This window comes from Rissa tridactyla, chromosome 7 (assembly GCF_028500815.1).
Source record: "Rissa tridactyla isolate bRisTri1 chromosome 7, bRisTri1.patW.cur.20221130, whole genome shotgun sequence".
Classification (NCBI taxonomy): domain Eukaryota; kingdom Metazoa; phylum Chordata; class Aves; order Charadriiformes; family Laridae; genus Rissa; species Rissa tridactyla.
In genome coordinates this window covers 21788954-21933132 of record NC_071472.1, presented here as the reverse complement: position 1 = coordinate 21933132, position 144179 = coordinate 21788954, and the positions used below count along the sequence as shown (strand labels likewise).

Below are 144179 nucleotides of genomic sequence, written 5' to 3'. Positions count from 1 at the left end.
TTAAAGGTTCCCTTCCAACCCAACGCATTCTATCATTCTATGATTATTTGTATGAAAGACTATTTTCTGAAGCAATACTTAGTCTTGAAAAGGTTGAATTGGCTCCATTGCTTGGTGATTATTTTGTGGGTTTTCCCCCATTCTTTTCACACCAAGAGAAAGAAAGAGATGCTGGCAATTTTGCCTTGAGTGCTTACTTCTGTCTCGTGTAGGGCAGAACCCAGGTGTGATCAATGCTCCTCCTGCTCTGTAAAGTGAGGCCGATTCTAAAGCGGGTGCATCACAGACAGACAGACATCCTCATGGAATGGCACGGAAGACTGAAAAATTTGTAAGTCAGCTTAGTAAACCCCACAAGAAGTACTTGCAAAGACATACTGCTCTAAGCTTATAATCTGCATACCATGATCTAACTATATAAGCATGCTACCGAACAGGATTAAAAGTGGTTATTAGAAAAATATTTTTAGCATAACTAATTGTATTCTACATATACATGTAAAGTTGAGATTTTTTTTTTTTTTTTTAGGAAAGATCCCAAACCTGTAAGACCTTTGTCTCTTTTGACCTAGAAGCCAGAGTTCCTAAAAGCATATAAGAAAAAAAACCACCAGGTATTAGTGGTTTTATATCATTTGTGTACAGTCCATCTCTGAAATCAGTCAGTTTTGCCTCTGACTTCAAAGGAATACTGGCAGACCAACAGAAGAGGCCGGTAGCCGAGCTTATTATTTTCTGACAGTCATCAGGTTGTTGCTATTTGCTTTAACCAGTGTACATTTGAACTTCATACAAATCAGAAACAAAACAAAGGAGAAGGCTATTGTAACTTATTAGAGGTACCATCAAAAAAAATGCTATAAAATAAATCAAGTAAGTCAATGAATAACTCCGGAAACAGAATTTTGGTGGGGGGCCAGAGCAGGGCAGTTGTACTATTTCATGCATTTCCCAGTTAACAGTAGATACTGTTGAGGTTAGTGGCCATCATCGTTTCAGAGTAACCAAATTCAGGTATCAAACTACCTGCTGATCAGCACTGCTGCAAAACACTTTTTGTGCTAGCGCTGCCTCCTTACGCTCTGTTGTTACAGTGCTGAGGAAGCCTTTCCTTCTGCACAACGAAGCAGGCCAGTCTGTAATTTGGGAATTTTACAAACATAAATTATATGTTGGAAACCACTTTTTGTTAGCTAACCCGCTTCATAAAAGACCAGAATAAATACAGCTGCAAAAGCTCAGGAGCTTCCCTGGTGGGTGAGGTCCCTATCGAGACAGCTAAATTAAATAGGAGAACTCTGAACCAAGCAGATGAGGGTAGCTGAATAATAGCAATTAACATTGGCAGGCTTTAAAAAAAAAAATATTTTTTTTCCAAAGTTTCAGTCAAAACAATGGCTTTTTCTTGGAAGGGATACTCCATGAGAAAAAAAAATTGGTATCACAATGTTAAATGTAATCTTTTAACCAACATGCTTATCACTGCCATTATTTGCTATTGTTTATCAATAAAAGACGTTTTCATTTACTAAAACCCCATGTAATTAAACCTCAGGAAGAAAATGCTGCTTTCAGAAATAAGAACTCATCACAGAAACAAACAAATGAAATAATGCAAACCACAATGCACTCATTTCTAACTATGCATTTTAAGATATCAACAGAGGATGAAGATCCAGCTGGCTGGGGCCCAAAGTGTTGGCAGGGGGAGTAGGAAAAAGAGTTAAAGGGACACAGTTTAAAGCAAGGAAAATATTATCTTTCTTTATCCTGTTGCACCTTCCAGTGGATTTGATCACCAAGTACAACATATTTTTGCTTTGCCCTCAGGAGCAGACAGGGGATGGAGAGAAACAGTCTGACATGATTCCAGCCGAACCCGAATCGGCTGGATGAGGCCAGTGCTCTCCCGTCTCACCACAACAAGTTCAGGTTCTTCAGTCTTTTTCTTTGGAGCTCAGTTTCTGCTGCTCGTGAAATTTCATGGCCGTGGTTTGGAGCAGAAGAAAAGCTGCAGCCCTTAGGAATGGGGAACGGAGCTGGGATGGGTTATACCCCACTGCCTCAATTACGGAGCAAAATTTTCCCGCACCAAAGTGGCACCTTAACAAGCTTTTTCAGGAAATTATAGGGGAAGGCAGGCACTGTGCCAGAACTGCAGAATTTCAAACACACAAAAACTCTTCACACGAGCTGTGGTTAAGCAGAGCCAGACACACACAGCTGCATGGCATTCCAAAATATACCCCCACCACCCAATTTTCCTGTCTTTAAAGAAATGCCACTTCTTTAAAGCACATTAATTCCCCTGTGTTATATTTTTCAAATCCTCTAGAGCACAGCTTTGGGAGAAGGACAGGGAGGTGATGGTTCTACCATTTTTATGAAAACATTGAGTAGTTTCGAGCTTGAATTTCCACTGTAAGGCAAAATAAACACTCCCTGTCATGTTATTTTGGGCCATATGTTGTGCCTTCTGCTACATGGGTGTTTAGATTCAGTTTGAAGTCAGTCAGCAGGTAAAGTCACAATATCATGGCTATAATCTTTTGCTTGTTGCAGTATCACAGAATGGTTTGGGTTGAAAGGGACCTTAAAGATCATCTGCTTCCAACCCCCCAGAAATAAATTAAAAGGGATCATCGCATGCAATTCCTACAGTCGAGAAATGCCTTTTCTACCAAATAAGTGGTACAAACCAGGGCCAGTGCAACCTTCCTCCGTACAAAGGCAAAGGTTTCTGGGCTCAGCTTAAGATACCTGAAACAGAGCCACAAGGTAGCTCCTCCTGCTGATACTCACTCGGATTTATTTCCATTGCTTGCTACCTATGAGAGATGATGTTTGAAAGCAAGTTGTAAATATGTATGTAAGATTTTCCTGGTGCCATAATAGCATGTTTGATGTATTTAGTTCACTACAATAATATTTCATAAGTCAGTCTGAAAGCAGAGAGTCCAAACAAAGTCTTAGGATTAAATCTTCAACACACAGGCTTTGTAATATTATAAAAAGTAGAAAAACCCCACTTGATAAATACTAGCATTTTGTCAGCATTGGAAGTGGTCAGCATCTATACACTAAAGTTTTAATCACTTTTAAAATTAAAGTTAGGGTAATACTTTACTGCTTTCCCTTTGGTAAATTTAGTCTATTGGGGTTTACTGAACCTATTACTCGATATGGAACAAACCAAGGAGGAATTAAGAATCATAACACTGAGCACTAAACAAAGCACAGGCATCTGCAAGGATGGGCTGAGTTAATAACAGTGTGTACAGTCACCATGGAAGGGAGCACTTAGTGTCAATTTGTCAACTCCTTTTAACTGCAGTTGGCAGTAGCAATTTCCCCCCCTCCTTTTTTTTTTTTCCCCTTTCTTCTACCAATGCATAACTGTAAAAAGACTCAGTAGTCAATGCTTTGCAGGTGTTCTTTTGTAACAAGATAATATTAATTAAGTATTTAAATTCCTAATGGCTGTTTATTTCTTTTGACTTTCTGCATCAACAGTTTTTAATACCTTCCTTTTTCAGACTTTTTGCTGCTTTCTAAGCCATTTTTCTTTCTCGCTTGACTGCCTCTTCTGTCCTTTCCTACGTATGGCGTCATTTTTCCACTCACTTATTATTCAGACTCAATGTTCACTAAATTTAAGCTGTGAAAATATGTATATTTTTACAACGGTATTATTTTAGATGGTCAACGTGTTTGTTTATTAGCACACTTACAGAATTATGACGTTCTGTTTGATTTCATCCCAATTTGATTGCAAAATTGGCCTAAAAACCGAGCGAAGCCAGCAAAGAGTATATAGGCAGAGGCTGTTTCAAATAGGAATTCGGAGGGTACTAAAATATGCTTTAAAAATCACTCACCCACAAATACTGAAGATAGTCAGCATGTTTACCACAACATTCTCGGCATGTTGTCATCTAGTAAAACACAGCATGGAGCGAGGCAAAGACAAGCACAAGGAAGGATTTCACCAATACCAACTGGATTTGGAACAACACTGCCAAATTTTCAACTTTAGGATGGAAAAAGGTACCAGCCATAAGGAGCACATATTGCCAAGGAGATAAATGGATTTGTGTTTCAAAAAAAACCAAACAACCTCATCTTTCATTCTTCATCTACCTCAGCACTTGCTGTTTATTCTGTAAAAGGCTCAGATAACAGAGAAAAAGAGTGACTGAAAACACCACCAGAAAGGCTACCAGCAGCAGAACTCTGTTGCCACTGGCTTCAGAGGAGCAGGAAGCAACACTAGCAGAAGCCTGAGCGCCGATGGCACCTCTGACTGACTCAGGGATTAGATGAGCAGCTATGAAGGGAACTGCACCCGGCAATGGATGATTTAAGGATGGTTTATGGTCTGCCTGGCAGGACTAGAGATCAGTGTCTTGTCCACATCACTTGCCTTAAGGACTACTTCGTGTGCTATTTCCCAATCTACTAGCTCAAAACAATAGAAAAATATCCCACTTAACTATCACTCGAAAGTGACATTTGCTAATAGAGGGACTGCCAGTTGCCCCTTCTTGGGCTGGCCATGCCATAACGTTGGGTTAGAGACACAACATCGTTAACATGGGAACTCTTATGTTAATAGAAACAGAGACCTAAAGGTTGCTGGAGAGACCAAAAATAATCTCCTCCCACCTCCACCTCTCTCTACACCAAGACTACATAGACCCAGCTGACAGCATGTCTATGTTAGCTGTGTGGAATTACCATAATCAGAAACAAGATCCACCTTAGATTAGCAGTTAGTTGTTCCCCTGTCATTGCATAAATGATAACATATTTAAGATGAGTACCATGGCATTTTCCAGCCATCTTTAATAGCAAATTCTGGTTTTGTCTCATCTTGCCTGTTTCTGATGACACATATCAGCATGGATGTTAAGAAAAAGATTATTTAACAACCTTGGCCTTCCCAGTCTAGCTACTAAAGGCCTTTAAAAAAAAAAAAAGTATGTATAGTTTGAAGATACATTGGTGTTTTTACAATTAGAACAAACACATCTCTGTACATGGCTCCAACTACACACCTATGCCAGTCACGTGCCACTATTCTTCCCCCGCTGCAGTAACTGATAACGTGCCAAAGACGACTGTCTAGGAGCTTTGACTTTTGAGTTTGCTATTTTTCTGATTAATGTTACTAGTCCTTAAATCCTATGACCTTCTACTTTTAACATAATTTTATCTTAAACAGATGACTCCAATCAACTGCTCCTTAGCACCCCTCTAATCCTATCAATTTTGCCCACTAAGTCACTAGATGCATCTCCTTCCATAGCCCTGCTGTAGCATTGTCAGCGGGTGACTCCTAGGGATCCTTTTGTCACCGTGACTCGTGGCCTTATTTCCCAGCACACTGATTCTTGCTTTCTCCATCATTTCATTTAGCTGTAAGTTTCTGGCTCTCCTTGATGTCAGAGCTTGTTAAGGGAATGCTTTACCAATTTTAAGACCCCTCCCGCTTAACAACTGAGCTACATTCAGAGGTGCACAAAGGAGCATAACATTATAAAGGTCTCAGCTGGTGGGACAAGATTTCCAAGCAAAAACATAGCGTAGTCTTCCTGCAACTCTGAGCAGCAGCATTAGCATCCTAGTGCTTTTAAAGTTTTCCTGTCGCCTCAGTGAAGCCTGCTGCCTCCCTTAACCTTAATTTTTACCCTTTCAAAGTCTCAGAAATAGCATACTGCATTTTTTAAGGGCACACAAAGACCTGCACTCCTCTTTATTTTGAGACTAAACCTTAAGTAATTTCACAGAGAAAAAAGAATATTGTAATGAACTTCTTTACCAACCTGAATCCTGCATGACTCACAGTATTCTCCACAGCCATCTAACACTGGCTGTGAAGTCTCTCAAAGCTTCTGGTAGACATCCCTTTCTCTCTGATAGTCTTGAGTTGTGTGGCGATGCTGGTTGGTAGCATTAGTGACTTCAGGCCTTGAGCAGTTTCAAATACCCTCCTAGTCAGCCAACCACATGCATCTGCAGCTCTGCTCATTTGCCTGGCTCCAGTGACAGCTGCGTAGCTCCAAAACGCAAGCCAGAAGCAAAAGATGCGTGAAAATTTATGCCAATTAACAGTAGACTTTACTTTCACTATTTGCTTCTGGAAAGAAGGGGGACAGCATTGAAGCAATCGCTTCTGTTCCCTATTAAAATATTTTGGTCATCCTATCCTGAACCATGCCTCTGTTCCTGCAGACAAGGCCGCGAGTCCTTCCTTCTCAGCTTCTGTTCCACGCACAAAAGGCGTCCTCCACAGTCCTATACTGCATCTTGTACTTGTGGGACAGCAGGCAGCAAAGAACAAAAAAAAAGTGTGGAAGGGGTGACACTGAAGAGGAGACATAATGCATATTCAGAAATGGGCAATGAAAACAAATGCACAAGAAATATGAGCTGGAAAGCTGGTTGGTTACATGCCTTGGCATTTTCTGCATAACTGGAAATCTATTGCACATATGCAGGATGGTGGTATGCCGTCCCCCATGCCCCCCAGCTTAACAAGCCTGGTCAGGCAGCCCTTGCAAGCCTGAAGTCACATCTGAAAGAATCAAGAAAGCATAAGCTATCTGTCCTAATTGCTTGAGCAACAGAGATCCAGGACTAGAGATAAGGGATTAATAAAAACAGGAAAGGCGTTTTTACTGGTGAATTTATGTTAATTACAGGCAAAGGAGCTAAGGATACAATTTTCAGGTCATTGCATCTCTGCTATTCCCATGGCTGTAGGGACTTAATCCTCATCTATCTTGACTGCACATTGTGTGGGTTAATTGGCATTTCTGCATAAACTATAAGATATGAAGTGTGCTAATAAATTATAAGAGTCCTTAAAAAGTATTAACTGTTTAGAAAATTAGTAATGTATGAATAACTTAGTCCTGAAAGTCATACTACATTTAAGCCTTCATTTTAAATCACTTCAAATTTCAGCAATAAACACCTACAAATCACCCTTTCTGAGAATCAGCAAAAAGACAGGCCACAAGCTAAGGAAGATTAGCAGTTGGAGGAAAAAATAATTGCCTTGCCGGTCCATTATGCTTCAGGCTCCTAAGACTGGGATTTACTCAGAGAAAAATCTGTTTAAGGCTGTTTTTTAATTCTTTGTCTTCTGGTGCCATAACCTGGGGGAGAGCAGGCCGCAGCTCACCGGGCGGCCGTGATGGACAGAAACGGTCTCCTGATCGACTTCCACCTGGCACTGCTGCGAGGGTGCCCGGTGCCCCACAGCGGGGGTGGCCCTGGTAGAGCACATGGTAAGATGGCTTCGGTGTGGGGCTGCCCACTCTACCATGTCCCCCCTGCTACCCCTGGGCTGCTGCGGGGGCTGCCTTCTTGCCTCCCGCCCTAATGGCAGATACGCCAGCAGGGGCGAGGTGCGAGGTGCAGAGGGTCCGCTCGCTTTTGCAACTGATGACAAAAGAGGAATACAGCAATTAGACAGAAACAATTAGAGTCACACCCTTCCAAAGAAAACTGCAGACTGCAATGCCACCTGTGCGAACAAGCCAGGAGGGAAACGTGCCACAGGCATGAGTAACAGCCGCAGCCCACGTGCTGCCGCCCTGCCCCCTGGTTCTGGAAGGCACAGTGCGAGCGTCCCATGGACATTCGCTTGAGTGGACTCTTGGAGGTGTCGTTACACGTGCAAGTTCTTTTCTGAGACAGATTTCCCAGGGGAGAAGCTGTTTTACTCCAATACCTTTACATACATTCATGTGGCAGAGACACAGTCTTCTCCTGGGGCATTCCTCCTGGCTTCACACTAGCAGACAATTTACTAAGGAATGTGCAACATGTACCATATGTTAAAGCTAACCCAAAGGCCAGCTGTCTACAAGTGCATTATACAAAATCGAGGCCACAATTAAAAAAAAGCCAAACCCTCATCCCTAGGGAGTGTGGTGACCAGGTTCTGGCAGGAAGGTAGCAGGCTGGAAATGAATCCTTGATATTGCTTAACTGCCTGAAAGTCTGAGTGATATGGCCCCACCTGTGAGACAAACTTTGCTCTTTGGAAATCTGGCCTCCTTGTGCACATGCTGTGTGGAAACCGGGTGCTGGAAATAGTCAGCTTTCTGGCATGCAGGAGTTTCAGGCAGTGGCACATGCTGGCAGCCGGATCATATCCATCTTGCCAGGCTGAGAACTGGGAGAAAGGGATACCCCACCGTGAAAAATCTTTCAGCTCACTTGGCAGCTGTTATCCTTATGTATCTTGTGGCTGTGCTTACTCCACTGAGACTCTGCTAGAGAAAGCTTGAATTTAACATGCACTGTTTACTAACACCTTTTCAAATCCTAGTGTAAACCAAGCTGTTAAAAGTTTGCAGTCATGAGCTGGCTAAAATTAACCCTAGCATAAAGCCCAGCGTCTAGCTTGAGAAGCTAACACATGATAAAGCACAGGCTGTCATTGCACCAGAACAAGAGCAATTACTGGGTGATTGTTCACCATTTAAATGCCACATTAGGAATAATTATATCTGGATAAAGTGTATTTGTTTTTAGATAACTGCTTTGTTTTGAAATACTATTGTAAGCAGAGCAATTTGTATTCTGATGTGTTTTAATCCACGACATCCGAAACAAAAATGTTTTCAAACTACTTCCTTCTACTCTCAGCTAGCCTGCTCCTCACTAGAATGGACTGTCCCAGCATCCTGCCCTTGTCCCACATCCCACAAGCAATCTCTCTGTGGAAAAAGAGCAAAGATACCTCAAAAATACAAGCACCAAGAGCCAGAGGACACCTCCATTTGACAAGGTTTTACATAGGCCTCTCCTGACAGTTTGAGGCTTCAAGACATTTACTGCAGAGCAAATCCTTCTTTGCTATGAGAACCTCCTGTAATCCTTATGCCCACTGTACTACAGGGCCTGTGGGAGGACAGAGCAGAGGCTCTGGGTCGAAGCTGATGATGGCAGGAGGCTGAAGGAACATAGGTTGAGTCAGACTTGCTAAGAATCCAGCCCAGAGGTTTCAGGGCAGGTACAGCCTTCGCGGGTGGCCTGGGAGGAGGCTCTGCAGCTCTTCCTCTTCTCCTGACACACAGTGCAGGTCACAGCAAGCAGGACTTGAAGGAGAGCTCCAGCCTTGTAAATCGTATCTGAAATTCATCAGTGGGCACATGCTGCGTTAGTGTTCTGCGTCACTGCAATTGACTGATTGCCAATGCATTTGAGGGAATTAATACATTTGCAAAAGGTAAGGTGAAGAACTTAATATTTTGATGTGCCCCATAGCAAACCAGGAACTTGGCAGCTGAATCAGACCCGGGATTCCATTTATCTGTCAGCAGCCAGTACAAGGTATTTCAGAAGAATACACAAGACCTCTGCAGCCAGCAGATGTGGGAAACATTGTGTCTTCCGCTCTGCCCCTACACATGCTTTAGATTTCTTCCTGATCTAATGGAGATCTTGTGAATCCCCAAAAAGTGTTTTTCAGAGAGCTTTGTCCATAGTTACAGCTCTCGATGTCTGTCATCCAGTGACACTCTATCATTTGTCAGCCTCCATCCTTTTCCCTATGCTGGTGAACACAAAGGCCGTATTAGGTGAACACAAAGGTTGTATTAGGTGAACACAAAGGTTGTATTAGGTGTCCAGTGTAGACAGTCATTACTTTTGTATGCCCATCCTTTAATTTAATTGAATGTTGCCTTGTTCTTGCCTATAAAAGTAGTGCAGACAGAAACTTTCAAGCTAGTTCATAATATTATTTTTATCTACCATGCTCTTATTTATCTCCTCACTAAAGCAGACAATTCCTGCCGTTTCAATTTGCCTCCATGGGAGAGTTTTTTCCATTCCCTTGATTGATCATCTATTTCTGATTCCCCCCTTCCCTGAAACCATTAGCTCTGTGGTATCCTTTTTGACATGGAGTTACCAAGACCCCGCAGGTGATGCTGCAGCGTCAATACAAACAATGACAGATTTTTTTTCCATTACACTGTATCTGCTATTCTTTTCTTTCCCTTTAATGACTTGTTTGCTCTTTTGGCAACAGATGCACATTGAGAAACCTGCAGTGATGCTTCATTTTAAGTTTTAAATAAGTTTGGACTCCTATGAGATACATGATTAGTTTAATTTTCCCCCTCCAATCTACAGTAGATTGCATATCTCAGCACTGAAAAATATGTTCCATCTAATCTGTGGAACTTCAAAGAGACCATTTTTAAAAATTCCCCTCTCTTTTCATAAACTGTACTTTATTCTTCTGGCTAATTTCCTAAATGACAACCTCCTAGATAACGTCAGCTTTGTTACTATTACGGAAGTAAACTGGGATGATAAAAAGCAAACATCAGTTTCTTTAATACTTCTCTATTCATCTTTATGCTACAGTTTCACAATCTAAAAAGTGCAAGAAAATTATGACTTTGGGGGGATTTTTGGATAAGTTTTTAAAGCTATTTTAGTATAGTCTTTTCTGGCAACTATGGAACAACCCTGTTTGCTGTAGGCTTTTTAAAACCTTATTTAAAAATGTATTTAGGGACCCCAGCAAATCAAGTATATTCAATTAAGTGAAGGTACTTCAACCTTTCTTCCAAAGCGTATGGCAAATAACTCTTTTATTAGTTACCGAAATGAAACATAATGATGTCGCTTTATTCATGGAAAGATTCTAATGATTTCACTACCACTAGATCACCTATGCATACCCTCCTTTGATACTTTCTGGACACATCAGCCATGACAAGTCTTCAGTAACGCTTGTGTGAACAATCTGATCAAAGATTTCTTTGGAATTGAGAATTAAGTGCTTTGCTCCATACAAAATGAACTATATAGCAGCACTTCATCTGAATACACTATGAAATATTTCTGTGAAACATGGTTAGCAGGGCGGCCTAACAACTGGACACATATGTATGTGTATCAGAAGAGTGAGTTCCTTCTTCTTGTTAATTTTGGTTTTCAAATAATGACTTTGGCTTTTATTTCAAATACGTTCCACTGGCATCTCAAACCCAAAGATTAGTGAGCTACTTAAATGCTTGCACCAATTTATTGCTTTGTTTGTCAGGAGGAAAATCTGTAAAAACATAGAAAAATCATCACTTGATTAAGGTGTGAGAATAAGAATGGGGAGCAGAACTAACTTGAGAGCCAAGAAATAAGAATTCATGTTCTTATGTCTGCAAAAGAAACACGACGTGGCCTTAAGCAAATCATTTCACGTTGCTGTAGTTCTGCCTCCTCTACAGCTATTAAACAGGGATAATTTTAGTCTGCAGGACAGGAAAAAATCATGCAAATACATTCATTTCCACAGTAAATAGATAGTATGGTAGTGTACAGTATTACAAAACTGGCAGAGTCCTCCAATTAATTGTCACCAGGATTCTTGGTAATTAGGCCTGAACTGTGGATCCCACATGCATCCAAACTCTCTTGGTCTGGGCAGAGTTCAGGCACCATTTCTAGCTCAGTCTCCGGCATTTTCAGAGGAGACAGGACGTGGCAGCTCAGCTCTTCTGTGTTCTTAAACCACTCCTGGCACCTGCCAGGACGGCCCTTAGACTGATTAGCAAGCAGCTTGATAAGTCTGACCTCCTGCAATGTTAGCCCCACGTAGTACCTTGTAACCCTCAGCCAGACCAGATTCATGGATCACGGAGAATAGCAGCCCCCCAGGACACTTGTTAGAAGCACCATTACACCAAGTGACATTGATTCAACCAAAGCCCCCACGGTCCTCCAGAAGCACATACTCTGGTCAGTGTGTGCTTACCTTTCTTGTGAGCTGGATCTACTGATAGTCTTAGATGATTAACTCCTGATACTGCCCAGTTAGCAATCAGCTACTGAGAAGAAATGTACTTCTGACAACATATCCTCTGACAACGTATCCTTATGCAAGCCAGTTATCGCCTGCTCTACACCAGCTAAAAAAGGGAGTTTTAGCTTCCTACAGCCTAATTTAGTACGTTTGTACATGTCTAAGTGCTCAGACCAAGGGTGAAATAAAAGCAGCTGTGATTATGAGTACCTCAGTGAACTTAGTCAGCAGTAGAAATGGGGACCATGAAAGTGCTACGGGGGAGGTCTCACTTTCCTGTTTCTCTTGCATGGTTTTAGGGGAGAAGAGGGGAGCTCTACAGAGATCACTAGAAAGGTGGCATTGGTCCTGCTGCCACTGCTGAGCCCTCCAGGTGTGCAGCACGTTCCTCTCCACCAGTAGATGCTTGTTAGAACTGACACCAAAAAAAGTGAGTTTGAATCAAAAATAATTCCTTCAGAAGGAGCTGTTTCACGGTCTTGCTAGAGCAGCTGCAGGCAACGTAGTTGTTGATGTTGCTGCCAAAAGCCACTCAGGTGCCTAATCATTAGTTTGCAAAACTGATGTTGTTCGACTGTAAGATGTCAAATATTCATCAACAAGCTGCAGCTTGTCTGCAGTGATTGGCACCGTGACTTGGAGCACCATTCATGCTGGCCGTGATATTTAAATGGTATCATTGAATTAAAATGAAGGGTAATGGGATGGCAATGAGGGAGTTGCTCTTTGTAAGTTTGACCACTCATTCTAGGTTTTTGGAATATGGAAAAGCTGTCTACGGTATTGACTTAACTAATAGGAAGACAATTCCTCCTATGAGGAAGCAAATACAGGTTGGGAGGAGAATGGATTGAGAGCAGCCCTGCCAAGAAGGACTTGGGGGTGCTGGTGGACAAGAAGCTCAACATGAGCCAGCAGTGTGCACTTGCAGCCCAGAAAGCCAATTGCATCCTGGGCTGCATCAAAAGAACTGTGGCCAGCAGGTCAAGGGAGGTGATCCTGCCCCTCTGCTTTGCTCTCATGAGACCCCACCTGGAGTGGTGTCCAGCTTTGGAGCCCTCAGCACAAGAAGGACATGGATCTGTTGGAACAGGTCCAGAGGAGGGCCATGAAGATGGTCAGAGGGCTGGAGCACCTCTGCTATGAGGACAGGCTGAGAGTGTTGGGCTTGTTCAGCCTGGAGAAGAGAAGGCTCTGGGGAGACCTTATAGCAGCCTTCCAGTACCTAAAGGGGGCCTACAGGAAAGCTGGTGAGGGACTCTTTATCAGGGAGTGTAATGATAGGACACAGGGTAATGGCCTCAAATTGAAAGAGGGTAGATTTAGATTGGATATCAGGAAGAAATTCTTTACAGTAAGGGTGGTGAGGCACTGGAACAGGTTGCCCAGGGAAGCTGTGGATGCCCCATCCCTGGAAGTGTTCAAGGCCAGGCTGGATGGGGCTTTGAGCAGCCTGGTCTAGTAGGAGGTGTCCCTGCACATGGCAGGGGGTTGGAACTAGATGATCTTTAAGGTCCCTTCCAACCCAAACCATTCTGTGATTCTATGGAGGGGTGGGATGTATGGAATCAACTGCAAGATAACTACAGCTTATTGCAAACAATAGTCTTTCAAAACAGGCAGCCTGCCAGAACCAGCTTCTTTCTGGACACTGATGAGAGCAAGGAGGACTGCCCTTCAATGTGCAGAATGTATCTCTGAAAACTGGACTGCCAAAAAAAAAAAAAAAACCCACATGAAACTTCCATCTGACTGATGATACTTACTTTCTTTGAAGCCTTCTTGCTTATCTTGTTTCAGTCTGCTTTTTAAAATGCATTAAAACAGGGAAATCTGAAGTTTTACTTTGAATTCCAGTTGCCACACTGTCTTCGGGTCCTGCACCAGTGGTATACCTCATGCAGATGAAAGTGACTTCAGTGATGATTCTTTATCAGTGATGTGTTGATATCAACTCTATAGCTATATATACTATTTTCTAAGTATTCCAGCAGGAAGCAACACTGACCTTTTGCAACCTTTTTAACATGGGAAACCAATTATAGTTGGTTTTTCTTTCCTTCATATGCTGCAGAACAAATACACTTCAGGTGGTGACTTTTAACATCCCTCCAACTTCTTGTTTGTTCATTTGGTTTGTTTATTTCTATGAAGAGTGCTTGCTTTTCATGTGTAATAAAACTGTCTCACGTTTGATCATCATGTCGAAAAGTCAAGAACTCCAGAGACACAATACTGGTCCCAGGTGCACTTTTTGATTGTCAGTAATTTGAAAGAAAACTATTATTAAAAATAAGATTTGGGTACAAATTGATGAGATGGTATTTCAGCCCATGTCCCTGTGTTTCCATGTAATGCTTCATGGCAACCTGGACACTGCCTCATAAGTCACAGTACAAAAGACATGTGGGCACTAATAATTTAGGATTCTACTAGCGTTTTTCACCCAGGCAAAATGTGCTGCAAATATTAATTAGGTCTCGCTCTGCCCCTTTAGGATAGTTCAGTACTATGAAATCAGTTCCAATGTACCATAAAAGATGTTTATAAAGAAGTATCTTCAGCTATTATTGTTTTAATATTTTGTTGTAACCATCAGTTAGCATTTCCTCTCTGAAGTATTCATGCACTGACATGCATCCCCTTATACAAGTGCTCGTACATCAAGATGAAAATAGACTTTGAAATTAAAACTGAACCGTTAACCCTGAATACTTGAGGCAGACACCTCCATATTTTCTGATGTGTGAATTTCTCCTACTTAGTGACAGGTTCTCACAAATATATTTTATTGACCATGATATGATGCATATTCAGGGTCCTTCTAAAATGCACATTACTGACAAGATAATTCAGTATCTCACGTGCTTTATTACATATATCCATCTTTTTCAAGAGCTAGGGAGGATGTCTATGCTCTCATGGACAAATATAAACATCCTTTTGGAGTTGACACAGGTTCTTTCATTTGCAACCAATTAGAGATGCTCGACTGCCATATTGGTCGTACAGTTCATGTATAAATATGTACCATGGACACCTATGTTAATTCGTGTGTGCACTAAAAGCTCTATTTTCCTGATGACAGAATCATCTTGTCATCTTCAGTAGAGGCAAAATGGAGCTTTATTATCTATGTGTTAAAAACCTAATGGTTTTTGCTGAATATGTATCTGAGTAAGAGCTTGAACTTAATGATGTTTGGGTCAAATGAAAAAAATCTCCCACTAACTTGAATGTTCAAGGTGGTTATGTCCTACAATGGCAAACTGCTATTTAAGGGAAATGACTCTTTTTTCCACAATATAAAAGAAGCTTATTCATCTCAATATAGATATATAGCCTGAAAACACAGTTGATTTGAAAATCACTTAACATAATGCTGGGAAATTCTCCATAATCTTTTTTCTGTGGCATTGCAATATTTGATCTATATTCAATGTTTAGTACTTTTAATTAGGATTTAATTTCACCAGGATAGATCCTAATCCAGATACTAAATGTTTTTATTGCTGGGAAGAGCTAGTAAAAACACAGAAATGTTAATGGTGCTGCCTCATAGCTTTGTGTGAATTCCTCTTGTATCTATCCTGTTGAATAAGCTTTCACAAGGAGTGCCTTCTGCATGGTGCCGAGAAGCCCACATGCACATGGAAGGGGGACATACACCTTGTTATGAGCAGATTGTTATCCTGAAGAAACAGCGTCTTCCAGAATATTTGAGATGGAACTTTCAACGTGACCTGTTTGCCTTCACCCATTTATAAAAAGTTGTGGGGAAGAGATTTCCTATTCTTTTCACATCCAAACCTTTGAAATTACTGCTTGCCCGGTCTGACCTACAGTCAGCAGCACTACTTGCGTTTGGCCATCCAACTAGAATGTCTGTGTTTATCTCAGCCTCTTTCTAGCAAATAACTTTTGAACACAGGAGATACCAAAACTCACTCTCCCTCCCACCAAGTATTGTCTTCATATAGGAGGACTTGATGACTGACTTACATCTAGAATACTGAAGTACGCAGGAAGTTACAGCTACCTTTGCACAGACTTTTCGTGGGAGGTGGCATTTTCTGGACACCTTAGGAACAGAGGGTGAGGTATCAGCTAGTGTCCTTCCATTTTGTAGTGTAAGAGAACTGTGTAAGGGACTAAGACGTCTTGCATCCCTCTGTTGCCTTTCATGGAAATCAAGACACAATAAACCATCGATTACTTTCTGTAATAGATGCATTTTCTAATAGAGAAATATTTTCTTGCCAAGACACAGAATTTGACTTTTTCACAAATATTGTTCTAATGTTATTGACACAAACTGCTACGTAACATCAACTTTACACAACAGAATCAACAGGACAGGGGCAGAGAGGAGGGTAATTTTATTTCTTTAGCTGCTGATGTGCTGCTGTTACCACTTACCAAAAATTAGTTGTCTTTTAATTTCTTGGTGCCGCTGTACAATTTGGAAAGTCACCACAGATGCTTATATACCAAGACATACGGAATGCCTGACAAATGTAGGGCAAGAAATCAGCAGATTTAACTTCTCTTGCTTGCAGCAGACTTTTGAAAACAAGGTGGGAAAGAGATGAGAGAGCAGATGATCACAGGCTGGGCTGCTAAGAACAACTAGCGACAGAAGTGGCTAAATCATCTTTAGTGAACTGTTCTTTTACATCTCACTGGAAAGTTTCATGGAGAACTGTACTTCAATAATAAAAACTACACAACAAGTAAATAACAGTCCTACACCTTATGTGCTGTGTCAGATAGAGTTTTACCTCACATGGTCTAAAGAATGAGTTCTTGCAAATAATTCTTTACATTATAATTTAGTAAAATTTTGAAACTTTTCGCAAAACACCAAATGCTGCTTTTACCTGGATTTACTTACTGTGAACTTTGTTTTCAGCTATAGTTTGGGTACAAGATGGAGCCTCCAATTCCTTCAAAACCAAGTTAAAAATCCTCAAGAAATCTGCATTCAGATATACACGCTTTTGGTTTTTGGGTTCTTTCAGACAAATCTGTTCCTCTATGCAGACCAGGCATTGGTTCAAGTTGTTGTCTCAGACCTGGAGGACAGCATTTTCTGCAGTCTCTCTGTCTTTACGTGGTTGTTATCCAACATTTTCTGAGCTAGGATGACCTTTTCTCTTGGTATTGAGACATATAAAGTGGATAATCATAGCAGAGGGAGACAGAAAAAATCTATTTGGTGAGCAAGTCCATTCTTCTTTAAGGACAGACTGCAGTCCCAGTGATGGATGTATCAGATTAAATTGTCACTACAATTTGATTTTGCCAGGCCTCTGCAAAAATTACTTATTTAGGTAAGGGAGAACTTCAAGTGTAGAAAGGGGAGTAACAGCTTGCTCTCAAAAAAAAAAATCAGCTTTCTTAAAATTGTGTTTTTCTTGCGGATGTTTTCATTTTTCCCTGAAAGAGTTAAAATATTTTAATTATTAGTGGAACTGCAAAGGTTCAGTGTCTCTGGATAGCCACTACAATAAGTATCCAATCGAGAGCAGGAAGACAAAATAAGAGATAGAAATGACAGTTAATCAGGGCATAGACAATTAAGAATCCAGTAGCAGCAGTTAATTTTTCTAGGCTGGTTGATCACATTTCACTATGAGGGAAGAGAAAAATTTCTGCCTTTTAAGTTTGATTAATGTTTTTTAGGAAAAGCAAAAGCTCTCTTAATCTGTGCGTTCATTACCAGAGACATAAAGGTTCATCAAAGCATAGAAAAGGAGGACATTTGAAACAAAGTGCAAAAGCATGCCACCGTCTCCTTTGCATGTTACCATGGATCAAATAGGACCAAATTGGTTAAAACAATAAGAGTATACAGCCAAAAGGTTGCCCGAGCAATCACACAGATCATGATATTAACCACCAGGAAATAAGTGAATTGCAGTATGTGATGGCTGCATCAGCTGGCGAACTACCTGCTATTCTGTAATGCAAGAAAAATATTTCCTGAATTTTCCCTCTGTGATTTCAAAGATCATGCATTAAAGAAAAGTCTATGTTTTGCATGTAGGAACTCTTGTGATAAAGTATCCTATCCACTGCACTGTAAGAACTGATATTTGGCCAGCATCCAAATAACAGGTCTTATTGATTGTGGATTTGTCTCAGTTTTGCGCTGCTATTCCTTTGAAATCACTGCTCTTAACTGCATAGAGCCATCATTTGAACATAGAGCTGGGAATCACTCTTCAGCTCCAGTCTCAGCATTAACTCTGTAAATTTTAGCACTTCATTTTTCGTCAAAGTCTGAAGAACTCACTGAAGAAAACATGTATTCCACAAAGGTTGTGATACAAGCATGATGAGACTTTTGAACTGCTGGAATAGGGTTAGTAGAATACAAGAAGGAGTGTTAGTGGGTTTTGCAGAAAAAGACCAATTAAAAAAAGTTGATTCAATAAGGGATTCTGAAATTCAATCTGAAAGTACTTCAAAAGTCAAGAGATTGGGTAGATTCTTCTCCCCTTCCTTACACGCAGCTATAGAGGTTCGTTAAAATTGCAGTGCTTATGAAAAGTACTATGGTATAACCGATCACCAAAGAGACTGCAGCGTCCTTTTTTCCATCCAATTTTATGGAAAAGTCGGGAGGTGACTGCCCTACTGCCTGTTTCTTTGTGTGCTTTAGCCACTGTGTCATTGTGCCTCCCTAAATTACCTCTGCAATGTCAACACCAAAATGTGAACTTCACATGTAAAATTGCTGTACTGGATACTTTTATCCACAAAATACAAATATTACATACTTAGAAATTTAATTTAATACGTCAGGTTCATACAAGCAATTATCTCTCCAGTACCATAGGAAAAAGGTCAGGAAAAATGACAGAGATCAACAGTTACACATCTTGATTGCCCAGAGGAGTGGAGAAGGAGGGAGGGAACCACTTGCTTGAGTTCCCAGGGTGTCCCTCTCTATTGCTGTGGAGGTCAGGCAGGTGACAGCCGTCTGACTGCCACCTTCAGCCTTCCTCTAAGGAATCAGTTGATTGGTTCCCAATAGTTTGATTTTCATTGCAGAGGTAAAATGACTATTGGTCTTAAAAGTAATCCGCGGCCTTGGATTAGTCTTGGAGAAGAATAGCTGAAAAAGACTGTTGTAGATTTCAGGTGATCTAATCTATATAATGATAGATTTCAGGTGAGAAGAGCATCTGAAGGCATTTGGCATCTGAACTGAAGATGACTAGAATGAGGTTTGGAAGGGGTAACAGGCTGGGGAGATACAAATACCTAAGCGGCAATGCGGGGGAAGGGGTATTTAGGCAGCAGGAATCTGGTCTCATGATTTTAATAGGAAATTCAATAGCTGAAAGCTTAACTGTCACTGTACAGGACATAGAGAGGTTAGAAAAGCGCAACTAGAACTATTAATTCAGTTAGAGAGCATTATTCTGTTACCTGGGTGTTGAGAAGGGGAATTGCATTACTGCTGAAGAAGGTACATGTGCGTCTTGTATAAGAACCTCACTCTGTATCACATTTTGGTCTGGTGGGGTGCTATCTGCCTCTTTAAAATAACTATGTTACGCAGCACAGTGTTCATGCCCAGGGTTACTTTCCATTTGCCTTCCCAAATGAGGCCAGTGCTGGTCAGGAACAAAAGGATTGGTTCAGGACATGAGCTCCAACCTGGGATTCCCTAAACAAAGGGACATCCCACCACAAAAAATTGTATTCCAAGACCAAAATGCAGACAAATGGCAAGAGACAAGTTTTAGATAACCTTGGTAGAAGCTACCTAATGCTGATTAAAATAAATACATGCCTTCAACTCCACAGTTCTGGAAAATGAAGTGATTTCCATTTTCTCTTCTTTCCCTCACTCTCTCCAAGACTTGAATCATAATAATGATGATCAGAACAGAAAAGGAAGTCTTTTTTCTTTTTAAATTTTACAGCATTCACTTAAGTTGCCATAATGACACTGCAGAGAGATGAGCTGGTTGATTCTAAGATTTGTGGCATACGATAACTATGTCAAGGCATTTCTTACAGTAAAAGCCATAAACAGTCTTAAAACATAGACTGCAAAGGAAAACTGGGGGCATAATTTTCAGAGTTGGTATTTCATTAAAAGTTGCTACCTCATTCTCAGCTCCTGTGTTTGTCACTTCAAGTGTTATGTGGTCCACAATTTCTGCTTTCTGATAGAGGATTTTATTAAGTCACTTCATAATGAAATAGATATAAATTTCAGCTCCATCATCCTAATTTAATTAGTTGCTTTGCCGAGGGACTATTGGTACAATCAGAGAAAATCACAGCCCTGCTCTGTTGGATAGTGCCAGGCTGGGAGACTTTTCTGCTGGTGGCAGGACCTGGTGCAGTGCTGACGCCCCTGCCTCCAAGAGACTGAACAAGCTGCCTCTAGGCGAGGGCATTCAGTGGGAGCAAAATCCAGCCTCCCCATGCCCCGAGCAGTAGCTCCCACGACGACTGGCATATCTCCACAAGCATACCATAGGACAGTGGTAATGGAAGGGCATTCGTTTTTGTGGATCTGTTTTATATTTGTCTCAATTGCCTGTGCCTCAGCTGGCTCCCTCCCCACAAAGGCAGGAGGAGTGGGCTCTTCTGGGAAGACACGGCTCTCTGTTCTCCAGCCCTCTGGGCTCTGGGGAGTGTTTGAATTGTGTAGGTTCTAGACTGGGGTATCTTTTTGAAGGGAAAATCAAAGCATTAGAAATAGTTTAAACAAATCACTCTTCATGCCAAATACTGTATTTGAAGAAAGATAAACTGTGGAAGGATTTCTCTTTTTGGTATGCCAGCATGATAGTGGGGTGGCTTTTTTTACACTTCCAAAGAGCTGTGCAAAACAACAATGTAACCCTCCAAAGTGAATGTTAGGAACAGAAGGTGATAAGGTAATTCCAGGAACTTGCAACTTCTCTGAGTGCCTTCACATTAGCAATCCATCTGGTTTTGCAGTTCTCTTACAAGGAGTTTTGTTCACTGCACTGTATACCAACCAAATTATTTTGCATGTTCATTATGCATGCACATATACACCAGGGAATAAAGCTGGTGTGAATGAAGAGACCCAAAAAACCTTCTAGAACAAGTAAATCTTCAGCGATTCTTTCTCTCTCTGTTGTCTCTTCCTGTCCATTTGAACACAGACTTTTATAAGACTTGTTTAAAAGACATGTAAAATTTAGACATCCTGTGTTTTAGGTGGTAGTTCTCAGCACTCAGATTCTGCTGTTAATCTCTAACTTTTTTTAAAGACAAGGAAAGATAGCTTAAAAAACAGGTAATATGATGAGAATAGGATAGAAAGTATAAGTAAATAAAACAGCAGTGGAGAGAATACACATTGGGAGAAACATTATGTCGACACAGAATTTTTGGCCACCCTTCCCATCTCACCTGGTCATGTTCCAGACCTAGGAAGAGCCAGATACATCTGTGAGCTGTCTGGATCCCCATGCGCGATGAAAATTTTTAAAAACTTCACTCTAATAATACAAATGACCACTGAATTTTTCAGTTTGATCACCATTAAGCACAACAACACAACTAGAACAAAATGTTAACCTGGATCAGCTTCTCTTCAAATATTACAGCACCTGAGAAGTCCTGGTCCTACACTTCAGAGCTCTGTTACATGTGACAGACCCATGTCAAGGAGCACCGCCCCTCCTTTGACTACAGGTCCCACCAGCAGCCCCTATCCTCTGCTCCTGGCTCACCTGCCCTCACAGGGCAGCCCAGCCCTCGCTGCTCCCTGACAGACACCGCTTGTAGACAGTCACCTTCCAGAAAGCTCCAAGTCTGGGAATCTGCTAAAACCAAACACAAGATGTATTATCCCTCGCACACACCTAGCTGCCTGTGCGCTCATCCCCCCAGTCTGTGATAAATCCCAGAAACAGCCCATGGGGAAAAGTAATCAAGGTATACAGAAGAGTAAGGAGTAGTATCATAAAGCTCTGGTGGGATAAAGGTGAGAGATCACATCTACTGTAGAGCACCGATACTGCTGGAGAGAATAAATGAGTGCTTGAACACATGGACGTTCTTCAGTCCTGGAACAGAGTCACTAAACCCCAGGCAAAATACAGGTAGGTTGGCAACTACTCGGAGTTTAAACCCTTTAAACAAGTTGAGGGAAAAGGGTCATTGGCACCTGTGAGGCACAGATGCCTGACAACAAGGAGGGAGGCAGAGAAGCTGTCAGGGCAGTAGGATGTAGCAAGTCATCAGCTCTGGAACAACAGCAGGCACAGTATGGCAAAAATTATCTGTACTGAATTTATGATTTTTAATAGGTAGTGAAATTATGTTTTGCTCTTCCTAGACTCATCTCTGGAAAGCAGCCCAGGATGAGACTGAGAGGCCAGAGCCGCAGTGGCTGTTCCCTGAAAACATTCTCCTGTCCTTGGCAGCTGTCTCCAGTTCTGACCTGCACCCATCCCCAAGCTTTCTGCTTCAGAACTGAAGCAGCTGTGACCTGAAAATTTGCCTTTCCTCTTCATCCCCCTAACAGTATCAATTAGAATGATAAGAGATCACTCCCTCCCATAACCTTGTTTCTGAGAGTATGAAGAAATATATAAGCTATACTCTAACAAAACCTCTCTGATTCTAAACAGACTCTAAGTAGCAGAAGGATGTACACATCTACCTGGTAAAAGTAATTCGAGCTTCTGCAAATTGCTTAGATAGTTGAACTTATAAGCAAAGGCAAGAATGGGAATTAAAAATTAACCTACGAATCTAGAAACTGACAGTCTACAGGTGAGAACAGTCCCTTGGCCTCTGATTACAGAGTGTACCTGGCCCTGTCACCTGGCTGAGTGAGTGGCAGCTGCTTGGGAATCAGTTCATCGTCTCCTTGCAGTTTGGAGCTGCTGCTAAATGATGTTCAGTGGCATTCTCTACAGAGAGACTGAAGATTGATGGAGTGGTAGCGTCTGAAATGGTGTTGACTCTGCAGCCAGAGGAAGCCTGTCTGCCTGCCTGCAGTATTACTCTTCTTCCATTAAGCAAGCGGTTTTAGCATCCAGGCTAGCCAGCTTGGCAACTTTCAGGGGCACAAGGTTAGAAATACTTTAAAACTTAAGAAAACATAGGCTCTTTCTGTTATGAAATCTCTCATTTGAAAGTAATGGTTCCTTGGGTTTGTCTGGCTTGCCTCTACAAATGATATGAACTCATAATTCATCAAGTCAGTGGAAATGTCACCTGAACCGTGCTGAGGAATCTGGGATCAGCACTAATACAAATCAATACAGTTACTTTCCCGATTCATAAAGCAGGTGTCAGGTTGCAACTCCCCTGGCTGAAGGCAGCCTGCCTGATATATTTATCTAGTACTTGAATCAGTGCCCAGCTCTGCAGAGTGTAAGATTTCCATTTAAAAATAATGGTGAGTTTTGAACCCTGAGGCTTGTTCAGAGATCTCACATTGTCATTGGGGTGCACAGGTGTTTAAATACAGTTGGATACGTGCCCTAAGAAAACAGTCCTAACGGTGATGGTGAGTGAGCAGCACTGTTTACAGCTCGGGGGTTCACCCCAGTCAGCAGGGCCAGTTTCCTGAAGGCTCTTATCATTCATATGCTGATGCTTCACTTGTTCTGATGCCAGTAAGCCTTAGACAGTAGGGCTGAGTCCTGCACCTCTTGTGAGTCACCTTTATGTTCTCTGAAAATATATCTGGCAAATGTTTTTTCTTTTTTTTTTTTTTAAATCTGAAATATCAGTCAGTTGGGGGCAAAACCCATTTGAACTGATTTAAATTCTTCCCCCTGCTTTTTGACTAGTTCACATACCAGTGCTTCACAGAAGTTACACAGTTGGATAAATACTTTGCCAGAATTTCTAAGCAGCTTTGAAGAGGACTAGTACTATCTGCAGTGCAAATGCTAAATTAAGTAAACAAAACCAAAACTATTTTATTCATATTGCGGGAAAATCTTGTGTAAGCCTAGAGTAGATAATTTACTTTACAGCCCAGAATCTAAAGCACTAATTGAAAGCATAAGTCTTTATTATTTGATTTAAGAAATTTGGCAGACTAGATCTGAATCTAAAAAGCAAACATATTTTCTAATTTCTCTGTCTCTATAGATATGCGGTTGTTTAATTGTTCAATACAGCATTCATACCGTGAACTCTATCAGAGAATATCAATAAATATGCACGCAATTAGTCTGGTTTTTGCTTCAATAAAAATAGCAGCATTTTACTGCAGCAGAAGAAATACATCCTGCAAATGTTATAACTCCTACATATTTTGAGTTTACATATTGCACTGCTTCAAGCAGCAAAAAATACTCTTATATAACTTCAGAAGTACAACAAAGGGGCAACATAAACTTGTCCCTTTAAGGGAGAGACAACAAAAAGCCCTTTATGTATTGTCACTTGCTGGGAGTCTTGGGAGAGTTAACAAAAAAGAACTGCTACTTTATTCCTTGTCTGACAAAGCAAGGGAGGAAATATTCATTTCCTTTCCTATTATTAAAGGCTACTGTGCTTCTGCCTATTAAAGAAAAACTATCAGATGTAAAAGCAAGTACAAAACCTAATTGGTCTTCCTTAACCACGGTGTGAATAGATTCTTGGAATACATTCAGATACCTGCTTGCTAAAAAGCTTGTAGCAGAGAAAGGAGTTCCTGCCCTTCAGTTGAGGTGGTGTAAATGACCATAGGAAAGCCCTTAGCTGATTTTAGTGCTGCAACTTTCTTTCTGGACAACATTTAAAAATATATGGGTATTTTTAAAATTTCCAGGTGATAAATGGAGCCCACTTAGATGGTTTACAACTTAAAAATGACAGTGATTCTCAGATGAAATATCACTGCTACTGTTGATATGGAAAATTCATTTGTTCTGTTTGTTTTTGGTGGTCTTGCCACAGGTCTGCAGCAAACGTTCACTCTTACATCTCATTCTGTATGTGTCTGGTCTCCCTCCTTTCTGGGAGCTGGGTAAGGTGCCATATGTTCCTTTCACTGTCTCTGGCTGGGGATGACCTTATCTGTCATCTCTCATATCTATGATGACTTATTTCCATTTTTGTCTTTTTTCAGAGAGGCATTAATTCCTAGGTACTCACTACCTTTGTTACTTGAGGTTTTCTATTTTTTTATACGTTTGCACATCCCATATTTTCTTCTGCCTCCAGTTTCTTCCATTATTAGTATTCTAGTTTGGAGTTTTCTATCAAAAACGCCTGCAGGTTACCAACAATGATTCATTGTTAGAACTGTTAAATTATACTTTGCACTATTAAATAACAGCATATGGCATCAATGAAACTGAATCTGACACTGTTTCACTACAATCCCTTTCAGTATGGATGTTAGTACTTTAAAATTACTTTCACCTATCCCACTGAATTAAGGGAAAAAGATGACCAACTTTACTGTGACGTCCTCAAACTTGTGCCATGTAAACTGCAACCTAGAATATTTATTTAGCTAAACAAGTCTGACTTTGTCAATCAGCTGCTTAGCTGAGATAATCCTTTAGTTTATCTGTTCCAGCAAATTGAGAATATTAAATTATACATTTTTGCCACCAACATAAACAAGTCTATGAAAGATTTTACTCATGCCCTTTTCTTTTGTCACCAGGACATACACTTTTGTCCCCACCGGAGTTGTGTCCATGGCATATCACAAGCTTCTGCAGCTAACCTGATATCACAGAAGCTACAATAAGGCCTATATAAAATTTTACTAACTCTTTTGTTTGCTTTTTAAATCCACACGGAGCCTATAATTTTTAATATATTTTCCTCTAACACATTAACGATCAGTGCTCTGCTGTCTTTTAAAAAAAAAGTTGACATAGGAGTGGGATCTTGCTCCAGAATCGTTAAGTGGAGCTGGGCTCCTCCTGTCCCAACCTGCGCTAATAGCCTTAACTTTGCAGGCTCCGTTGTTCAGATACATTTTGGCAATCACAGTCCACATTTTGTTAAAGTCAATCATCTGGGTTTTTTTGATCTAATCATTATTTATCTACCTGCCTTTCACTTTTGTTCACTTCCGGAAGCAAAGGCTCTTATGGCATTTCTTTAATTTCCGTATGTTAGGTATTGCCCTCGTTTGTGCTGCTGTTGTTAGAACCACCTGCAGGTCTTCCTGGATTTTGAGCTCTGACACCTTTCTCTCCTCAGGGCTGGTTCTCATTCCCACATGGACCATCAGGGTGTTTTCCACTCTCTGCAGATTCCTTCCTGCAGTGGACAACTTCAGCTGTCTCAGCGTGTCAGCAGTCTAGCCTAGTTTTGGAGAACTGAAAGACTGGGAGTGAAATTTTTGTTCAAAGTTCCATCCACGATCCAATCCATTGTGGGAAACCAGAGTAAGTTCCTAAAGGTGCACAGCTTAGTCAGGTTGCATATTCCCTTACAGTTCCACTTTCCTTTGGTTCAAAGACATCACACTCATACATTTCAAATATATGTGTAGCGCATTGCTCAAGTCTTTGTAATACAACTTTGTAGCAAACTTATTCTAAGTAAGCGGTGTCTGCTGTGCATGCGTTGAAGAGTTTTTAGTTAATATAGGAAATGAAGTGATACTCCAAGAGGGTTTTTTTTCACTGACGCTGCAGATTCAGATGAAAGCTCTGTTTAAGTATCTTCCTGTTGCCTTTTGTATTGTTGGATATTCAGTTGTCTCAGAGCTTCCAGCTGCGCCATTCTTCCCATCAAATGCTATCCTTGCCTTTTGGTTGTTACCCAGCAATATTCACCCTGGGCCCTACACATGCCAGAGCGAGCTGTGCCTGCTCCCCTTGCTCGTAGCATCCTCTTCCCATACAGTTCTCTCTGGTGCCACTCAAAGATCATATCCCAGAACTACACCACTGCAGCTGATGCTTTGTGTAAGTGGTTCGACCTATACCAGTGAGTACTTTCATACCAGCACTATGCCATGTGTTGGTATACTCACTGGTAAGACAAACCTGTGCCTACGCTAGGACTTGTTTACCAACAGAGGTATAACTGCATTTTACTGGCACCACTTCCAAATGTTTTCCTGTATATTGGCAAAATTAGGCTTTTATATTAGTACAATAAGCACCCTTACATAAGCATAGCAAACAGAACTAGTCAAAGTGTGGTTTCTGCTGCTATAACTAGTTCTGTAGGTGCAATCATACTGGCCAGAGTACTGGGTCAGAGCGACTTTGATCACTGTATTTGCAGAGGACGCATTACAAGCTATAACAGCAAAACCTGCCTACACCAGGGAATCTGACTGTCGCGCACAGTTGATTCTACTATTGATAATGATTGAAACAGAATTAGGAGTGCTTTCTTGACATGTTATACCTAGTGGTATATACTAAATGTAGGGCTTTTATGTGTATAGCATGATGTCTGCTGGGGATGTGTTGTTTGTTTTAATGATATGCCAGTAAAACTTAAAATTAGGTTGTGCCTAAACCACCTAATTTCTCTTTCTTGTCTATTAAAAGCACAGCATTGATGAGTTTAGGTTTCTGTCATCCATAGATAAATCGGATATTTTAAAAAATCATAAAAAAATAAGGGATGCATTTGCAAAGAAAGTTACTTTTCTTAAATTACACAAATGGTGTAAGACTTGAAACAACTGTTAAAGATCTTCTAGAGAAGAATAAAATACAAATATTTGAGTCAACAGGTCTTTTTCCAATACTGTGAACATGCAAGGAAATTATTATTGTATGGTTTAGCTTTTCTTACAGATAGGAGAGAAAGGAATTAGTGTGTTTAGGAATTTTAAAGCACCTCATCGTTATGAGGAAGAGAGATTTCTCCTTTAGATTTGAGTTCTATTTTTAATGCCTTAACTGGCATTTTAATCTTCCCAGAGTGGAGACTACTCATTTGTTACCGGATTTTTGTTTCAGGCATTATTCCACAGCTTGTCTTGGTGCCAGGAAGCTTTGTGAACTTTAATTGATAAATAGGAAAGGATGGCAACTTCTGACCTTTCCCCTTTGGGTAGATCGCCTTGTTTCAGCACTTTATTAAAGTAGAGGGAATTAGAGCAATAGGCAGTTTTCTGAATCCAAATCTGAAGCTATGCGGATGGTACTTTTGCTCTGCCCTGAGACTCTGGAAATTAATGATGGTTATGGTAAGCACTCCCAACCAGAGAAACACTTGAGACTTCTTGATGCTAAGCACATGCTGCCAGGGCTCTGAGCACACCAACTGCATTTGCAACCTCTTTCCCTACTCCTAGGGGTTTCACTGTCTGTATTCAAGGCCAGCTCAGACATGGTGCTGCTCTGTAACCTTGAGGCAGGTCGCTGTGAAAAGAGCCAAGGTTCAATAAAGAGCTATGAGAAGCCTTGCCCGGGTCCTCTGCCGCATTCAAGCTCAGGCCCTTGCCTGTGGTACTTGCCTGAGCTACGCTGCAGCCATGCTTGGTCCTTGCCTGAGCCTGATACTCTGTAGTAGTGCCCAGTCTTGCACCCTACCCTTGCTGACTGAGCTTCCTAGCTGCAGCTTGGACCTGCCCTGTCCCCACAGACTCGCCTGGCGGTCATTGGACTGTCACCAACCCTGGCTGCCATCCCTGAGCCTGCTCCCTCACCTGGCTGGGGTCCTGCCAGGCCCACTTGGTGCAGCCACTGGCCCTGCTGCCTTGCTGGCACCCACAGCCCAGACCTCGCTGCTCCCTGACATGGCTTGCTCAAGCAGGAGCTCTTCATTAAACAGCTTTCTTCCTCAAGAATGACCTAGGTTGAGGAGCTCTGCCAGTTCGGTGAAAGCAGAACAAGCTGCCCTGAGAGATAGGAGCCTCAGCTTTTTATGATGCTCAAGTTGGACTGGGAATCTTGTTGAATTACTTGAGGGGAAATTTAGCCAGCAGCTCTGGACAGTTTAATTTCTCATTTGCAAATCATAATGCTGGAAAGAAAGATAAAATACGAGCAAGCTTTATTTTGTTCTTAACTGCCATTTTGATTTCCCAGAAAGCGCTGCCATCAGACCCCAGGTTTTCCATCAGAAAAAAAAAATTGGAAATTCTAAATGTCATCACAAATTTTTCTTTAATGGTTGGGTTTCATATACAGGCACACTTATGGCATTTAGATTACAAAATTATTTCAGCTTACATCTTCAAAACCAAAAGGGAAACATTTCAAAGTGTTTCAATCCCAAGAACTCAAGCACTTTATAAACATTGCTGAATTAAGTTTGTAGTTTTCCAGTAAAGTATGAACTGTTCCTTCCCTGATCCTATAAATAGAAAACGAGGAAAGGCTAGGGTCATTTACTCAAATGATGAATAGCCTTTTATAATTAAGGCATTTGGTTTGGATTTAGTGTCATTTCATGACCATCTAACAAATCTAAAACTGTGCTCCTGCTTAAATCGTGGCATATCCCATTCCCTGCTATTGGCCACATTTTTCTCTTGTCTCTCCTGCCTATCACCTGTTTGGCTGCCCAGTGAACTCGCTAATATTTTCAGCTGAACGAAACCAGGAATTAGGCGTCAACCAGATTAGGCCTCTGCTCTTGCTGTGAGGCTGTGTGAAATCCCATCCGTAGAAAATATGTGTTATATTCCCAGTTTTGCTACATGTATGACCTTTAGCAAACCCCTTAAGCTTTCTCTGTTTCCAGTCATGAAATTGAGATAATTATATTCCCCAGCCTTTTGGTATGTGAAGATTAATTTATTAATATGCATGAGATGTTCATATCCTACAGTGATGAAAGCCATGGAAGTTCCTAGATCAACTCTTCTATACGTTTGAGTTTTATCCATTCACAGATACAGAGAGTTCATTCCTGCTCAAAGCCCCAGTAAGCCAGACACCCCCACAATATCTTAATGATGTTAAACTGGAGCTCAAAAGCAACAATAATCTTTAGTCCATTGTCATCTTCATGGTGACTGTAGCCTAAATTCATTCAAATCATCATAGCAGAAATTGATTCCTGCAGGTTCCAAAAGGCATTTGTTGAAAAAAGGCTATTGTTGCCAATACACGAATGGCTAGTGTGTAAATATTCTAAATGCATGCACAGCTCTGAATTTCGAATGTTTGAAATGTATAATCATTGGTGTACCATCATGATTTAGGTAATGACCCACTGGTGCTTATGATGCTGGAACGAGCTAGTCATTTTTAAGCTGATTTATTTTCAAGTTTTGGCTGGTTTGGTACCAACGGCAAGTTAAGGGCAAAATGCCTTCTGCTAGTCTCATCTGAAAAACTGGATGGGGAGGATGGGAATACTTAACTACCTTAACAGCGGTTCCTATCACGCAATGCTAGCTGTGACGTTGAGGAATGAGCTCTTTGGAGACTGAGGCTGCGTCTGCTCTCCCATTCTGCAGAGAAGCTCACATAGGCTCCGTTATTCTTTTAAGTGACGCCTTCAAGATGCCTGTCAAGGCCCCTCACGTTCAGAGTGGTTGAGACAAAGATGTGAGCATTTCCTTTATCTGTGGCCTGAAAAATAGCATGGTCAAATAAGAAAATACTTAAGAAAAAGGTTTGGTGTTCACATGGAAGAGAACAGTACTTCATTCTGTTTCTAACAGAAAGAGTCACTAATCACAGTGGCATGTAGTGTGGCACTGACTGTACTTGCCAGAAAGGCAATGGAAGTTTCTGTTGCAAGGACCGGTAACAGCTTGGGATATGGCATATAATGAAATAATTAAAGGGCTCATTAGACTATATAACAATAAACTCCAGCTTAATGGTTACTGGTTCAACAATCATTAATATCCAGAACACAAAATCTTCCTACCTGAGTTTAAGGAGTAAATTTGCTGAGTGGAACAGCCCGCAAAGCTTTACAAGGTGGGGGGGCAGAAAAGAGACAAAGGCACCAAGGCCTCCAGCCTAGGAAAAAAATAAAAGTGGTTTATTTTGTAAGGTCACTATGCTCTGATAGACATTAACTTCAGTGAGACTTAGTAAGAACACAGCTGACAGTGACTTCTGAATCAAATGTTTTCCAGTATATTAAGGCACTTTTTGTAATGTGAATTTCCAAGAAGATTCTCATGTCTTCTGCGAACAGAAATTGACCTAAGCTGCCAGCTTTGTTGAAAGCAAGCATCCTAGTGACAATAATGGGTGTGTTACCTATTTAACTGTACATTCACTAGAGGAGAAAGGGAGGTTGAAAGCATTTAGTCCACTCCCATCAGCACCAGCTGCTGCTGTTCTGTCAGCCTTCAGATCTCACTACATGGTTTAAAGCACAGCTGTCCCTCACCGCTACCAAATTAGAGGCTCTCAAAATTTACGGACATAATTGCAGAGAGCTGTGCTACACCATGTGATGGTCATAACTGCAATATTAGGCCACTTTTTGGGAGAGAGAATGGTTTTACTTTACTTGTTTTTTTGAGGCAGAAGCGATGGTAAAGAGAATAGTTCCTTTTCACTGTTTTAGTCTGTGTTAGGTTATATGGCCGTTTACGTTGCATCTGCTGCCTTTCTACTCAGAAGAGAAGGAGGGAGTGGATGTTATGCCTTATGCATGCTACTGGTGTATGTACCGTGGCTTTGAACCCCAGTCCTCGTGCTTGTCTTTGACTTTATATAGGTATGTTTATGCTTATAGCTAAGTAATAGGTCTGAAATGTTGTTGTAAGCACCAGTGTTATTCTTGTCTAAACCCTTCAAACCTGTAAATGAAGTCTGAGTTATTTTGCTCTAAACTTTTTTTTTTCTTTTTTTGGCTCTATCTGCAGAGGGTACTGCTGGGGACTATCAAAAGGTCTGAGCATTGGCTTAGCTCTTCTCCCGTGGTGGCCTACAGGGTTTTAAATATCACTAGTTTTGCTTGTAGCTTGGCTATGTAAAGCCTTTTTTCACTTTGGAGTCAATAATTTGTTGACTGGACTCGGTGACCCGGCCAATCTCTTGGAGTTCTGTGTCTTCAAGCACTAGGAAAGGCCCAACCATGTTCAGACAGGATCGATCTGAACTGGCTTCATTTTGGAGAACAGTGATTTTAAGTGAGTCCTAGCTCTTTCTCTGGCATCTCCAAAACCTGCAGATTGCTATTCTTTTCAGTGCCTGAAAAGTCTTGCGGGAGAACTCCTGCTTGTAACGCTTTGAACAGCAGAGCCTTCGGTACTGCAGGGCTCTTCTCCTCTATCTCCAGCAGGGGACCTGCTTTTCAAAGGCAGCTTGGCCTACTGGCACGGACCAGCTGCTTCAAGGTCTTGCTCTTGCTTTCCTTCCCATTATCTTACCCGGCTCTGATGTTTTTCTTGAGTTGTACCCTAAATGCACAGCACATCTCACACAGGTTCATAAAATTGCTATCCTGGAAAGTTCTTCCTGTAAAATCTGCTCATTTCAACAAGTTGCGAGTGCACTCTACAAATTCCCAAAGTTGTAGGATTATTGGGGCAATAATCGTGACAAAAATCACTATGATGGTATCAGATGTAAACCAGCAGTCTAGACAGAGATATGGCAGGAGCATCACAGAAATTCATGGCTCAGGAACCAAAACCACACCATACCCCCTGCCACCACCCGCAACAACCGAGTACAGATGGAGAAGTTGGCTCTTTTCCATCAATAGTGAGTAACCCATTTTTCTGTGCTGATTGATTTCGCCTGTGTTGTTGCTGTCTTTCTTTTTTTTTTTTTTTTCCATGCTATTGCTGGCAGAAAGGTCTTCTCTACTAACAACAAGTTTGTCTAGTCTTGGCATTAAGCTTAATATTGAATGACAATTTAATACGTCCTCATCCAAGTCTTGCTGACCTTTAGTTTTGTGGCAGATAATTTTTAACATGTGTACATGAAAATATTTTAATCACCTAGCTTTTAAAAATGAGATTGAGAGTAATCATTAGTTTAGCACAAGAATGTGCGATATTTCTTCTACTACCTAGAGCCTCTACAGTGAGCTTAACTGTTGAATGTGAGAAAATGGAAGTTCAGTGCACAAATTATCCCTGTTGCAAGTTGCTGATACACCTTCTGATGAAATGTTGAGAGGTAGTGAGGAATTCATTCTCCCTTCAGCTTTCTCAGCAAGGCAGCAGAACAGAAGTAACTTGCTTTCCTTTTCGGAATAACCTTTATTAACTGAAAGTCTTCACTAAATAAGTTAGACAAAAATGTTTAGTTAGTAAAAGAGGGTTATCATGAACTGAACTAGGACTGAATAAGGTAATCTAACAGGTTGTGTTATAGGTATCTTTTTATGACTTTAAATGACACTTCATCATACTTCCTAACAATTGATGAGATTCAGTTCTGCTTTTAATCAGGTGCTGACTTTGAAAGCTCTCCTGCTCACATATTTTCATTATTAGTTCTAATTACCTTAAATTCCTGCTGTAGTAGGAAGTGGGATTTCAAAATCTACGGAAGTCTTTTCTTACCACTCTTCCAAATCTCCATAAATCTTAAAATATAAGGCATTCAAAGTGGGAGTGAGACTGTAGTCTGTACAAATAGCTATTTTCTAAATTATTTCATAGTAAGTAAAATCCTGCTGATATTATACAAACACTGGTGCTACAAAGAGGGTGGAAAGATAAAAAATAATTCTGTACTAGTATTAACAGCAGAGTTCCATCTAACCATAGACTTTTTTTTTTTTAATTTCATCTTGTTTGGGAAGCAGTTGAGAAGTTTAATTATGATTCTTGTTTTGAATATTTAAATCACTTGTTTCTGGTTAGCCGAGGGGAACATTTCTCGACTGTACACAGTCCTCCTTGGCAGCACGAGCCGAGGTGGTGTCCACACAGAGGTGACCTGGTGCAGCTCTGCTGCCCTCCATGGAAAGGGCCGCTCAAGTCAAGTAGCAACTTAACTGCTTTGCAGGACTGGAGCTCTTATCCCTGATGAAAACACATAGGTTTTTTTCACATCCCCAAATTTAAATAGAGGTAATCTTGCAGCAGCAGTCCTCTCAGCAGTAATGCTTGTATGCTTGAGAGCTCCAGAGATGCCTGTGTGCTTATGGTACGGGCCTAACAGGTGCTTTCCAGCATCCCCACCATGCCAAGCGCCTTCCCTCAGGGCCTTCCCTGGCTCCTATCCTCAGCCCTGGCGGGGTCTGAGGGGGCGCCTGGGGCTTTGCCGGCGGGGCCGGGGCCTGCACAGGCTCAGCCCGCCGCCCTTTACAGGACCTCGCCGTGCTTCCAGCCGCGGCTCGCAGGGAGCAGCGGGACGAGCCGGCAAGGAAGATGTCCGGAGATGCCGCCAGGCAGGTTACCAGGCGCTGGGGAAGGCGGCGAACCCCCGGGGTGACCGGGGCCGCCATCCCCCCCGCCTCCGCCGGGGACCCCACTATTCCCCCTCAGGCGGCGAGAGGGCGGGAGAGAGTGACCACCGCGCTCTGCCGGCACCGGCCGGGGGGCCTCCGGGCCCAACAGCCACTCTCCCGCTCCCCTCAGCGGTGCGGGGCGAGCGGCTGGGGCCGGCGGCGGCGCCCGCCTCTGCCTCCTCCCCCTCGGTGCCCTGCCTCCTCCCTCCGCCGGGCGGCCGGCTGCGCGGGGAGGGAGGGAGGGAGCGAGCGCGGCCGAAAGGTGTTGCTGGAAGGGAAGTTTGAAGGAGGTCGTCGGGTGCCTGTGCGCTCCGACAGCATCATGGCGGAGCAGGGCGAGTCGCCAGTCCACGTCCAGCAGCCCCAGCCGGCGCCCGCGCCCGCCGCCCCGGCCGTCGGCTGGCCCATCTGCAGGGATGCCTACGAGCTGCAGGAGGTTATCGGTCAGTGGAGCGCAGAGGGCGGCGGGGGGGTGGGTGCCGCGGGGCGGAGGCAGGGGATGCCGCGGCGGCTAAGCGGCCGGCCGGCCGGCTCCGGGCCTACCGGCGTTCATCCTCCGGCAGGCTGGGGCTCGCTCACTGCGGCGGATGCGCCCTGCACTGCAGTGGCGCCGCCGCCGGCTGCTGCAAACTTTATCCGCCCGGCAGCGGGCGGGCGGCGCGGCCCCGGGGGGCGGCGGCTCCTTCTAGAACCCGCCGCGCCGCGCCCCGCCCGGTGCGGCCCGGCCGAGGGTGCTGCAGCTGCTGCTGCCACCGCTCCGCTGCCCTGCGGTGCATCGTCAGCCGCCGCCCCGGTGGCGGCGGCGGCTGCTGCTGCTGCTGCTGCCGCCGCCCGAGCCCTGACCTGCTGGTGTGCGCTGGGACCTCGGCAACTCCGCAGAAGCGCTCTCGGTGCTTTGTGTGTGTGCTGGGTCCGGCTGTGGATGCGCACATGTGCGTGCATCCGCTTAGATTACTCTGCATTTTTGCGGTGGTTTCATGGGGAGGCAAATCTCACCCCTAGATCTGCTACTATCGTGGTGACTTCCTTTTACATTTATTTTTTTTTTATATATATATAGATATGTTTAAACCCCTTCCTCTTCTCCCTCACTGTTTAATCTTGCCCTCATCTCCTTGTGCCGCTGGGCCCAGCTCCTCGTCCCCGCCGGGGGCACGTAAGGCCGGCGGGGGATTACAGCTCCGTTTCACCCCAGCCGACCTGCCGCCGTCCCGGTTTGCCGTGTGGGGTTGTGCCCGCCTGCCGCCCCCTCCCCGCGGCCCCGCCGGCCGGGGGTGCCTGGGAGCGCTTCAGCGCTTTGTTCAGGCGTCCGGCTAACGCAGATCAGATGTCTTCAGTCTCCATCCCCTATATTTGGATTGGATTATTTTGAATTTTACTATGTGAAACGATGACTGTTGTTAACAGTATGTGCGATGGAAAGTTTTTCCTCTCCTGACCTAGATGTTGCTTGTTGCTAATGAACTACTTTGGGAAAACTTGCTGTATGTAACATTTTAAACCTCCAGCAAATACTGTGAATGGCAAAGGCCAGCTCTAAAACTGTAAATCACTATTTCTTGTGAATGAAAAAAAATCCAGGAGTTTTGCGTGCTGATGCTGTTGGTTGTTTTAAGTATTACACATTATTGCTAATTGTTCTCAGGCTGATGACAGCTAGAACTAAGTCTTATTGATCTGGCTTGCAAAGTTGTGCGTACTCAGCTTTTGTCATTAAGCTTTTTATTTTCCACAGGCAGAAACAAAATAGTTGAGAAAAGTACTTCATCCTTAAAATGGGATGGCTTTCTGTTGACCCAGGTGGTGCCTTTGTGTTTCTGTTTGCACTTCCTAGTCTGTGAAAAGGGACTGAGGAGGGATTGAGGGTTCAGGTGTTCGGATCCCTCGAGGTGGCTGGCCTGGACCAGACTGGTGCTCAGCGTCAACCCAGTGCTGCCAGCGCAGGGCCCCCCATGGGCTGCATTTACTGGCCAGAGGACTTTGTCTTACTCAGTCTGGGGAATGGATCTAAATTAGCCAAGTGGAAGTGATTATATTAGCATAAGGTCTATCTTTGCTGAGTAAATCCTTCTAAGGTAAAAAAGGCCTCAAAGGTGTTGGATTAATCCTTGTCTAGGGTGTGACATGAGTCATATGAGTTATTTAAATAGTAGTTATTTTCTGTTGTGGTACTTGTAGAATGCCTGTGTGAGAGTTTAATTTAGAAACTCCTTTCCACTTTATTCTTTCCACGTAAAAGCTTGTATCTTTTGATATGTAAAATGTATTTCTAATCATTTATATATAAGCATACATCTATTTTACAGGTAGATGCTAAATTGGAGTAGCAAATACCTATCTGTAGAGAAACCTACTAGTCCTATCTGTAGAGTTACCTACTAGTGCAATTAAATGTTATTTATTATTTCTTTAACTAAAGTGCGTGCCTAGTGAGGAAATTGAGGTCAGTTTATATTGAATCAGATTCTTGGACACACTGAACTTGCCTGAGTTCGGTTGACCTTTCACTAAGCTTAGATTGCTTACATGACTTTCTCTCAAACTCACTGAGATTTATTTTGTACCACTTAACTTAAAAATATTGTGTTTAGTCAAATATGTATTTTTTTTCATTAACACCTTGTATTTGTTGTCTTAACTTATAGGAGACCCACTATGAGATTAAATTTAGTATTGATACTATTAAAAATAGTAAAAAACGTACCAAACACACCCCACCCCGCTTCCTCCAAAAAAAACCCAAACCTTTATAAATTCTATATATTTGACCAAATGCATGCATAATTTTGGAGATGTTGGATGAATGTTGTTGCTTTTAATGAACGTAGTGAGGGAGTGATTCTTAAAGCATCTTTTATACCTGAAGGAGGGGAGATGATACGGTCTGAACTTGGTTCAGCAGCAAGTTATATCCCTTTGCATCAGCCATGCCAGGGTTAATTGCATTGTGAACGTGAGTTGTTACCACTTGCTGAAACAGAGCCCTTCACTTCTGGAAAGCACTACACACCTCTCCCTGAGGAGCTGGGTAGCATCTTAAGGGATGGGTTCAGTTACAATAGCCCTTTGCCAGTTAAATGAGAAAAATAACAACAAGGAAGCATCTTTGTGGGCTTTGCAGGAGGAAAGGTACACAGGGTAAGGTACACCAGGATGGTTTATCATGCCACTTACCAACTGAATAGGCTTTATATTGTATGGTAACTAAAACACAGATGCAGAACGACTTCAATGGCCTGTTTTAGGGGGCATTTAAAAGTTTTGGTGGTGATCATAAAGTGAAAATCATTGTTAGTCATGTGGGCTGTCTTCATCCTGTGGGTTTAGCAAGTCGGAGAAGTTCTGCTCTTTTTCTGTGTGAGAATGTGAACTTTTCTTGTTGTTCATCTGTGTCTAGCCAAATGCTATTTTCAAAACCGAGGCCACATTATATGGATTTCAAATGATACAGGTTTTTTTCCTTCTCTGTCCGTTGCTTCCTTTGGGATGGTCGGGAGATTCAAGTGCCTGTTAAAGAGAAAATGCTGGCTTTAAGGAGTGCTTCTTAGGAGATGTTATTCCATGTTTGCTTTATTTTTAAGGTGGCTAGCCAGTTCTTTGTAAACTCTTGGTATGCAGTTCCATGATACATTTAATCTGCTCTAACAGGCAGCTGTTGAAAGGATCGCATTGATCTGCCAGAGAACTAGTTCTTCTGCCGTGTTAGTTTTCTGTTGGATCAGGTTCCCTGTTTGACTTGCTGCATGGCTGCGTGATTGATAGATCTGATGCAAGGAAGAGGCTCTTCCTATTAATGCCTATTTTCTGGAGCAGGAAGAAACAGTTCTGACTGCTGTCTGTAAATGTGTAGGTTAGCGAATTAAGAGGAAATTCTTACATTAATTCAGATTGATACAGGCTGTCCATACACTTGGACATACACATAATTTGGAAGTTAGAAGGGGATTTCTAACTTAGGACAGGAGGACCCAAAGCAACCTTCCGGTAGGAGTTACAGAGATAAGAACTGTAATTGCTATTAAGGGAGAGCCAGATTTAATTTAGTGAAGACCTGGGAGATGTCTTTCTATGATTTTAATGCATTAGGTTAAAACGTGTAGTGGACTTTAATGTATGTGCTGGGTTTTTTTGTAAGCTGGATATGACTTAGATTAAAAAAAAAAGCTAATAAGAGCAATGCTGTGAGATATGTTCTTATTCAGTTTGTGTTTAGAACCAAGTATTCTGACTAAAATAACTGAAATAGATTTCTCTGAATTTGTCACTTATGTATGCGAGGTTTTTTCCTCCTTAGAAGCAAATCTTCACAGAACAAACATTTAAATGGTAATCGACTTCAAAATGTGAAAATTGAATAGTGTTAAAATTCTATTTGTACCTTTCAGATTGTAATGAGTCCTACATCTCATGGATGAGACAAAGCAGCACTAAATCTATGTTGTTTTTTTTTTTGTTTGGGTGTTTTGGTGTGTTTTAGTTTGGGTTTTTGTGTTTTGTGTTGCTTTTTTTTTTAAAAAAAAAGGTTTCTTAAATTGATATGAACAAGTGGCTTTGCCTTGTTTTTGGAAAACTGCATTGGAGTTGATGCTGTTTTGATGCGATTTAATGTTTGTCAGTCTGCGTTGATAATTGTGGAAGAGTTGGTTATGGAGAAGCACTGGATTATCTCATGATTAGGCTGGGTGATTGCTTTCATTATAAAATTATATTTTCAGCTCTCCTGCTGCAACTGATTTGGAAAATTAATTTGGCTAGAAACCAGCCAGAATTAATTGGAAAATAAAGGGTTACTGCTACATGATGGATTATCTATATTGGCTGCAACTCATTAAAAAGGTTACCTTACTTGAACTGAGGCTTTCCTCTAGTTTTGCCTTTCTAACTTTGAGCTCAAGAATGTCTGTGGCTTGTTGCCTCATGAGGTGCGGTGTTGCTAAGTCAAATGTGTTAAGATTTTGAGTAGAACCGGTTATCACTCGAGACTGTTCTGCTGATTTTATAGTTCTTATTGTGAGCAGCCTGTGAGCCACTCTCACGTTAATGGCTCTGGAGTCGCTGGTGTTTCTATGGAATGCTATTTACTTTTTTCTTTTTTTTTTTTTTTCTCCCCCTCCCCTGCTGCATGTGTATTGCTAATGGCTTTTTGTCTGACAGAGAATAGACTCTCCTATATTTGTTGTTATCAGAGATCTTTGACTCTGTAGAGAAGTGTCTGATTATGATGCTCAGGAACTAATGTTGAAGCCTGTAAGCACGGTGTATGCTGTTGTGAAAAGCCTCCCTATAGTTAGAAGTAGAGTTACAGTTCTGTGTTGCTCTGTTAATCAGGCGCTCCTGTCTCATTCACACTTTTAAAAATTTCTTACCCCTGTGCTTAATGAGGCTTTTTGTTTTTTGAGTGGAAAAAAACCAGTTGAAGGGCTTTCTTTTGCAGTAGTTGTTATGTATATGCTGCAAATTAGGTTGGACTGCGGTCGGTGAAATACCACACCATAGCAACTAAAGCTATGGTAAACTTTGATATTTGCTCTTGCAGAGATTTATTTTCAAAACCCCTGTAATTCTTGCATAAGGAGCTGCATAATTTGCTAAGTAATACTTAACACTACCTAAGATCTTTATACTGAAGCTTTGTGTTAAAAGAACGGTGTGCCTGCCTTAATTCTGCTCCAAAACAAATTCTCTTCCTTACCAATCTTAAAAGTTACCACAGCAGCCTAAGGATATTGTATATGCACATATTAAATATAGCCTTCGTAATGTTAATCATAACTTAATACATCTGTAGCTTGACAGGAAGGGTTTATTATTTTGTAAATTAAAATTTTATGTTTTGGGAAGTAAGTGCTCAAGATCTTCTGTTAGCTAATAACCATTTGACGGAACTCTAGAAATGTTAAATCCTTATTTAATATTTTTATAAGAAGTGGCTTCTAATTTATTTGTCACAGTAAAGATGGTCACGGTGCAATTTAAAAATACCTTGTAGAACACTCAGAGTACTGTGCTGCTAATGAGGCTGTGCAGAGCTTGTGGTTGTTAATTATTTGCCTTGTCTCCACATGATAGTAATAGTGTTGGGGAAGGGAGCTCTATCTTGGCTTTTTTTTGAATGAAAATGAACTTTCTGCGTTAAAAATACCCGGATTGGAGACAAGGCTGTAGTTTTCATTACTTCAAAGAGGTTAAGCTTCGTAAGTGATTCAGTGATCAAACTTTGTTATATAATTTAGTGAATTTAAAAAAAAATAAATTAACTCATGCAACTGGAATTCAGACTTATCAGGAAGAAGATTAATTATGTTTTACAAGAACCTGAATGGCATGAAAATAAAGAAAATTATGCATTACTTGCTTTGGGGTCATCATGATTGTAAATAACCAGCAAATAAAGCTTGTTTTAAAGTTAATTTGTTAACTGGAATGGTAAAGGTGCATGTAATCAACACATCAGGCAGTTTGCTGATGCAATGTAATGATAATTTACAGAAAGTGTGCTATGCTTTCCTGCTCTTGGAATCTGCCTACCTCCTTTATGCTTGGCCCTCCTGTCCCTATGCTCTCCCTGCACCAAGTTCTTCCTACAGATAAGGTCTGAAACCTCTGAGACCTGGAAAGTCCTGGCTCCACAGGAGCTGCTTGAGTGCTAGAAGAGGAGCAGTTCCACTGGTGACCGTGTAGAAATTTGAAGAGACTGCATGATTTTCATTCTCATTAAGCCTTACAACAGCAAGGCTTTACATCTTCAAAGTGGGACCACCGCTCGTAACCAGCGTTGTAAGGGTACTTTGATAGCAGGGGCCAAGTTCAGACCTGGGAGAGCAATTTTAAGTTGGGTCATGTGTTGCTCTGCAACAACATAAGAACTGTTTTACTTTTTTTTGTTTTGCTTTCAGTGAAGAATCACTTTCCCTTCAGTCAGAGACCAGTTGTTTTTTTTTCCAGAATCTGCTTGTCAAATGGAGCCTCTCTTTGTTAAATGGAAACAAAACCAGATCTGTTCTGAGTGGCCTGAGGGCCAAAATCAGTGAGCACTCAATGCAAAGGAGATGTGGGTGGCTGATATAGTGGCTAGAAGTGTAGGCCATATTTCATTTTTGTATGACCCTTTTGGTTTTCTTTCTGTTTCCTCTTCCTCTCTTCCAAAATAATTCAGAACGATAAGACAGTGATAGGTCGAAGCTGGTTTTATTTCCAGTAAAAATGGCAATTCTTGATGTTGAAAGAACAGACCTTAAAAATCAAGTTAAGTTAGTTACTTTTATTAACTTTTTGGGTTTGCTGAAGTCACTGGGATACTGCTGAGACACTGCACTAGAGGAGCAATCTGTTTGGAAGATAAATATGTCGCTAGGAAATTTACTGGTGCCCAAAATTAAAAGCAAGATTTTTAATTTATTTTTTTTTCCCCTAAAGGAAATCACACTTGACAGAAGTTGATACTGCTTACCCTGTGTAAAAGAATAATTAGCTTTTTTGAATGAGTGGATTTTTACTTACTGCTGCCTTTTGCAGCACAGCCTTGTTGGTAGGATGAAATCCTGACAGCACTGCTAGATTTCACTGTTTCTTGCTAAGTTTGAAGGTCTTTTGGGTGTGCATAAGGGTCGCACGGTTGAAGCTTGTGGGTGTAAGAACATTATCATCCAGCAGTGGCAGAACGAAGCAATGCTGGTATGAAATCCTTGAGAGAAGAGTTTCCTTTAAAACTTTTCTTTTTCCTTCTTATGTCAGTCTGTATACACACCGTACTAGGTTCTGTGTGATTGTGCAATCAACTCCGTAATTGAAGCGACTAGTGCATGTTGAATGCTTGTCCCGTACCTTCTTTGGTGGGGTTTGGCTGCTGTCCTCCTCCCTTGCCTACCCTAGGGCTGTGTGGTGGCAATGCAGCTCTTCCTTCTCTCTGCCACCTGCTTCCTCCTGCACAGTGCTTCTGGCTGGAGACCGTGCTGTGGTTTTTAACACGTGCCTGGGGGCCTAGGAGGGCGAGACTAAAAACATGTGGAAAAAAAACCACCCACAAAACCAAGGCCTGGGACAGAAAACGTAGTAATGAGAAAAACCAGGGAGAGTATACAGGGAGAAACAAGCCATTATGTGGTACCTGACAGCGCAGGAGGAACTTAATTTTTCCTGAAACTGCTGTCAAGTTAGAGTTACTTTATGAGAGTTGGTTGCCTTTCAGGAGAGGGTAGATAGTTGGGGAATGGCAGTAAAGGGGAAGAAGCTTAATCTTCGTGGAGAAATGTGCATGCCTCCTGACATTTAAGTAGACTTCAGTTGACTGGTGACTGTTCTGTAGAAAGTTTCCGTGGCTGTGGTGAGATGCTGACAGTGCTGATGAAGGTGGTGGATTTTTAGAGTCTCTCTGATCAATTCTCAGGTGCGATTTTCCAGGGTTGCTGTGTCAGTCCTGCAGCTTGCTCCCGAAAGAACCTCGGTGAAAAGTTTGAGCAGTGTCGCTCATTCGTTCGTTAGCTGCAGGATTAAGTTTGTGGCATTGGTGGAGTCAGTATTTCCAGTCCTTTGCCCGTAGGTATTTGGCTAGGTATGTGACTTTACTCAACAGTTTGATGAAACCCCAGTATGATAAATTAGTAGTCTCCATTAATCTTTTGTCTTTATGATTAACAATTTCTGAATCATTTTATTAGCCTAATTATTTCTGTGCATGTCTAACTTCCTCTGAGGTATTCTGATCAGAAGCAAAACGTAGGTGAAACTTGAGGATGTCCTGTCAGGCAGATGTAATGATTATATTACACAGCTTTTAAGTTGAACTATGCTAACACACTTAAAGAGAAGTGAGGACTAGAAGCAGACTAAAACTTGGAAGGTTTTCTGAGTTCCTAGTCATGCTTTCAGAAGTAGTATGAACTTAAAACATACGATCTTGAAGGTCAAAATCAATGTTGAATGTCTAAGGGTTTTCTTAATAGGAATAAATTATTTCTATAGTTGTAAGCAAACTATGTGCCAAGTATACCTGCCTCAGGGTAGTGGTACAAAACCAATTAATTTAGCAGACCATAAAAATGTTGTGTATTTACTTTTTGATCATGGTTTCTGTCCTGTAGGAGTAATACAGGCAAGATCATAAGTTTGAGGTATTGCTTTAGAGTCCTGAGAAGAAACACGCTTAGATTCAGAAGGATCACAATTCAGTTATAAAGTTACTTTTCCCTTCTCACTTCTTTAGTTTGAAGACACTTTGTTACAGGGACTGAATTTAAACTTATAATTTATTCCTGTTAGTGTCTTGTGCTTCCAGCATCTGAGCCACTTCAAACTAATAATAGGATCTTCATTAGAATTAGATTAGAATCACCTGATGAAAATTTAATACTATGATAGCATTTATATTGCTCCAGCTCTTCCGTTGTTTCATGAGAAGCAGGATGAGAAATAGGTGAGTGTTTCGCTTGTACAGTGTGGCCACGAGGAGCTCAAATTCTAGCAGGCACGTTCTGTTGGGGTGAACTGGCTGAAGATGCTTTGTAGCTCAACATTGCAGTATTAATTAGAGATCGTCATGACAGTGCAGTAGCAATACTGCCTTTGTTTTGGGAGATTGCTGTTCTTCATTCTCGGAAGAGAATGATGCGCTATGTGGTGACATCCAGAAGACTTGGAAAATATTGCATTTATGGTGTTAGAATTGTTCCAAGTGTTTACTTTCAAACTAAATGAGAAACAATAAAACATGCCAACTAAATCAACACCAGCATTTGTTTATAGTGATACTTCAGAAATGAACAGTAATTCTCTTTTAACAGCTTTTTTTTCTAGGCAGGATATCTGGTTCAGCACAGCAAATCTTCGATTTACCCTGCTTGTATAAGGTGGAGTTAAGCAGATTTCTGTGGAGTTCTGATGATGGCCTGGTAAGGTAACTTTTGGTCCCACAGTGAATATCAGGTATCAAGTTCTCACGTAGTTATGCAGAGCCATTTCCAGTATGAGTTTTGCCTTCCAGATGTCAGGATTTGCATGCACATTGAATAATGGTTTCTGTATTGATGATGAAACAACAGGGAGAATAAAACGATCACAATCCTTGTTTCTTTTTCTGAAAATATTTTACCTAAAAATTAGATCTTGCAGTTTATCTTAGGGGGAAAAACATCTAGCCATGTAACATAATAGTCTTTAAAGATTGTAGTAGAACATATGATAGGAAAGGTGTTTTGTTTTTATTTTGTATTTTTTAGGAAGAACTGACTCTGTATTAGAATGATGCTGGAGAAAGAAGTTATTTCCTTACATCTATGAACTCTGAAGGAAAATCTTTATTTCTGCATTGGTGTCATGCACCTATATTTGGTCTTATAAGATGACATTGCTGTAGTAAAGTATGATTCAAATTAACTGCTAGGTTAACTTTTTTTCTTCCTTATTACAAGAAGGTAATTTATTTTGAACTTTTCTTCCTTCTAGATTTTTGTTGTGTAGACAGCTGTAGCTCAAAATAGCTGTTTCTTTCAGATATATTATTCAGTGTATGTTACTCTAGGGCTTTTGTTTGTGGTGTTCTGAAAACTCACAGCTGAATGAGGTTTGGGCAGGCAGGTAAGGAAGAGATCAGAAACAGTACAAAACTTAGCGCTGCCGGTCATGTCTCAGTTTGGACAAACTAAACCTGTTCAGGAGGTCTCATTTAACAGAGATTTTCCTCAGCTTTGTACTTCAGGTGTGAGCCTGCAAAACTTCAGCATGTCCCTGGCCACAGAGATGATTATGGGACTGGAGCGTCCTTCATTTGAGGCTGAGAGCTGGGACTATGCAGCCTGGAGAAGAGAAGGCTCAGGGGGATCTTATCAATATGTATAAATACATGATGAGAGGGAATGAAGAAGAGGGAGACAGACTCTTCTCAGTAGTGCCTACTTACAGGGCAAGAGGCAGTGGACACAAAAATCTTAACACAAGAAAACTTCTACTGTGAGTGTGATCAAACACTGCAACAAGTTGCCTGGAAAGGCTGTGGAGTCTCCATCTGTGGAGACACTCAAAACCTGGCTGGGTAACCTGCTTTAGCTGGCCCTGTTGGAGCAGGCGGATTGGACTAGATGATCTCTAGATCAGCCTTAATGATTCAATGATTCCATAGTTTGAAACATTTTTGGTGGTATCTTTGTGTGAAATAGCAGAAAGATAGTCGGTTGGGGCTTTGCTCTTTCAAAGAGCATCTTGAGTTTAGGAAGCAACTCTGACAAAAGTGTTCCTGCTAACAGAAAGGCAGATTTGGAGAGTATTTGTGGATTACAAATTGGTTGCACATTGGAATTTCATTAGTATCTTAGTTGTGTCTATAAATTTCTGGTGAAATGGGAGCAGATAAAGGGAGCGAATCAGTCAATGTTGACATCTCTACGAACTATTCGGGTTTGGAGTTTTACTTCGAACAAGATATACACTAGGTCCATGGACCAAACATCCCAGCTGTCCTTGTTTTTTGAAAATATTTGAAGACTGGCTGAGCCATTACATTTTTCAGGGGCTAGAGCATGTTTCTGCTGGAGCAGAATTTCCGGTTCAGGTTCCTCCAAAAGGAGTTGATTTTGCATGCACAAGAGCTGCTCTACAAAGCAAACTAAAGCTCTGTGAGGAAGATTGAGAGGATACTCACTTCAAAACTGCCCTGTTTGCTCAAAGCCAAAATGCAATGCGCAGGCAACTAAATAGTATGAAGTGCAGGTTGGTGCTCTCTTTTGAATTTCCCTCTAACCTCAATTACTTTATCTTCTGTCAGTTATTTCTCTGTTTTTTCTACTGTCTAGAAATTTTTAATTTCTCTTGTGTCTGATAGGAGGCTTTGCCCTTGAGTAAGAACTGCATCTGGATACATGTATTTCTAAATTGCATTGTTGGTCTTTTTAATACTTGAAGTATTACTGCTAAGATTTTTCCTGTGAAACTCTTGTGTTGACTGTTCACTCTAGGATAAAACCCTAGACTTTTGCAACAACGCATTTGGATACAAAATTTTTAAGGAAAGAATGATGTCAGCTTTCCCATTCTCTTCTAGATAAACTTCTTTGGTTTAAATTGAGATTTATTACCCAATGTTCTTTTGTTGTGCAGCTGACTGAATGATAAGGAAGTTTATTCTAGCAGTTTTTCAAATGAATGTAGAAAAAAAAGCTAGTTCTTGTGGCACGTCTCTGAGTGAAGTGTTTATGCTTCTTCAGATCGATGACGGAAAAATGAAATGCCCCTGCTGGTATGCTTTCTGGAGGGCTAATTAGGTAGAAGAAGATCTCTCAGATTTCTTGTAGAAACACCCTCTTCTACAAAAGCCCTGGAGACTTTGCTTTTTCTTTCTGATAACAGATAGCTTGAAGTCTGCGATTTTTTAAATTTTTTTTTTTAAGTGTTAAAGTATATTGTAAGCAATGAGGTGAAAAATACACTTTTGGATTAGCCCGGTAAGAACAAATTTATTATTCTCCCAAAATGTGTGCAAAATTTACCTAGTTTTATAAAACTCTGTAAAAACAGAAATTGTCAAGACCTCTTACACGTATTTCAAGGTGATTTTTTTTTTTTTTCTGTGTAACACTGTATGAATGACAAGAAAAAGTTTAAAAAAAAAAAAAAAAAGTGAGACCTGTTAGGTCATGGATATAGTCTTTGACCTAACAGTCCTGATCTAGTTAAAGATGTAAAGATGTTAGATCTAGTTAAATCTTTGACCTGATCTCGTTAAAGATGTCCCTGCTTACTGCAGGGGGGTTGGACTAGATGACCTTTAAAGGCCCCTTCCAACCCAACACGTTCTATGATTCTGACCACAGCATATTAAAACAGCAAGAAACTGTCTCTGTTTTACACAGATGTTCTTTTGTATGGCGTTTGGTTCTGTGAATTTGATGGCAAGTTTTTGGTACAACTCTAAGTGGAAAAAAAAAAAAAAAATCCAAACACAGACGTTTATGTTATTACCTGAAAATGTGACCTACATTGTCAGGATGAATGGAAAATAACATGACAGACAAAATTAATTTTAATTTTTTTAGCAAATTCTTAAACCAAGTCGTATCCTTCCTTTCAACTCTCTTTCACGCCTTTTGTTGGGAAAATGCAGAATGCGTAGGGATTTGTTGGATTCATTCATGTCAAGTACAGTACATCCACATTTCTCCTTATCACACGATGGCCCCGGTGTAATTGTACAACGGGAGTGGACTCCTGCTGCAGTGTGCCAGCTGGGCGGCACAGCTGCGCTGCCCATTATGCTGCAAGAGCAGCGGAAAAGCGTGGGTGGAAAAGCCTGCTGCAGGTTCTTTGGCTGCTGCTTTTTCTGTTTCTTCTTCCCTAACAAATTTGTGGTGTGATTGAAGTTGGATTCTTTTGTGTTTTGCAGGAAGCCAGTGCAGGTCTGATTACAAAACGAATGTGAACCGGAGAAGGGCTCAGGTGCTTCATAGCTTTCCTTCCCCCTCTCTGTCTTGTGAGCTAGGTTAACAGATAATAATACGTCTTACATGTGTGCCATTGTTACCTGTGGCTCAGTTCCTTGTTTTGGTCTTCTCAAGAGTTCTTTCAGAGAACTTTTACAAATGATCCATGCTCCTGCCAGCGTATTCTTTTACAGAATTAGACCTAATGACAACCTAGCAGGGTAGATCTTCCCTTTTTTACTTTATGTGCTGGGCTGAAATGGATTTAGTTAATTATTTTTCGTCATGCCCAAAGGAAAGTATTTCTTTAAATCTCTTTAAGTAATGGACTGTTATGTCTAATAGTAGTCATTGTTCAATGGCACAGGTATCTTCTAGACCATAAGTTTGGTGAATTCACAAGTTAACCTTTATACACTGATACGAAAATTTGAGGCATCTTAAGCATTCGTTAGGTAAGTACAACTAAGCAACCTCCTTGTTCTCTGATCTGATACATGCTATTTCTTGGTGGCATTGAATTCCCAATTCCTGTTCTGCAACTTTGGTAAATTTGAGTAAAATTAATATTAAAACAGAGCCTAGTTTATTTTACTCCTATGTATAATACCTGGTATCAATTTTTTTTTTTAACAATGGCAGCTCACATGGAGGGTAACGTGATTCACAGGAAAGATCATTCCAGGTATAGAACTTGACTTTTCACTGCTAAGTTCAGTTTCATACTCCTTAGTTCATTAAGCTCTTAATGAACTAAATTCATAATCACAACCTTGGAAAAATCATAGTGAAGGGATTATAAATGGACTAGGAATATAAAGTGGTGATAAGATACCTCAAGCAGACCTGAAAGCCATGGGACTTGTGAGGAAAACCTAACTTGTGCAAACTGGGACAGAGATACTTTCTTTGCATTTCACATTTGATGACCATTGAAATTCTTATGTTGTAGGTTTTAAGTAGCATATTTTACGAGAGATTTGATGTATTTTGGGGTCAGAACTGAATGTTTTTAGCTTGTTTATTTGTGGGTTTTTTTTAGGTTCAGTTGTATTTATTAATTTGTCTGTGTATGTTGGTTGTTCCCCCCCCCATACCCTTCTCTTTTAGCACATGTGAGCAGGATAATTTTGTGGTGTGCGAGAAGTAAATTCTGCACTAGAGAATAACATCTGTTTACTCCCAAGAATCTGTTAATCGAGCTTACCAGTTGTCACCTGTCACTAAGGGGACAGATATGTTCTTTTAGGGATCCTTGGCAGAATGATGATGGCACAAAATTGTAGTTACAATTAAAGCTTTATTTTCTCAAGAGGGTATTATGATTAGTATAGCACAGAATTTATGATTAGAACAGCACGGGATTTCTACAAGCAGAATCAATATAGTACAATTTGTAAGTATTGTAATACAGAATTTATATTATAACTTATGAATTCTAATCACCTAAGTAATACAGAGTTTATAATACAACTTAACTTATAATTTCTAATTACCTGGACCCTCGGCAGATCAGGTCAAGTATTAATACATGGTTTGTTGTATCAATATAACAATCATAATCTAGACTAGAAAATCATATAAAAGCATATGAGTCAGTCAGTCCTCGGAGGAAGCAGATGATGGTGGAGGCAACCCTGACCACCGAGGGTGCCGCAGCTCTGGTCCACGTTCCCTGCTTAAAACTTGTAACTGCTTGATTTTATGGACAGTGCTCTGTGTGCTGTTATGCTTCCCTGTTCTGTGATGGGGTCGCCACCACCACCACCAGCTTGGCTGGGTGCCTGGGACCTTCAAGGCCAGTAAGGAAGGGAGTAATCGGCCTGGTGCCCAGGAATGTTGAGGACAGTAGAGGGGGAAGAAGAAATCTGCTTGGTTTGTCTGCCTGGTTCACAGGACCTTCAGGGCCTGATAATAAGGGGAAAAGGAATCAATATGTGACCTGCTCAGTCACAGAGAATGGCTCCTTGCCTTATAAAATGGTGCTAGTTATGCTAACCTACATTACCAGGGGTTGGGAGCAGGGGCTGCCAGTCACACCAGTCTTATCCTGACACCTCCGCAAGGCAAATTCCAGTTCTGATAACTGCAAATTCTGAAATAGTGGTGATTGTGGATTTTTTTATATAAATATTTTCCACTTATAACAACACTTCTTATGAAGATGTTTGAGATGTGGAGCAGAACAAAAGGAATTTAATCTTAGGTAGTGTTAATAATATGGGGTTTGCCTAGACGGTCTAATTTGAGTTGCTATAGTTCCCTTTCAACTTCGTTATTTAGACGACTCATCTATTTTAAATGGCAAGTCAGGGAGAAGATAACACCTGCTGAAAGTGGACTGCTTTTGTTTAGGTTTTCCTTACCTGCTGTGGTGCTGACATTTCCTTGACGTGTATTGCTAATGAATGGGAAGATGCTCTCGTGCCAGGTCTGGAAATATACCAGGCTCCCTGTGAGCTCCATGACTGACACATAAGAGGACTCAAGGCCATGGAGTACTTAGTTAAAAGATAGATTTGGTGATGACACTCACAGATGGGCATTAAACTGCCTGGATGTTTGGCATCACTCCAATTTCCTTTCTAATGCATCTACACCTTTCTTTTGGTGTCAAGTACCAAGGTGTTTTTGGAGTATGTACGGCTTCCTATTCAAAGATGGGCAAAATCATAGAATGGTTTGGGTTGGAAGGGACCCTAAAGATCATCTAGTTCCAACGCCACTGCCATGGGCAGGGACACCTCCCACTAGACCAGGTTACTCAAAGCTCCATCCAACCTGTCCTTGAACACTTCCAGGGATGGGGCATCCACAGCTTCTCTGGGCAACCTCTTCCAGTGTCTCACCACCCTCACACTAAAAAGTTTCTTCTGAATAGCTAATCCAAATCTACCTTCTTTCAGTTTAAAACTGTTACCCCTCATCCTATCACTACACTCCCTGATGGGGAGAAGCATTGAGGTTATTTTCTGTTTCTGATGCAATGTGCTTCTAAAAGTCGATGCTCAACTTTGTTAGCACCTTCTCTTACCTATAAGACTTGAATTGCTTTGTAGGTACCTTCTTTAAAAAATGGGCAGGAATGTGTTTTTGTCATGTACCTTGTGTTATTTTTGTGATTGACAGGGCTGAAAGTTTTCCAGTGTTGAAATGCAGGGCTGTCAGGTAGGTTGCTAACCATGTCTGCTGCTGTGGTGTTGTCACTTCAATCGCTAACCATGATAGCACGGGGGGATAAAACTGTTCTGCACTATATGTAGTATATTGGATTGGAAAACTGGTAAGGGAGCTGGGATACTGACTGTCTTACTACTGCAGCTTCAAAGGCAAGCCTCTGTGCAGTATGTGACATGACTGCATGGGGGAACAGAATGTATTTCTCTAGCAGAGAGGCATGGCTTTATTTCTACCAAGCTTCAACAGAATGTGTGATCTTGATCCACCTGTAAATTATTGTTTCTCCCATGTGCTTAACAAACACAGTGACTATATTTATTGTGGTTCACTTATTTTACTTGTTTCAGTAGTTGCACTAAATATAGCCTCTCTGACAAATAAGGGGAACAAAAGAATCTCTCAGACTGAGACTTAACATCAGCACTTCTTGTCAGTCTCTCTTGGGAGAGCCGGGATGGGAACAGAGGGAGGGGCAGTCCTGAGGTCAGAGGAGATAGCGGGCGTAGCCTGTCTTTCTTTCCTCCCTTTCCAAACTGTGTGCTTATTGCCAGCTTTACTTGAATACCCCAAACACAGTTAATGGTCATCCTTGGACCTTCTAATCTGACTTTAATTTGTTGATGGCATTGTACCAAGCTGACAAGTGCTGACCTTTTTATGGCTGTAGGCGCAAGTCTCCTCACCAAGAAAGTGTCTGAAAGCAAAAAGCCATCACTTAGGCTGATACTTTATTTCAAAGCTGAACACGGTCACTATTAAATAAACCTGTGTCTAATCTAAATGTATCTGGATTCACTTTCTAGCCACAGATTTCTTTAATGCCTTTGTTAGAGTAAAGGTCTTTTAAAATTCTTTGAACTATGAGTGGTGGTGATAGCTGATTGTTCTTTAGATAAGACAGACATTTCAGAAGAGTTCCTTCAAAATAGTGTGTCTGGGCTCATTGGTGGAGGGAAGGAAGAGTTTTGCATTTTCCAGGTCATCGGTATAAGTTCTCCACTTTCTTGTACAGTATTGATTTGTCTCATTTCCTGAATAATTAATTTGTGATTGATAGTTATTTGCTGTACTCTGATGCTAGAAACCTCTGTATTCAAGAAGGTAGATTCCTGTTATGTGCTTTTCTCAGAAGAATTTCTTTATTCTGTTATACAGATTTGACAGGGAGGGAGTTGTAATATAGTACTGCATGGAAAACCTCTAAATATTTCCTATAATTTATCTAGCCAAAACATCTGATACAACCAGTCCTTTTACTATTTTAGTGAGGGTGGAGGGAAATAGAGATGAGTTCAAAAAGTTTAGTCATTCCCTCCTGCCTCTCTTTTTATTATACGTGGGGTTTTGTTGCTGATTGTGAGTCCCCCGGCTTTTCTTTAGTTCATGGAGAATGTGATGTCTGGTTAATGCTCAAGCTTGCTGTATCTTAGCCTTGGTACAGGTTGGCTCAATGCGTGTGTAGAAATTCTCTTGTAGATTTTCTATAATGAATAATTATTTTGATGTGGACGTTTAGGATACTTCTCTAAGATTTCAGTGGGATCACTGAAATATTTGTGGACCATTATCATCTTTGGGGAGTTTGAAAAGTAGTATGGGATAAGCTAGACCTCATAGACTTTGTGTAAGCTTCTCTCCCAAAAAAAGGTAAATAGAACAATTGAATAACCCAGTGATTCTATAGCCATAATGGTGATGTTTTTAAATGTCCAACTGCAGAACGAATTCATTTTGTATAGCTCCATGATGAATTAACGAGATTAATTGTTGAATGACGAAAATGCAGAAGTAGCAGTTCTATGTATGCACATAGATTTCATAGAACACTTAGTGTATTTTAAGTGAATTATGTCCTAGTCCTAATGGCTAGGATAAACAAACTAGTATCCAAGTGAGTTATAAGGGTGAGTTATAAGATTTGATCCCAGCATGAATTAAGAACACAAAGTGGGCAGAAATTGTTAGTAAATTGTATTTACATGGTTATCCTGAAGTTCTTAGAATGCAAGCATTTATGTTGTGTGAAGATGGAGAGAGAAATCATGAGTTCATTTTCTGTGAAGAAGTTCAGTTTCATAAAGTTTTAGGGTTTAGTATGGTGGCCTAAAGGAACATAGTGAGCTGAATTATAACTTATTTTTAAACAAAATGAGTAATACTGAAAGATCTCTTTTATATTGTGGGGTAAAAGCTAGAAACTGAAAGAAATTAAAGGTTCTTGTTTTCTGTTTCTTAACTGAAAGTACTGCTTTGCCGCCAACAGAATTGTTTCTTTCAAGACTGAAGAGGCTATTTCTGCACCATGCTGCCATGGCATATGTTCAAGTACTGATCAGTTCATAATACATACGTAGTAAATCTGGGAGTATGCTACACAACATTGCATGCAATGTACAACATATGCAACATAGCTTTCAAAGCTTGTATATAAGCACAGCTGCTTTGTATGTTGCATAAAAAAAAGCCGCATGTGTTTGAGTGGAAACCTAAGCTAGATTGCATTTGTGCAGGCACAGTTTGTATGCACAAGTGCATTCTGCTCTATGCAAAAGGAATCCTTCAGTTACACTGCATGTGAGATGCATTTAAGAATTACCTAGGTGACTGTTCTTCAGAACTGGACTGAGAGATTAAATAAAAATACTTTCATAGCTGCTTCATCCATTTTCATAGATTTTATTCTATTTAGTACTGGCTTCTTTTACAGACAATTACAATATAGTCTTGGATTTGAGGCTGACTTAAAATTTGTGTGCACTAATCAGCTCCATTTAATAGGAGGTTTCTATATGTTGGGGGAGCAGAAGAGGTATGTAAAAATGCAGATGGTATAGGTTGGTAAGTTAGAGTTTATATAGATTCTGAGATAAGGTATTTAGTGTTCTCCAATTCTGTCTGCTGTCTTACCTCTTCAGATACCTAGTCAACAAGAAATTACATCCTACTCTTCAGAGATTAGGCAGAAGAACCATGGGGTTGGGGAAGGTGTCTTTGGGTAGAGTGAAGGGACCTAGTGAATGCAGCGATCTTTAAAAGAGGTTTGTGTTGGAATACTGTGGAGTAACAATAAGCTACTAAAAAAAGACTTGGTAAATTATTATGCGATAATGAGGTAAATCAATTTTGTTTGCGAGGTGAGGAAGAAAATGGAAAGGAATACTTCTAGACCTATTTTGAATAGAGTTACTGTGCAGTGATGAATAAGTGGAAAGTGTTAGACCTTTATACATAACAGGGAATAAATGAAGTGTCACATGCTTGTATGAAGAAGGATATGTGCATGTGTGATCTGCATATGGTCTAGCCATCTCGCCTCCCTGTCTGTCTTTTTGAGACTTGGCTAGTGGAGGGTAGATAAAATGAAAACGTTAATGTCAGTTGTTGATCACACTTGTTCAAAGATCCTTCTTTTCTTTGCCAGCTGGAGACAGGTCCTGTGAGGGCAAAATTCCTGTTTAAAAAAAAAAAAAAAGAAGAAGAAAAACACCTTTATGCCAGATTTAGAAAAACTTGAAGGAACTTAATCAGATAAGCTTAAATCCTGGATGAGTATTTGTGTTTGTGGGGTTTTCGTGTGCTTTCTGTGAAGCACACGCAAAATGGAATACAGAATGTTGTTTTTACATTATATCCTCTAAGTGAAGTGTGGCCGTACGTAATAGCCCTTGAGAAGGTTTCTATTGCACAAACCCAAATAGTTAAAAGCTTTCTAATGGCTCTGCTGCACTGAGGGCAGGACAGTAGGGAGTGCATGGTTCATGGCATGAAGGAACAGGTTGGCTGAAAGGGCATGCTTACGCTAGAGAGAAGGGTGGCAGCAAAACCATGAGGACAAGATGAAACTCTGATTTGTTGCCTGTTGTGAAATGGGAGTAGTAGGCATCTTGTTGTGTTGGACTGAAATTGCGTTATTTCACTGCTAACTTTTGAAATTGGCAAAGAGAACTTGTCTGTAGCAGGAGAACGACTTTTCCAGTAATGGAAAAAACCCATCGTTCTTACAAAGCTGGTTTTTTGAGTCTGACCGCTGGTAATCCTTTGTTTTGTTCTTCTGCAGGAGACAGCTGGATGTAAAGGCTTCGTGGTTTATCCAACCTGAGCTTTCATTACACTAGATCAGTTTTGTATATAGAGACTGGATGCTAAAACCAGTCTGTGCTTTAGTTGTGGTGTAGTTAGTATGTTCTCTGCTGTGAGAGTTAGGTTTTTGGAAGACTCGTAAGGTTCAGCATACCTGAAGAAGTCATGCCTTCTGACAAGAAATGATTGACTGTAATCTATTCTATGCAATAGTTTTCTGTGACCCTAATTTGTTATGCTAAGTGGTTGTCTGTGACAATTTTATTTCACTGTATGATAGCGCATTACTTGTGGAGTCTGTTATCTCTCGACTGACATGCTTATCTGCATAGTCCTGTTTATAACAGCTACTCCTCTGGAACACTCCCCATTTCTACTTGTTTGGTAGACTAGAGAAGGACCTGTCTTTATTGACACAAAAGGAGTTTTCTGACCAAGTGGGGAAGTTGCAAATTTTCCTAGTCTTTACCCCCCATTGTTCACTTTGTGAGCTAGAGGAGGAGAGGGGAACATCTCCTAAGAGGAAGGAGGCATATAGCCACTAAGTGCCTAGCTCCTGCTTCAGTAATTGAAACCGCCTTTTCAAACGAGTTTTGTATGTAGACCCACTGAGAATGCAGGCTGCATGGATTGCCTTTACTATCAAAATACTATATTGTGTCAAGTATTCAAAAGACAGGAGAAAGAAGAAACCAAGGTAGATTGGCTTTATTCAAAACGTAGAAAGCTTTTTGCATTGTCAGTGCATCATATTCTGGTGGTGAAGAATATGCCACTGCAAGTCTTCTCCGTCTGAAGAGAAAACACGGGGAAATGCACCGAAAGGCTTCTCATATAAATAAATTTCGAACTCTTTGTGTCTTAAAATCTCACATCTCATCCTCTTTCAGTAAGCAAAAGAGGAACAGATCTTCAACTTGTGCATAAGGATAGCTCAGAATTAATTTTGCAATAAAGAGTTTTTAAATAGTAGCACATAGTCTTTGGTTTGGAACAGAACTTAAGCAAGTGATACAGTGGGGTGGGATCAGGGATGTGACAGGACTTTTTTTTTGTAACCTAATTTTTCTAAAATGTTTTGAAGTGTTACTTACTGTTATTAACTTGAGGAAGCAGTCAGGATTTCATCCTGCTGTTGGCTGAATAATTTTTCTGTGTGATTTTTCTGTTTGTCCTTTGTCTGGCCTTTGTATATAAATCCATTTTGAAAGTGAAGATCTGTTGTTTTTTCCTGCAAGTAGATAAAACTACTGGCATAGATGAAAAAGATACATGAAGGAAAATCTTGGTGTTTGTTTCTGTATCCTTAATAGCTAAAAACTTGGTTTCTTCCCCCTGTCTCAACCTACAATTGTGTATCCAAAGTAACAAGAGAATTTGTGTCTTGATGTCTACTGAATGAGAACTTCATTAAAGTGATGTAGATGAGTCTTACTTGAACTGAATTGTGCTGACTTGGTGGTTCCTTCCTTAAGATGTCTTACTTAATTTTTAAAATCTTTCTTAATTCTTTTATTACTTACATTATTGGAATTTTTAAAGGCTTTGTTCTGTAAGCAGACAGAACAGGACATGTCAATATTTGTCTGTGACCGCATCCTGCAAAAACATGACTGGTTTGTCCTGTTGAGACTTTTTTTTTTTTTAAGATGAGCTCAGAATTTTGTAATGAAATTCATACACGGAGTTAAAAAGCATTGTGATTTGAGTGAAAATGTCATATGAACAAACAGTACGTGAAAATAGCTAAGCAAATAGCAGTTAAAACATGGACAATAACTTTCAGTCATGAGGTATTGTCGGTGCTGTTTTCAGATGTGCAGAGGGAAAAGCTCTCAATTGTTCTTAAGTCGGCTGGTAACTGAATCCACGTTTGTAGAGCTTGACAACAAAAGGCTTTTTGTTCACAATTGGTATTCATCTAGGACATGCTAATTACTGAGCATAAATAGAACATGGTGCATGAGCAGGCCAATATAATGTGTTGCTCAATTTGTGACTTACCAGAAATCCATAATTTATATTAAAATAGTCAGAATTACAGGTAAGCTACTCGTCAAGGGATTTTTAGATTTCTGCATGAACGAGCATGATGTAATTGCTTGGAGAAGCACACACTGCTGTATTTGATGTGGCAGAAAGATGTGCAACCCGGGCAAAACTCTTTCTGAATATTACTTGCAATCATATAATTAATTTAGTCAGACAATACTGACTGTAGCAAGGCCAGTGGGTGCTTGATAAAAGAAACAACAAGACCTATGTACCCCTGCTATTTGCAAATAAAGCATACTAAAGAAAATTTTTCTAATGCTTTCCTCAAAACTTGTTCAGTTGTCCCAAGCTTTGTTGCCAGTGTAGTTGTATGATCATATGTGGTTTGCATGTCAAGTAAGCATGACTGACTTTCTTTGCTGGGCCATTCAGCAACATCTGTCGTATTGTTGGTGTGATACTTACACCTCCCTCGCTCTTCACAAGAATCAGAATGCTTTTTGTAGGATGTTACCGTAATCATGATGAATGAGCAGGAACACAGTTGAAACTGTAGGTTTGGCATGTACAACATTACTGATATTTTTCTGTTCTTTGCATAGTGGGAACAGAAACTTGGTTAAACAGGGACTGACCTGAAAGAACAGAAAGAAATAACACTTAATAAAGTACACACTCCCTGCCCCTCTGCGTAATGTTTTTAATTGTGTTAACTGTGCAAGTCACGTTCTTGACTAAAACAGATGTGTCCGAAGACAAAAGCGTAATGGTTTCCAAACTATATGAAATGCATTGAGGTGGCAGGTGTGACTTGATAAATGAGCATGTCATTTTTAGTTATTGGCTTGGGATTTTTTTGTGGAGTATGGAACAGAAACTTTGAGGGTTTTCTTCTCTATTTGAGAAGTGTGCAAGCTTTCTAGCCTAGTGGAAAGGTGAGCGTGTGGGGAAAGCACTGAAAAAGGATAAACAGCAGATTTTAAGTTCTTCATCAGCGTGCAGTTCTTATGTTGGTCGCTGGTTTAGACTCCTGTTACATTAAGACTGTGTTCCTTTTCTGCCCTTTTCCAGGTAGCGGTGCTACAGCAGTTGTCCAGGCAGCACTATGCAAACCCAGGCAAGAACGTGTAGCAATAAAGAGGATCAACTTAGAAAAATGCCAAACCAGTATGGATGAATTACTTGTAAGTAAATCAGAGTGGAACATATTACATGGAGGCTATCTTCTGTTTGGATTTTGGTTTTCGTTTGGTCCAAGAATGAGGGTAGAATTTTATGGAGGATAATAGTGAGGAAAAGATTTGAAAATCATCTGCAAGAAATATGCCCTTTCCCTAAAAACGTATTTTACTAATGTATGTTCTCTAATACCACAAAAGCAGGAATTGCAAATTTGGATCTTGAGATAACCAACTGCTGTGAACTGTGGGAAGAACCTTACCCCTTGCTTTCTGGAGGCTTGGTTTTCAAGAGATTACTGTCTGGTTGTCTATCTCTTCTTAATACCGAGGAAAGACACGTTTTCCTTTGGTTAAACACTGATTAAAAATATAAAGGTAAAATTTAGTAGGTCTCCTTAAAATGTCTAAAGCACCAAAACATGGCAAAACCTAGTTGTTGGATCATTTTGTAATGGTAACTTTTGAGGGGAAAAGTAGGAATGGCTACACTGCCACCTACACAAGGAAACTCTTGTTAAATCTAATAACACACATTTATCCGATAGGCCATAACAAGCCATTTGAGGAATGCTGTTTGTTTGGATCACTAATCAGAGGAGGAGGGGCCCTTCTTAAAAGGGACTGCAGTAGTTTTGCTCTGCACTGGTTATGGCAATCCAGACGAAGTCGCAGAGAACTGTTAAAAACTGAAACCTGTTGCTTTCTAATGCTCCTAGTCAGGTGCTTATAAGAGTAATGCATATTTATATATAGGCAGTGTAACAAGAGTTGAAGGACACAAGACCATTCCAAAAGTGAGAACACTCTCTTCTGTTCCGCAGGTTATACTACTGCCTAGAGACTGTGGGCTTTTTCTAATGCAGAAATTCCTGCCTCTGAAGGAAATGGTCTCCTCAGCAGGGAATTGCCAGTGCAAAAGATATCTTGAATTTGATACAGAGGGTATGGTCCATCCAGTTTCTTCAGATAAGATGGCTTGTTTACAGTGGAGGACCCAAAATGCTCTTCCCCTGATGATTGATGGCATTCACCTTCAGCTTATGTAGCAGCTTGTATGGGACATTGTTGTGTTTTTCTTAAAAGAGGATTGCAGTAGTGGAAGCTACGTCTGAGGTAGCGAGGCTTCTGTCAACTAAAAACTCAAAAGATAAATTCTGAAATGTGTTTAGAAAGAGACCAGCCCAAGGTGAGATGCTGTGCATGATATAATAACATCTACAGCCCATAGAGAACACTTCTATAAAACCAGAAATACTAATGATCGTAATATAAAATGGTCTAAATTTGATCTTTTTTGATTAGAATTTGAACTAATAATGGGAATTGAGAATTTAAAAGTTACAACAAATAAAACTAGACAAAACTGCCAAAAGTCTGGAAGAAATACCCAGGTGGTCTAGAGAAATAATTAGTTAGTTACCAGCTTGTACAAAGCTACCTTAGCAAGTGCTTGAGTATCTTTACTGCTGACGTGTCTCCACTGTCTCCCAAATAAGGCAATAGGTCTTCAATTTTTGGTCCCATATTGCTTTCTTTTGGTACGAGGATAACTGTCCATACGATCGTTTTTATTTTTTAACATAAGTCAATTTCTGCTTTTCTGTGTTTAGATTTTTTGTTTCTTTTATTTGTTGGTCTGTTTTGATCTGAACATGAATTCTGGCTTTCCAAGGTCCTGGTTAGGAGGTTTAAAAAAAAAAAAAAAGGGCCATGTTTCCTTTTATTTTTGTATGTGCATGCACACATGGGCATGCATACATAGAAATAATTATTTTTCTGTGAGGAAGTATACTTGCTTTGACTCAGTTCTAATAGATTTTAAAATTTTGTTTGAAAAGTAGAGATGTTATTCTGTAAAAGGGCATCATTGACCTTCAAAACTCTTGTTACAACTGTACTAACATTTTTATTTCAGTTGATAATACTTAGAATGCTCTTTCATTTTGGGTTTTTTTAACACCATTTTTGAGTCTGCTCAGTTTTCAATCACATATTTTTCTGATCAAGCAGTTTCCATTGGCACAGGGACGTTCTAAAACTCTGTCTGCCCTCTGAACATGCTGTTTTGTAAAATCCTGCTGCTGAGTGCTTATGGATGGTGTGCAAAGGCACCCTTTGCAAATTCTCAGCTGTGTGGCCTTCAGAGAAGTGGAAAATGCAGCAAGCCTGGTGCCCACGTAAGCAGACTTTGGGCCAGTGTCAATTAAAATAGAAGGGCAGTGGGGGAGGGAGTTTAAATAATACTAAGGTTACACAAACTGCCAAACTCCTGAAATTCAATACTCCGTTTCCTGCAACGTCCTGTGTTCTCAGTATTGTAAGCTAAATGTAACTTAACCCTATGAGCCAAGGAAAAAAGTTCCTGTCCTTAGGGTTGTCCTGATGGGGTATCTTCCCCCATCCCCTTACCTCCAGTTTTTTAATACAACCAACAATCTCAGCACTACAAACCAAAGAATATTCTACAGAATGGCTTATTTGATTGAATGGGTTTTCAAACAGCCGTACCCCGGGTATCCCTGGAGGAAGCCCCCGGGAAGCACCCACAGAGCTGTGGCACCTGCCTGGTCACTGGGGTCTGGACCTGTCCCTGTGGGCGCTGCAGCTGAGCACCGAAAGGAGCCGTCTCACAGTTGCTTATTAACTGTGTCACCCACCTGCCCTTAGGCCGACACACATTCTTCTGCAGCTCCTTGGTGAAACTGGATCAGGAATAACCTGGCCGAAAAGAAGTTAGTTTTTAACCCGGCTGTATTTCCTGATGCAGTGCACCAACGCTTGTGCTAGCACAAGGGAAGGAGAAGCAGAGGGAGAAACTTTATATTTTAAGTGCCATTATGGCTTTGGTGCTGTTGAGTTGATGAAGGTAGACAATATTCAAAGCACTTTCCAATTAAAGATTGTGAAGCTTACCACAGTCAAGTATTCACATTTTTGCACTGTTAACATGTTAGTAAAATAGATTAGGTGTATTTTTGCTTAGTAGTAGCAGGTAGATTTCTTGACCCATTGTTGTATTACCAGCATAGGAAAACAATAAAATGATGTAAGAAATTAAATAGTAATAAAGAGTGGGAGAGGCACATTTCAGATTCGGTATGGATAGCTGAATTCAGAACCTGAGGCAATAATTTGACTTGTGTTTAAGCTGACCTGCCTGGGTCAGCTGGGGAAATGTGCCCCACATAAATTTCTTCTGTTTTTGACCTACTGTCTCCTGGTGGGGGGAAGCTATTTTGCAAATTGCTGAGTTATTCACGCTCACTGCATGATTATCCAGGCTTTCATCCTTCTGTGGTTCAGGGCTCAGAAGTTGTCTAGGGAGGAAACTTTTGACAGCAGGACTAGCTGAAGTCCGTGTCAAACTACAGCCTGACTTAATAGTCACCAACATGTATCATGAGATTAAATCACAGTCTTTAATAGATATAATTAACTTTTTCTTAGAAAGTGGCTGTGATCTCGAGTGCATTGCAAATAACAGCAGCAAAAAACTCTCTTTCAGACACTTGCTGAATTGAGGTTGAAAGCTGAAAATGGCATCTGTGGCAGCTTTAACCAATCTTAAGTGGGACTGCCAAAGTGCCTGCCTTGCACCAGGGCTGGTGAGTCAGCGTGTAACATGGTCCACCTGAAAGCAGTTGCTTTTCAGGGAGGGAGAGGAGGTGGAAGAGTTTGGTTTTTAGCTGAATTGGCTCCCCGACTGGCTCACCCTCCAGGACCATGTCCTTTAGCACTAGGGATGGATCTGTGTGGCCAGCGGCAGAGAGGGAGAGGCTGGATTGTGGGAGCTTAAGTTGGTGCGAGGCCAAACCCTCTAGTACAAAGGAGGCCTAAAGGCTTCTACATAAAGGATTGGCAGGATAGTGAGAGCTGCCGGAAAGGTGTTAGAGAACAACTGTGTGAAAGAGTGAATAGAAAAAGGACTCCGTTTGAAATAACAGATACAAGGCAGTCATTCTTAATGCGTACAGCTGTGGCGTGTCATAGATGGTGTTACTTGGTAGTGCCACGTTGTGCATCTGTTGGTGACTGCTCCTCTACTCAGTTGTTTCCTCCGACTTTTGGTCTCTAATGCTGCTTTTTCCTCTTGCACTTCTGTTTGATTGCGTGGCTCTGGTGTCCGCCTGTCCATCCTACAGTAGCTGAGACAGTGGTGCTGTGTCCTTTGTCCGACAGCTTCCTTCCTCCTTTCCCAGCTGCTCCCATTCTACTCTCTTTCATATCCCTTTTGAACAGGAAAGGCAGTAGGTTTTGATCTTTCCTTGCGTTTTGTTGTCCAGCCTGTACCCATGCCTTCAGTTCTTGGAAACTGTTCATTCTTCATTGCTCGCTCTGAATTTGGGACTTTAACAATAATTTTTTTGCTGCTCTCAGAAGAAAATTGCGGTAGTTAGGCCTGTATCTCCTTGCCAAGCCTCCCTCGTGTTCTTTGCAATAGCGTTTTGTCTTGCATGCAGATCTATAGATAAATTGAAATGTTTTGGTGCCTTGATGCATATTCTGTGCATACTTCAGTTCTGTTCTAGTATTTCACTTTGGAAATTAAACTTTCTCTCTATACAAGCAGAACTGATAGCTGGCTGTGTTATGCTGGGCTTTGTATTTCTTACAGAAAGAAATTCAAGCAATGAGTCAATGCAATCACCCCAATGTGGTGACCTATTACACATCGTTTGTGGTGAAGGATGAACTTTGGCTGGTTATGAAGCTGTTAAGTGGTGGTAAGTTACTGATTTCACGTGTTTAGCTGCAAGGAAATTGTATGTTGTTTTTTTTTTTTTTCTAATGTACCTTGTTTGGGTTAATTGACCTAAACCAAATAAGGAGAGGGGAGAGAGACTACATAGGATGAACCTTGAGACACAGGTGTGTTATAGCAAGAATGTGCAAGCTTAAAGAGTTTGTGTATGTACAGGCTAAGAATTACTTGAGATAAATTGTGTTGATCTAGCTACTGTAATTTTTTTATTCTGAATCAATATATTAAAATTCTCTATCAAGGTTGCATAGGGAAAACTGATGAGAGTTAAGTCACTTCTCTGTGTGTCCTTTTTTTGAGTTTCTCTAGAATCCACTCTGTTTTTTGTGAAAATGCATATATTTCTTATTTCATAATGAGTGTTTCTCATTCCTTATACAAGGAAGATTCTTCTTTGGACAGGTGTTAAACACGTTGCATCCCTTTTATTGCTTAAACTAACCAAACACTCATTACAGTTTTGATGGTTAATGGTATAAAAATCTTACTTGGTTCTGGGAGAAGAAAAAAGAGCTGAGCTGAATGTGCTTGTGGCTTAGAGAAGCGAGGCTCCAAAATAATATGTGGTGGTCCTGGTTGCTACATGATATTCTTCAAGATTAGTCTTGATGGCAGCAGACTGCTGCACCGTCATCCTAGAAAGCAAGGACAGGAAGTGCTCATAAAATAACGCTTGTTATATCACATTTGATTGATTTGTTCGTTGCAATCAAAAGCAAGCATAGACCCTGAGAGAAACCAGTGATTCATGACAGGAATTTACTGTGAGCTGTTGAAAAAAGCTTGTATTAAAACAAAACGTTGCTGTTAGATTCCTTGAGATTTATAACTGAAGTTCAGTGTCAAGCTGGTGTTACTAGGGATGTTGTCGTCATTTGTTTGGAGAGAATATCTCCTTCCAGTCTTGCAGCTGCATGTTTACGTGCATGTTGTGAACATGTGAACTATGAACTAAGCTGGATAATAAACCAAAACGTTTGCTGCACATGTCTTTTTAAATGTGGGATGCTCCTGAATTTTTAATAAATGGTAGGTTAGCAAGCTGTTAGCAGATCTTTCTAACGAATCATTGAGTGTTACAGTATTCTTGACAAAAAAACAGTGCTTTGTTTCTTGTTTGAACGAGGTAACAGTGTGTCTTATTCAGAGTGCTAGTTACATGTGGTCTTCACACACATATGCAAAGATTTAAATAGCAGTAGCACAGAAAGAATGAAGAAATAAAATTTTCTCAAGAATCTGATATGATAATGCTGTACATGTGTTTTCTTTTCTTTTCTGGATGTGCAATATAGGTTCAATGCTTGATATAATAAAGTATATTGTCAACAGAGGAGAGCACAAAAATGGTGTCCTTGAAGAACCAATAATAGCAACGATTCTAAAAGAAGTTTTGGAGGGCTTAGACTATCTACACAGGAATGGGCAAATTCACAGGTAGGAGCATATACACAGTGAAAAGCATTTTCAAAGTTGAGTATATAGTTTGTTGATACTGGTCAGCTGCAGTTGCTTGGCTGAATTGTGTTGCCTCTCACATACTGCAAATGCGCTTAGTAATTATCAAATGATAACACTAGGGCGGATGCTGTAATCTTGACTGCAGTTTGTCCCTAGTACATGCCTGTCTATCTGTCTTATAGTTAGGATAGGTCTGTGCTGCACTAAGTATGCCAGAATGTCATCTATACTCCTGTGCCTGCTGGTACTCCAAGAAGCTAATCTAAATCTAGTTTATGTGATATGGGCTGTGACTTGGTTATTGTGTTGCCCAGTAAATCTGTAATCTTGGGCATTTGGGCACTGCTGTATAAATGTGAAACTTACTTTTTCCTGATAATCAGTAATGTGTATTACAGATCTCTCTTTATGACGACACATGAAGCTGGGGTTGGTGCTGTGGAAAGTCACCTCGGGGTATATGTGTCTAGTGATTGTTGCCTTCTTTATATTCTGTCTCCATTGACTTCCTCAGTGTAAATTGTGCAGATCCTCCGGGGTGATATGTACATATCTGCTGTAGCAATCCACAGGTTGCTTCCACTGTTTGGGTGTTGGAATTGTTGTACTCCGACCTCCCTAATCAATTTTACTGAGGTGAATTTGCCTTTTAAGGAAGGTGCCTACAACAGGTGCTCTCTCCCTGTTTCAAGCATTGGCCTTTTGTAAGGGAATCTTTCAAACAAAGACCAGATTCACAGCAGACAGAACTCTGAGAATGGAGGTAGTGCAGATGTAGCACAGTAATTGTTCTTTATGTGTACTTCTTATGTCTCATCTTATAATGAACTGCCTCTGATGTAAATCAAGAACTATTTCCTCCTTTTGCAGAAAGAAAATTGAGATAAATGGAGAAATAAAGAACAATTATCTTGACTTCTGGTCTGGAATGCCAAAGATCTGCCTCAAACCTTAATTCATAGTCTTCTGTTAAACTGATATTGTTGCGGAAGGAACGTTCGTTAACTTTTAAGGATAACAGGACCCTTTGAGGTCGGATTTGGGAATTCTCTTTGTCTATTCTTAAAGGACCTTAAAAAAGATAAAAAGAGATCTATTTGTTACATCTGAGATTTCTCCTTTTTTATAACATCTAATTTGTAAACTGTGCAGTACCACAGAAGTCCTGTTCAAGAAGATACAGTGTGCATTCCTTTTCCCACGTACATTGTAGGTGAGAGCTGTGTAGTTCAGGGAATGCAGTATCAGGTATTACTTGCCAGTTGGAGATGTTTACAAAATTGTTCTGGGATTTTTTTTCTGTTGTTTTGATACATCCTTTTTTATATATAAGGAAACAGGTTATGTTGACTTTCAGTAGCAAGGTGTTAATTATTTTCACTAAATCTTGGAATGAGAGATGTCCTCAAATTCTTGATGTTTAAGATATGTTCTGTGTGAAAGATTTATCCTGTGCATTAAGAATGGGATGCATGTTTCTACAAAACAAAACAACCTGCACTAAAAAAAAAACAACAAAAAAGCCAAAAACAGCCAGAAAGATTTCTTCTTAATGTTATATGCGAATAGTGTGTTAGATGGATATAGCTGACTGTCAAGGACATGCTGAATTTTTGAGGGATTCAGTGTCAAGTGACTTTTCATCATGGTACGCTATAGCAAAATACTGTTGCTATTCGTGAGCTTTAATAGCTTCATTGGGTAGAAATCTACAGTATATTTACCTTTTTTGAAGATTGGTATCTTCTCTGATGAGATCAAAGAGTATAAAAAACTTTTGCAACTTTTCTTTTTGAGTAGTGGTGCAGTTGGATGTGAGAAAGCATTAGTTCTTGCTTTAAAGCTCTGAAAGATCGCAGTTTGTGAGATTTACTTATAAAAGGCGGTAAAACAGACTTTGCACCTAAATATTTCTGTTCTCAAAATCTATACCTAAATTCTGCTCATTTTGTGCCAAAGCTGAATTTGGGTCCTTTTATACAAGAGAGCTGGAGTTTGAGAGTCTGAGTTCTGTACTCTATTTTAATTGTAAACCAGTTATATTTTATACTTCAGTTCCTGCTTCTGTCTCTTAATTTTAAAATACTATCTTGTGAAACGAATTAGTATGCAATATTTATTTCTTTATTTACATAAAATGTGCACATATGTACTTTCATACATAAAAGTAACCTCTGTTTGTACATTCTAGAGATTTGAAGGCTGGCAACATTCTTCTGGGTGAAGATGGCTCTGTACAAATAGCAGGTAATGGTGGTGGTAGAGTAATGGCTAAATAAAAGAAAAAGGTAATTGCAGCTGTATTAGAGGCAACAGATAAAAGTTTTCTGTTGGCTTTTAACTGTTCCTTCTGGAGTGCTGTAGCTGCAACTTAACCGATTTCAGGCTTCTTGATTAATGATACATGATTTAGAAATTCCTCAATGTAAAAGGAGACTTTTTAATGTCCTTTTAATGTTTCCTTATATGTTTGATGGAACGCAGGAAAAAATATTGATTAAACAGCTTGCTGTTAATAAACTGTTCAAGTTTATTTAATTTATTACTACAAGTGATTATGATAGTTCTTGAGAATTCAAAAATCTGTACTGCCCTTCACGAGCATGCTGGCTGTAACTTAACTAGTCACTGAGATAGATGAGAGAGATCTCACCGAAAGTAATTTTTGGCATTTCTACCATTTATTTTGCAAGGGTATCGATTGGATACAGTTTAGCATCTTAAATACCCTATGAATGTATCTATATGTTTCTTGAGTGGTAGTCTGTAAGAATCAAATTATTTGGTCTTTATAAGAGCTTAAGTACTGAGCAAGGCCCCATATCCCATCTCTCAAGTTAGTATCAGATACCTGGAAAATAGAGCGAGCAGGTGGTGATACCCATCCCCTCTCCCAGCACACTCCTAGGCCTTTCACAATTTATAGCCCGTGACTCAGCGATGGAAGCTTTGTGTTTAGTAGCCCTCAGTAATAAAAATGGCTATAGCCAAAAGTTCTTTTTTATATAAATAGTGCTTTCAAAGTACCGTGTTAACGTATATTTTGAGGGCTTTAATATGCCAGTGTCTGAAGTCTATGAAACTGGACAGGCAAAGATTGGCTAGTAGATGAACTATTTACTAATTGGAGCTGGTTTAAGTCTTCTGTTTTGAGTTCAAGACTTTTTAAAGTAGTTAGTCAATTTTACAGACTTGAATTTTAGGAATATACTTAATTTTTATTTATTCACTTGATTATACCCTACAGTTGTCTTTACTTTGTATAGCACTTTGGGCAACTGCTGACATTCTAGGTCTATGTTGTTCAAGTATTTTTAGATCATCTCATATTGTAAAGGAGTAGATGTCCAGACAACTTAATTAAAAATAATAAAAATATCTTAAAAGTTGAAAGATAAAAATCTCATGAGCCATCTGAACTAAAGCTGTTGACTTTACATTGTTTTTTTCACACATAATGAAATTTACTCTTCCAGTAATCAGATAACGTTCAAACAACAAGTTCATTTATTCCTTTCTAGTTCAGCTTCAGGGCTTGGTTTCATGACCTTTTCCTCCTTTTAGCTGTAGGCATCTTAATGAGTAAGGCTTTAATTGTGCTGCTAGGGCGTTCAGGGCATGCAGGACTGAGGAAGTTCAGTGGCTGGATAGATACGTGAATTGTGTCTTTCTGTGATGCGTTATTTCAATACTAGGTTATTTCCAATCTTCAGGCGAAAAGTGCAGCAGTGTCAAACTTGTTTCTTTGTTGGTGTGGGGCTGTTCTGTTTGGGACAGCCAAACATTGCACATTAACTGAAAGCCGATTCTGAATGTCAAAGAGACTGAAATTCATTCTTTTTACATCTTTTTGCCTTGACAAAGTAAAAATCTCCTTTCATCTTTGGAGAGCGGGTAACTAATAATTTTGCTTCTTTTTATTTGCTAGAAGAACATAGATTCTTTTGGCTGCTCATTCTTCCGCATACCAAGCTTCTATGGTGAAAAGATGTATCCATAGCACACACTCCTAATATATATGACGAGTAATATTTGAAGACACAGTTATCCACTAGCATTTCTGGGTTGTAAGGGGCTCACAAAGGAAGCTCAGCCCATTGTTTCTCTGACAAAAGATTTTGTGCAGAGCATACATTCTCCAAAGAATTGGGATAGCTCTAAGGAGACCTCTGATTATGGACCTCAGAGGCTCTGCACAGAGAATCTGCTCAGTCTTGGTGGGAAAGAGGAAAATACACATCTTTTTGTTTTGTTTAAATGGGGGAGACTTATTTTTAAAGTACAAAATTCCTCTGTACAGAGCAGGAAACTCAATTTATTCACAAATACAGTGTTAAATAGTCACTGCAGTTTCTCAGCTTCAACATTCTGCTTAAAACTATTGGGACTGTAACACCTGGTGCTTTGGGCAAACAAGATGATTGGTACTTCTTCAGGCTTTCAGTCTTCTAAGCCTGAATTGCCTGGGAAAGGTCAAAATATCAAAGATATGTGAGATGGGGTAAGGAGCATATAGCACAGGCCAATCCTACACAGAGGTTGGTGGTAGTGTAGAAGCTATGGGCTGTATGATGTGTCAAGAAATTACAGTTTCAATAAAATTAGTCAGAAGAAGAACGTGCACTTTGAGGACTCTAAGCAGAAGATCCTGCTTTCCAGTTGGGTGTGTAGGTGTCTGTGTGAACTTACCCATTGTACCAGTGGTTCCTCAGGATGTTCACTCCTGTGGTAATCCATACCCACAGAAATGTTTGGAAAAGATCTGGTTAAAAACAGGCAGAGACTTTGTCTCAGATACTCAAGCCAGATGGAGGAGAAAGATTTATCAGGGACAATTGTTTGGCAGCCCAGGCGTTCCTTGGCTGCCCCCATTCTCACAGGAGCTTGATGCTTTATTTCTCTCCCAATCTTAACTGTAACGCTACACATGGCCTTGGCTGAGCCTTAGGCTAAGGCTGAGCCTTAGGCAGCCTTAGGCTGCTTAGTCTGCAGCCACTGTCAAGGTGAGAAAGTTATGGGAGAAATGTTTTTGCAGCCTGTGCCTTCCCTTAGTAGGCTCCTTGCAGCCCAGCTCCCTTGGAGACCATAGGCATTGTCTCTCTCCCAACCCTATGCCTAACACTAACTTGATGTTGGCCTTGGTTGAAGCTTGGCCAAGTGCCCAGCCCTGGCTGAGCTGAAAAAGGTGTTAGGGAATAAATGATTCGTTGGCTATGCTTATTTGTGCTTTACTAATACATTTAAATCAGGGCTCTTCATTAAATTTGTTTTTTCTTTGGTATTAGCTGTGACTTTTAGTGCCTAAAACTGCTGAGTTGTTCAGCTCTTTCCTTGTAATACATTTCCCTTTCCTCTTTACGTTAACTTGTTCTCAAGAATACTTTGTCTCCTATGTGATAGGAAGCTTGTCACTGTAGGTCATCTCTTCTTTTAAATAACCTGCGTTTGTGAAAGCTGTGCCTGGGATGGGAAATTAAAGTCTTGTTTTTATTGAGTAGCTATCAAAGCGTTCTTTCCCTCAGTAAACATACGACAGTGTTTCAGTAGTATTATAGTGAAATACTCAATTAAATACTCATCGCATCTTTCTCAGTGAGGTGTTGCAACATTTCATTTTGAAGCTTGTGCAAGAAGAGATTTTACTTAGTTTTTGGTTGTGGTTTTTTTTATTGTCATCCCGCACCCGTTTATATTTCTTGTTTGTTGTCCTTTTCAAAATTAATGTTATGTTAATAGGGAAAACAGCAGTAGGGGAGCAAAGGTTAAGTCAGGATTTTAGCTGTGTATCTCTGTTCCTGAAAGGACATGTGAGCAGTTGTCCAATACAGACTATTTATCTTTGGTACTGAAAGGACATTAATTTTTTTCCATATCTATCTTTATTTATTTATTTTTTTTCTTTCTGCCTATTCAGCTTTTCCTTATAGGTAATAGTTCCTCTTCAGAAAACTGTCAATAATACCAGCATTGATTTTTAGGGCAGTAAAAACTCAGAAGCAGGTGTTTCTGAAGCTGTTCATTCTTTTCAGAAATACAAACAAAACCTGTCTATTCTATAACCTACAAATTTTTGGGAAAAAAAATTTTTGTTTTTTTATTCATCAGGCAATCTGCAGGGAAAATTAAAGAATATTGCTTGAAGTTGGCTTCTTAATTGTCTACTGTATTTCTGTGTGTTTTAGCAATGTAGAAGAGGTCCAGAATTTGAGTCTGTGACGCTTAGTGGCTGTATAGTGGAAAGTAAGGATAAACCTACGTTTTATGGAATTGCTGATCTTTTTAAATTTTTTTTTTCCAACCTTAAAATCAGGGAACAACAGTAAAATAAAAATTGAAGTAGGTCTATACTAAAGCACTTGATTTCAGTGTAACTGGATTGTAAATAGCACAGTCTAAAATACTCTTCACAAAGCTCCACTCAAAATGACAGTATTTCTCCGTACACTGGTAATCTGCTCTTTCTTCCATTTATCCCCTACCTCTCCCAGAACAGCTGTCACTGACATGGTGGCTAGTTAACAGAACATGAAGGTTTTTTGCTATTTTGGAATTTAGAAAAAACTATTCATGTCATGGTCTACTATTAAATATATATTGTTGATCACTTTGATTATCTTTGATTTGTCAAATCTCCGTAAGTGTTTAAGTTATATGTAGTATTCCCTCGTGTTTAAATTGCATTCAGATGTAGTAGCTATAGTGTAGGTAGCTCCTTATCTTTGAATAATAGCAGGGGCAAATCTTTCAAACTTTGGTTCAAAGTGCACGTTTGAAAACCTTAAGTGACAGATGTACTGGAGTCCTTTTAACCATATTGAGAAAGACGCATACTAGGGGGTTAAACTTGAGGGAGTCCTAGTGCAGATCTCCCAGCTAAAACTATACTGTTTGTTCTGTAGCATTTCAAGAACAGTGTGTCATGAAGCAAAGGTAAGCTCTGCAATGGAGAGTTTCTATAAGTAGACCTTTATGAACTGACTTCATTTCTAAAGTGTAAAACTTTTGCTTTGTTATTGGTAGTTTAACAGATTTCAACCTTTTCCCCCCTTCCCAGATTTTGGCGTTAGTGCATTTTTAGCAACGGGAGGTGATGTTACTCGTAACAAAGTAAGGAAAACATTTGTTGGTACTCCATGTTGGATGGCCCCTGAAGTAATGGAGCAGGTATTCCTAGTGTTAAAAATTTTTTTTTTAAAATAAATGAATATATTTAGTCTTTAACTTTTGGAACTTGAGACATCACCACCTTGTTTTTCCTTTCTGGTTCTATTCCAGGTGCGAGGTTATGACTTCAAGGCTGACATGTGGAGTTTTGGGATAACAGCCATTGAGTTAGCAACAGGAGCAGCACCTTATCACAAATATCCTCCTATGAAAGTAACGATCACTTTGTATTACTTTGTATTATTAATGCTGCTAGACAGTCAGCTCTACTTCATTTTCAGTAGCAACTAAAATATCTAAATATACATATTCTATGGAATATTTATTCTCTTTTAATTTCCATGTGTTTTTGAATTGATTTTGCTTACAGTACCTCTTTTTTGGGTTTACTGTAGGTGTTAATGCTGACACTTCAAAATGACCCGCCCACTTTAGAGACAGGTGTAGAAGACAAGGAGATGATGAAAAAGTATGGCAAATCCTTTAGAAAACTAATTTCATTATGCCTTCAAAAAGATCCTTCCAAAAGGTAGGTCATTATTGCCCTGTACAGTGGAATTATTTTTTTAAATATACAGACTGCTTAAAGTTCCAGTGTTTAAACAGCACCTTTAAACGTATGATTTGAATTTTGTAAATAGCAGCCTTTAGTCATCTTCATCTGGGGAGAAGAAAATACCTCTTAGCTGTCACTTAAGTTTTCTTCTGAGTTGTTAACCTAATTTATTTATACTTAAATATACTGTTGAATTAAACTCTGATCAAACAAAAGTCCTAGCTCTACATCTTAATTTATCATCTGAGGCAAGATAGATTGCTGGATATTGTGTGTAAGTCTAACAAGACTGTTCAGATTGGTTGTACAGAATTGTTGGTAACCAAGCATACCAGTCTCTTGGCCTTTAAAATAAATTAAAAATAAATAATTTTATGTTGATTTTTATCATTTTGTGACATAAGCTTAGTACTGCCTTAATTTGGATATTTCCAGAGAAAATTACTTATTAAGAGGTATTTATTTTTTACTGTAAAGTTAGGGGTTCCAAGCTTGTTTAGAGTTTTCCTCATGTTTACGTAGGCAATTGAGTATCATAGTATCTCTGTGTTTTGTTCTTGCTATGTTTTGTGAACGGGATAGCCAAGATGATGAAAACATCCAACATCTATTGCAAAACCATTGCTGAGGTCCCAAGTTCCCAGAATGGTTAATTTATTTACCCTTTATTCATTTTTATGCAGACCCATTTTTGTAGTTTCTTTTGCTGAAGAGTTGGAGGAGGCACGTTCTAATTAACGTTATTTCTTAAGGGTATTTAATGTATCACTTTTTGAAAGAGTTTCAGAGCTGGTATGTCTGGGGAAAAAAAACAGTTCTGAGGGAGCAATCCTGAGTGAGTATTGTGTAGGTCTTTTATGGTGTGTACTCCTCTTTGCTGATGTTACACTAGCTAAATCCAGGATCTTGTTGTAGGGAGTCAAGTCGAAAAGGTGACAGCAGCAATACTAATTCTACTAATACTAATAATTAAGAAAAAAGATTACGTGGCCACATCTTTATTCTTGAATCCTTCATTTGCGTACACACACACACACACACACACAAAATCACAGAATGGTTCAGGTTGGAAGGGACCTTAAGGATCCATCTAGTCCCTGGGCAGGGACACCTCCCACCCCTTAAAATTGGTGGTCTAAGTAGCAAGTCCTGATGCTTTAAGTTTAGCACTGTAGTTTTGCTACTTACAGACAAGAATGACATGTGCTCTTTTAGTTTCCAGTGTCGAGCAATTTTCAGGGCAGGATTAAATTGGTATGAAAACATGAGAAGTAAATAATTAAAATTCCTTCTCTCCTTGAGTACGGAATGCTGAGTTACCTGATCTGTAGTTGTGACATCAGTGTTGAAACGCTAGTGTTTAAACTAATTACACTAATTGATTACACTGATATTTAAACACATGCAATATCTTCATACTCAGGATTGCCTTGAATTGAACAATTAGACCAGGAAACCGGTGATTAGATCTGTGTGCCAGTTACTCAAACCAAGGAGCAAGTGTCCTTATATTGTGGGGTCATTGCTGTTTTTTGTTTTTCTCCCAAGCCAGGATTTAGTTTTGCATGGAGATACCTCCATAGTCATCGTGTCAATTGTGGGAGAAGTGCCTGCTCTCTGTGACAAATTCTAGGACTGGCATTGTGCTGGTGGTGTCTCAGACCATCATGTTTTTCTTTGGGGGACCTGTGTGTGGGTGTTTCTCTCTCCCCAGTACCAAGGGTGCTGCTTACAGTCCTCGGCTGCAATTCACTGCCATGGTCTATGTGGAAAACAGGCCCAGAAAGCATGTCCAGACCAGTGTGTCAGGAGCATCTGGCATAATTAATAGTAGAGGAATGGGGAACACTAGTTTGGATAAAACTTTACTAAGAATCTAGCTTTTAACTGTGCATATCCCTGTTATGAGATATGATGGTACTGGATCATTGATACTTGTCTTAAGAGTTAATTTGAGATAGAACTTTATAACTTTAACACAGAAACTGTTTGGGTTTTTTTTATTTTTTTTTTTTACTTTTTAAATGTTCCCCTTCGTTTTTGCTCATCCAAGGTTTATGTGTGAATTACTGCTAAGCTTCGTGGTCTCCACAGTACCACTAAGAACTCCTTTATTGTAGAGTTTGGCTCTTTGGTGGGGAAGAAAAAATAAGTGCTCTATGGAACTACTGTCTGTGTCTAAATTGGACGCTTCTTGTTGATGTCAGGAGTTGTTTCATTATTTCTAGCGGGAGTGAACTGATATATACATACACACTACTTACTACTCTTTTCTTCACTTACTCTTCAGATGTGTCCTCAGAGAAATACACTACTACAGATTTGGGGGTTTTTCTGAAACTGAAATTTTCTGAATTGAAGCTTTCCACTCTCGTATCTAGTTTGTGCTATATCCAATTTCTTGCATTAATTCAAATGGAAAGCTATAGCAGATGTTGCTTATGTTCATTTTGAAATGATGAATCTCAGAGATTTCAGCTTCCCTAAATTTAGCTGTGTCTTGGATAGTGGTGTGGGCTAATGAAAAGGATGAAAGAAACCTGGAGGATTTTATTTCATCCCAAGAGATGCTTCACTTCTCTCCAGAGTCTCCTGCAGTACCTGAGTCTGGCTTCAGCTAGATAGGCTTTTTAGATCCCTGAAGCTAGGGGAGACAAATCTTGCTGGTGGAATCACTTTGGTAGCTGTGCGATTGTGATTATCTGTTGAAAACATCAAAAATAGAAACTTGACGATGGTGGGAAGAAAGAAACTTGAACAGAACTGCAAGTAAAAGTGAAATGTCCAAGTTTTGACCTTACAACTGGTGCTTTGATTATTATTTGTCCGTTTTGTTGGAAGATGTTCCTGATTACTCTCTTTTCGGTTTATGCATCTTGTTAATAGTGTCAGTATAGTTCCTTGTGAATACCTGCTGACGTCAATGAAGTAAAAGAATGCCGGCAGCAGGTATTGATGCTACTCCTTGGAAAATGTAATTATTCTTTTATTGCTGTGGAGTAAAGTTCAGTTGCATTCATAGAGTCACTTGGGGAAGAACATGATACCTGAGTTCTTTTTTTATTTGTTTGTTTGAAGGGTAAAATGCATTTGTGTGGAAAGAAAGGGGGAAAATTGGCAACCTAGAGACTGATTTTTTTATTATTTTTTTTTTTGGTTATTTTTGCCATAGGGAGGCTTAATTTTTTCGTGTGTGGTAAGTGAGTATGTGTGAATTAATTCAGTAGCTATTATCATTCATTCCCCATTCATACAGTACTAATTCAAAGGTATTAGAGACGTACCATTTAACTAACGTCTTGTACTGTATTCACTGAGAGGGGTCTTTGTTTTCTGTTCTAATTTATTATTGATCTTTCAGGCCCACAGCAGCAGAACTTTTAAAATGCAAATTTTTCCAGAAAGCCAAGGTAAAACGTTTAACCCTACAAGTAAATTTTGCTCTGCCTTAAAATCTACATGAAATTTCTTCTTCCCTTGTATTGATTTTTAACTTAAGAAATGTTGGTTTTGCAGAATAGAGAATACCTGATTGAAAAACTTCTCACTAGAACGCCTAATATAGCACAAAGAGCAAAAAAGGTGAGTGTATTCACATCTTTTTCTTGACTGGTATGCAAGAGAAAGCATGGACTGCTCAGTTGCCTTACATTTCAGTGCTGACTGACCGAGCCATTCTCTTATGCAGTCCTTCAAAGATGGTGACTGTTGAATGAATGGTTTCTGCATCCTAGCTTTCTCCAGGAAGCCCTGGGGCATTTTGTCTTCCTTTCTGGCCTTGCCAAAATAATACCTGGTATTTGTCATCATATATGATATGATTTTTTTTTCCCACTCCCTTCTAGAAAGCTACAGGTGAAATGGTTGTGTAAATTATGAGAGATCTGCAAGCATATAGGTTCATAAACTGCAGAATTCATATCTTCATTGATCACCTAGAGAAAGAGTGGAGATACTATAAATGGTATTTATTGAGGACTGCCTGGTTCTTTCGATTATTTCAAATGTGATGCCCAAACGAATGGAAGTTGGGTCCAAACTCTGCAAGAGTGCTGCTGAGTTATTCAGACCAGTGGAGACTTATCCCATTGGTGATGAAGTTAAACCCGCAGCTATGGCATATGCTGGTATTTCTGTGGTGCCTGTGGCACTTTTGTAAATGAACTTACCAGGCGATGTGCAGCAGAACTGAAAAAAAAATATTCTTAACAGGTAAGTATTTCAATACTGAAGTATGAAGTAAGCCGCTGTTCATAAGAGCTAATAAACAGGAACCAATGTAGACTTCTGCTTGTTGTGTGTGAGAAATCATGGAAATCCTTTTCTGTGGTGACTTAGCTCACCATGTCTAATCAGTATGAGGAATCTGCTCAGAGATTGCTGAGCCTCAGCAGGTGACAGGGCAGTGTGCTGAGTCCAACTTTCTAAAAGCAGGCTTTCTGGCAGGATGTTTTGAGGAGGATGCATTAAGAAAGGAACAGTTTTGGCCTTTGTTGGCACATCAGTTAGGCTTCAGTTACCTGGACTGGCACTTGTACAATTTTGTGTTATCTTTGTGAATATCAGTTTGGAATAATTCCACAACACTGCAGTGTTCTTACAGCTGGTGGCTTATGCTTGGAAGAGAGCGTCAGCAAGATCTGAATGCCTTAAGTTCCTTCTGATCTTCTTTTAGGTGGAAGTAATTTGGGAGATTAGTGGCAATGATGGGGCTTTGTGAGAGGCTGGAGTAGAAAGCTGGAATGAGAGGGCTTGTGGAAGGGCTGGCTGCTGAGCAGGTTAGAATCTGCAAGGTGCGGAGAAAGGGTAGGAGTAGTTCAGCTGTTTGGCCATCTGGTGGCAGCAATGCCCACACTAAAAATTCTCTAACCGGGATGGGGGGGGGAAATCGTAGGCGTTTGTTTTTCATATTAAATCTTGGGCCATACAGGAGTAATTTAAATATGTTCTAGTACCAGCTAGGTTTCTGATAGAGCAAGTGCCTCATGAGATTTGTCTCCCAGTTGTGTCCTCAGGTCAACTTTGGAGACTGCATATTAGGTCATACATATATGTGTGTATACTTAGTTCTTTAAATAACTTAGCATCTGGATTTACACAATGAATGCAGGGTAGCCTCCCAGACACCACCAGAAATAATTTCCTGAATGACTTTTTGGACAATTCTTTCTGATTTGGAAGGGGAGTGATTCTCATGAAATCAAAGCTGTACAGTGCTAGAGACAGATTAATAGATCTTTTAATTACAGCATAGATGGATAAAATATTGAGGTTTTAGCTAGTGAAAACGCTAAATTATTTATATTTTGAAAGGACACAATATTAAAATTCATATGGGATTTAAAAAGTAATTAACTTGTTACAACTTTGCATGTAGCTGCTGTTTTAAGATACCATAAAATATAAATGTATTTTAATATTAAAACTGGGGGGTTTTATTTAAAAAAGCCTGTGTAAGTAGAGTTTGGTTGCTCAAACATTAACATGTAAAATGTCTAAGAGGTCACACTTGGAAGATGTAACTCCTGTAATGGAAAAGAGAATATCACCAGGGCAAGAGATGGGAAGGAGCTGGTTTCCTCACTGCTTAAGTTATCTTCTGTAGCACTTGGTGTGAAATGCCCGTAACTAATGACCTGTAGCACCGCTGCTAGCACAGATGTCAGATCTGTCCTGCACTAATTTAATTTTTCTTGCATTGCCACATGTGTAATTACTTTGCCTTGTTGCCCATAACTCCAGTCTTAGTTTAGTTTAACTTCAAATTCTTTTCTCTTGACATAGTGCTCTCATGTTTTGCTTCTGCCTTTACAGCTTATACTTGGCAAATGTTTTGACTAAATATCAGTCCAGGTCTGTTTGTGAAATCCTGAGAGCAGGTACGTGTGGTCTTGTATGTGTGAGGAAAACATTTGATGCTGTAAAGGTGTGTCCTGTTTTAAAACCCAATTTGATAATTAAACACCACCTCCATTGTATGCTTAAAATACTGTTTAACATCAGAGCTGTAAACTACATCTTTGTACATATATTCCACCTGTCTCAGTGTTTCTTTATTTGTTTTCAATTCTGCTAATTTTGAAATGATGCCCTCCTTCCTGGCCCTTAGGGCTAATACTGAAACACTCCTGGAATTGACTTGCCCAGGAAGAACATGTCTTGCCTCTTCCTGTGCAGAACGTGCTTAAGTCCATACCGGTACTGATCCACAGAAGTGAGTGTTACACCACGCAGCTTCTTCCTGGTGATTCTGGGTTTCATTAATGTGACTACTCACTTATGAGAGCATTGCTGGTGTCAAAGCGAACTGGAAAAAAGGCTGTGGTGAATGATCCGAGCTGGGTGAGGTCTGGTAAGCGGGGACATGCTCTGAGGCTGCACTTGTGTCGTTGGTAGAAATGTGGGAGCCCTGATTGCAGCCTCTGCCTTGTGAGGTGGCGTGACGGTAGAGCAGCCTGCCCTGTCCTGCTTGGATCAGGGCTGTGTACGCCCCGGTTATACAACAGCTTAGCAAGAGTTTAGAAACACTGCTTATTAACACATGTTGAATTAGTTTTAATTTTGAACGGAATGCTAAGTCCTTTCATTTGTGATGAGAATTGCAATATTGGAATAGAGGAAATTGGAAACAGCTTCCAGTTCCACAGTCAGTTTTGAAATGTCGTCACACTAAAAAATTAATTATAACTGTTAAGTACTCTGTGTGCCCAAAGGCCCTGTGTCAATTTTGTGGTTTATAATCCTGTTTCTTTAATTTTGAAAATCTCCTGCATGACTGCCACTTTTACAAAGTGAACAGGGAAAAACATGTATCTGCATTTCATTTTATTGCTGTCTGAAGTGCTGCTAGTAAAAAAAAAAATAAAAATCTGAGAAATAATTGAGCTTGAATTCTGTTTCTGGGAAGGTGGTATTGCTCTGCGATGTTAACAGAAGCTCTTTGGAGCTCAGAGTTGTAAGTTACTGGGAAAAACCTGTGACAGCATAAAGAGGTTTTTATTAAAACTTCAGTAGATATACCCTGCCTGATGGGCTGGAATTCTAGCTATGCGGTACAGCTAATTTAGGGAAATGATCATGTTACCCTATAGAAGAAATTAACATTCCCCTGAGTTTAATGAGGAAAATGTCATTAGATCCTAGATTTCTTGGACAGCTCTAACAGCATGGTTGCACCTCAGCAAGACACACATATGCAACGTGTCCTTCTTTCAGTAAGGCATTTAATCTGATAGATACACCTCATCAGTGATGGACTCCAGACCTTTTGAAAAGCAGAGAGCAACATTAGTTTGAGCTCAGGTTATTAACAAAAATGTATATTCATTGCTCTGATTCTTTACACTTTAAGAAATGCTTATTTCATTAATGCTGATGTATAAAGAGAAGGGACAGGTGCTATACTGGAACACTTTTTTCTGGAAAACAGGCTGAACTATATGTATTTAGCAAGAGTGTGTGTCGGGAAGGCCCCTCCATCGCAGAGGATTAATTGTTCAGTTTACCCGGAACACTGCTACAAATGAAAAAGATAGTGCAACTGTTTTTACATTGTCGGCTATTACTAGGAAAAATAGAGAAATTGGCATGCAGACCATGTTGGATTTTTTTTGTTTCTTTTCAAGAAGTTGTTGGAAGTAAAAATTGATGGAAACACTTTTTCCATAAAACATAAATTTGACAAAAATTGATGTAATCAGCAAGTAGTGCCAGTGTTAATGGATAATAGAAGTGGAAAGTGTTTTCAGGGGCAGACGTGCAGTTGCATCAGCTTTGTTTTAACATTTCAGACAAAGGGAAAAGGTTGCTGTCAGTATTTTTGCCAGGTATACCTAAATGCAGTTGTGCCATAAGATACAAGGAACTTCATGCATTATATGGGTTTGCCCACCCTTTCTGGCATACAGTGCTTTTATCATCTGTATAAAGCTTGTGAGGTTGGACTTTGTGCTCTCAAATGGAGCTCATCTGGTACAGAAAAGACGAGCTTTAAAACAAACTATGGAATAGCTGACTCAGTTGAGTGTCTTTTGTACTTCATATGGCCATAAGCATCTCTACAATAATTTGTATTACTTGGTTTGGCAGGGTTTAAACCTCACACATGATTCATCTTAATCATTAAAAAGTAATGCTTTCCCATGTTGGATAGTGTCTTACAGTTCATGGGCTATCATGGTTCAATTTATTCATGTGTTGAATGAGTCAATGTCTCTTTTGTAATAGCATTGATCTGCTCATTAGTTAATGTGGTGTTCATGACCTGTTGACTTGTTCAAAAATGTCTAGAACATGGACTAACATGAGGTGGGTGTCTAATGAGACAACTTTTCTGATTAGACCAGTGGCTTTAAATATTTGGCATTCATCTAGCTGTTGAGACTTTCAGTACTGGAGGAGGGTTTCATTACTGTGAAACGCAAGTGTACTGTATTCTTAAAGGTGCTATTGAAGAAGTCCTGGTTAAAGACTCAAGACAGGATAAAGGAAGTCCAGGTGTGCATGATGCTGGTGGTAGATCTTTTGATCAGCAAGTAAGTCTTGTAACTAACCAGAAGATGATCCTATTTTGTTGACCTGTTTTTTTTAATGATGTAGTCTTCTGTTTCTTGCTGAGAATGTGCAGGAAGGTCCTGGTTTTACCTGTTTGCCTTCTGAGAAGTGAAAGCTCAAACACTTCACTTGCATAACATCCAAAACCAGATTGCTTCTCTTGGATTTGAACTGATGTCCTAAGTGGAAGGTGACTCAATTGAATTAGTTGTTATTAAATGTGTTCCCAGTCTATAGGCCAAATCAGTATTTCGTCAAGTCAGGCAGCCACCACTGGCATGCTAGGGTCAACTTAGTGTCACGAGGTTTCCCACTGTGCTGTCTTGAGCAAGGCGGTAGAAGAAGCCTTTCTGCCTGTCCTTGTTCATAAAAGTAACGATGAGTTCTGGGAGAAAGTGAAAACATATGTTACTTGTGATTTTGTACATTTTTGGGAAGTTTGTCAGGAAGGTCATGCGGGGAGGTGAATTACAAAGAGGGTTCTGTAAATGAAATAGCTATGTGAGAATTTTGCTTTTGTATGGAGAAGTGAAATCTTTAGCCTTCCTAGTTCTAAAAAAAAATAAATTGAAGGGCAGAAAAAAAAGGAGTCCAGACCCAAGAATCTGAAGAAAGTAAAAAGTAAATACTTTTTCCTGGTTAGACCTTGTCAAGCTTTTAGAAGTACAACACAAAAAAATTGCATGCCATTTGTTTTGATACTCGCCCCCCGCCCCCATGCTTGAATAATTATGCAAGAATATCACCAGTAGTGATATTCTTGACATTCCTGTGGAGAACTGCAAGGGAAATACAGCTGAAGGAGGACAACTTTGAGATTGTGCTACCCACTGGTATCATGGGGGACTTAATTTAGCTGAAAGTGCTCTTGGCTCAAGAAGTTTAAATTACAGCTGGAGCTGAAAACTTCAAGGTTTTAAGCAGAACAAGCAGTTTAAGGCTAGCAGAGCAGAAAGATGGACTGGAATAGTAATATCTTGTATGCAGAGTCCAGTTTCCGTTTAGCACCGAAAAGCAGCTCCACGAGAAGATTATTCAAACCGTGCATCTGCAGGTAAAGAGACAGCGTATGAAGTGAAAGGGGAAAAAGTCATCGGGGTGACAAAGGTATGTGCATCCCGTGTGTGCTGGGTGGGAGTCCTAGACAGCAGAGGGCAGCCGCATCTAAGACACAGCGCGACGAGCAGGGTTCAGTCCTTCCTGAGCTGTAAAGTCAGGCAGGCTGGGACAGAACTGCTCAGGAGGGCTCTGGGTCTGTGATTTCAAGTGCTATAGCCTGGTTGAATGCATGCTGCTGCTTGAGATTTAACTAAAATAAAAACACTGGGGTTCTGTAAAATTTGATTTTTTTATAAAAATTGCAGATTTGCATTTACAAATGCAAATTTTCATTTTGATTGCCTTAATATTTTTTTTTAATGTCTTGAATAAGCTTAGGTCTCTCAGATCTGTGTGGAATGCAGAATGTATATTACAGTTATTTCTCTTATGTGCATAAATAAATGGAAACCTTGTAGAAAATAGAAAAGGGGAAGAAATCAGAATTTTACCTTGCAGTGGTATTTTCAAGCCTTTGAGCTTGAAAGCAGGTGAAAATTATAGTAAATTCTTCTTTGAATTCTCTAATAGTTGACTATTTTCCTAAGTATTCTTTAATGTGATCATATTGCTGGCATCTTATAGTAAGTCTTCTACTACTGAGTAATGAAAGCTCTGCATGAAGCTGTATTTGTCTTCTTTCTTTTTCCCTCTGGTCATTTTAAGCAAGTAAACAGGCTGGATGATAGAATATAGCTATGAATATATATTTTAATTCCAACAGAGGTTCAGTTTAACTTTTTGAAGAAAATGATTGTGAGATAAAACATGATTTATGAAAGCTTGACCCCAAAGTAAATGAAATATTTTTGGCCGTTATTCTAACACAAAATTTTAAATGGGATAACTATTTCTCTCAGTGTTGCCATGTTTTGCAGACACCATTTGCATTTGACTTGGAGTTGAAGAATTCAGTTGAAATTGGCTTGTAGTTGAAGGATTTGCTGTTCCTTTATCTTTCTAGTGAGATAACATACATATGCAAGAATATCCTCTGCTCTTGCTTTTACTGACTCAGGACATACCACCTGAAGTGCTAATGACACCTCATGTCCTCCCACAGTAAGGTCACCTTGGAATACTGAAATTCAGACCTTTCAGACTGGGACGTTAGGCCATGGGAGATGTGTACATCAGATAACGTGTTTCCTTCCTAGGAGCTTCCAGGTGTTCTTTCGTCAAAAAGTTCTGTTTTACGTAGGGAATATACATACCAGAAATGTCTAAAGATATTTTTCAGGAACTGCAAAGCTTTAAATCATTTGTGTCCTTTCAGTCAGCAGTTTGGACAAAATCTAATCATCAATTTGGAGAAAACCTAAGCATGGTTGTACAATGTAGAGAAGCAATAAAAATTAATTTGACATGGAGTATGAATGGTAACTTTTGTAAACTTTCAAGGTTCAGGACCAGCCTTACCTGTGCTTTTCTGCATATGTGAATTTTTTCCCCCAGGAAAGTTTCTGTGGCATGTGGTTGTGGGCAGTGAAGTAGAAAACTTGGACCTCTTCATACCACGAAAGGTGTAATGCAACAAACCTCCACAGTTCTTGTAAAGGGAAGGGTCTTATATTGTCCTTAGTGATGGCTTGCACATCTCAATTTTTATACTGAGTTGAGAGTTTAAGATTAGTGTCTGCTCCTGAAAGGCCAGCTGTAGTAATCCAAGAATTAGTTTCGGTGCCAAATTAAATTCTTGCTCTCAAAGCAGTGTCTTAGGCCTGCCTGCACTTAAAAAAACCAAACCACCCAACACCAACCAACCAACCAAAAAAAAGCCATCCCCCTGCCCTGTTCCTGCATATGAACATGAAACACTTAGAAGTTTGGTCTGTCTTCTTTTCTAAGAAGGAGAAAAACAAAGATAGACTAAGAGGAAGGTTTTTTCCCTATTATATTTGCAGTATGCAGAGAGGCTCAAGAGGAGGGGATGCTAACACCAAATTACTGTGATGTCATAACACATTTTGAGCCCTGCAAAACAGAAATGCCAGGGTGTTATTATAGAAAGGTAGTGGTATGTCCCATTAATAATTATAGTCTGCATAAGTCATGGTGAGAAAAAATAAGGTTCCCAGTTGCATAAAGCACATTCAGGTTTGCAGAATTTTTGTGGTTGCCTTGGAATAAAAAAGAGACTTTACATTATAATGAAGTCAGGGGAATTTAAGAAGAGTGAAGGGATTGGGATTTTCACATGAGCTGAGACTGGACTGGATGGGGACTCTTGAGGAAATGCCTCAACTCTTGAACAAAGGGTGATGTGTACATGTGGGCATTCATGCTCTGTCATGGACCTCAGGTTTTGGTTTTTTTTGGTTTTGGTTTGTTGTTTGTTTTTTTTCCAAAAATGTGATTACAGTGTAGGTGTTCTTATGCAAAAAGATGATGTTCTCTTGCATGGAAATATATTGCAGCAAGTGACTTCTCCATGGTCTGCCTTTTACGACAAGCGCTAAGCTGTGATTAAATGTGTAACTGTTTTGAGCAAAATGCTTGTGCCATGATTGGATAAATGTGATGATACGCTAATTTCCTTCGTTGCATTGGAATGCAAATAAATGCATAGGTTTCTAGATTGAAATTTGCTTTTGTGTTTTAGGAGACATTCAGGAAAGGTTTGCAAGAGGGCTAAAGGTAAAAATTATAAAATCCGATTGCTCTACAGGCTTAAGATGTGTATGGAAGGAGCTGGTCTGTGTTGTTTGGGGTTTTTTTGAGAGAAAAATACACAGAGCAAAGTGTGCTAAGACCAAAACTGTGTTCAGTAGTGTCCTGTTTCTCATCATTGTTCTTCCTATAAAATAACTGGCGTGGAACTGGTGTGGAAACTGGCATTGTAAATACTTCCCATGAAGTTATGTGACACATGAAGCTCTTGGGACTTCTGATTTAAAAACAACAACAACAAAACCAAACAAAAAACAACCAAACAAAAAAACCACACACACACAAAAAAACCACGGGGCAGGGTGTGCAGGGTTGGGGATGCAAAAAACCTAGCCTTATCAATTACCAAGTAATATTGGCACTTTAAAGAGTAATTCAGCATTTCTGGGATCTGTGTAATGGGGGAGTCCTTTCTCTATAAGAACCGTTACCACAGTCTCAGGGAAAGGTGAAGACATACAGCATCTGTTGAGTGGTCTTTCTCCTTTCTGCCTGAAAGTCAAATCTGGGCTCTTACTAGGACAGACTGCAGAAAATGAAAAAGACAAGGTGTTTAAATAACCACCTTGTCATTCCTGCTGTCTGGGGCACCTGGGATTGTGCATATCTTGAGTACTGTACTAGCAGATGTAGCTGAAGGGCATCAGGGGTAAAATAAAAGACGATTTTATCTGCAGAAAAAGCTAAGCTACTTGATTTGTTGGACTGCAGTATTTCCAGAAGGATGTGTGGTTTGTTTTTTTTGTTTGTTTGTTTTAAAAAAAAAAGGAAAAAAGATGTGGAAAAATATGGATTGCCTTCTGTAGATATGCAAGTGCAAAAAATGGAGACCAGCACTGCCTGTTCTCTAGTTAGAAATGAATAGGTAGCAGTGTCAGGGTTCCACAAAGACTTTTGCAGATGTGTTTTAAACGGGTGGGGTCTACACACTTGCCTCTCCCTAGGAATTCAGGAACAAATTACATTTGGGCTGTAAGTAACCTATATAAGGAGGGCAGCAAGGCACCTTCCATGTTACTGAAATGTTTAATGCTTATTAATGCCACAAATGCATCGTATTTACCATACTTTCAGGTCGCCATACTGTTATGTGGAGCAGAGTTTAAAATGTTTTACATCTATCCAGGACTCCCTCCCAAATATTAAGTTGCCAGAGTCTTTAATAGAAATAGCTTAAATAATTGAGATGGGGGGAAAAATCAAGATGACCAGTTCAGTCATCTTCCTGCAGAATGAGGAAAAAGACAACGGGTGCGTAATACTACTCTTACCGAAAGAATAGATTTTTAATGTGGTCTAGATCATGTGCTGTACCATGTATGAATTGCAGTAATGTTTTATATGTGTATGCATTGTTATTCCACAATGTATCCTTTTAATGTTTTTTTAAAAATTAGACAGTGAAATAAAATACTAAATCTGTAAGCGGGCCCAGTTCTTTGCTGTTTTCAGTAGTTGTGAATAAGGAAGTAGAAAGATCTTAACATCCTGAAAATGTTCATTCCCTTCCTTGTCACCCTACAAAAATAAACTTGTAAAGAGATTGCAGAAGCAAAAGAATCAGTGATGAATAATAGATCCTTCTTTCCCCAGTCTCTAACATCTACGTATAACAAGCACATCAGTGCCTAGAAGACAACAATTTATGTTTTGCTTCCTTATGCTGTAGCCTGCTTTTCATCAAGCTTTGGGAAGTGTGGGCAGCTTGTGCATTCTGATGCTGGAGTTCTCTCTCTGTCAGGCTGGTTGGGGCTAAACTTCAGTGGATGGGATTTACAGTTGCCCTCTTCATTTGGTTAAGCAGACATTCTCCTGGAAAGCTGGTGCATGCTCTTTTTGGCTGGGAATGTTAACTTACCTGTATCATACCTCAAAAGGGTGAGGACAAGTAGTTCTGTCAGCAGTTTAATTTATTCTTAAATCTTTGTGACTCTGCTGTATACTGGAACAAGCTTTAACCAGCAACAACATATACAACAATAATAATAATACGATGCTTAATATTTTAGTGGTAGTCATGTTGTTTTCACTCGCTAAACTGTCCGAGCATTCTCTGTTGCAGCTGATAGTCATAATATCTTTCTTCCACAGCTGTGGTAATGTTGTCAGTGGCTTGTTAAGTTTTTCCTCCTACAGACTGCTTTTGGTTGTAGATTACAATGTTCTGAGCTGCTTTTGTGTTGGGTGCAGTTTAAATGCCAGTCATTCAAAATATTTTTTTTATTCCCTGTGTGCTCTTTTGATTTATGTGAAATATGTTTTCGATTGTGTGCTAATTTGTCTTTGTAAGGCTGAAGGCTTTCATTGTTTTCTTTATTAGCTAGAGTTATGATTCAGTTTAGGTCCTATTTTGGAAGGAGCATTTAGGTTTTTAAAACAATAAAACCCAAATTAGAATTGAGCGTGTTTTAACTTGTTTCCCTTTCCCTCTGAAATATTTACTGAGAGAGATACAATCCTAGCATAAAGACCTATCAGTGCTATGTATTTTGACTAGAGCTGATGGAGAAATGGCATTTGTATAGCTACTGCGTGCAATGTAAAAGAAATTCCTCCTTATTTTTGTAGAGATACAAGAAGTTTCTTTCACTTCCATGCTCTGTTTTGGATTTGCCTTGTGGCCTTGGATGAATCACTTCATTTGTCCACTTCTTTATTTCCTTCTGTAAAATGGGAGGCCTGTGGCAGTGTATCAGGAGAAATATGTAGAGTATTTTCAGCTGCTGTAATGCTGTAATCATTGGGGTGAAATGCAAGCATGCTGCCTTCGATACCAGTCTTCTAGTTGTATCTCAAATGATAACCAGTAGTGAAATTACAAATATTTGCAATATTCCAAATACAATCCCTGTTGTATATTCTTGCTAGGAACAGTGTTAAGACTCTTGTTCTTACCTTCCATTTGCCTTTTCTTCCCTGTTCATCCAGCACTTCAGATATTAATTTTTGACAACCCTTCTTACACTAGCTTGTAAGGAAACTAATTTGGATGGAACAAATTAATCTGAAGCAAACTGGATCTGAACAAGAACATGGAATTAAAACTAGCTATAGCACCAAGTGCTAATGTCATTTGAGAATGGGCATCTGTTCTTCTGTTGCTGAACTTTCCTGCCAACTTCAACACTGACAAAAGAGAGATTGACAAATTGGACTGAAGTCCACTGAGAAATTTAGGCTTGCATATGGAGGTCTGCAGAGATGTCTTCTCTCCAGCAGGTTGAATCATGAATTTGCAATCAATATGTCATTATGATGCAAACCATGGATGTAATTGCCAAATAATGTTTACAGTCCTAAAAAATCCCTCCACAGAAAGAAAAGGGGGACATAGAAAGAAGACACTTTAACTGTCTATACATAAACAACAGGAGTTTGAGATAGCATGAATCAGGAAGGATATAGTGCATTCTTTGAAGGACAGCGCATATGAGGGAAATGCTATACTTGATTGTAAAATAAAATCAGAAGAAGAGGGAGGTTTATGTGTTCTCTCAAGGGTAAAGTGTCATTGAATCTCATCAAACATTGATAAACAGGGCACGAAGTCTGGGCTTGCTTTGTTTCTTGAACACGGTATGGCATCCTTTGAGAGCTATGCAGTAGTCATTCCTGAGTTATGTCTTCAAGTTTCTGAGATAAGCATGGTTTGAACTTCCTTCCTTCTTGTCTTCAGGTAATTCTTTTCCCTCACAGAGTAATACTACACGTTGAGATGAATGGTCTGCCTTGCATACGCTTGGCGTTGTTCATTCACATTAGTTTCCTTTAGCACTTTATTTTGAGGCTAGAAAAACTCTTAATGTCCGTGTTTGTGAAGTGTATCTTCAACATACATTTCGAAAAACACTTTTGTTGAGCAGAGCTGGGACTTTAGATGCTCTCTGAGGCATTCATCATGTTGCATTGTCTCTGTGAATTTGGATAGGAATAGCGTGGCTGTTTGAAAATACTTTGATGTTATTGATCTGTCTGTGTGATCTTTTCAGATCTGCTGCTGTTTCTATCAGCTTTTCCATGGGTTCCTGCAGTGACCCAGTGAGGCTGAGATTATTGGCAAAGCATAAATGAATAGTCTGTACAGTGGTGAACACAGCTTTCTATAACCTTCTGTCAGTAGACATCTAGTTTATTTTTTAGGTAACAGCTGAGCGTTATGTCCCCATGAACTCTCCTCATCATTTCTATGTAGTGATTTTTGTGTTGGCCCATTGCAGCGTTTTCATGAACTTCTACAAGCTGCAGCATTTCAAAGAGCAGCTTAAGCTGCCCACCACCAAAGGAAAGAATTTGTAAGCTTTGCCATAGGGTACTATGGTTTGATGGGAGAAAATGGGATAATCATTTCCCTGCCTCTCCCCTGATGGGCATACCGTAATGTTTTTTTGCTACAAATGCTTGACACCTGAGGCATAGATTCTTCTGTTATTGTGCAATATAAGTGCCTAACAGGCTACATTTCAGTACACGTATGCATATAACTATTCTTCAGCAAAACAGTTCTGTGTATTGCACACCTGCCCTTGTAAATGGAAAGGAAACAAAACAGTAAGGTATATGAGAATATCATCTAGAGAAACGCTCTCTTTGTTTCTACCCTGACAAAGATGCATTTCTGACAGAGCAATTCTGGCTCCGGTGCCACTCAGTGATTGCTTATCTTTGTTCCTTTTTTTCCTTTTTTCTTTTCCTCTCCTCACAGGCCTGTTATAATAACCCTTAGTGTACTTGCTGGAAAAGGTTTTTCCTGTGTTTTTCCTGTGTTGAAGGTTGTTTAGGCCTGTAAGGACAAAAGGGATATAGAGCTTTACCACACTGCGGCGAACACTTCAAGAGTAATCCAAAAGGTCGGAAAGACTCGATTGTGATTAAGTGTAAGTCTTCAGAAGATTTTAGTGTAGAGATTTGGCATACCTTTATAAAAATGTGCTCACTTAAATTCTGCAGGGTTTTGTGAGATGGGGCGGGGGGGGGAAGTTAGAGCAGAAGATAGATTGTATACTAGCAAACTAGGACTTGGGGTGGCGCAAAAGACAGGTGTTTGGTGACCAAAGACAAGTGTTTAAGAAGAATCTGTTTCTTTAGCGGACAAAATTGCTTTGATTTTATCCTGTGGTTATCAAAAGGTCTTAGGACTTTTGACATTATTTAATGTATTATTATGTATGCTGTGTCTGGATATATTTGCTCCCTGCTCATATTTATGTCTATCACTTTTGGGGAGTTTACAGTGCTTTCTTACTATGGATGATTGGGGCTGCTACTGAAAATGATGTTCCAGCTTCTCCTCTTATGCAGGCTCTAGCACTTGCGCTAGCTCATGATCAGCTAAATTAAAAAGCTGATTTGGCTGCAAGCTAACTGTGTTCCATGTTAATTTTTCAATTGGCTTGTCTGCACAGCTGTAGGAGCACAAACGAAAGCTTGAGGAGACTTGGTGTGGCAGATTGTGCACTCCAGTCATGATGCTGCGTTGTAAGCATCTTAGAGTGTGTGATTCTGAGGATCCTGAGGGATTGCTGCTGCCAAAACAAGATAATCCAACTTCACTTTCACTGCCCTTCTTGTTTCTGCCTGTTTGCTTACAGTCTTTGCTATCTGACCTCAAGGTGGACTGTTTTAACTCACGAATCTTACAAAAAAACTTATTCAGAAAAGAAAAAAAAGACTAGTTTTTCTCCCAGGCTGGTGGGTTGAATCTGCTCACTGTATAACCAGCTAGGTCATGGTGCAGCCATGCTGGACGTCTCGGGATTGTCTCTTCCCACGGTAGCAAGCTAGTAGATTGTCTCAGTTGTTTTATCTTAGCCCTTTAAACTGGTTCTCTGGCTGTGCCAAATTCAAAGCCTAAAAGGCTTTAGCTGTACAGTATAGGTTTTATTCCTTTACTACTTCTGATGTGTTTTTGCTTTTTATTAATGTGAGCTGAATATGGTAAAATGCTAGCAGTGTTCTGAAATACTTCACATGTATTACTACCAGTATGAATTTTAATGAACGTGCTCTGGAAAAGACACTAGAAAAATCTGAAGAGAAGCAGCGCTATACTAGTATCGAGTCTGTTATGATAGCTTTCTACTACAACAGAAATTTAAGCTAAATTCTAAATTCTAAATTTCCATTCTATATCTGATGTTGTACAGGTTTATGATGAATGAAAAGCCGGACGTGATGCCTGGCTCTTGCTCTGTCCCGCACCTAGGGTACATGCCCTCCCTACGTGGCTGAGTCTTTGTGGCTTTAACGAGAACTGAGCCTGAGCAAAGCTACTGTTAATCAAAAGTCATGCAAATTAATTTGCTAAGTAATGCAAGTGTTAAGCACACCCACCAATAAAATAATGTCATAGGCAACAACTTCACATTTTTTGCAGGTTGAATAGGTTGGCTACTTTCCTATAGCTGAAATTATGATTTCTTTCCTGTGAATATGTGTGCTCGTGGTAATCACTCTGATTGAAGCAGAATACAAGTCTAAACTTTTGTTTTTCTGCCTTCAGACACCTTTCAAGAAAATTGTTTAATTTAACACGGTATTTTATTTTGCGGTAACTTATTTTCATTTCCTTAAGCCATTTGTTTATTGCTTATTAAAAGGCAATCTGTTTAAAAACTTGAAATGCACTCCATCTTCATCAGTAAAGCTTTCTCCCATAACTCTCTGCCAGCATCATTAAGCTCCATTAAAATCATTCTAGTTAGAATAAGTCTTCAGAACAACTGAAAATGGATGCAGAAGAGATTTTGATTAGTGCATGGTGTAGCGTGTGAATGTGTCTGTAAACCATTCTATTCTGTTCTATTCTGTTTGAAAAGCATGGGTTTGGTTGTGGTTGACGTCCTCTTACAGGTTCGTGTGTAGCTGTTGGGGAAAATGCTTGTACTGTTAAACAAAAGTCTGTGTCAGGACTGTTCCTTGAAGGATAACAAATTATATCCACAAGCACCGGAAAATTGTCTGCTAGATTACCTTGTATCTGTGCTAATCCCTGATGATGTAGACAGTAAGAGCCCACTGATTGTGCCGGGGTTGATTGCAGCTGAGTAAGAAATTGCTGTGCTACTGCTTCTGTTGACTTCTGCTTGGTCCTCCCTCCCAAACACACACAAGCTTCTTGTACCAAGCTTTGAGGCAGCGAGAGCTGCTCAGTTGGTGCATTAGGAGCCTGGTATGGAAAATGGTGAAAATAGTGCAGAATTAGTCCCTCTAGTGATGGAAGAGGATATTCCCCCGGTGCCCTGCATAGGTTTCCCCTCTTCTCAGTTTCAAATGAGTACAAAATACAGAGAACCTGGGTAGGGTACTCTTATCCTATTGTGCAGGGAAGAAATGTAAGAAAGAAATATCATAAGGACTGAAAAAGGTACAGAGGTGCTGAGGTTCTGGAAAGTTCACCCTTTACTCTAGTTTAGTCTTGTATGTGCAAAAGGGAAGAGAGAGGAGCAGATGGGCGCTGGAGAGCTTACCTCTCAAATGTACGAGCATTTGAAGTTGTGTGGTGGGAACTGTGTCTTGGTTCAGTAATGTGAAATAATTAGAGAAACTGATTTTAATCTAAACACCAGTGGGGCTGCTGCTTATTGTGCTGTGCTTCCAGCCATCTCATGGGTCTCATAAATGTACACCAAGGTGTGGGAAGAATTGTTCGATGTTCTTTTGTTTTGCTCAAATAGCCTGAACATGACCCAGGGAAAACAAGCATGTTGTCAGGCTCTGAAAAAGAGCAAGATGGCATCAGAAGAGTATTTGATTTTCAGAATTAGCTGCTGCGTACTCCTATTAAGCCTCATTAGACTGCTTGATCTATAGGAGTTTGCCCAATTAGTTTGGTGTTGTGCATGCCTGCCTACCTTCTCAGTCTGCATGCAGCTGCTTTTTTTGTTTTTTAGTAAGGATAACTTTACTTTTAAAGTATCCTTGACATCTTTACACATTTTAAAACGTTTTAGCAGAACAATTAAAGTTTTTAAGACTTGTGTCCCAAGAACAGCCTTGTCTGTGTAACTTCTGCTTCCTTGAATAGCCTCCTTTCATTTCAAGGGTTAGTTCGTAGTAAGCAATTGTCATCTATTTGAGCTTGTTCCTAAGCAGTTGTAAAATATATTCAAAGCCCGTTTCCTTACATGAATTTTGTATAGCTTAGCTGTTCCCATTGGCTCAAGCATGACGCCTGAGGTCAGATATTATTCCAGTATGCCAGTGACTCTTCCAGGAAACTAATGAAAGCATATATAGAACAAAAAACCCAAAGAATTGCTGATTAACCAGAACACCAATAAAGAGTAAAGATGTCTGTGTAATGTCGAACGCTTACTATTTTGGTAGGTCAGACGAGTACCAGGTTCCAGTGGTCACCTCCATAAAACAGAAGATGGGGACTGGGAATGGAGTGATGATGAAATGGATGAGAAGAGTGAGGAAGGCAAAGCTGCTGTTTCTCAGGAAAAGGTAAGTTTTGTTTGTGCCAAGACATTTACACTCTGCAAGATATTCTGTCTGATGTCAATTGTTAATATTTCTAGATCTTTAATGTGTAAACTGCATAGCTCATCTCTCACTGCCATTTGTTTTCCAGTCACGAAGAGTAAAAGAGGAGGAGAACACAGAGGTAAAAATGTCTTTATCAATTTTTTTTTTCTTCCAAGTGTTAGAGTGAAGGGATTTCTTTTTCATTTCTGTTATTAAAAATGTGAATTAAGGCAGAGGTGTTGTTCTGCAGCCTTGTATGGCAAGTAGTTGTGAGGATAGAGCTGTATGTGGCTGGGCCTGTAACAATTAACTTGAGCACACGCTGGATAAAATGGATAGGAAATTCAAAGTCACTTTATGTTTGTGCCCAGGAGAATTGGTTAAAATAGGTAATTTGTCTGTTTTTAATGAATCTTCATAATTGGATCACACTAATTGCTGTCTTTTTGTCGGAGTAATGATTGCTGTTTTGGAGTAGCCAGAAGATCTCCAAATAATTTTTCATTCTTAGGATTTGTATCACGACATGTAGCTTGTAATTAAAATGCTTCATCCCATATACAGTACAATAGTTCAGTACTGTGGCATATCAAATTAATTCAGAGGAATAAAATATCATATTGAGTTTCATGGCCCTGTGCTGAGAGTGTGGGAAGCATCGCTGCTATAAATAATTGCTTAATAGCATTACTGGCTTACAGCCAAAGTGCTCTTTTAAAAATGTCTATTCCTTGGGTGAGTGACCCTTGCCACTTCACCTGCAATTTTAGATTCTCTGATTTTCATTGGTGTCATAGAAATCTTCTAAAAGACTAACAGCTTCCTGCCAGGTTTCTTCCCGTTAGCTCCTGTGATGACCTCAGTCTTTCCGTTGCAGAGCTAGTTTACATAGCACTTCAGCATCTGAGATGTCTTATGTAAGTTGAGTACAGAAAAAAAAACACGTCAACAAAACTTTCACCAGACAGTCTCTTTATGTCTTACAAATTGAGACTTCTACAGTTTCTGACTTAGTTTGTACAGGTAACTCTTTTGTTATGAGTTGTTTAGTTTATGAAGGATAAAAAAGCTTCTGCTTGAAGTCTTCTGCTGATTTTTGTTTTCCTAAATGCTCCAGAAGATGACTTGGAACTGAGACTAGTGCAGCTTGTCATCGTTGGTGTGTGCCTGTTCATCTGTTGGCAGCACATTTCTATACACTGAAATAACAGGTCTGTTGAAGAAAATAATAGTAGTAGTTACATGAATGGAAGGAACTTACTGAAGCAGAAAAAAATCTAGTCCCCTTTTAGTGATTTAATAATTTTCCGACTATTCATTAACTTTTAAAAATACACAGATGATAAGATACAGGTCTTGTGTAACACTTTTTTTTTTTTTAAAGTAGCTTTGATGTGAAAAACTGTTGGAAAACAATCAAATGCGATTTGTGGTGCAAGTCTTTATTTTTGGAGGACTTGACTGTAACCTTTGAACAGGCTTCTGTCAGTGGTGACAATATGCCCAGTTGGGTATGAAACCATAGTGGGGTAGAGGACCCCGAGGTACTCTGTATTTAGGATACACGTTTTGCTTGAGGCTTCATATAAATGTTAGTTGAGGTCTGGGGAGGGTATTATAGTGTGAGGGAGGAGTGATAGTGTGAAAGATATCTGTATTCCTGATTTTTCTCCGTGAAAGACACTCTCCGAGTTGTGATGCCTGCTTTGACATGCTACTAGTTCTTTGCAGATGGGTAGATGCAAGACTTCTTTAACAACCAAAGCTGTTACACAAAAATAATGTGAGTAGTAGCTTGGTGTTCTCACTGCGTGCGTATTATTTAATAGGTTATTGGAGCTTTGATGCAAGGTGGATTAAAAGCTCTTACACTCAGTGCTTTATGCAGGCCTTATCATTTGTATCTCTGTAATTGAAATATGGCAGTTTTACTGGTATCAGCTGTATTTTAGACTGTGTTACTGAAAGTTTTTAAAAGGTTTTTGAGTTAGAGATGTGTAAAATATTCTGTGTTAACTTCGAACTGTTTACATGGCAAGTATTTGGGGATTTTTTTTTTTTCCTTTGGCATCCATTATGAGACTTTTTGCTTTTTTCTTTAATAGTCTCAGCCTGCTGTTAGTGACGAATATAGTGAAGTTCCATGTGCGGTGAATCTTGTTTTAAGATTAAGGTAAGAGATTTTTCTGTTTATTTTAGCATTCCTTTTTAGTTGGCCATATTACTCTTGATCTCCCTCATTACTTCCATAATATTAACATAAAATAAGCGTTAGCCTCTTTAATCTCCCAGTATGACCAGTATGAATAGTGTTTCTGTGACTAATTGCTGTCTTTTAATTGCTTACTGAAATAGTGTAAAATGAAAAGCAGAATATGAATGTGTCTTCAGGCTAAGTGTACCCTTCATTAAGTATTTTCTTTCTTTTTTTTTTCCTTGCAATGCAGGATCACAGTGAGAGATTTTTAATGAGTTTCTTTCACACTTCAGCAGTCAGCCTCTGACAGAAATAAACCATAGCTGTATTACAAGTTGCCTACTCAAAACATTTTTCACTGGCAAGTTTGATCAGCCACTGTGGAGAAGTGACAGATATTTTAGAGAATGGATACAAATATGTTGTCTGACTTAAATTCATGCATAGTTAAAATGAGTCAGATTACCTTTAATTAAAATCAGTTTATAACTAAGATTTGAATTGTTTAATTATGTGGTCTAGTTCTTGGATAAAAGTATTTTTTCATAAGAAGCTTTGATAACTTTTTATATATTTAGAGCCATTTTCCTTAAATGGTCAACTTAGTTAAAAAACTTACTGCCGCTCACTTTAAAATTTGTTTACATCTAGTCTGCAGTGACGTGATATCTATCAGAGGCTGTAAACTCTTAATTATTGCTATGGGGAAAAGTTAAATGTTATGGGGTTTTTATGCTAGCAAAAAGATAAAAAGTCCAATGGAGAAATATTTACAAAATTGCAACCAGTGTGTTAGAAACAAATAGCAGATTTATGCATAACAAGTAGCTTTAAAACAGTAGCATCAAAAACTGATAGTAATAAAAAAAAAAAATCTAACAGAATGAGTACCAGCTTCCAAAATCTCTTATCTTCCATTTTCTTCAACTGCTTCTCTAGTGACAGCTGCAAAAAATTATATGGCTGCCAAAGGTTGTTTACTGAAGGGAGGAGTAATAAATTTTATTGTGGGGAGAGAAAAGACTTAGAGATTATTTGGATCTGGTTTAGTTGTCCAATTTACATAACTGCCCAGTTATGCTATCAATATTCTTTTTCATCTCTCTGCTGCCAGACAGGTAGATGAAACCGTTTACAAAACAGTGCAGTTTATAGTGCTACGTGGATGTACTAGTGAGGTGCGCTGGGTATTTTTACATTACAATGAAACCTATAGAGTGATCAGCGTCTACCCAGTTACTTGCAGTGTCGGCATATCCGCAGGGCAAACGTTTTAGTCCTGCAAGTACAGTGAAATGTCAGGGATTATGCTTTGTTTTCTGCAGCTCTTAAGCCAGAAGTGAAGAAAGATTGATCCTAGGAGACTTGAGTTTCCCAACTCTTATTTGCACAATGAACTTTTGTTCTTGTTAAGAATCCTCTTAATTGATGGGTGAGAAATTCTCTTCCTTTCCCCTCACTAAAAGCAAGTCTGTAGCAACTAGATTAATGTGTTACAATTATGAAGGTTTAGATGGTTATTAGTAGAGAGGGAAGAAACAATAATTTCAATTTTAGGAACCAGAAAGGTTTCCTTTAAACAAAACAAAGTAGTCTTGAACAGCAGATATACTCTGGTGCGTGTGAACACTATTGGCAATGTCTTGGAAAAAACTAAAATCAATGCATAGTTTTGCAGAGTGAATTTTGTTAATTTAAGCTGACCGACTTTGGAGGGAAGAATGCTCTGCGGTGCACGCTCCCGTCCCCGTGTGAGCTCTGGCTGTGTCCTGCCTCAGTGGTAGGAGGTGGGCTGTTACGCATCTGTGCACCGTATGTCTGGGTTTCCTTCTGATGGAAACCTGAGCATGTGAGTAGGGTCAGAGCTAGCACATGGTAAGTGTGTGTGTGCATGGTTGGGGGGAATATAGGAGTGCAGGGTATACTGAGCAGCACTTTTCCTTTAGTTGGGACTTTGCAAAGTGCGTATCTGTGAACGAGGGCTACAAGCGCCCTATACTTCTGCCGAGTGGTGTAGATTCAGAGTTAGTACTTAAGCGTTTCTTCATATTTGTGACTTTAAAGGCAAGAGTTATTTGTTTACGGAACATTCACAGAAATTCGAGGCAGCCACTGGCTGGCTGCTATAGACATTGTGTTTAGCAAGGTCCCTCATTGTGCTTCCCCTCCACTGTTGACCCCGGGAGGGGAACAGCTGAGGCTGCTGTGAGCATGGCAGAGCTGTGCAGTCTGATGAATACTTGTCAAGAATTATATTCGAATGTCTTGTTCTTTGCTAAGTTAACAGAAACCTTACTTGGGGAAAGGAGATGATGATTATTTGTTAACTTCTAAGAAAATACTTATATTTCTTCCACGATCAGATTACCTGTGGGGAGTTATCTCAGCTCATTCTCCAGTCAGTGTCAAGTATCTGTCAGTATATTCTGTTAAAATCTTTGGCCTGTACTTCTGGGGACACCAATAGTGGCCCTGGTCTGGCAGTGAGTGGTTGTACCTGAGAGTAGAGGACTCCTGCGTCCTGCATTTTTTGGGTCTAGGTCTAGCTGCAGTGAGCAAATTCAGAAAACACAGCTCTGGAGAAGTGGTGACTATGGTAACAGTATAGTGCTGCTTTATGGGCATAGGATTAGGAGTCTCCCTCCCCAGCCCTAGAGAGTCTTGGTGCTTGGACCTTACCTTAAACAAAGGCCAGAGTAGGTTTGAGGCTGGCATTCCAGTGAAGCATTGACAAGCTTGTACCAGACCCGGTAACCTAAGTGACAAGTTACAGAGATGCTGTTTTGTGAGGACAGTAGTGTTCAGAATATCAAAGTGTTAGTGCTTGAACGGTTGCTGTAATCTGTTTTGCACTAATTCAACTGTTTTTTCTGTTTTGTTAGCAGAAGGCCAGTTGTATGGGGTTCCTTCATAAAAGTCTGAAAAATAAATTACATCCTGTATCATAGAATGTAAACCTGGAGGCCCTCAGTCACTCACGGTCAGTCCTGGGTGACGCAGGAAGCCGCCTTCTGCATTCCAGCCTGTATGGACAGGACAGTATGCAGCTGTCCTTAGGCTGGGAGCATTGCAGGGTGAATGAGCTTACACTTAAGGCAGCTGTATATGGAGAAAGAAAGAGCCCCTAACTGCTCTCTTTTGTTGTAATTAACTTACTGAGTAAATATTTTTTGACCATCTGAAAGTAAAAATACTGCTAGTTTAGTTTTGGCATTTGTAGTGAATAAAAGTGGTGTAGATGACTTGCTTTGTGTCACGCAGCATTCCTTTGGGGTTGTAAGGTAGTAAACAGATAATATCCTCACAGGGGCTTCTGCATTTATGCACTTCCACTGCAGATTTTAAACTATTCTGTTGATGTCTTTTGATAAATTGATCATTAACTCATATAGCTGATGGAGACTTGAGCACATCAGAGAATTTTTATGGGATTTTTTAAAATGAACCATAAGTTGTGAACCATATTATTATGGAGCAAGTTAGCTACAGTATGAGGGCAGAAACAATTTCCTGTGATGCTTCATCTACTGCTATTATATAGCTTTTAAAGTATGGCTTGATATTCAGATAAACATTGTGAACATTAGATGCCAGACTTGAAGACTCAAAGCTCAGTATATCATCTAAAATGTTGGAAACTTTTTCTTTTAAAATAATTCACTTGAGGCAATCAAATTATATAAACTGCAGTAGTTTGATGAGTTCAGAACACACTGGTTTTAGATGCTGAGAATTACTGTTTAAAAAAAATCAGTACTGATGTGGGTAAAAATGTAAATACCGGCAAAATATGAGAGGAATGAATTGACTCATGGAGAGGATGAGAGGGTAAGGGAAGTAAACACATCAAGAGAAGGATCAGGAAGGTCTCACGTCTTCATTGCTTTCCTTTCGCGTCCCCAGAGAGGGGCCATGTGATAAGGTGACAGCAAAAGGTGAGCATCTCAGATGGGAATGAGCCCTGTCTGTGTGATGGAGGCTGGCTGGACTAGCACCTGAGGGGAGAAGGCATTTCCCCAGGGTCCTGAGGCAAGAAGGGATGGTGGAGAGAAAACTCTGATGGCACTTGCCATATACTAAACCATAGAATGGTTTGTGTTGAAAGGGACCTTTAAAGGTCATCTAGTCCAACCTCCCCTGCAGTAAGCAGGGACTAGATCAGGTTGCTCGGAGCCCCATCCAACCTGACCTTGAATGTTTCCAGAGATGGGGTACTGTTCCAGTGTTTCACCACCCTCATTGTAAAAAATTTCTTCCTTACATCTAGTCTAAATCCACCCTCTTTTAGTTTAAAACCATTACTCCTTGTCCTATCACAACAGGCCCTGCTAAAAAGTTTGTCCCCATCTTTCTTATAAAGCCCCCTTTAGGTACTGAAAGGCCACAATAAGGTCTCCCTGGAGTCTTCTCTTCTCCAGGCTGAACAAGCCCAACTGTCTCAGCTTGTCCTCATAGGAGAGGTGCTCCATCGCTCTGATCGTTTTTGTGGCCCTCCTCTGGACCCACTCCAACAAGTCCATGTCCTTCCTGTGCTGAGGACTCCAGAGCTGGATGCAGTACTCCAGGTGGAGTTTCAGGAGAACGGAGTAGAGGGGCAGAATCACCTTCCACTTCTTCTGTTGCAGCCCGGAATATGTTTGGCATTTAGAGCCTGACGGGTAGAAATATGAGTCTTGGGAGTGTGGGCCAAAAGGTTTGAAGAGTAGCGCATGGAGATTTGGGCCTAAGATGATGGGCAACCTTCAACAGGAGCAAGGGCAGGGCAGAGGGGGAAGTAAGTGCTCCTCTGGCTTCGGTTTTTTCCTCTTTTATAATGAGGCTATGCTACACCAAAACCCATAAAATTTTAGATGATAGTTTGCATTTTTTTCCTAGTGGTATGTTCCGAAAAAGGTTCATAGTACCCATAAAAATTACCTTCCCAAAGGAGGAATTCTGGCAGAAGAATGAATGTGTTTCAGTAATTCTTTTACTGGATGGTCAGATTCTGTTATTTTTCCCAAGCAGAGCAGAGTTGGACTCATTCAGTAATTGAGTAGGGAATGCCAGATTAACACCAGACTCTGTTTAGTGCAAATTCCTTGTTGTGGATGAGAAGCACAACTCGCACTCTGAAATAATCTTTAAAGAATCCCATGGCACTCTTTATACAAGTGCTGGTATTTAACTCTGTTAGCCTGGACGGTTTCCAACTTCAGTATCTGATTTTTCTGTCCTTTACTTGTATTTATTACCTTTTTGGTTTAGTAGTTTTCTCTGTGTGTCTAACTTGTAAAAATATTGCCTACTGTCAGAGCTGCTTCTTCAGTTGGAGGTGGCAATTTCCAATTTATTTCTCTCTTTTCCGCTGTTGTGTCTTGGAGTATGTTGCCCCAGAAGTGAAATTAGCAGAAATGTGTTTTAGATAATTCCATGCAAAGCTTTTGAAAGGCTCTGGTATTAAATACTTAATATAGTCCATTATTATTTTAAAGCTCAAGTTTAATTAAGAGACTGTACTTGAATTTTGCAATGAATTGAAAATGCTGGTTCTCAGTTGTTGCTTGATCTGTTGCCATGGCGTGTAACTATGACCCGGACTGACCGAGCGATCATTCTGTTGAAATGTACTGATGCTTCTGTATCCTCAGTCTCATTGAGGAAGAGGAATTTGAGAGTGGGGAGGAGTGAAATCCTGTAATCCAGATTTTCTCCTGTGAGGCTGTGCTCACCGTGTGTCTTGGCAGTGGGCCCTCGCAGGAGCTCTGCAAACAGGGGTTTAAGGCAATTGTCTGTGATTTAGTGCTTGGTCGGGACTGTTCATAGCACCAGGGAAAGGTGGAAAGGGGGTGGGGAGGAATTACCACCCTTGATTCGAAATTTCCAGTCCAACCACAAAGTTGTTACAGTTGCAGATTTGAGAAGGTCACTGTCAGAGGGTTTGACTATTTAGATTAATAACAGAGACATTTCATGTTAAATTAGGAGACTTGTTAATGGTTAATAGGTAAGAATTGCAAATTATCTGAAGCAATCTAAGATGGTTAAATTAGCTCCTATGACAGGAAGATAATTTACTGACGGTAATTTGGAATGTCCCAGGACCTAATTTAATACAGTTCCTGCACACTAGATGAATTAAGGCTGGGGAAGAACAAAAGGGGCAAATGGAAAATTTTTACTTGATGCACTGGCAAATGGGATTCTTCTGCTATATTATTGCATATCTTACTGAAAATAGTGTGTAGGGAAAACGCTAAGGCAGAATTGTATGTAATGGCACTCCAGTTGTGTTATTTACAGATAAAAGTTTGTGCGTGTCTGTGTTTCTTACAAAAACATTTCTTCAGCTAATATAGCTGGTTTACCACACTTGGAAACCGTGTGTTTTCTGATCCTTTCTGAGGAATCTGTCTTCTGGGGAGCTGGACAGACAGATACAATTCAGAATGACAAGTCAAAGGTGTAGCTAGCAGCAGACAGTTGCCTGTGCCATGCTACAGCAGGAGAGTCATTAGGATTTAAGTGAAATATGATTTCCTCCACGTGCCAGAAGATCGAGGATGAGATAGCACTCGCTAGTCTGAGCTGAAGCTCAAGTGCTGATCTTCCCGCTTTCACGTAGGCCTGCTTTTTTGACCTCTTTCTTACAAAATTCATTACATATAAAGTTACAGAAGGGCTGAAGGTACCTAGTAGACCTACTCCTGTGTTATTAATGTTTAAGTTTGAGGCTTAGATTTTTTTTAGGAGAAACAAACTCCTGTGAACAAGCAAACCCCAAAATCTATTCTGGCTAGAGGCAGAATGAGCCTGATAATTGGCTCAGTACCATAACCCGTAATTCTCAGTTCTCTCTCTTTTCTTTGTTCTCATTTTTTTGTTATCTTAAAAAAATGTCTATCATTCCAATCTCTGTTGTAAGGAGTGGGGATGATGTGTATACTTCACCAAGGGCAGTTATTTCTCATAATTTTTGCTATTTAGAATGGCTTCTGTTCTCCAATGTATTTAATGACGAAATCCACAAGCTTCCAGCAGAGTGGTAGATTTACAACTGGAAAGTAACAAAACTTCTCTATAAGCTGGGAATTGATCCAGTAACAAACATCATAAACAAAACCATTTGTGGAATTCTTGAAATAAATGTACCTGTGATTATATTTTATTTTGCCATCACTTCTAAGGTTTGCCCTGGGAATAAGGGAGGTGCGGGACATGGTTGCTGAACTGAATTGTATTTTCACAGCATGGAGACTTGATTTAAATAACCTGTTTAATCATGATTAAATCATGACTGAAATCAGTAAGGAGGAACCCTTGATTAAACTATTGATTCTAATCCTGTTTTCCTTTTGTACCTCTATTATTTCTTTCAAAGCTTTCTCTTTTAAAATGGTAAATTATGCATTTCGTACTCACTACTTAAGGATGTTTTTATGCCTTGCTGTATTTTTTATTGAAAAGAAATTGAACATTTAAGAATTTATTTTAATTATGACCAAAATAATCCTGGATGCAATTGCTACACCGTCACTTACTTAATAGAGAACTGGTATATTTGTTTATCAAAAAAACTTTTCTATATAAAGTTGATAATTATTGAGCCAAGGAATCAATATATTGTTACTGCTTATTAAATTTAGGGTATCAAGAAGATTTGAATGTCTAAATATTTAGATGGCAAGGAATTAGCCATTTAGCCTGCATAGCTGTGGTTGTAAATTAAGCAGACAATTGCATTTGGGGGTGTTGCTGACACTGAAATTTTAAAATCGCTAGAGGTACTTTTTTATTCCATTATGACTTTTTATTGTATTATTTACAAAAGACAGAATAAAAGAAGGGAAACAAAAGGACAAAGAAACCCGATCTTTTGTCTTGATTTTACAAATGAAATCACTTTTCTAGAGCTCTCTTCTGAAGTACCCCTAGCCTCCTGGCAATGATCTGCCTTTTGCACTTTCCGATTTAAAGAACTGAAATTTTGCTTCAAGCATTTTGGCCATTTTACAACGCTGTACTGGAGAACTTGTCACTGGACTAACAGGTTATAATCTCTCTTGTGCACCAGGCATGCAGAAGCATACAAAGTAAGCCTTTGTGTGTTTAATCTGTTAGTTACTCTGCCACCTCTCATCAGCCAGGCAGATGGTGCATCGCTTCAGTCACACAGAGATTACAGGTTTGACTTCCTTAAACTGTGCAATGATCAATAATTTTTGGTATCAAGAAATACAGAGATCTTTCACAGACATACTCGGAGGGGGTAATTTAAACTATTGGCATATCCAAGAAAGGCAACTATAACCACAGCATGCTGTAATGTTTAACAAAGTGGTCAGATTATGTGCATGGCAATTGTCCTCTCTGTTATTGAAATGCTCTCACTGATGACTTCAGTGTGATTGTTTTTGAACGTTATTGATTTCATCTGTACTTAACTCCACTTTTTTCTAGGAACAAGTCAGTTTTAGATCACTTCTGGTTTTGACCAAGTATGGAGATTTTACCACATTAATAAATTCTCAGTGTAACTGCGTAGTGCCCTTCATTGTATTTCAAGTACTTGTTAAAAATACTGATGCTTTTCACAAGTTAAATCTTTACCAGTGTTTTTTAAAAAAACTCCTGTGCTAATTCAGGAATAATTTTAGGGAAAACTGATGATTAATATGGCCCTTTCTGCAGCAACAAAACTGGTAGCTCTTTGTCTAAGTTGTTTCCACCTGCCGATATATGAGAGCAGGTAGGAAGTGTGAGCCTCAAAAAAGATGATGCAAGTGAATACTGCTTTTCACTGCCTATGCAGAGAAATGGGTCACTGAGAATTGAGGTAAAAAAAAACAACTCCAGAGTTTGCTGTTTGAATTGGCTGGGAATGAATGTAACAAGGAAAAAAGTTGGAAGGGCTGATAACATTCTTTTCATTTGGCTTCAGTAGCTGCGGAAACAGAGAAGAGCCTACTTAAAAGTATGTTTAGGTATAGATATATCTAAAATGTCTCTAGTTCTAACATACTTTTCTCAAGGAATGATGACTTGGGGCTGTAAACCAGTGGATGGAGCGGATGGCTTAATGTTCCTGTGTCACTTCTATAATGATAAACACGGTTTTGCAGAATTGCCTGTTGATACTTGGGTGTATCAGCTAATTTTCTTGTGTTTCTTCTACAACACAACTTGTGCGTTTTCTTAGTTTTACTATCATATCCCATCCATTTTTACTAGATTGGAAGCGTTCTATTTTCTATTAAGTCTTAAGCAACTTGGGACTGGTCAGCTATGGGTTGAACTGTTGTAAAGTCCTTTCCTGCTGGAGGAGCTGTGGGCTGCCCTGGAGCTGTGGACAGTTGATCTAATTGTGTCTGTAACAATTCACTCGGCTGCTTTTTGTGAGGTACGCGTGCTTTTTTTGTATGGTAGATGGCATACAGATAGTAGATCTTTAACAGCTGTTTCATTCCAACAGCTTAACAGCCAAATGACAGTGTCTCATTGGGACATTGGCTGTTTTTCAGTCTTGAAAGCATCATTTGGCTGTGTTTGGCCGTTAGTATTACTGCTACCTCTTGAAGTACAGTGATTAACCAGTGGGCCCTGCATCATTTCAGGGATCTGCTTTTTACCTAAGAACATGTAAAAATTAAATGGTAGTGACAGTGTTTTGTACATTTAACTTTTGGGTCCTAAAACTTAATCTTGAACCATCATCAGCTTCTTTCTTCCTTCTTCCAGTAATGTATATGGCAGTGGATAAGTTGTAAACCTGTGGAGTTTTTTCAGAACCACTGAAGTAAATGGTAAAGTTTTTATGGACTTCAAAGAACTGTATATTTCAGGACTACGTGTTACTAATACAGAGGGACTGTAGTCCCATTCTACTTGGTGGCAATCTGGACGCAGGGTAGACTTCAAACTTCTGTTTCACTCCTACCAGAAGTTAACAGAAATGCCCTTCCATTTAATCTAGAATTGACCTGAAGTCATTAAAAATAAGTTGAGAAGAACCATCTCTCTCCACAATGCTGAACAGACATGATCTGCTTTCGATAGTATGGTAATGTGTAATGGAGGGGGCTGGATATTGATTGGTAAATGATAACTGAGCATGGAAGTATTGGAGAGAAAGGGATTTACATAAACATGTGCTGAATCCTCAGAAGGCTAATGCTTCTTTACATACGGTAAATGCTTCTGTTGTGTTAGCGTGATACAACAGGAGCTTTAAAGTTCTGATTCATGAAATTACTTTAATAAACAGGCATCCCCTTATTACTGCTTTGGTTCTGCTGTGTGCAGAGTACCATGACTTCAGAAGAAAAAAAAAGAGGGGGAGGGGGCAGTGGGGAAGAAGTGAGCTGTGATTTGATTTTTTTAATTTTATTTTTTTTTTGTAGGGATAGGAGTAGGTTCTTGGTTTCCCTGCCCTAGCTGAATAGATACATTCCCACAGTTGAAGCGTAAGACAATTGTAAGGCAAAAAAGTAAAAGATCAGAAGATTTAGATGCCAGGCAAAACCTCTAACTGGGACCACTTTCAAAGATTCTACTCCCACATCCTCATTGCAGTACTGAAAGTAAAGTGCCATTTTGCATTTCACTGTTTTGTGTATATTAGCTGTCTTCTGTAAATACAGTTGAAACAAAGTTTTAATTAATCAAAACCAAGATTAGAAACAGGTACTATATATCTTCAGTATAGGTTTTTAATAGACAATACTTAAAAAGGGGTACTGCACCTCTTAAGCAGGATTTTCCTTGTTGAATAGCTTGCCACAAACTAAATTCTGCTGGAAAAAAAAAAAAAAAAACCAGTAAATTATTGCCTATCAAGAAAGTAAACTCTCAGTTGTTTTTACGGAGTGGTGCTGTCTGCATCTCTTTCGTTGCTTCTGTGACCAGTTTTCTCCATGTGTAATGCAGAGCATTGACTGAAAAATACAGCACTTGCGGAATAAACTAATGCTATAAAAGCCAGGTTATAAAGAGAGCCATGTTTAACTTGTGCATTAAGCCTTAAGCACGTGAAAGTGAGAAATGGGTGACAAGTTATTGTGAGAAGGAAAATGACCTTTTGCATTTGAATAACATTTGGTGTGGCCAAATAACATTTGTCCTTCCAGCATTTGAATAGCAACAAAAAACAACAAAAACCCCAAAAAACAATAACAAACCCTAGTCTTCTGTGGTTTTCCCTTAATTATATTTCTTGCATTGTGCACACACAGATCTTGCCCCAGAAATGTAGAATTAAATTTGGATGAGTACAGCTCTAGGATGTACAGCCTACCTATCACTCTGATTAGTCCACTCCATTTTGATGTGAACTTCTGCTTTCTCTGCGGTCTAAATGCACAAGTCATTTAAATGCTTCTGTGGTTTTAATTACACCAGCAACTGCAGTGACACAGTGCAAATACCGTACTGCTTGCCCTTGTTTCTTAAGCTATGCTGTCTTGGTTTTTTTTTCCATTCTAACTTACGGGTTTTTTTCCATGGTAGTTTCAATGTAGTTCAAATTTTGGAGGGGAGGAGCATCTGTGAGACCTAAATTTTGTACAGGTGTGATAAGTGTGATGTTTATTTTCAGTGCGTGTATTTTGTTAAAGCACACTGACTTTTAGACTTGGCCAGTGTCACTAGTCCCTGAAATTCTGTTCTTGTGCGAGTAGGACTAGTAGGAGTATGGGGAGAGGAAAGGCTGGCTGGTGAAGCATGTGTTATGGTGGCATTTATTATAACGTTTTTACAGTTTCAGTTGAAGACTACTTTATTTCTGGTTCCAGAGAAGAATACATATTCTGCTGCTGTCTCTTCCACTATCCAGACTTGTTAGGGTTTGACAAAACTACCCATTGACAAACTTTTCCATTTTAGGGAGCACACACTCGATGCACATTTTTTTTAACGTGTAGATCAATTCTGTTGCTGAGTTACAACAAGTCATGATCTGAAAAGTGGATGGAAGAAATAAGTCTTGTGTCTGTCTTCTGAGAATGCTGTCTTATGATTTGGTTAATTGGACCATGGCCCTCCTCAATGCTGATCAGATCCTGAAGGTGCAGGTGCCCCTTTTACTAGGCGACCTGTTCTTTAAAAATGGTGCTTCTTGACTACCTCCCCACATGGGCAAACCAAGGACCCTTGCCTCGTCAGAGCTTGTATTTTGTTGACCATACCATAAAGCGTAGCTTTTGGGTTGGTGGTATGTTGTTTGGTTGTTGGGGGTTTTTGGGGGGGGGGGGGAGGGGGCTGGGGGTGGGCGGTGTTTTGTTTTGTTTGTTTTGGGCTTTTTTGGTTTTAGGTTTTTTTTGTTTTGTTGTGTTGGTTTTTTTTAAAATGTTTTCACTTATTGACTGGGAATGTCCTCCATGTTCAACTGGAGGCTGAACATCCTCAGTAAAAAGAGGATGAAAGAAGGAAAATCCATATATATAGATACATCTTCCTCCTCCTATCTATGTAGATATATATGTAGGTATATGTAGATATCTATCTTATATAGATAGAAGATATATAGATCTATTACTATCTATCTATCTTTCATATATATATATATTTAATTTTAATCATGCAGAAATATGGAAAAATAAGTGAAAGAGAAGGTAGAATGTGCCCTAGACCAGAGCTGCAGCATCTGTATGCTGGAGTCTGTTAAAATACGTTCAGTGGTAAGGAAATGGGCTAATAAGAGTGAACTCGTTGCTCCAGGAAAGCTCTGTCTTTTGCTGCTTCCACTCATCAGTCCATAGAAATAGAGAATATGCCTATGCCTTGTTAGGGCTGGATAACCATAATACAGAAAAATCATATACCAATGAAAAGAATTGTTAGCATGCAAGATGGATAACGTTAGCATAGAGCAACATACTTTCAGGTAGGTTAAGATCACGTATGCAAGTGGAAAAGAATGGAGATGATGAGAACTAAGATTTTTGGATTGGTTTTCCGTTGTAGGGATGGGAAAGGATGATTAAACAGTTGCATTAAAAAATAGCATTTGATTAAGAAAATAAATAGTTTCATGGAAGAGGATGTATATGTGAAATGCCAGCAGAAGTTACCAATGGGTGAAAGCATGGATGTCTGGCATGCCTGTAGTATAGACTAGACAGTGCTTGCTGTCGACGTGACATAGTGATGTGTCTGGTGATGATGGGGCAGCGCCTGTAATGCATGGTTTCTGATTTCACCTCAAATAAGAGAATGAAAAAAATAGGGAATCTTGCTTCTGCTGTAACTAATCAAAAGCCATAAATTATGCAGATTCCATGTGATGTACATGTTCTCTGTACAAGTCAGTTTTGTTGATTACCATTCTGTTATCACCTGTGTTTTTGGACACTTAGCTCCTTATATCGGTCTTTGTAAACCACGCATGATGATCAAGTAGCTCAAGTCTGAAAATTCAGCAAGTGATGCAGAGATAAAACCTGTGCGTTCTTACACACACGCACGCACCCTTCTTCCAGCTTGCCTTATTTGAGATTTTTTTTTTTTTTTTTATTTTGGGAAGGAAGAATATAATGTTACTTAGCTACGGTAAGATGCATCTCTGCATCTCATTCAGCAATACAGACTCTCCCTGAGGGCTATATGGAAGATGCTGAAGCTTGGGGGAAATGGAAGCTGATGTTTCAGGTAACTCTGCGTAGGGAGTGGTGGATAAATTTGTGGAAAAAAAGAAAAGTAGTAGTAAAAAAGAATGAAAGCTTGAAGCTTGATACATAATCAAGCTCTCCTAGCATGATTCAGACCTTAATTCCAAGACATCTAATTTTCTTGAATCTCACTTACATGATAGACATTCTGCATTTAAGGACAAAAGAAATAATGACATTTAATGTCTCCAATTTACACTTGCATCATTGCACAAACATGATTTCCTATTTTAAGTCAACAATGTAGATCTTTTATCAAGAGCGTGGAACATAGTTAATTTGACTATAGCAGGAATTACGCTATCATTAGATAATTATTTGAAAGGCTTTGTCTTTAAATGTGAATGCCTGAAATCTCTTTCATGTCTGTGGATTTTTTCAGTAGAACCATGTCAGTCTGAACAGCTGCATAATTTGTTTATTCTCTAATCCTGATTTTTGTAAATACCAGCATTGTTCTGCAAATCATTTCCTTCAAAACAGAGCATCTTTGTTTCATATCCTAATGACAGGATGGCCTGAGTTTATAGGCGGGGGGCTAAGTGATGAAGTTGGCCCATGTGCTTTTTCTGTTTCTTTGAGGAAGCATTATTGCCTAGAAAAGCAGATCTAGCAATCTTAGTGTGCACATCAGGTGGTCCTGATAAAAACAAAGTAATAATAGAGATTTGCAAAATATGCTTTCATAAAGTATAAAGTTTTAAATTCTGAAATTACTTTGCGAGAAAGATGGCTGCCAAAATGTCTTAGCATGACGTGCTTTGGTGTCACCCTTATTCAGTGCAGTTCCGCGGAATTCCTCCTGTTGGAGGTGACAGCATAATGAAAAGCAACCTGCAGGAAATAAATAAACTTCAGTGTGCTAAAATGCACAAACATATTTAAAATTTACTACTTTTTAGAAGAGATGGGCTGTTTTTATCCATGATAATCAAGGTCTATTAGTCTGTAATGGCACCGAGCAAGAAGCAAATAAGAGGTATTATAAGAGATGGAAAAAAGGTCTGAGTTTGCATTTTAAAATAGAAATAACTTTTTCACAAACACATTAGAGAAACTAGGGACCATTAAGAAATGATGAAGAAGATAAAATTATTAATCACAGAGATACTAAGTGCCTTTCTTCAAATCCTATTTCTATTTAGCAGAAATAAAGTCTGTGTGTGGTACTGCATGATAGGAATGTAATGGATGTAAGTAAAAAGAGAACTCCAGTGGAACAAATGAAACGCTGCTTGGAAACTGCCTACAAATAAATCAGCAAGTCCAAACAGTTGTCACCAAGCGTATCAAGGGAACTAGCAAACTCTAATGTGCAGTAACAGTGACACTAACTAGAACCAGGGAAGTGTCTGAAGACTGGAGAAGAGCATGAACAGCTTTTAGGGGAGAATTCGAGTGCGTCTTCTACTTGGTGGACTATATAGTGGAATAAATAATTTATGAAAATCAATAAACGTCTGGAAGGTAATGGAAACATAAGCAAAAGCACTTACAGGCTTCTAGCAAATTAATCTTGCCAAACTTCCTTTGTTTTGCTTTTCCGAATAGTAGTGTACCATTAAAGAGAAAGCAGAAGTGTCCTAAGTTCAAAATAGTTCAGTGTGACAATTCCAGATAGCAGAGTTGGATGGCTGAATACATATCAACCTTCCTTGATTTTTCACCTTGACTTAAATAAACAGATTGGACCCATTAGCTTTCTATTTGGGACATTCTGCAATTTGGAGACAAAGTAAAATACGCCCCATTTGCATCCTGCTCAAGGAAAGAGGCTGCATTAGGAACAGCTGGTCTCTCACATAGCTCTATCAGTCCGTTAGGAAGCTGGTTAATTTTCATGGGAGTTCAAAATTACTTAGTGCCTTTTTGTATGGTGGATGTTCTACTTATGGGAGGTCTGTGGAATGATATAATCTGAGAGCCTAATGTATTAGTTTCTAGATAGGTGACTCTTAAGAGTGCAAGATCTACAGAATTACTTTTCAGCTGGTTTTAGTGTTGGCCTCTGTGGAAAAAGATGTGCAGGCTGGAGCAATTCGGTATAGCTGCTAATAAGCAAAACTTTCTGTTTTACCTCTGCAAAGGTGTGAGATAAAGTTTTTATTCCTTCAATTTGCTTCTTCAAAAATGTGTGCAGGAAATGAGTATCTAAGTCTGAGCTGCATTCCACATTCAGTCAAAACATATCTTATATAAGAAGGATGCTAAATTTCTTTGCAACTTCCCTATTTTTGGAAAGCGGCACTTTTAACAAGCTTATTAGATAAAATAAATTTCAGCAAAAGGAAGTGGATTGTCAAAAGAGAACTCAGAGATGGGTCATATGTTTGGTTTGTTTTTTTTTTTTCTTTTAACAGAAAGCCATCCAGGTTTTTCTAAGGGGCGGGGAAGAACTGAGATTGATACTAATTCTCTGTTGAATAAAAACAGACTGTGCAATATTCCATATAGTGGCTGCAGATTTCTACAACAGAAAGAAATGAGCCTCCTAAAGCTGTATCTGGCTACCTGTGTTATCTGCAGCTTTGTATTAGTGATCTGCAACTCCTATAGTTTTTTTTTTATTTAGAGTAGAATTTTGGGAACCTGAAACTTTTTCAGCTTTGAAGCATTCATTGTATTCAGTAAATGAATACTTTTCATTTTAAGCACCGCACATGGCATACTTATTTTTCAGGGTTTGATATCTTGCTTTTGTCTGTGTTGCCGATCAGTTTGGGTTTTGCGTTCCTGCGTGTGGATGTAATATTTTTGTAAGTATTTAGCAAGTGATAATAGCTGTAAGTCACAGCTGAATATGCCTGCCTGTTGGATTTAGTTTTCCCACAGCAAGACTTCATGGCCTGGTACACTGAAATATGAGCTTGCATACAGTTTCCTTGCTGAGGAGAAGAATAATGGACTGCAAAACACATTCTGTTGCTATTAGCTTTTCAAGTGGATTGAGCTATTCATTGGAAAAAGTGTGTGCTACAGCAATTAAGTTCATCCCTGTGCTCAGTCGGCTTGCCGTTTCCGAAAATGAGATGGACATCTATTTTGCAAAGAGGTTAATGTTTTACTGATGGTAGAAATTATTAACTAAAACAGAAGCTGGAAACGTGCAAGGAATGGAGTTTTGGAGCACAGTATGAGACTATAAAAGAGTTCTTTAACGTAAGTATTAAGTCCCTTATGACTGTGTCATACGCTGAACTGGTTAAAGCACTTCATGTCAAACAGGAAGGCAGAAGACCTTTGGCTTTCATACTGCTGCTTATTGTACGTGCAGATAGAACCTCACTGCGGAGGCGATGGTGGTCAGTGAAAGAGCTACTCATTTCAAAAGAGATGTGTAAACACTGTGCATCAAACACTGCTTTTCAGCATTTAATGTTTGCTAGATACTTTGTCTCTTAAACGAGCATCCCTGTATGTATGTGATCTCAGTTAGGGATCTTTAAGTCCAAGTCAGTATTTTGTTACTCTTAGAGGAGAAGGGGTAACGCATACGATTCAGACTATGTTGAACTAGTAGAGTAGGTATGGCGGAGTGTCTTTTGAACTTGGAAAGGAAAATATTTATCAGAGGACCTTATTTTGGTCCTTTAGGTTACCCAAGGCGCTCTTCAGCTTAAGCACATCTTTCTGTTAGTTTTCCCAAAAATACTGCCATGAAAATGTGGCGGAGTCTCTCCAGTCTTGGCACTTTGGGAGAGCAGTGTTTTTGAAGTTGAGGAAATCCACACTACAAAAATGCTGTTGTCAATGCCATAGGTATTCTTTGGGTGTAGGAACTGAATAGTTGTTTTGTTCTGTTGTGTTGTTCATTACATTTTAATGTATACACTGAATGTTTTTCAGGAACTCCAGGAAAGAACTTAATGACATACGGTTTGAGTTTACTCCAGGTAGAGGTAAGGCTCCTTCAATTGAATTATTCTTTTATTGCGCAAAAAGGTATTTCAGAAATTGATTACTGCTTATAGATAATACAAACTATCTCTCTGAAATGTTTCCTACTGTGTAGAGCTTTATATTGAACTTCACTTGAACAAGAATAGCAGATGTATGTAAATTCTAGTGGCAAGTTTGCATAATGCATAGTATATATTAGAAGACTTGATCCCCAGTATACTTTATAAATTTCTTGTCTTGTTGAAATGATCTATGTGGCATATAAGATCTTGCATAGCAATATTTATGGATTTATAATTTCCACTTTCGCATTTGGAAAACATCATAGGAAACAGAATATAGTAGCTATAAGGGTGTATGTGGTGATGGTGGCAATATTTGAGTTTCTTTCCCCTTTATAATAAAAGATGATCTGTTAACAAATATGAAGTGCACACCATTTTTTCAAATGCTGACTTCACTGAAAGTTGAGTTGCATCTCTAGATTTGGTATCATCACCAGAAAGAAATTCTGTCATTGAAACTTAAAACTCTACTGCATGTTTGTAGGACTGTATTGGCTTTCCAGTGCTGCGAGTTATAAGAACTCGTAAAATTTACTTTTGTTTGAATAAGACCAAGTGTTACTGGGATAAAAAGCACAGGAGGCTGATATGTTGAGTAAGAATCATAGAATCTTCATGGTTGGAAAGGACCTTTGAGATCATCGACTCCAAACATACGCACACAAAAAAACCCTACAATCTCCGCCACTAGAGCATGCCCCCCTTTGAACTATGAACACATTTCATATAGTGAATACTGAGTTCTGAGATATATTTAGAATTACCTTCAAAGAGCTTCCACCTAAAAATTAATCCAGATTGGAAGAGGTGTCTCTTTTCCTCTAAATCATAGTCTCTTTCATGTGCAGTGGTTCTGTGCACGGATATACTCTCTGTTGTCTACCTGCATTTCTCATTGATTTTGGCAATGGGTAATAACAAAAGAGATCTCTTACTTAATTGGGCACATAGCATCCTGGTGTAGCCACTCATCAAAAGAATTCCTTAAATACTCTCTAAGCAGTTACATAAGCCATTTGAGAATTCTGACTTGGCTAGAATAGACCAGGACTGTTCCTAGTAGTCAGTCACTGAGGCAGCCAGAAGGCAGCTATGATTCTTATCTTCAGAGCTCTCCAGAAATTGTGGCTAGCGTAGCTATATTGTTTTTCAGCTCTGTGTTTTTCTTGAGGAAATGATGCAACTGTGTAACTGCCTCAAAGCACGCGCTCCACGCAGATATTTGGGTTGAGACCATATTACAGTTGAGACTTAGCTGGAATTTATGCTTGTTCCTGCTGTTTCCTCCTACTTACCTCTAAGCCTTCTGAAGTCTTTATCCATGAGCAAGTAGTAGTCACAGGGACTTAGGAACTGTACCCATTCGGGTATAGCAATTCATGCAAAATTGATCCAAAGCTCTGAATTTCCTGGGTCACAGTGCTTAAAAGCTATTTTAAGCCTAAAGCTCAAAATAATGACTATTCATGTAACCTGTTGCCCCACTGGTAATAAACAAGAAAGGGTATGTAGCACATCTCTATCTAGATACGCAGAACAATGGAGACCATCAAGAAAACAGTGAAAACCACACCAAAACATAGTTTCTTTTTTTGGTTGTGAAGATACTGAACTTAAAAATCGTGTAGGAGTACGTAGTTAGGTAATAGAGGAGAAATGCTGGTGGCCAGGAAAGGTCTGTAGGGGGTTTGCAATGAACGAAATCATCGCCTCATGTGATTTGCTGTGCAGAGGCTGATAAGATAATTATCTTTTTTCCTCCTAATTGAAGATAATTTTGAATTCAAGCCTGCCTCCATGGGTGTTTTGGAACTAAAATATATTTTTACTGAATTGCATTGGATGACTGATACTTTTTGTTGTTTTTGTGGGCTCTCATGCTTATTCATTTCACCTTTTGGACAGACACAGCAGATGGCGTTTCTCAGGAGCTGTTCTCTGCAGGCCTGGTTGATGGCCACGATGTAGTTATAGGTAAATTACATTTTTGTTTGCAATTACGCTCTTGTGACAAGTTTGTGTTAAATGGATGTGAAAAATGTTTTCTCTAATGCTGGTTTTCATAAAATCCTTTTTGTCCTAATTTTGCTTTCATGTATGGATAGTTCAATCAACAACCCAATTTTGATACTAGTCCAAAGATTGCTTTTGGAAGTCAGAACTCTTTAGTGGTTTGAGAGGATGATATAATATAGATCTCCTGAAGGATTATTTACAATTCAGTGATTGATAATTTTTGTGCTAACTTAATTTTTTTGTTTAACAATAAAATGATTTTTCGGTAGGAGCTTGCAAAGTGTGCTTTGGCAGCTTGGAAGTTAGTAAGTATTCTGCTTGGGTTCATGGAAGTAGAAGCAAGCCAGAGTTCAGGATCTGTGGAAATTGCACCTAGAGGTATCAATTCCACGGTAAAAAAAAAAGATAATTAGAAATGTCTTCTGGCTGATGATACTCCTGGCTGAAAGATATTTCTCTATTTTCCTATTCTGTGCTTCAGTAAATTTTTTTTGTAATTTTTTTTTTTTTAATGGAATTCAGTGCCTGGCAAAGATAATTAATTTGCAAGTGCTTATTTCCCTGCAGTTCCTTCTCTTCTGGTTGCGCAAGACCAGTAGATACATAGTTACCAAAATCAGAGGGGGGCTAGCAGATGCTAAAGGTGTGAGAACTGACTTGAGGAATACCAGCAAATCAATCTTTGTCATGCTGTCAAAGAAGTTCATATCAATTGGTGCAGATATCATTACCAAACTCAATGATATGGAGAGTGTTTTGTAAATGCGTAAATTCATATGACTTGCTTGGAAGATTATCTAAATAATTCTTAGTGCGTTTGTAGGGTAGCTAAAGTATTTCAGAGAGGCAACAATACCTTTTGCTTTCGTATGTTCAGAATACAGGTTGATTCTATCTGACAGAAGGAACAAAAGCTCTACCTATGCTTTTATTTTAATTTCTAAAGAAAATGTATTTAGAGGAGGTTCGCAGATGGTACGGGCTGTGCCTGCTAGCCTGTACCATCTGCGAACCTCCTCTAAATAAGGGTTCAGGGGAGAGGGATAGCTTGGCCTTAGGTTGTTGCCTTTTTAATACCCAGTATGAAAAATGTCATTGCTATACTGCTGATGATGTTTTTCTTAGAATTTTCATTCCTATGAGATACTTTAGTTCATTTAGAAATAATAAATAAATATTTTTGTCTGGCTAAGAGAAGAATTGTTATCTGTTGGCTATCCCACCTGCCTGGGCGGTCAGCTGGCACTCGGTGTCGCACAGAAGTCAGATGGCAATGCTGCAGTGCAAGTCCTGCTGGGACCCAGTGAGACCCCTTTTCCCTTCTTCGCTCTTCCAACGTAAAGTGCCAGTATTTTTATGGAAATGGCACCATGAATGGGATTTGTTATCATCTTTCAGGGGGAGAGATAGGGGAAAGGCAAATGAAGATAGATATCCCTCATGGCTTTAGTGATGGGACTTTGGTCCTTGAAGAAGCACAAATATTTAATTTCCCTAGCAGGCTTGGTTAGAGACACTGTCTAGTTAATAATACAAGTTTATTTCCTTGCTTAGTTCCTGTTTTGAATTTCATCAGACTTTGATTTTTTTATCACTATAATGATGGTCCTTTCTATTCCTTCCTGTTTATCTTTTTATTGTGGCGTTAAAAAAAAGTAAGGAAATGAAATTTCTTGTATATAATTGAAAGCATTCAACGTAAAACTAATTTCATTAATTATAATCAGTTTATACATTCACTTTTCTGTGGTGTTGTAACTTACCTCAGGTTCCACAGGCACAAATTCTTGCATGATTTTGTACTATAATTTTCACTTTTCTGTTTGCTTCACCTGTGATGTTGTTCACACTTTCAAATGTGTTTGAACATTGTTATCTTCCTAAGAAATTACTTTGGTGTTCATGTTTTACTGAAAGAAAAGTCTTGCTAAATGCAATTTCACTTTTAATTAAAAAGAAGTTAAAGTTGGACTTAAGTTAGAAAATGTTTGTGATTTCCTTTGAGAAAACCGTCAAAATGTTGTATGGGCATGGAATGAAACAACTTGCATGCAAGCAGATTATCACAAATTTCAGAATTTCACTGTAGCAGTGCAGTCCTAAGAAATATTTCAGTCCCTTAGCAATAGGTCATATAAGAGAGCAGACGGTGCTGAAAATGTAAATCTGCTTACAAAACTAATTTTCTGTGTAAAATGATTTTGCCACCTTGTTCACTTGAAATCAAAAGGTTTAAAATCTTCCTATATAGGAAGAGAGGAGTAGTATAGAAGAGCTTGGTTAAACTTGCCCGTAAGAACTGATTCCATTAGCTTCCAGATTGAAAGCAGCTGATAAATTACCTTTCACTGTTCAGCTGAAGCATGCAGAAATTCAGCTTCTATAACATGAATGAAAACCAAGTTCTGAGTCTCATAAAAGTTGTTCCTTTAGTTTCTTTTAATGGATGTTGGAATGTGTAGAGGCTGGGAGAAAACAGAAAGGTGAAAATACCTGTGCTTATGTTGAACTCAACAATTTGTTGGTGTAACAGTGTCTGAAAGGACGCTTGAATAGAAGTCAGCAAAAGCTGTTGTGGAAAGTACAGCTGTGGCATACGTGAGCTGAAGCTGTTAGTGGGGACCAGCTGACATGTAAGTTTTATAGAATTTGCTGCTAAGCATCAAAACTCTTCACCTTTTGAATCTTGCTGGATTTGCTTCACTTAACACAGGCTTCCCAGGAAGATTTCCATTCTGATAGGCAATGAGTTCAGCTACCTGTTCTGCAGAGAAGCAAAAATCCCATCTTGCATGTTCAGTTCTGGCTACGATTGACTGGTTTCTGTTCTTATTGACCGTAGTATTGTTTCAAAGGAGGTCCCTAGATCAAGGGAATCGGTGCAGAGAATTTCATTTAAGAGCAGAGTAGAGTTTGCGTTTGCAGAGGGGAATGAGTCTTGGAGCTTATATGTAGGCACTGGTATCTAGCTGATGAGGTATTATCCTACAGTGCTGAAACAGCTATGTTAAATCATATGAAAGATCTGGAATATTTTCAAAATATATTTTGAGATTAAATATATCTTTGTGTGCATATGCAATATACGTATATTAGCTAGTAAACATTCATCTGGTAATGCTTTATTATATTTTTGATACCAAAAAGGAAACTCAAATCATATCAACAGTCAGTTCTGTTGAAGATCACATAGTTGCAATCCTGTTCACTGGTATGTACAATGGCATATAATTTCAGCGAAGCCTTAGGCTATAGTTAATTTTCTAGAAGCCTTGCATGAATTTCAGAACCTAAACGTGTATCTACAGTTATTAAATTGGAGTATGTTAAAAAAAAAAAAACAACCAAACTTCCCTTCCTGAACTGTTTTTATTTAAGCCTTGCTACCCATGCCATCGAGAAATGTGCTACATTCACTATATTAATGTACCTTTAGTTTGGATATTTTTGTCAAAAAGTATCCATGAATACTTTGAGCACCATGGAAGATGGACCTTCATTTCTAAATACACCAGACATTAACTACTGGTAAATGTGTATCTCTCTGGTGTTGGAACCAGACCCAATTATCCACTTAGCAATGCAAGGAGCAGCTTTTAGTCAGTCAAAAGAAAAGCTTCCTGCTGAAAGGTCTAAAGTCTTTAGAAGAACCAGCTGAAAACCCAATAGATTGTATTTTGAAATGAGATCATATTTTGAAAGTAGCAAGCTTTTTCATCAGCATCTTGAAAATTTTCTTAGAAGTGTGAATACAGTAGGTGCCATAATAGTTTGACTAAGGGTTTTGGGGTTGTTGGATTGGATTTATCTTTTTTTTTTTAATTTTTTTTTTGGAGGGGGAAAACAGCTTTTTTTATTTGTTGCAGTTACTGTGGTAAATAGAAAGGACTTAAATTGGCATCTAGAATTAAAAAAAAAAACCAAACCATGGCTGTTGATTGGTTATTTGGCCATGAGCGCAGAGAACATGTATTTCACCAAATCCAGAATTATTTTATTTCAAGGAATGTTAAACAGTAATTAATGTGTGGTACACAATTAATCACAGTATTAAAGCATTAGAAATTGAAACAGCTGATTGTCTTACAGTATCATGTCCACTGATGCTGAAGGTACTTTCATTCTAAAATGGAAAGATGAAAATGCAGAAGCCCAGTTCGTTGTATACTGTCTGTAACAACAGCATCTTAACTCATAGTAGTACTGATAATCCATTTCATAAAAAAGCCACAGCATGCCACAGTGAATATCCTTTTCCTTTCCTTGGGTTTGCTCTGCATTTGCTCATACCTAGTTTACTTTCCTGTTTTGTTAGATTAATCATCTTTGAAAGTGAATGAAATGATGCCTTTTGTTCAACTTCAGCTTAGCATCTTACTGTAATCAGAAAATCCGATAGCGCTGCACAAGTAGAAAACATACTGCATTACTTTATGTCCTCAAAGAGCAGTAATGTTGCTATGGGTAGATGACTCGGATAGCACTACCATTTGAAGGCAGCATAGGTGTGTCATTTACTATCACTCATGTTTTGAGATGCACTGATTATTTTTTTTTTTTTAAGGAATTTGTTAGAAGTTTTGGGGGGTTTTGTGTCTGTTTATTCTTGTGGTTTATACTGAGTGAAATAACTGAATTTTTAGTTAAGTGTATGTCCTGGTTTGAGGTAAAACAGAACCAATTTTCTTTTTAGTAATCTTACTTTTCAGCTCAGCCTCTCCTAACTAACTGAATTCTCTGAAATTAACAGCATATTTTTCAGACACTGTCTGCTTCCAGAGTGACAAGGCCTTGTTTATAATTGATACCTAGGAATGGTATGCAGAGAAGCTCGTGCTTATATTTATTGCTATAACAACCAAGGTCAGCTAACTGTGTTACGTGCCCCACTGGAGGGTCAGAAGTGGAAAAGCGTAGAGGGGTCGCACCTGCGGTTAGGAGCGGACAGGGCAGGTGACCCAAAACTGACCAACAGTGTGTTCCGCCCCATCTGCATCATGCTCAAAACTGAGGGATCCAAGGGTCAGCCTCTTTATTCAATAACCGGCATCCGAGGATGACTCTGTCTGCCTTTGATCCTGAGATGTGCATTCTGGAATCCAGTTCCCGTCTGTCGCTGAGTCCAGTGTGGGACTTTCCCAGTGCCTGACAGTGATGTGATCATCATCCTGGGAGCTTCATATGGTTTTGTGTATGTAGTATATATTTCATTAATTTCTATTATTCTATTAATATTTTCATTAAAGCAGTTTAGTTTTCTTTTAAACTAATAAGTCTCTGTCTCCCTCCTCCCCCCACTACCTCCCTGAAGGAGTGGTGGGGGACGGCATCTGTCGTTCATTTCAGTGGCCAGTGTGGCCCAAACCTCGACAGTGTATCATGTTTTTTATATGCTCCAAAGCTCAATGTACCCATAAACTTTCTAATGAGAAAATGCCTTTAGAGACCATAGCAATTAATTTCAAACGATAGACTATATACTTTATGTTCACTTTTTAATGTATTATCCAGAAAGGAAATTTATAGATTTAATGAAAACCTGGCTGTACTTTAAAGTGTTTTGTAGAAACTCTTGTGCCTTCAACATGTGCTCATAACTCTGTATCTCTTTAGCAAGATATGCTGATGCATTACAGATCGGAGAATATCTCTGAAATCCCCAGGGTTTAACTCAGGACTTAAATATTTCAACGCATCTGTCTCATTTAGAGCTAATGCATTGAAGGGTGACTCATAATGACTAGACTGCCGGGAGTTCTGGAAGCTTGAGGTACACCCGCAGGTAATCAAGCTTTGCATCTAATTGCGCCTTCAAAGTTATTTTAGCTATATGTGCTGTACGTAAAAGGTGCACCTGAGAAAGTATATTGTGTGAAACTGGCTGGTTTCATGCAAGTTCCCACCTTGCTGAATTTTCAGTGTGATGGAAACGTAAAAAGGTTCAAAGGTAAAAAACCAATATTATGTTAGGTGGATGATCACTGCTGCTGTAATGGTTGTTGTGGCAGAACTATAAATACGTGATGTACGAAATTCTCCAAGTGTGCAAGTTATTCTCCACACATATACGTTTGTTCATGTATCGTAGTAAATGTGCTAACCTTATAGCCATGGTCAAGTAAATAATAATTTTAAGTTACTTTAAGGGGAAGACAAAAAAAAGGTGGATTGGCCTTCAGAGACAGGGGGTTTGGTTTGGTTTTTTTCAGCATACAGTCTACTAGTTCCTACTTAACTGTGTAAATGAGGAATAGATCCATCTGTTTATTAGTGGGATTAGTTTGGGTTTAGCCTGAAACAGTAGGTGATAAAATCTTAGGCCTGAAGTGTGTTCCCTGCCCTCATAGGTCTGAACTGTAGTTTTGAGACCTTTCCTTTCTAGTTTAAAAAAAAAGACAACTGTAAATTTGAATCAGAAATTGCAAAGACAGCAATGTAAGTAATGTTCCTCTTTTCAATAGTAATTTAGTTGCTGTTATTTGTTTCCTTGGCATTCACTTCTCTGCGAGTGGTTACTATGTCAAAATAAGGATTTATTGAGGCTCTTCAAACCAGAGGTAGTCCATTTCAGAACCTAACTCCTGCACATCAGGGAGTCTTTTCTAAATATATTTTTCCTTGTTTCAAGTTTCAGATATAAGGTATTGAAGTAGCCTGGCTGCTATTTCATCTTCTTAATAGTTTTGTCAGAACAATATCTATAATTCATAGCAGAACTCGGGACAGGAGGAGTTGTGAAGATCGGATGGGGAGAGGAGATTACCAAGTAATAATATGCATAGCAGAATGTGACCTGCCTTATTTCGGCATAGACCTACATTTCAGCTCTGATCCAGCATGATGAAGGTATTTGTTAGAGCTGTCTTCAACATCTTGATGACTATCAAACTGTTGTCAAACCTTTGTCTGAAAGCTAGCGCTTGCTTTCCACATTCAGTCACAGGCAAACGATTTTTTTCAACCTTGTACTCTGACTCATTCTTTCGTATAGAGAATTTATGAGGACAATTTACTGTAATATCTCCGGCTTGTTAAATATCCCTACTAGCAACATTGGGCAGCAGGTCTAAATTTTTATTTTAAATGTTCATTTGAGATTAGACTGAGGTTTAGAACGCTCGGGATCATCAAAGTGCTTTTCTCAAGATGGAGGGGAAATTGTGAAACCCGTACGTACTCCTTCCTCATCTTCCTGGATGATCTACCCCATTAGACACGTACAGAATCAAGTTCTGAAATAGATAAGCATTTAAATATCCAAATATATTCTACTTATCTTTTTATAACACTTTTTTAAAATGTGCAGTGGTTAAGTGTTCTTCACACACTCTGGGGGGGGAATCAATCTGAAGTATCAATCTTTATTTTTTTCATAAGTTTCTGGGAAAAGGTACAATTTGCCAGTTATTTTAATTTAATCAATAAAAACGGTTATCACAATTTCAGGGTTTTTTCCCTTGTTTTTTTTTTGCTTTTTGCTCATACATTGTAGAAAGTAAACATTACCTTGGGATCAGGTATCCATGCTAAATAATTGAGAATTTGGGAGTTTAGTAATGTGTTATTAGAACTGAAACAAGATTTCTAGCACTAATTTATTTCACTTTCCATTTTGATACAGTGCTCCTGTTTCATAAAATATACTGCTTCTGTTGGGTGGGAATTTTTCCATCAGCTACCTAAAGAAAAATGAAATCTTGTGTATTACTTTGTCCTCTGTTTTCCCGTTTTTGTCTGTGAACCCTGGGTATTACTACCCCATGTTAATGGATCTTAATGTGAAGACATTTGAGGTCTTGTATTATTCCATAAACTCTTTCTTTTTTTTTCCCAGTTTGAGCAAGGATAAATATTTAAGGTCTTTATTTATCTGTAGAGGTCAATCAGGAATATGTGTCCCTGATGTCTCTTCCATGCTTTTACCTGTTCTACTCTTGAATAACGGCATAACTGGTTGGTTGTTAAAGCTTTGGTCTCACTTTCCTCCCCCCTCCTTTTTTGGAATGAGATGCCCTGATGCCAAACTACTAGTTAATGTCCTTAAAAATGTCTAAAAAGACATGAACTAGCCTAAGCTTTGGTTGTCTGTATAGAGTAAATGAATTCATACCTAAGTAAAATCAGCACAGATTTTGGTACTCGCTAGGGATAGTACAACCTGTGCCTATAAGTATTTGGGTTATAATTTGAAGTATTGCTTGCCTCCTTTCTTCACTATTGCTGTATCTTGGGCCATTCTTAGGGAGGTGAGAATGGTTTTATTTGTTACAGTTCTTCCTCGTTCCTGGTACTTTATACTCACATGAAACAGCACACGTTCCTGGGTTTGCAATGTTGGGGCTCAGAACCCATATGAACCACAGGGCTCAAGTGGTTTTAATCATTACTTTAAGCTGTGGGAACTGCACTGTGAAATTGTAGTCCTGTTCATAAGGATGCTGTAGGGGGACGTTTTTCAGTCTCCCGGTGTTCCTTTCAAGTGAGATCAGCTTTAGCCTTTTGTTGTCCTATAGCTGTCCTCTTTGAGCTGTGTTTTCTGATCGTGAGACTGCAAATCAAGGTGTTGGATATTGAAGTATCAAATGTTGAAATGCAGATAGTTTCCATTGTCTTTATCTATATCTACTGATTCAGCAATGTACTTTGAGAATTCAGACAAATTTGTGAGCCTTAATCTCTCTTTGATAAATTCCTAATGACAGCCTCTTCATAAATAATACATTTCTAAATGGTTTTAATGTTTCTCCCTTATAAGTGTCCAGTAGCTTCCTCAGAAGAGAAGCCAGGCTTGCTGTTGATCTTTCTATTCTCTCTTATTTCTTTCTGAAAAGAATCATGTCTAACTCCTTGCAGTCCACTAGCAATAAACACTCATTAGTTAGCTGTCACAGATCTCAAAATGCTTTAATACTTCTTTTGGTACTGTTCTCAAGCAACATAAACAAAAGAGATTTTATGACTAGCATCCTGAATGGGTGAACTAATGGAATCATGCTGTACTTAAAAGACCTTTTTGACCTCTCTTTTAAAAGTCTTTTACTCTTTCATGCAGACAGTCCATGAGCTCTAAGATAATATTAGTTAATAATAAGAAAGTCAGACATCTGGAGGAATTGTTACCAAAAGTTCTAAAGGTCGATTGCGTTGATGGTTTGCATAAAGTACTATAATCCAGTGCTAGCTAGAGTTTAAAATTTAGTTTTGATTTTATTATGAATTTGCAAATGCATGGAAACCGCTGTGCAGTATGAAATATATATGAATGTATATATATTGCAATGAACCTCTTGCAATATGTGAAACCAACTCAAGAGCGTGCATAATAAATTCAGCCCTTTGGAAGAGAGCCCTAACAACAGCTGAATTTTCAGGAGGAATAATTCCATTGAAAAGTATTCCCCGTCATTCAGGCATCCTGCTTCCTAAGACCCGGAGACTACAGGAGAATACAGCATTAATCCTCAAATCAGCAGACTCCCAAGGCAGTTAATTATGTAGAACTCCATGTACCAGATGAAAATGGCAAAATAACTGCCTACAATTGGGGAGGAGGTAATATCTGAAACAATCAGCAGGAAAGCCAAGAAATCTGTGAAGCTTTGAGTTTGGCCTCTCTAACAGTAATACCATGGATGAAGTAAGGAGCAGTTGAACGTGGCTATTTCTTACAGACTGAGTTGTGGACTACCTAAAAATTATTTCACTTTTCACTTATTAAAAATATTTTTTCATTTTCTTGGAGCGTACAATTTTTCAGGGTTTTCTTGGACAGTGATTTTGTGCCTGAATAATGTTTTCCCTTTCCTCATGTCTGAATTTCAGGATTACAATGTGCAATTGCTTTGCAAACTGTTGAACCTAAGCATACTGTTAGAGGTTCCCCATCCACCCTTTTCAAAGTGGAAAAGCAGATGAATCATTATTCTTTTGAGAGCACCCCAGAAATATCATCTCAAGCTTTAGATTCTGCTTGTGTCTGTGTTTATGCCAGATGGCTCCGGCTCAGTTGGCTGGGTCGGCATTGTACTGGAAATAGTTCTACTGTACTTCGTGTAGCTTTATTTACTGTCTCATTAATTTTAACTTTTACAGAAGTTTTCCCTATTCAGAAGTCATTAGGGTTAGGATTCATGCTGTGTTAAGAATTTTAAATAACCAGGCACGGTACTGTCACATTACAGGAACAAACCAGCTATTTGAGACAGCTCAAATTATGGTTATTCTCTGATATTTTTTTGCGATCTTGAAGGTGGCCTTTTTTGTTCTGTTACCTCAGCTTATATTTATCACTTATTTAAAAATTGTAACTGATGTCGTTGGCCAAAATTGTCATATGGCAAAGAGTGATTTGTAGAATATTCTACATAAATATGCATGCTAGAGGACTGTAGTTACGTGGGGTTATTTTATTTATTACATCTACAATTAGCAGTCTGTATTGTGTATGTTCATATGTTGGGTTTGACTTTTTACTGTATTGCGTGTTCCACAAGTGCCGACACTTACTTTGACAGAGTGGCACAACCATTTGTCACTGAGCAAAACCTGCAAAAGAACCTGGGATGATTTGTAGTACAGAGGTTGATTGTATGTCCTTCAGAAGCCTACTGAAGAAAGCGGAATGGCACCTCATTTATTGTTGTAAACAACAAAAAGCCTATTGTGCTAACTGCTGCTAACATTTGAAGAGGGCTTTTTCTCCAAGGCATGATTTGAAGTATATTCTATTTGGTGGAGGTTACTGCTGGCAAAGGTTTCTCTGTCACCACTTAATTTTTTCTTGCAGTTATCTTGTTCATGTTTCTTCTTCTGACTTTTATAGGAGCATGGCCGTAACATCTTGAGAAAACACTCTGCAAAATGAAGTCGAGTCTAGTATATCCAGGCCGTGTAGGAACAGTGAATTCCCAAGAGGATTTGAAATTGTCAATTAGGGCTGCGTGCAGGCAAACTAATCTACTCTGAATTTCAGGACTATAACATCTACAGCATGACTTCCGAGCACTTCAAAGAAAAATGGCTTTGTCAATAGGAACCTGTCGTATACTTAACTTAGAGATAAGATGTAAAGTAGAATCCAGAGACATATATTTTACAGTGCTCTCCACTTTTCCAAACAGTTTAAGTATCAATGGAGAGAACGATTCCTACCTCTCTAGAAACTCCTAATGTGAAACTCATTTTCACTTGAGGGAGAGCATTACTGTATTAAACGGACTTTGTTCACTGACTTGCAATAGAAGAATGGTTGGGAGTGCGGGGGAGAGGTGGTGAGAGTGGGATGGTTGTTTTCCTCCTTAGTGTTTGCAGTTGTGGTTGGGTTCATCTGCATTTAGAAACTTCAAGCTTATTTTTTTTATTTAAGCCAAATAAAAACTTTGTATTTGAACTGTACTAGGAGGGTTGGTGAGTCTCGACCCAGTAAATCATTTTCCTTGATGAAAAGAGCCTAAATTTAGTAGTTGAGGGAGATGCTCATCAATAAAGCCTAACACAGTTCTGCTTAAAAGTAATTGTTTTTCTTTCTTGCCTGATGCATTCGATAGTTCTGAATAGGGCTGAACAGTAGCAGCAACTGCTTGTATGTGAGAACACTGTTTACTGTTGTGAACATATGTCTGGCATGAATTTCTCTGTCTCTTTCACGAGACTTTGCATACTTAGTGGTCAAAACTGTGTAGTTTTAATAATAGTCCTACATTTTCAGAAGCATATTCCTAAGAGTGGTAAGTCAGTTATATTTAATGCAACTGATAGCTTAACTTAATTGCATTTAAAGTAGGATGAGTATTCCACTCTATAGTAGTTTGTTGTACTTGTAATTTTGAGGATGTCTTTACTGTAGTAAAGATGGGACCCCCAAATTTTCTGGAGAAATAATTGGAAGGCACTGCAGGCTGGCTTTCAGGAAGGACTTTCAACTGCTTGGATGGCTTCTGCTGCCTGTGCTGCTGGCTCTATTTCTAAAGGAAGTTAGCTAAACTAGAGATGCCATGGAGACCTGCAGTTCATGGGATACTGCTGTTTTTCCTAGCTGACTGTATCAGGCCCCAGAAGACTCCAGTTACCAGTTGAGCCCAGATCTTCAAGGTGTTCAGGTGGAGAGAGACATACCCAGTGCTATGTCCTTATTGAGGTTCTAGAACCTTTGGCTTGCACTGAGGTGAAAAGGATAATGATTGTCTCATCCCTAAAAAAAACCAAACAACAAAAACAAACAAAAAACACAAAAAACACCCCATGCAACCAAACCATATTTTTAAGTAGTTTCCTGAAACGCAGACTTAGGTATCCAAATTCAGACAGTTGGCCTTGCAGTCTAAATAAGGACAAGACCCAGCCAAGCAAAAGCAAGGAGTTAGAAAAATGAAAAAGATACCAAAAGGACTGTATGGTTTTGCTAGGTAATTACGCACACATACTTGCTTCTTAGTTGACGTTAATTACGTTCACTTTCAAATATTGCAGAAAGAGCAGGCCGTTGGGGGGATTCGCGTTCATGGTGGCTTGATTAAATGGGATTAATGACGTTATTTTGGCAAAATCATTTTTAGTGCCATTCTGTAAACACCAGAAAATGTAAAACGCAGTACCAAAAGTCACAGGTGAAACGCTAATTTTACTTGAAAAATGCTAAATGCATGTAATTGAAATTTAAAAGATCTCTCTGTAGGAAACTGCAGGTGTGACTATTTTTAATGTAAACTTGTATTCTACTGTTATGGACTCTTTGCAGGTCTGCTTTCTCATTTTCATGCATAGCCCGAAAACATCTGGCATTACTCCCTTAAATCCTCCTAATCTTCTGTTTGATTAAACGTGTCCCACTCTAGTTATGGCCCCTCAGAGAAGCAAAAATAAAGCATATTTCATATGCTTGCTTCAGATGTTTCTCTAGCATTTTATATGTAAAAGTTTTTTGTTTGTGTTTATATTAAAAGTAAAGATAAGTGAACAAATACAACTGTGTCCCTGTAGCCTTTTAACAAGCACTGGTCTTTGAAAAGCAGTTCTTGAAGAATGATATCCATCTAAAATATCACTCCTTTCTGTTATGGTGTTTAATTAACCAAAAAAAAGTCATTAGAATTAACTACTGACATATATTGCTAGTTTATCTTTTGCTATTTTGGCTTTGAAGATTTTAATTTCTTCCCTGGTAAAGAATCAACAGGATGGTGAGGGTTTTTTAAGATTTTGATACTACTTGTGAAGTCCTCAGTGCTGCTTTCCGCTGTATGATAGTTCATTAAAACAATTGCTGATAATGGGCTGCTGTTTGCAAGTGCAGAAATAGTAACTTTACCAGTAACTTTGCCTAAAGACAGATGGAAGTTTTTGCATTCAGGTGAAATCACCAGGCAGCATGCTGACTTGCTTTAGTTGTTCTGCACCTGCTAGGCATTAAATGAAAGGCCGTCCCTCTTGAAGACGGGCATGCATTTGAAGCTCATCTTTTTGTAACATTTTATAATAGGTGAATAGTTGGAAATCTTTGGATTTAGGACTCAACTCCTATTTGGTTTTGCAGCACTGTGGCTCCATTTCAGCGAAGCCAGCTAACAGTAGCTGCAGAACTTATTCTTTCTTTTTTATTTTTTTTTTAAGACATTTTACAGGGATTTGGATAACCCAGAACTGCTGTTGAGTGCCTGATCCTATTTTGTGGATTTTTAAGACATAAAAAATTGAAGCTGTTCTATCCTGGCTTCAGGAGCTATGAGTCTGAACACTCCTTTTTGCCTACAAATGAAGTTCTAAGTATTAATTGTAATGAAAAGCATTATCTGTATTTGTATGTATTTTATCAGGTAGGAGGTATTGCAATAAAATTGACTTATTGATTGTGGAAGTGAATCATATGATTAAAAAAACCTGTTTGTAATGACTAGAGTAAAGAAGATTATGAATAATGAAGCTTTAAAAACAGAAAGATTTTCTGTTTTAGTGCCTGTAGTTGAGTTCATTTGACTGTGAAGGTTAATCTTTTTTGTTGCCAAAAAGCATACTCTATAAAACATACCTTGTTCTTGCTTTTAAGGCTTGTTTTTTAGATTCAAGCACCCTTTCATCCCCTGTCGAACTTGTTACAGGTGTACAAACAAACCTTGGTGCCATTTCAGTGGTATAAAGAAAATGAGACACAAAAAAATTTAATTTGCATTTAGCAGTGGTAGATTGCCCTAATTGCTTACTTCTCTAAGTTCCCTTGCCAAATACTGTACTCCCCTCTATGAGGCAAATTTCTGTTACTACAGTAAATCATACATGATCAGGCACGGTAGGAGTGAAAATTTTATCATCGTGATGTTAGAAGATGGAGGAAGTAGGAACCTGAGTTTGTAGCAGGAGGATATTCAACATGGAAACGTGTGCTCTGTATCTTCCACCTCATCAAGTCTGTGGAAAGTATTATTTATGGACAACATCTGGTTTCTTGCTTCTCTGCTTTATGGTACTTACCTATTCAGCGAACTAAGAAATGTCTGCTACTTTATACCTGCTTATTTCCTTTTTAAAATCTTGTCTAAACAGCTTTGCCAAGTGTGAGGTCTTTTTCTCATGCTGATGTCCTGTTGATGGCATCTTGTGCTCATAAGTCAGTCTTGAACAGAGGCTCTCAATGGGTCTAAGTTAGCTGTGCAAAGCTGGGGACCAAGTTTAGTAAACGTACAAAGCTGAAAGCAACCAATTTTTTTGGTCATGATTAATGGTAGCAACGTTGTAAAAAGTAGACCAATTAAAAGTGTGATTTCGATGTTTTGATAGAAAAAGAGTTTATTATTTTCCTGCCTCCTCTTCTGTTTTCAAGGAGTAAATTATTCCCTTCCTGCTACTTCTGTTATGGCATACAGCTTCCTTCTCTGGACACTCGTGCTCTGTAGATCTAGTTAAACTGTTTATTGCTGTTACATCACAAATCTCGATCACACTTACTGAGAGAGTAGTTTGAAGATCAGCTCCTTTTGTATCACTCTTATTTTTGCTCATTGTTCTTTTAGTAGTGAGCTGTAACAGATCACCAGAGTCTGTGTGGTACTAATACCAGCCCAAAAAAGGGACAGAAGCATGTACGTAAAGCCAGGAGAAAGAGAAGTTAGGGAGTGAGCTCAGCTTTATCCTAGAAACTTGCGCTGATGATGGCCCTGGCTATAATAGAAACATAAATAGTGACAGCTGTCAGCTTATCCTTGGCTGTGTGATTCTTCCATTTTCCTTGCACTTGCATTTGTGATTGTTAATTGTTTATGGAAAAGACTAAACTGAAAATTAGTAGTTCGGGGTTTTTTGGTCGTTTGGTGTTCGGGCAGATTTTTCTCCAGAATCAGTTCACATAGCCACAAAGTATCAGTGACTGCAAAAGAAAGGAGGCAGGATTTATGGCAGCCCAGCTGCCCTGTGACTTTCAAATGACAGCTAGAGAATGATTAAATGATTCAAGTGGTAATTTAAAGACATCTATGTGTGTAGAATTAAGCAGAAGATTCAATATGAGGCTTGATGTCATATTGAATGCGATTTCTGTAAATCATATTTTTTCATGCTTTATTTTACAGTTGCTGCTAACTTACAGAAGATAGTAGATGATCCAAAGGCCTTGAAAACACTGACTTTTAAGTTGGTAAGTAAAAGCATGAAGGGAAGAAGCAAACTAATTATCACAGTATTCACACAGAGACTGGATTTTATCTCATTTGCAGCTATTTTGCTGAATAAATGTGTTGAGAGAGAAGATGATTGAAATTGCCACGTGTGAGAGAATAAACCTAAACCCTGTTTTGACAAGACATTAGAGATATTTACAGTCACACAGCTCCATAACTGTGCAGGGGAAGCAGGTTAAAACAAGTAAAGTAGAGAAAACTGTCGTCGTTAGGTTAACTCCTCTCCACCCCGACTCCCTCAGCTCTGTCCTGGCTGAAGTGTCTTCGCTACTCAGCATCTTGTTCCAATCCCAACGTGTTTCTTCCAACATCTGCCACCATTTTTCTTGCATGCAGGTCTCCCTCTCCGCTGCTTGCTTCTCCTTAGTTCTTCCTTTCAACCTTCTTTCAATTCACCATCCACACTCGCAAGCTGATGTTGCTCCCACTGTATTTCATTACTGTTTCTCCCTCCCCGCCTCTTTCTATCTTCTGTATATACAACATTAGACCCTGCTGTTGGGTCTGGGACTGTTTCCTGTGCTGCATTTTGTGCCCTGAACCATGAATCCTACATTTGGTCAATTTTGATGCCGTTATGATAGATCTAATCTAATGTGATATTAACAACTTTACATTGCAAAAACTTGATTTGGAATTGATGTGCTGTGTTTGTTTTTATTTCTTGCTGAAATTAAGTTGAAAAATGTACATAGCTAAAGCTATTGAATGATTAGTTAGGTAAATACTAAATTCTCACCGATCTGTTTGCAGCACCCCTTGCTGAGAGTGACTCAGGCGCATATGAAAGACTAGACTGACTGTCTGTGAGATAAGTAGGTCTTCAGAATCATAGCTTTGTTTATAACAGCAGCTGCTTCGTATGGGCTGTAAGAGAGTAAGTGACCTAGTTGATGATAATGTATTGATTCAGGATTGTTCTTCCTGTGTCACTTTTTTAAATATAGATTTGAGTAGTTTAAACCTACTAAATAATTTGGACTCATTTTTCCTCTACAGTCCAGTAAAACCACCAGAACTTACACGTTTCTTTTGGGAGGAGGACATGCAACTCAAATCGTTCTGTTTCTGTGGCTCTTGCTATCTAAATTTAGCTTAAAGGCTGATGCTTCTCTTTTTGCAGCTGATCTGTGTTCTTGCTGTCTAAACATCTGACTTAGCTTTATTGTATAGTCAATGGCATCTCACCAAGAGCATTTAGATATGTAGATACTCCAAAGGCTCTGTAGAAGTCTGGGTTTTTAGTTCACACATATAAAATAAAGGCTTGAAATTCCAAAACGTAATATCCCATAGTATCCAGTTAATATTTATATAAGTTGAAAACAAATCCACTTGAAAATTTAGGTTGGGATATTTCTGTGATTCAGTTGGATTTATTGCAGTTAATGTCACATGGTATTTCAGATTCCAGTAAGTGAATGCTGTTATAATCCTATTTCTTACCATAATCAGAATTAATCACAGAATCACAGAACAGTAGGGCTTGGAAGGGATCTCTGGAGATCATCCAGTCCAACCCCCTGCCAGAGCAGGGTCACCCAGAGCAGGTTGCACAGGAACGTGTCCAGGCGGGGTTTGAATGTCTCCAGAGACGGAGACTCCACCACCTCTCTGGGCAGCCTGTGCCAGGGCTCTGCCACCCTCACAGTAAAGAAGTTTCTCCTCATGTTTAGGTGGAACTTCCTATGTTCAAGTTTGTGCCCATTACCTCTTGTCCTGTCACTGGGCACCACCGAAAAAAGACTGGCCCCATCCTCCTGACACCCACCCTTTAAGTATTTATAAGCATTGATAAGATCCCCCCTCAGTTGTCTTCTTTCCAGACTAAAAAGACCCAAATCCCTCAGCCTTTCATCATAAGAGAGATGTTCCAGCCCCCTAATCATCTTGGTAGCCCTTTGCTGTCCCCTCTCCAGCAGTTCCCTGTCCTTGAACCGGGGAGCCCAGAACTGGACACAGTACTGCAGATGCGGCCTCACCAGGGCAGAGCAGAGGGGGAGGATGACCTCTCTCGACCTGCTGGCCACGCTCTTCTTGATGCACCCCAGGATGCCACTGGCCTTCTTGGCCACAAGGGCACATTGCTGGCTCATGGTCATCCTGTTGTCCACCAGGACTCCCAGGTCTCTTTCCACAGAGCTGCTCTCCAGCAGGTCAGCCCCCAACCTGTCCTGGTGCAGGGGGTTATTCCTGCCCAGGTGCAGCACCCTACACTTGCCCTGGTTGAATTTCATAAGGTTTCTCTCTGCCCAACTCTCCAGCCTGTCCAGGTCTCTCTGTATGGTGGCACAGCCTTCTGGTGTGTCAGCCACCCCTCCCAGCTTTGTGTCATCAGCAAACTTGCTGAGGGTGCCCCTCAAGTTTGATTGTTTAATAGACAATCGCAAATCAATGTCACTTCTCAAGGTAAGTCCCATTGGCTACGTGACAATTCCTGAGGTTAATTTTTAACCTAAGTTTCTTCCTGATATTTTAAACCTAGGTTTCCTGCATTAGTTCCCTACTTCCAGGGAAAAGAACGTAACCACAGAAGTATCCTAATTTCTTCTTATCCTTGGTTTAATTTAATAAACATTCTGTTTCTGCCTGTTTCTATATTGTCTAGTGGAGTTCCTAAATGAATTGTTGCCTAGGAGAACTGTGTCACTTGTTTGTATGCTCTACTGAGTCTTTGTTACCTCTTAGCAAGGTGTCACTGAATTTGAGAGCACTTGTATACAGCTTGATTAAAACACATTTTGTTGGTAAATATTTTATGGGGATTCAAAGTCTAAATGTAGCTAATCCTATGTCCAGTCAGAGAATCAAATTGAAAAGTACTCTTTAGTCTAGGATTAGTTACTATTATTTGTGGACAGGGAATCTAGTTCGTATATCACTGTTTGCAGATTGGTTTTGCTGCTATTTTGCTGGTATATAATATTTACATTCAAACAGCAAGCATTTTCATCTTTGGGGAGGAAAGAACAACAACTTATGTCTTAAACATTTTTATCTTTAATTATTGCCAAAATAGTAAAAAAAGGTATTGAAGTGAGGCGTCTGGATTAATCTGTCTTTAAGGTTTGATCTCCCTCTTGCATATTTTTTTAACAGTGTATCTTTGGTCTTACAATGATGTCATTCTACAGAATGTATATAGTATTAAACCTCCCTTACTTGTCTTGGCTAACACAGAGTAATGACTTCCCTGCAGGATCCAGCTGTCCACAATTTGGGAAAGATGCTGCTTTAATACACAAGTAATCTTGGCAACACTCAAGGAAACACAAAATTATTGCGCAGCATAATTTGCATTTTATGTAAGGATTTTTTCATATGAAAAAGGGAGGAAAAAAATATTAACAAAAGAATGCATTCAGTCACTAAACAGTGAATTGTAAATATCAAGAGCTTTTCTTGTACATTGCAGTTTGTGTATAGCAGTTGTACTTACACTAAGCCCAAAATATAAACTGGTAGGTTCCAGGTGCATTAAATATTAGACAATATTTATTGATAAGGAAGGCATTTAAAAATCTATATGCATCTAGATATGTTACATGGCTTTGAGGAGATTGATAGCTAGCTAGAGTGTAGAATGATGTACAAATATTATCTCTTTTTATCACAGTATCTTAAGTGCAAAATTGAAACTCCATTTATTTAGTAAATTGCCAATCCAAAACCCATTCAGATAACTTAATAGTAACCAATGGTTATGATCTCAGACCTTTTACTTGCTGCTTCAATGGAGTAAGACCTGTGAAATACTCTCTGAAGACAGAACTTCTGTCTTCTGTCTGTTCGCCGTGTCTGATCAAAGTAAATTTGAAGGAGTAGCCTGATGTAATGCTTCCACAAGTATCGAGTGAGTTTATTTTTTGTCTTGAAAACTCAGTGGATAATGTCACTTGGTGCACCTTTTGTGCACAATCTGAGAGCTCTGTTCCATGTAGTGCATATACACAAACCAGTTCTACTAAAGGGTTCAACTGCTACAAATGCAGAAAAGCATCACGAGCATTTTTCTAGGGTGAACCAATTGTTCTGACACTTTTTTGGGGGGATATGCCAAAGAGTCTGAAGGCATCTGTCGTGATACATTACACACCGTGCATCCAATTGTATTATTGTTTTGATTTACCTACCACACAGGGGAAGAATGCATAAAAAACTTTATTAAAAATGTAGTCACTCCTACAGAAGCAAATTTTGTATCTAAATATCAAAATATTTTGCCTACAGCATGTATAATTTTTTAAAGCAAACCTAAAATAACAAACTGAGCAAGGTGGTTTTGTATTTTTACCATTATTTGTGTAAAATTAACTGATCGCTTTTGCCAGTTTGTACTGGGATGTTAGTGAAGAATCTGAAGCATACGGCTTTAAGTACTAGATTGTACTGTCAGAAAGGAGCTGTCCTTTTGCAACTATTACTCTTCGTAGGCTGCTTCCATCTCTTTAAAAATTCAGTGGGCTGGTATTCCAAACTGACTTGATAGCTGGACTCATGGGTCATTTGGTGCCTACAGCACAACGGTAAAAGGTGGATTTTATACATGTAGATTATTATTCACTTCATGAATGAAAACAGCATGCTCACATGAAAAAGCAAATCTGGCTCCAGTCTGGAAAGTTTGGGTTAAAGAATTTGGGTCTTTTAAGTGTTAATTTCCCAGTATTTTTTTCATAATTTTTAATATTGATTTAAAGAGTTTGCTAAAATTAAGGATGCTGTTGGCTGGTCTGGCAGCGGATACACCAAGCAGTCTGAAAGCTTTCCTTCAAGTAAGCTGTTTGCTGACTAGGTGATCCGGGGAAAATTTATAACCTGGCTGTCAAACCCTCCTTTGTAGCGTGATATACTAAACATTTCTGTTTGTACTTGCAGGCCTCTGGCTGTGATGGCACTGAGATTCCCGATGAAGTGAAACTGATTGGGTTTGCTCAGTTAAGTGTCAGCTGATGTCTGTCCCTTGACCCCAAGCTGAATCGTGAGATTGCGAAGAGTCCGGCTTAGATGCAAAGGAAAATTAATGCACCACACACTGAGTTCTGCTTCATTCCCTAGCAATTCACAAAGTCAGAACAAGCAAAGCCCACAGCTACACCGCTGCTGCTAACATTCAAAATGCTACTAAATGTCTCTTAGCAGTTGATTTGGATTCCCCCTAAGTGAAAAGCCTGTGGAAATGCACTCAGGTGGCTGTATTTATTGGTTACAAAAGGAATTTTCTATCAAGCTTACTTCTTTCATAAACTTTGAGTGATACTATTTTACCTGTATTTGTGGTTGATAATACTGCCTCTGTTCTGTTATATTTAGAAATTAACATAAATATAAAAGTTAAGAATTATTAGCCAAACTTGAATTCTAGTTTTAAAACTGTGAATTTTATTTTTCATATATTTATGCATTACACATCCTAGTAATAAGAAAATGATTTGACTTGATTATGTGCTATTTGCAGTTAATCTCCCATTATTTAAAAAAGTTTCAGGTATATCTTTGAAGTATTTGGTAACTTATAGGGTTTTGGTTTTTTTAAAATCAATTAGGCATTAGCAAGCTTTTGTTGGTTGTGTGTCTAAAAACCAGTCCACAAACTGATTGTCAAGGGAGTGGGAGGTGCCTTGCAGACATTAATGTTTTAAGAATGTGCCTGAGGCTGCTTAAATAAATAATCTCCATTTTCTAGAAGTACCATACGTATGGTACAATATATATATAAATATATATAGTTATCTGAGCAAGGAGGGGATCTACAGTAGCAAAGGTGTTAGAATATTTTGACTATGCTTATTGGGAAGTCTATGAGGTAGAACTACTTTGAACTGTTGTCGTTAAGGTAGACTGCTTACTGTGTCCAGCTCCCATCCGACTTATCCTTAATGATAGAAACCGGTTTCATACAGGTGATTAAAAACTTGAAGAACGGAACTGAAGCTTTACTTGAAGTTCTACAAAATACAAAGGTGGAGTGAAAATAATAGGGCTTTGTGCAATGATCAAGTAAAACTCTGTTACAAAGAAAACACTTCTGACCCAAGTAGTCTTATGCTTAACCTGTGACATAGATGTTATGGAGCTAGTGAACCTTAGAAAGACTTTCAAATCTGGAGATGTGTTTCTCGGAGGTTACAATTTAAACTACTTCCTAGCTAATCCTAGATAAACGGCAGCTCTGTAATGTACTGAAAACGGCAAATATATATTATTAAGAGAAGTTATTTATAATGCCTTGTCATGATCGTTGAGGTGTTCTAGAGCCATTTGCGTACGACTCAATGTAATCCCATCCCATCCTACTGTTTACATGATGATTACTCCAAGATGACTGCAAAGGTTAAAAAAATAAAATAAAAATAAAAGTGTACTGCACAAACAGATTTGTATTTTGAATTTCAATGCTCTGTGTGCATTTTGATGGCTGTGTGGCAGGGTGATCTTATAAATGTCTGCTGCCCTTACTTAGTTTATGAGTGGCACCTGCACAAAGGGATCTGGTTCCTCCTGTTGGGGAGGAGAAGGGGAGAAAACATCACTTGCTTGCTCACAGGAGAGGGTTGCCTGTGACCACTTGCATTCCAGTACTTTGCATAAGCCAGTTTTAAGACCCCTGAAGTGTTTGTACTTCAAGAAATCATTTGGTTATTCGGGGCAGGACCTGTAAGCCTGTGGGACGCTGGTTTGTGTGGGGAAGAGCGTGAGAGGGCCCAGGGCAGGGCCGGGGCTGGCACCTGCTGCCTGTGGCCCAGACGTGGGGCTGGTGGCCACAGATGAGACTCGTTGGGGTGGTTCAGGCCCTCCTCAGGTGACTGGTGTCCTCAGGCCCATTAGTGTGGGGAGGTCCAGCCCCAGGGAGGGTTTTGGCAGTGTGGTGGGGTCTGGAAGGGCCCTGTGCGCTGGTGGGGCTGGGCCTGCAGCTGGCTGGCGGCAGCGAACGAAAACGGTAAGTGCCTTTCCTCAGGGACAAAAAAAAGCTGTGTCTTTCCTTAGCTTTGGGGTGTCTTTGTGGGTGTGGTATTGCCGATAATCTGTTCGGTATCTCTTCCATGTCAAGGGTATCTCACCTCAGTGCCGTATCATCATCTGTTTATCTCCTGCCTTACTTTGGTAAATGCTTTGCCTCAGTCAGCGTGTGCGCTGTGCTCCGGGCTCGGCCCTGGGAGCCCGGAGGAGCCGGGCAGGGGCCTTGGGGCAGGCCCCAGCGGTGGCCGGGCGAAGGCTGTGCCTCTGGGCACCCGTCGGCCTGTGCCCCGGGAGCCCCCGCCTGGGCTGTGCCGGGGGAGGGCGGGGGGCCCTGCATCGTGTCTGATTGGGGGGGGGGGGGGGCAGGCTGCAATTTGGCAGCTAATTATTCAGTGGGAACCTTTGTGTTGTCAGAGTAAATTAAAAGGTACCTTAAATGTGCATCTACTTTTGAAAGTTGATAACCTGCAATGCTGTGACTGGGTGGCTACTGAGCAGGACCTGAAGGAGTTAAGTATTGCTCTTAGATAATTTTTCTAATGTACATTAATGTATGCTGCTCAAAACGTTGCACCAGTATTGACTGATCCACCTGCAAAGCAGTTAGCTGGTTAGCTTTCAGGCACAGAAATGAACGTTCAGGGAAGCTTGTTATTTTCACAGATCTATAAAAGAAGTGGGAATATATAATTTGATGAAAATCATGTTCCACTCGCTATACGCCTCCCCGAAGGCTGAGGAAAAGGTGTTGGGGTATGAGTAGCAACTGTCAAAAGTGCTCATCTGCTGTACTGGTTGGGTCTGCAGGAGGTATCTAAATAAAGAAGAATGTAATACTTTAATTGAAGCAGTCAGCAGTATTGTACCAAGATAAAGCTGTAACAGTTGTTGCTCACTTGCAGTTGGATGCAGGAAGATGCCAATGCTTCAGTGAGCTTCCTTGGTTCAGTGAGAGCAAATTCACGCAGCAGTGTTATTTATCGCAGCTATGTTGGTTTTTAATTTTTTTTTTTTTGTTGCTGCTAAGGTATTGTGAATAAATACAGTGTGAGCAAAATGAGTTCAGAAGGACAGTGACCTGAAAGAAAAGGTAGTTAAAGCTTTAGTGTCTGTTAAAATGAAGTAGTTTATTCTTGCAGCTATACAGAGGAAAGGTAAGAATATACAGTAGGTTGCAGTAGAAAGCAGTGTGCAAGCGATGATAAAGTAGAAATAGAGACCTAATGTAATAGGAATTTTCTTTCTGAATACTGTATTCAAATCCTCTGTTGAATAACAAGGGAAAAGAGAAAACCAGCAACTGTTCATTTATTCATGTTTACATGAAAAGCATTTAGGAGATGGGTATGATTCTCATATGTACGACATGACTTGCCCCAAAGCTGCTCCTGTTAGAGAGGTGTTGCTGGACAATACCTTGGGCCTGTTGCTGGCTGGAACACCTGGCTGTGTTTGAAGGAAGAGGTCTCTAATTAACGAGGTGAAGCTGGAACAGGTGAGCTACCATATAGCTGTCTCTGATGCCAGGAAAATAGGGCTTAATTAGATGGTTCTAAAAATATAATCATCTGTAGCAGTGATTATATGCCAGTGCTTGCAGCTGGGCACTTGAGGCTCTGTGGACTGATGAACATCGATGTCCATGGAGCCAGCCCTGCCAGTGCGCTCTGCTTTATTGTGCTCAAAGTAGCTCTGTGCTGTGGACGGAGATGGAGGACAGTTGATGAAACACACTTCTGTCATTTATTATTTTCAAAGTGTTAAAAAGGATGACTGTAAACATAGAATTTAGCTCAGCACAAAACTAGGTCTGGAGAATAACTGGTTTGTGCGTGTGGGAGGGGAGGGACGTTTCCAGCCTTTATCTCTTGGGACTCCAGCGTGGGCTTTGGGCCAGGAAAGCTGCCTCCCGCTCTGGCAGCGTATGCTTTTCACGTCAAGAGAACAGGAGCACGTGTGTCTCTCCTGACAAGTGCTGACCTCAGATATTCCCAACACTGCAATGCAGTTACCTAGTGGGGATAAATATTTTTGTTTTCTAGAAATACTCTCCTATGTACTACCACAATTTCCTCTATAGACCTCCCCGCCCCAGAGCACACTTCCGCTTTGTGCGTGGAGGTAGAAGGGGCAGCACGGAAATAAGCCAGGAAACATCATTGAATTTTCTCCCCTCCACATATTCTCTCCTGAGATAAAGATGTATGTGTGCCTTTTCAGTGAGCTTGGTCTAATTTAAAATCTCCAATTCAGGGGCTTCCAAAGCAGTCTTATAAAATCTTATTGTGGGGCACCCCTTCAGAATGTTTTTAAACACAGTTATTTCTCTGAGAGGGAATGTTGTGTGCCCTCCCCCTCATGCTTTTCTTAATCAGAGATTTGTTTTCCTTTTCACCACCTACCTCTGCATAACGATGTTGGGTGGTGAGATTGGCCTGTGCCTGAAATCAGTTAGCTCTGATGATGAATCTGACACAGACCTAAAACACTGCTAATTGAGTGCATTGAAAATGCTGATTTTTGTTTAGCAGGGAGCAGAGGATGCCCTCCCCCCTGGCCCTGTGTTTTTTCAAAGCAGAAAAAAACCGTTAGATCTTGTTGATAACGAATAGCAGTTGGTATGTATATTTTTTTTTTTTCCTCTGGATCAATTGCTATATAACTTTATTCAGAGAATTGCTGTGGGTTTTCCCACTGCATCAAGTGGGCAGCCTTTCCACCCTCTTCCAATGCACTCGTGAATGTGCATGCACGAAGAATGCTAACTACTTTAAAATGAGAAGTTGGAAAAGCAGCAGGAGCCTACATATTCAAGTTCCCTGTGCATGTGCTCTGCTAATAAGCTGATGGAGCAGCTGGGTTTACTCAAACCATGAAAACTCCTAACAAAGTCTGCTTTACTTGTGTTTTATTACACAGTGGCCCAACTGATGAAATATCCAGACATATTAGTTGAGCATTGTGACATTTCGGTATTCATTTTCCCTCAATGACTAAGAGTAACATTACAGTGAACATAAAAATGTGGTTTTATAGCTGCTTTATAATGGTTAGATTGATGCTCATCGAGCTCATCGTAATTTGAGATGTTGAACCAAACTCAGTAGCTGGGAAGTTGTCTGCTTCTGATCACGTCCAGAATACGGGCAATGGTGGATCAATGAGCAATTACAGGGACTTGGAAGAATGTATGGTAAGAAGGAGAAATATTTAATTTTCACTGCATAAACGAATAGGGAGGTAATCTTGTCCTTCTCAGGACATGAATGTTTTGCCATCTAATTTTCAAATGTGAATTTGAAAGGCTATGCTTGTTTATTGTCTCAGTAGGGTGTAGAAAATCACTTATGCAAGTGGATGCGTTTATGTACAGGAGCAGCTATGAGAAATAGAATTGGAGTAGATGGAAAATACATGCCTCCTTTTTTATTTTTTCTGCATAGGTACAAATTTTAAGAATTAATGAAAACCAGCTATCTTTCAAATACGGAACTTTTAAAATTTTTTTTTCTTCTGTAAAGAAACTGAATGGCTATTTGGTTCTTTTTCATCTGTGTAATAACTCGGATTCATTGAAGAAAGGTGCTGCTTGTGCATAGGATTGCTGGGGTTCTTTAGATTTACTTTGAGCAAAAGGCTTTTCTAGTTTTGTCATCTTTACTCTGCATCTGTAGACTTTATAGATCTAGCTTTGTTTCCTTTGAGGACGATTCGAGGTATGGCATCTCAAAATGTAAAGGAATTTAAGGTTATTTTGGTAACACAACTGTCCCTTCACATAAAGGTAGTGCGTGTGGCTGTCATCAGCGGGGAATTATAAAAGAGGCAGAAGAACCGGAGTGTGTCCAGTGGTTCTGAGGAGGTGGACTCTGTGCTACTCATGTCATATCAGAAAGCATAAATAGGCAAAAAGAGTATATCTCCCAGTAGCAAAACTTCTGTGTTGTACAAGATGGACTGCGTAGTGCTAAATTGGAGAGACTCTTTAAGTAAGAGGCCTGTGTTTCTGCCTGCATCTCTGCTTTTGAAAGCTTGGAATTGATTTTATGATGCATTCCGGTATTGGGAGGAAAAAAAGTTGAGGGGAAGGAAAAAAAAACCAAAACAACAAAACACTAAACCACTGACATGCTTTGATGTTAGAGTCTGTACCTGTACTGTTTCCTAATGTAAAGGGCAAGCAAAGTTATTGAAGACTGTTACTAGGAAAACTCGTTACGTCTCTAACACTTACTGTTCTCTCCAACGCGTCAAAGAAGGTTGAGGGACCAGGGTATGCCATTATTATGTTAACTTTAACCTGTTGGTATTAGTATCATTAAGGTTCCGGAAAGTTTGGTTGTTGGTTTGGTTTTTTTTTGGCAAGTAAGTATCTTTTGCTAATGCCCTGCAGTGTTCTAGTACTCTATTATTGACCAAGAAAGAACAAAATGCTAAATTAAAGAATGAAGTATAAAATCAAATGGTCAGCAAACATGAGCTTGTTCAGAACCGGGGAGGTGTGGATGACAACCTCCCGCTTCTCCCACGCTTGCCCATGGTTTAATCAGCCCTGTTGGGCAGCGCTCCCTTCTTACCTTGTGTGGTGGGACGCGGTTCCCCTGCGATGGCACAGCAGGGCATCGCGGCCTGGCCCCGCTGAGGCTCGTCATCACTCTCACAGTGGACAGTGAGAACAGTGAGCCGTGCCTTTGGCCCTGAATGTGCCCAAGCAAGAAGTTAGCAGTACTCTATTCTGCTGCAAAAAAAAGTACCTTCTTAAAGGTAAACTTTCCATGCCCCTTTTTGCAATAGGGATAAAGGACTTCGTACTTAGGCCAAGAGATACATTTGATAGTTTTCTAGGTTGCTTTGGTTGCAGAGTTTTTAACATAAGCTGAGAGCTGGATCTTTCTGACAGTGCAAATGTGCAATTTGTGAAATTAAATAAAATGCCTGACCTTTTTTTTTTTTTTCCAGCTCTGTGGAAAGGTTTTTGTAGTTGTGAATTTTGTGAAGTAAGTGTTCACAATGAGAAAAAGCATAATAGATATGTGATTGGGGTTGTTATGTTAAACCTGGAAATATTCCCAGCATCTCAGAGAATCAGCTGAGAATCCTGTTGAATTCAGGATACGTTCCCCCCTCCCTGCCCCCGCCCCGCCTTGTTAGAGCACTCTGATTAAAACAAACTTTAACTTCACTGGAGCATTTGCTCTATATTATCAGAAATAGGAAGAAGGTGGAGAAAAACACCTTAAATTAGAACAGAGAATCCAGAGGGAAGGACCATTATTGAAATCTCGGCCCCATGAATTAATAATACTCTACAATAGCTTCAGTGGGACTAAAATTTCACTCCCTATCTGTGTTGATTATGAGCTCCTCGGTTTACTCCTGGGGCTATAAAATGGAAAAGGATCCAATCGTGATTAAAGAGTGGGTGTGATTTGAATGGAAGGTGATTACTAAAATCTCCCTGTAGTCTTCCACCCTGCTTGTGCTGCAAGCTTTTCCTATTTATAATAGCATTGCAGAGCCATCCAAGCAGAAAATGACACCAGAGAGAGAGAGTTTTCTGATTGTTTCTGATTAGGTTCAGCACTAACCTTGTAAATCTGTCTGTCAGATAGGGCACAGTCAAGTCATCCGTAAACCTGATGCTTCGCAAAAGATTGAAAGGGTGAGGAAACTCCTACGTTTGTGTGTTGCTTGATACTTTTTTTTTATCATCCAGAAGGATTTTCACAAAGATAAATCTAGACTCTTGGATGAGAGCTATGGAGCTACAATTTGGCATTATATAAATTACTGTACTTATTTAAAACTACTTTGTGTTCATGGATTTGCGTATATTGTATAACGGTACTTCCTCGTTGGATTTATAAGGCCAACAAAGGTCTGAATCTCTGAGGTCTGTCCCACTTGGAGGTAGCATAGCTTGGATCCGTCTGTGGAAATCAAAGCAGGGCTGTGTTTTAAGCAAATGAGTGAGTGTTACGTTTTCCCCTTTTTTTTTTTAATTGTTATCTTCATATTCCATTGTCAGCATAGTCGAGCAGGGTCTTTTTCATAGGCAAAGATTTTAATTTTTAATGAAGTAATTGCAGATAATGTCTTATAGTAAGGCTATATGTGTTTAAATCCAAAGACGAATGGGGCAGTTACATTTGCATATGCCCTATAAATTGTTATAGGCAACGTAAGAGTTTATGTTAAGAGGAACAGTACTGAAGCAAATCTAATATTCTTCCCCCCTTCTGGTATAAGCCAAAAGCCTAAAAATACCTTTTGGAAGAGTACTCCAGTGACCTTGTGGCAAATCAGATTGACGTCAGTTTAAATTGAGGACAGCTGTTGGATGCAAAAAATTACAACAAAGTGAATTAAACATTCAGTTTCAGTCCAGGAGAGTAAACAGATTTGTTTTCTGATTTATGGTGTGTTAGATATATGCTTTCAGTGTTAGAGAAAAGTGACAGTGTTTTACTTGCTGTGAAATTGGCATCCTGATACTGGAACATGCAGATAATATATTCTCAAATTCAGTTGAGGCAAAAAGGGTTCTTTAGCCTAAGATAAAATTTTGACTGGTTAATAATTGCAAAGGCCTGTTTTGTTGCATATGCCAGGCATACCACTTATCAAATATACCTTTTTATGTATTTATTTATGCTAATTACTACCAAGGCAATGCATAGAAAAAATTATTTATACCATAATCTTTTGTAACTCTGTATGTCCCCATACATTTATTTTTCACAGGTTTTTTTTCTCTACGCTGAACTGTCATCATCATCCATGTTCACCTGGAAATAAACTAGTATTAACTAGACTCTATGCTAACTTATAATAACTTAAGTTTACCAAAAGAATCTCATCTAAAAACCAGGCTCTAAATGCTATTAGAAGTCAGTGTGGGTTTGCAGAAGCTTTATAGAGAATCAGCTTAGGATAGTGCTGTGATCCTTGCAAACGTGGAGCAGCTGTAACCCAGCTAGCTGGCTGGGATATGGACAAGGCTGTACCAAGGTCCTCCTGGACTGGGGAGCTGGGTGC

The 144179-nt window shown here is 39.5% G+C and overlaps 1 protein-coding gene across 1 annotated transcript; it reads left to right on the top strand.

The window, feature by feature from the left end:
* Positions 1-34355: 34355 nt before the first annotated feature.
* Positions 34356-136698, top strand: STK39 (serine/threonine kinase 39). The gene is made up of 17 exons (XM_054209989.1): positions 34356-34563; positions 57853-57965; positions 62578-62686; positions 64020-64161; positions 66377-66432; positions 71240-71349; positions 71461-71562; positions 71745-71878; positions 75267-75315; positions 75422-75487; positions 92552-92674; positions 92802-92834; positions 94801-94868; positions 112382-112434; positions 114406-114474; positions 130074-130138; positions 135060-136698. Exons 1-17 carry the CDS (start codon positions 34443-34445, stop codon positions 135132-135134), a joined length of 1488 nt encoding a protein of 495 aa, XP_054065964.1. The 5' UTR covers positions 34356-34442; the 3' UTR covers positions 135135-136698.
* Positions 136699-144179: the final 7481 nt, after the last annotated feature.

Coding starts and splice junctions, on each gene's coding strand:
- STK39 (XM_054209989.1), top strand. CDS start 34,443: ATGGCGGAGCAGGGCGAGTCGCCAGTCCACGTCCAGCAGCCCCAGCCG. Junction 57,966..62,577: donor CCAGTATGGATGAATTACTT/GTAAGTAAATCA, acceptor TATTTCTTACAG/AAAGAAATTCAAGCAATGAG. Junction 75,316..75,421: donor AATTTTTCCAGAAAGCCAAG/GTAAAACGTTTA, acceptor TTGGTTTTGCAG/AATAGAGAATACCTGATTGA.